This window comes from Brienomyrus brachyistius, chromosome 9 (assembly GCF_023856365.1).
Source record: "Brienomyrus brachyistius isolate T26 chromosome 9, BBRACH_0.4, whole genome shotgun sequence".
NCBI classification, from domain to species: Eukaryota; Metazoa; Chordata; class Actinopteri; order Osteoglossiformes; family Mormyridae; genus Brienomyrus; species Brienomyrus brachyistius.
The window spans coordinates 7,856,269-7,973,315 of NC_064541.1; the positions used below are offsets into that span (position 1 = coordinate 7,856,269).

The 117,047-nt window shown below is 45.5% G+C and overlaps 1 protein-coding gene and 1 long non-coding RNA gene across 4 annotated transcripts; one reads left to right on the forward strand and one right to left on the reverse strand.

Annotated features, from left to right (window-relative positions):
• Positions 1-55,471: 55,471 nt before the first annotated feature.
• Positions 55,472-58,136, reverse strand: LOC125749521 (uncharacterized). 2 transcript variants are annotated; one of them, XR_007399943.1, is made up of 4 exons: positions 57,997-58,136; positions 57,228-57,360; positions 55,879-55,995; positions 55,472-55,570 (listed from the first exon to the last, which is right to left on the reverse strand). It is a non-coding gene; the product is annotated as an uncharacterized LOC125749521 (long non-coding RNA). The 2 variants fall into 2 exon arrangements; XR_007399944.1 differs by lacking the exon at positions 55,472-55,570 and having other exon boundaries at positions 55,752-55,995.
• On the forward strand, positions 55,932-116,588 carry LOC125749513 (nuclear factor of activated T-cells, cytoplasmic 1-like). Of its 2 annotated transcripts, none has more exons than XM_049026840.1 (10): positions 55,932-56,064; positions 59,642-60,635; positions 61,883-62,042; positions 72,053-72,255; positions 75,426-75,598; positions 76,818-76,958; positions 87,103-87,158; positions 89,356-89,488; positions 97,520-98,071; positions 115,070-116,588. In XM_049026840.1, the coding sequence occupies exons 1-10, from the start codon at positions 55,932-55,934 to the stop codon at positions 115,123-115,125; spliced, it is 2,601 nt and encodes an 866-aa protein (XP_048882797.1). In that variant the 3' UTR covers positions 115,126-116,588. The 2 variants fall into 2 exon arrangements, with proteins under 2 accessions (XP_048882797.1, XP_048882798.1); XM_049026841.1 differs by lacking the exon at positions 55,932-56,064 and adding an exon at positions 58,159-58,298.
• Positions 116,589-117,047: the final 459 nt, after the last annotated feature.

Genomic DNA, 117,047 nt, shown 5'->3' on the forward strand with positions numbered 1-117,047 from the left:
GCCCTTGACCTGATGGTGACGGGGTTTCACCACGTTATTAACCACGGGGAAATTATGACAGTGATCTGTAGGACCAAGACATTTTATCTGTCCTGGGCTGGAAGCCCCCCCCCGCCCCCCCCCCATTCCAGAACTGACTGTGCTCTATTTTCCGATTGACACACTAATTTCATGTTTTTTTTTTCTTCCTAACAAAAATGTTGTTTTATTATTATTTGCTTTTATCCAAAAGTGATATTTTACACTAATAATTATGTTGTGTTATGGGCCAGTGTGAAGGTCCAACACAGCTATCTAAGGACCTCATTTCCTCCCACTGCTGACGCTACAGGAATGTACAGGATGCTTCTGCGCCAAGCGAACTTACCCAATCATATCCTATCCAGAGGATGGTCATCTAAAATGAGTTTGCAATTCCCCTTCATAATATTTTTGATTTTGTTTCAACCAACTAGCTGAGTGCTCTGTGACTGTGACTCTTCATGCTCAATGGTTGGTTGAAAGCAAATCATGGTCTGGATTTGTACTTTCTGGACCTGAAATTGCCACCTCCGGCCGTGAGCCGCACATGCTCAGTTTGAACTTGACGAGTGATGATTTCTCACATGATTTCTCGACAATGGCCCCTCTCTCGATGCCTTTGCTAGATGGATACCTGAACCGCGTCGTTGCATCTCCCCCTTGCATGTGACGAGTCAGGGTTGGTCCCAATCGCCGCTGTTCAGGCATCGCTGTATTGATCTGCTCAGTGCGTTTGGCTTCCAGGATTTGTGAGGTAAAGGAGGAGTGCTTGTGGGGTCTCTGGCTCCCAACGTGACGCTGTTCTAGGCCGATGGACACCTGTGTCCAATAAGCATGACCGAGGGTCAAAAAGAAGGACACCCATTAAAGTTGTTGGTGGGGGGGGGGGGTTATATCACAAACTACAGATGCTGCGATTAATCTCATCATCTCAATAACAACATAAAAAATTGTGAGCACGGCAATTCTCGGTACCCACAGTATGTGTGTGGGAATTTTACATTTCCTGTCTGACTGGGGGTGGTGAACAGTGGTTCTTGATGGGAGGTGGGCAGAGAGGGGGAGGGGAAAAGGTGGATGGGGGAGCTCAAAGTAGGAAAACCTACAGTGGTCTGGACTGGGGGGCGGAACTCCGGACTGTCCAGACGAATTCCAGAAGAGTATTCACCGCCCCCACCCCCACAGTACTGTGATGGCTCACTTATTAAAATAGAAAAATCCACCTCAGAGAAAACGCTAAGGGTCTGATTACTGGGATAGCCCCCCCCCCCCCCAGTGTCCAGCCTCCAGTCTATCCCGTTATGAAGCCATTTAATACTGCAGCCCCCGGCCCTCAAGCCGCTGGGACCTTTGGGTGACCAACAGTTAGCTAATTACTGCCATTAACCAGTAGTTTCAGCACCATGACACCAGTGAGTTCGCTCTATAGATTAACATGATATTAAAAAAGATGCAGGATTATAACAAATTTGATAAAGTTTAATACGTTGAAAGGAGGTTCTCGGTAGTACAGCGTGAGTGTGGAATCCCGAGCGCAGCACAGGTTCACGTTGCCCGGCAGCGGGACGGCCGCCAACCCCAGGCCCGTAGCTCTTATCCGGAGCTTTCCGCTGTAACGAGACGCCGCAGGGGCCATGGAAGATCGCATCTCCCGTGTTTTGCTAGGAAAGCGCTTCTGAGCGTACACGAAGAGAGCCGCTCAGCCAGGGCAGCCCGACTGAATAATTCAGAGTTTACAATCAATTCTGACCCCCGCCTCTGTGGGCACCCCACCCCACCCTGACCGTGCCCCCCCATCCCCAGCTAGGACACACTGGATTCGGTGCATGCGCGAAGCTGTACCGGTTGGCTACATGCAGCCGTGCCCCCCCCCCCCCCCCCCCCCCGCCCCCGTGATCTCCCTGTACGCTCTTTAATCCTGACCAGTTCCGCCCGCTCTGTCTGATTACCACGGCCTTCGCGATACGCGGCATCCTGTTCATTAACGATTCATGTAGCCGGATAATCTCAGGCCGACTCGCCTCCTGGCCCACGTGTTCTCCTGCAGTCAGCAAAGTATTTTATTTATTGTGACGGTGTTTGTTACGCACTTTCTTGAGGAAAATGGCAGCGTCTGCTACAAATCAAATTTCACCCCGACATAAGTTCGCCATCCACCAGTCTATCTGTCTGCCCTCTTCCCCCCTTCTTGGTTTTTTTTTAATCCTGCCTCCCCAGGAAGGTCATCTCCTCAGCTGGCTTGGCCAGTACTAACACACACCGCCAAAGACTGCCAGTTTCCCAAAGACCCCAATGTCTCAAAACGTTAACAGTCGGATGGAGGGTCCCCGACACCCCTGTTACTCTGGCACTGTTCAGTTCACGTAAAGCTTGACTTAAATATAGGATCTCCCTTTCCCCTCATAAACCTCTCTGCAGTCCGCGGTCTTTACTTCACCCTCCACAGCACTTGGAGCAGCCTGCCCTTCCACTCCCACCTCCCAATCCAAAGGCATTTCACAGTCTAATGATTCGATTTGAAATAAAAACCTAAGAAATGTGTCTTGCCTAGCACCCTTCAAAAAGCCGTGCTTTTGCACTGAGAGCCGGTATCGGTTTGCAGAGGTCCGAGGGGCCTCGGTCAGACGATAAGGCCCGCACAAAATAGCAGGATAATCTCAATCGCAGGTGATAACAGACGGCCCTGAGGGTGAACGATCGGATCCGGGACTCCACAAGGGGAACCTGCTGATGCCCTGTGGGAAAGGAGGAGGAACAGGAGGCTGTCAGCAGAAAGCAAGGAATGAGTGGAAAAATGAACTCATAGCATCAGTGATTAAATGGAATCGCGTGTGTTGGGGCCATAAAAGCCTGTTATTTGGACATTGTGGGGAAACAAAATTTCTGTGACAGCAAAAAATACTAATAATACAAAACATATTTTGGTGGTTACTAATGGTTAAGGTTAGGGGCTGGTTGGGGTTAAAGTCATCATGGTTGGGATTAGAGGTTAAGCCCATAGAAATGAATGGAGAGTCCCCACAAAAACATGAATACAAACATTGTGTGTGTGTGTGTATGAGCCTGGGCCAGGATTGTGTTTTCCCCCAAACTGAAGTATGCCCCCGCATTGAACATCCTCTCCCCCCCCCCCCCCCCCAGCGCAGCACAGAGCAGTACAGGATCTTCTGACAGTGTCAGACCCAGAAGGAAGGTGATACCTGGAGGACAGTCCGGCTAAACTGACACCTCCGAGACCAACACCCCCCCCCCACACACACACACACACACACCCCCACTCTGTCCTCCCCAAACCCCAGTGCGTTCTCCGCCACATTCTCCACTCCTGTGCACTTCTCCTGAATCTACACTGCAACCCTACATCTGCATGTTAATCAACGCTTATTATCCAGAGGCCTAAAGGGCATCTTTCCAGAGGAGCATCCTCTACATTACATCATCCTCCAGAGACAGGGCGGGGTCCACAGCGGGGTCCACAGCAGGGTCCACAGCAGGGTCCACAGCGGGGTCCACAGCAGGGTCCACAGCAGGGTCCACAGCAGGGTCCACAGTGGCCTCAGAATTACTCACTGCTTTCCCTCTTTCTGTAAACTGCAAATGGCATTTTTACACAGTGTCTGACATGGTTCCTAGCTATCAGTTGGGAGTCACTGGGAACCCTAAGGTGCCTGGTGTTACCCTCCCCCTCCCCATTTGGGCCTACTCACAGGGATTTCTCATTGGCTTTATTTACAGACCGCAGGGGGTCAAAGGTCGAACCTGCTTCCTGGACATCTGTTCATGATCAAAGCTCACTGGGGCTATTTTTGAATTTCAGGCTTTGAACAAATCATTGTTATCTTTCATCTGATATCTGTTGCCGATCTGTGCATTTGTTTACTTAATGACGTATTTATATATTGACTTTTTTCTTCACATTAATTCTCACTCCCTTTCGAGATGCCCACAGTAATGGCTCCTATCTTCAGGTTGAGTTCCAACCACGAACCCCATACTCACACTAAGTGACCAGGCCGAGATTGTCAGCGCTGTTGGGCAGTGGGCATTATGGGAGACTTGCAGAACTGTTTCCATTGCTGCGTTGGCAAGGATCCCCTCAAAGTCCCCAAACGCAGCCACGAAGATCAGAACATGTGCTGTTAGCTCGTTCATGGAAACACAGTTATGCTTCTGTGTGTGTGTGGTGTGGTGTGTGTGTGTGTGTCTGAGGATCCAAGGGTTTATATGTCATAGTTCCAACTAAACCAGCAGTCAAAATGAAAGGCGGAAGAATTAATAATAATAAATAAAAATAGCAAAAGCAAAGAGGACCAAAAGTAACAACATGATAGATACGTAATAAAAAGGAACAGAAAGTCATGTAGGGCAAAGAAGGACCAGAGATGTGCAGCACATTCCGAGCACATGTCTGCCGCTATGTGTGAGTCTAAATCATGCATGTGCCTTTGCATGTATGCGTACGCATCAGGCAGCATTGTTTCCCACTGGGGGGGCCTTGCCGGTGTGATTACCTCTGGGGTCCCGCTCGGCCACGCAAGGCGCCAGACCGTGTCGCTCGCATCGCCACGGAGACCAGCTCTGTTTACTCCCGTCGGCTTTTGACCACACACCACGCTTAGTGAGAGAGCATTTCCTGTCCTCGTACGTCCCCTCGACCTTTTACATAACACGCACTTTCTTCAAAAAAGAAACCCTTTCTCATAGACTTCTGCAGCTATATAAATATGATTTTTTTTTTCATTCCGCAGGCAGTTTAGCGCTTTGCTTTTCTATCTCGTTCAAGTATTCTGTGGGTATTCCAACACACACACAGCTCTGACACAGCGCAGTGCTGGGGTTGGCGCACGACCTTCTTATTTATATTGCCATTTTATGGCCCTGGTGCGTGCGTGCATTTCAAAATCACGATGGAGCAAGTCACGACAGTTCCTTCATTAAGAGGGGGTGGGGGGCTGCAGTGACACAGTCTTGTAATAAGCAGTGTTTCCCCCACCATGATGGATCCATGCAACTGCGGATAACCAAACGGTATCTAGCGCACCCTGTGTTTGATTACTTGCCCACATGTTTGATCTTGAGCACAAACGAAGGGGTGTCGGTTTTGTTGGCTGGGGGGGGGGGGTTTGGACATGCTAGGTCGGCTGATTGGGAGGTGATGGTACGTTGCTTTCATGTCCCTTTGAGCTGTGAGGAGCTGAGATATTCCTGAGAGTGCCCCCCCACAGAAAACATACAGCAAACAGAGTTATTAGCCAGGGTGCCATGAATAATGACCTGCTAATCTATGCCTCTCCTCAGCCAGCAAACTCCTCTGCGTGTGACATGATCTCCAGGGTGCCGTGAAATGTAAACCGGGACGCTTTTGGGTTTAGACAGTGGGTCGGACTGGCAGTTTGTCCCATCGGCTCATTAGACAGCAAGGTTCCACCTGCCTAATTTTATGTGTGTTTTTTTTGCATCTAGATTAGATTAGACAATTACATCACTCTGTGTTTTAGATCACACAGATAACTTGCTTTGCTGATGCTGCTCGCAGCCTGTACCCGTTCGCTGGATTCAAAAGGATATCTGTCATGTGCACATAAACCTGAGGGGTGAAATCTCAAAAGTTCTTTCTCCTCATCACTATGCCCCCTGGTGGGCACCTGATGAGTCACAGAAAGTGTTTTTCAGTTTAAGGGCAGTCCCCGTTTCATTAACATATCTCCGCAGATATAGCTTATAGGATTGTATACGTCTTCCACTGCTTCGTGGCGACCTCTGTGTGTGGGCTTTCTTTGTGATTATTTTACTTCCAGGATGTGTGTTTAGGAAATGTGGCGTCCCCGTTCCCCGCCCCCCCCGGGTCCTTGGACGCCTCGCTTCCCCCCCTGCCAGAGCAGTAACTGACAGGTCTGGTTCTTCACTGCAGTTCCTTCTGCTCCTCATCTTCCTCCCCATACTCTGCTCACACGTAGGTCAGCCTGATGGTTCGTCAGACCCAGTGGAGTTCTCTCCATGCAGCCCTCTGTTTTCTTCCTCTTTTTGTCTGTCCTGGTCAGTGCTCTGGGATCTAATAATTGGGGGGGGGGGGGGGGGGTAAATCGTCAAACTTTAGGGACGGTCGGTACATTTCAGCATCTTGGGTCAATCCAAAGTCAATTACTTTGCAGACGGGGATATCTGTCACTGGCATTGGGGGTGGGGGTAGGGCGAGATGGAACTACCCCGCTAATTGTTGCTGTTCTCTTGTCCACCAACAAGCCCACATGGACAGGAAGCCGAGCATGTTGGGAGGACTTCTGTACCGCAGCACGCTTTGGTCACAAGACTGAGCTGTGATTGGACAAAAAGGTTCTGAGTTTTTTCAGAACAGTGACTCAGTGGGTAGCACGGTTGCTTCACATCTGCCAGGTTGAGCGTGAACCCATTTACCTGAGTGTGTGGGTGTGTGTGTGGGGGGGGGGGGTGCATAGATCACATTGAGGACCAAATGTAGTAGATAAAACTGAAATTTACCTACTTTTGAGGACATCTTTTGAGCCCCTATTTGGATAACCTCAGTTTTATAAAATCTGTGAAGCAATCAAAAGAGTAGAAATGCCAGACGTCTTGTGTTTGGGTTGGTTACTTATGGTTAAGGTTAGGGCTGAGTAGAGGTTAAGGGTGTTGTCATTGGAATTAGGGTTTTTCCATAGAATGAATGGTCAGTCCCCATTTAGATAGGAAAACCAACATGTCTGTGTGTATAAGTGTGTGTGTTTGTATTTGTGTGTTCTCCCTGTAAAGTGAGGGCTGCATGTGTCATTGTTTTGTTTTGTGGCTCCTGTAATGGATTGACATCACATCCAGGCTTCTTTGTTGGTGCTACTGATCATCGTATTGGAAGCCTTTACTTGCCTTGTGATTCATAGCAGCTGAGGACATCTCAAGTGAAGGACAAGTCTTCCAGGGTCAGTGAGATGACCTGCAGAACATGCTTTCTCCTTTCATGGCTGATGTCTAGCTGTCTATGCAAACCCCAGTTATTGGTCCCAGAGCTCCGTTACGGCGGGAATATGATGACAGTGGCACAGGGCTGCCAGTCCAAGATGAACCATCAGTTTTGTTAAGTGTTGTATCGCTTAGCTTTGATGGTTCCTGGTCCTGAAAGAGTGAAATCAGCTTTGTCGGTTCTGTAGGCCTGGCCGTGCTGCATCCAGGGGTCAGGCTACCTGAGATATTTACATAAGAGCACACAGAAGACACCCGGCTAATGGGTGGCTAATGGACTTATGTCATCCTGTCCCTCTAAGGTGTACCGCGTCTCGAATGCCCTGCCCCCATTCTGTCGCAGTTTCGATTCAGGCGATTGTCAGTGATCCCCCTCGGTTATCGATCTGCGGCGGGTGGGACATCAGAGCCAAAGGGGTCCGAGGCATGCCGCTCGCCTCCCCCGCCCCCGCGCACGGCACACGGCCGCCCCCCCCCCCCCCCCCCCCAAGACGGCTTGGCCTGACCTTCACCCAGAACCACCCGCTGGCCCCGGTGACTTGCGGCATCGTGAGGAAAACAGATACGCCTCCCCCGGGCCCCGCGACCGCTGGGCCCTGCGACGTCCCAAGCCATGACGGCATCGCCGAACTTAATGGCCCTCCCCGCCGCTCCCCCATCTGGGCGAAGCTGTCATCGCATCTTGACATCAGTGCTTCAGCCATCTAGCGAAATAAGCAACCCTTGTGGGTACCCGTCTCACGGTTACATCACTCAGGTGTCGTAGCAGAAAGGTAAACTAAAAGCCTTGGAAATGCTCTCAACACTTCTAGAAGAGACTAAAAACTGAGCACATTGACCTGGGAGGCAGCATGCAGGACCCTGAGATGCAGGAGAGCTGCTGCTGTCCTCGTCGCTCCCATCTGCATTAAAACAGCTCCAGCTTTGTGCAAGGTTCATGCAACCTACCTGGACCCTCAAGCCCTGAACATACAATATTATGAACTTTATTGATCACATGAGATATTGAATCTCACCCAGTTTTCCTGTTTATTTTTTGTTCAAAAGCATCATAGCTAATAATATGTGTAAAATATGCCATATGACAGTACAGTAGTGGCCAAAATTGTGGAAACACTTCCCGTTTTTAGAGATTGCAGAACTTGTTATAATCAACTGTTGCTCCAGTTACAGTATAGTAATTTTTAATGTGTAATGCCAAAAAGGCTCGGTGCTTCGACAACTCTGACCACTAGTGTAGATATCACTAGAGCTTCTGTACTATTCCATCCGTATCTCCGGTCCATCTATCTCCGTCAGCATATAAAAGGTCACATGAAGGTCAGAAGCCGTGCACATGGCCCAGCATTTAGGTTCTGAGCTGATAATAAGCTACCTGCTAATTTCATTGCCTCCCTTTGCTTGTTACTGTGGAGACAGAGGCCCGGGACATGATTCATGGTCACCATTTTGTCCTCCCCTTCTGCAGGTGACTCCACGAGTGGCTCGGACCTCTTTAAGCTTATAAGTGGCCCCTGCAGCCCCACCATGTTCATTTAATATTAATAGCGCATTCGTCTTCAGAACAAGGCCGCCGTAATGAATCGGCAAATTAAGACGGGGGAATATTGATCAGGATGCATGGGTGTACGAGAACAGCAGAGGCTTTTGGCCATTATCACCCGCCCGCTGCTGGTCCCCTTACATGCAGTGTACCACTTTACCAGCTCGTTTGAATTTCTGCATCGCAAATACGACAACCTGAAACACAATTGTGTTTTTGTTTTTTTTTTTTTGTCCAGCAGGTGGCAAAGTATTTAAGGAACTGACTTTGTGACCCGTGTGGTATAGTTTCCTCATGAACAGGGTTGCCTGCTGCATTTCTGATGCCGAGCCCTCAAGCTGAGGTGGCCTGACACAACATTTCCCCCCTGCAGGGTGTGTACTGCAAGCTCCATGAGTCACTGTGGGTAAAATAGTCTGCGACTGTTATAAAAAATATAAGAATGAGCCTCTCAGTACAGGATCATTCCTGATAGCATCTTGGTCACTTGCGGGACACCCACATTACCGAGGAGCTGCTGCTTGATATAATTACTCACCCTGCGGTGGATGCAGGCAATAAACTGTAGAAAATAACCAATGTATTGCAGAAAACGGACAATTACATTAATATACACCCCTGTATCAAAGGGGGCCTTGGCCTCCACGACGAGGTTCTCAGAAGTTCCTGACGCAAGGCTGCGATCAGAAATAGAACCTCCCCCCCCCCCCCCCCCCCACCCGTGTTGGAGGACATCTCGCCCCTCCATCCACGTAGCTCTCGACCGGCTGGCTGCAAAAGACGCTTCTAAAATTAAACTGCCGTATACGAGTGGCTGCTCTGGCAGCTTCAACTCAGGGTCGCGTCGAAATAAAGGCGTCACAGAAAGTGAGTGCAGAAATAAAAAAAAACCTATAAGAAAAACTGCCATCGCTTGACCCAGGCAGGAAATCCCTGCTGCATGACTGCAGCCCGCGCTCGACGACGGGCCGGTGTGTGAGGCTGCGGTGAAGCTTCAAGCGCCACGTCGTCTTATTCTGCCACAAAGCAGCCAGACGTCGTAGACGTCCTGCGGGGTGAGACGCGTCAGTCTGTGTCACTCATAATACAACACGGCTCTGAAAAACTCCAAGTGGGAGAGTGATTTGAGATTTATGGGCAGGGGTGTAAATATCGGAGGGTGGGGGGGCAGTAATCCCTCAATAATGGGTGGAGATCTCAACCCCCAACAATGCTCAACCCAAAGTTATGCCCTAGATTATGGGGAATATGTAATGGGGGGGGGGGCAGAACAAATTAAATCCACTCAACGGGATGCCAGTGTCCTTTCATAACAGTTTTCTTTGTGTTCAAAGGTCTAAGGGCGAGTACAACATGGCCGCCTGACATTTACGTTTCTGTTAGTTAACACGTTTGCGACAAACTCGCACAAGGGTCAGGGTTAAAACTTTGCTAAACATATCTGCTTGACATCCGCAGGCTCACATACTTAACTGTCATATATTTATACACCTATTTATATATATTGGCATATTTGTTAAGGCAGGATTGTCTGGCTTGTAGAGGTGCGTAACTTGAGGTTTCAGGCTTTTTTTCACGGCTCACACAGGCGTACAGAAACCACATGACACTGATCACGCCTTGTGCACGGCGAGAGGAGTCCCACTTTGATGTTAAAGCTCGAAATCAGACAAACACACGTGGCTGCGTTCCCATAAGGAGTCGTTATAGTAAGTACGCCCAAAGCGGTTCTTTAAGAATGTGACAATGCTTCGTTAAAACGACAAAGCGGCGTTCTTTTAAAAAGTTACTTTTCTAATGATGTTTCCATTTGCATTAGTAAATTAAGGGCATTGCTTTAACCTCAGCAAACGTGAACAATGAGAGTAACCCAGTAAGACAGCTGTAAAAAAATCCATTTATTCCAAGACATATCCTGTAGATGTTGCAATGGGGATCAAAACACGTCCGAACGTTGAGGATCTTTTAATGTGCCTCGCTCTTACTTTACAGGCAGACTGCCTCTGTAAATGCTAACGAGGCGTATACCACTGGTTTGAAGGCTTTCTCGCCGATAGAGAATTGTGCGGCACGTCAGTCACTGCACGATTCAAATTTCTGATTGTCATCAGAGTTTCAAACCTTGAATCTGAGGCCACATAAATACCAAAGAGCATTCAATGAAGGCTGGGTCAGCATGTGACTGCTCTAGGCCAATGAACAGGGAGAAGATTCCTATATGATCCTGTTATCTTTTTTTAAAAAAAAAAAAAAAACAGAAGAAATGCGGCATATTCTTTCAGTAGCCTGTGGAGCCTCAACAAAGTCAACACTGGTCAGAAATGACCCGCATTGTATTTCCTGCGTGCTTGATTACATGTGCATGTGTGTGAATGTAAGCAAGGGTCTGAGTGCGAATTATACTGTAACATTACATAACAACCCAGCCTGTATTCACCGTAAAGCCTTCAGTATATCGATTTGTGTTCTTAATAAAAACACCCTTCCAGGTGTCTCCATGACTGCAGGAAAGGTGACCTGCATCGATATGCGATCGCGATTACAGTTTGTGGAACTGCTTTTAAAGTGTGCTGGCTGGGGGGAGGCCGACGCTGGTCAGAGGAAGGCGGTTTTGTCTTTCAGAGTTTGGGATTTTTTTCTTCCACAGCTCGGCTTTCAAAACAGAGTCTCAGACAGGTGACTGGAATGTAAACACTGCAGTTTTCTTACGGCACTCCTTAATGACATGTTCTTTTGAAGGTGTAGTTTAATACAGTGTTTCGCAACTCAGTCCTCGGGGACCCCAAGACAGTGAACATTTTTGCTTCCTCCCAGCTCTCTGCCAGACAGTTCCCATTTTTGCTCCAGCCCAGCTCCTGGTAAGAGTAAATATGCGGACTGTCTGCAGGTCCCCGAGGGCCAGCTTGAAAGCACAGGTGTAATACTGGTGATAAGCGAGTGAAATATTTATTTAATTATCAGAGATCTTACTCTACAAACAGGCATTAAATACTGTCCATCCAGCCGCTAATACAGTGGAGGGTCTCGAAGCATTATGGTTCTTCTGTCCTTATGGGCCAACAGGCAGCATCCCATTTAAAGAACTAAATCACAAGGCAGCACATTAAAAATTCCAATAAGGTGAAAAGTAATTCAGCTGAAAGGTGTCAGACAGTCAGACTGGTTACAGTACGTCTGTCAGTTTATTGCTGGGTCCATGACAGTGGTTAAGGATATAGAGACAAACACTAAAGTCTATTGGTTTCAGGCTCACAAAGGACTTTTCAGTTGTGCCATCGAAGTAAGTGTTCAAGATTAATAACCGTCAATATTATCTATCACAGGTTCTTGAGTTTAATAATGCCAGCAAAATTTCTACCTTAGATGGCCCCTAAAAGAAAGATTACATTACTCTGTTAATATGTATATATGTTTATACACACACACACATACACATACACACACACACAAACACACACACAGACTCTATATTTAGCTTGGAAACAGAGTTTGCAGGTGTTGTACTGCAATGTTCCATAAATGCTCTTCCTCTACTATCCAAAAAGTAACAGGCATGTCCTGACACTGGCGGGAAATCTGGGCCTTCCCAAACAACAGGCCGCTGATCCAGTAGCTAAAAGACCTGCCGGCATTTATCCATCAAGATTATGGACGCACGTGCGATGACGTCACGGCCTCCTAATGAGAGAACTGTGCTGTTGCAGCTGCCGGCAATTAAATGCGCCGTCCAATGTAAATAAACTCCGCCGCTCGCAGAAGGGGATGCGCTAAGTGCTAAAATAACAGGCCTGATTTGAACATCTGGCACAGTCTGTGAACAGTGCCGCTCCGGACCGGCGCATCGTGTGTCGTCTGCGCGCCACGCTGGACGGAAGGTGCTTCGGACGACCGCGCCGCTGGACTCGCTTTTGCTAGAGCAGGGGATGGTGAGTTCCATGTACGTAGCAATGAGTTTGTGCTGGAATGATGGGCAAAATAGGATTCAGTATCATTCAGTCATACAGGTCATCACTGAGGTTCTGTAGGATAGAGCTGCTTAGAAGGTGTTATTATTTAAAAAGTGAATTACCTATGTTTTGATCTGGCAAATGAGGCGAATGTCTCCCTCTGGAGTTATAGAACGGTCGCAACTGGACTCAAGGAATTCACGAAAGATCTGAAAAGACACCGACATAAAACGGTTTTAGAAGACGATTCTACCCACTGCCCAAAACTACCTGTGTCCTCTCGACAGTAGCCAGCAGGAAACAGGTTATTGTGGGTCTTGGGATCGCTGACTGGATGGAAGGTTCCAGACCGAGGTGTGGAGGAAGAGCTCTAAGGTGCGGCTTGTTGGTGAAACAGAAACCAAGAATGAGTTCTGAAGACAAAACCCAGACAAAGACATTATAAAAAAAAGAAACTACAGACATCAACATGACACAAAATGATTTCAACATATGAGACCTTTGAGGCAAGACCAACAAGACAAGAGAGCAAAGCTTTGCACTCCACGAGCAACAAGACGGTATATATATTGATGCTGGAAATTGTGGTATTAAGTCTCAGACAACATGGATGTGACACAAACATTGACAACTATACAGAGGACAAAGAAGATGAACGGTTGAGAGCAGTGTTCTCCGGTCCTTGGGGACCCACAGACAGTTCACATTTTTGCTCCTGGGAGCTGGGAAGGAGCAAAAATGTGGGCAATCCATGTGTTCCTGAGGACACATGGTTAAACAGTCTTACAACATGTTGATATGAAATGGGGGGTGTGGATGCTCCAGGGTAGAGGGAAGTCAGGTAAGTCAGCATATTCCTTCATTACACCTGAGCCTTTGTACCAGTCACAAAAGATTCACCTCTCAGGATTTTTCCTCTCAACCGCCAGAGCATCCACCCCAACCCTAATGCCTAAGCCCACACCTCACTGTAGCCCAAGGCTCAAAAACCATTTTTTTCTTGCCTTTTGTTGTTACATAATAGTAGAACTGTTCAGCTTTGTTCAAAATCTCCTTGAAACCTTCTGTAAATAGTGGCCAGACCAGTGAATGAAACTTAACTCTCCAGGTCAGGTCAAAGGTCAGCACCAGACAGGACTAACCTTCGTCGGCAGAGTAGGTCTACTGTGTTAACACTTCCAGCATCAGATTTTCCACGTACGGCATCTCTCTCTCACACACACACACACACACACACACACCGGCCTTCCTCTCAGACAGTGATCGATCACGTCAGGCATATCGTTTCTTAACCTTGACTTTGTAGACAAAGTTGAACCTGTCAGACATAAAGGTCACTCCCAAATCTTAATTAACCAGGAGGGAAATTAAGAAACTCAGGAGTTAAGGGTGACATTTCCAGTGAAAGTTCATTTCTTGTATGTCTTGGTTTTTGTCAAGTTGGGCCAAGATTAATATACAAACCTTATAGCCTAAATAGCCTAAAATGCTGCAATATTAATGCATTCAGTTCTGCCTGCTGTATATATGAGTTGACCTACACTTCGGGATTCTATCATTATCAGCGTTTATTGGCTAATGTGTTGGGCACAATCCTATTCCAGGTACATGAGGTAGTTTTTGATTCAGAAGAAATTTTGCAGGTTGATCTGTAACAACATGCAGTATTACGGCCAGCTGCATCGCACTTATAAACCGTGTTAAGTTCTCCCATTTGTTTTTGATACTGTTTCAAATTGTATTTTTATAGTTTAAACCTTCTTCAACATTGTGATTGTGTCACTTGCCATGCAGTCTTACTGCATGTTTCTGTGACATTTTACTATGCATGCTAACGGGTTAGTCCTGTGAAGCTACACACCTTACTATCACACCTAAAGAAGCAGATTTTATGGAAAAAGCAGAGCACGCTAACAGGCTAACCCTGTTCAACTGTACACCTTAATCTCACATCTGAAGACGCAGCTCTTAAGGAAAAAGCAGCACATGCTAACAGGCTAATGCTGTGCAGCTTTATATACCTTAATATCACAACTGAAGGAGCAGCCTTTATGGAAAACACAGCACATGATAACAGGCTAATCCTGTGCAGCAACACACCTTACTATAGGGTTGCCAACTTAGGTCAGTGGGCTGGAGTGAGATTTTTAATTCTGCACACATATTTACATGTATATATATGCAGTTTTATAACCTCATAAATAGTGTGTAGGGTTTGCAAACTACCTCAACGCTTTTGGTGTAGCTAATGGTTTATAAAGGAATAATTTAGATTTGCCATTTTTTGCGTGAGCATGAGAGTCTGAAAGTGTGAGTGTCACTCCAGATGTGTGACAGTTGGAAACCCTGTTAATACAACACCTTAAGTAGGTTGTACAGGAAAACAATGAATGCTAACAGGCTAACCCCACGTAGCCACTCTCCCACTCTGACAGGCAAAGTATAAGTGTGAAATACGAGAGGGAGAAACACTCCAGCTACTTTATGTTCAAATTGAGCATTAAGCCAGAATCAGTTAACTCTGACATCATTGTTGATCCAGCTTAATCACGACCATATGCTTCTCCAAGATTCATTGTGTTTGCCACGAAAAAAAGTGATTTAATGTGATTGCGGCAGCAGCAAGGTGTACAGTTTTGCGTTGTACTAATTGCAAGGTGGCTGCCCTTTGCTGCTTACCTTGGATGGTCCCGTTCAGCTTATTTCAGAGGACAACACAATGACTGAACCTAAGACACACAATCTTTGTCTGTCATTTGACAGATTTAAGGAACAAGTTACAACCAAAGATTTAGCTGTTCAATAATAATAAAAAAAAAATACCCCCAACATATTTGTGTTAGTAGATGACCATCGCATAAACTGGTCTGACTGAAATATTGTACGAGTCTTTGTGCTCGTGTGTGCAGTATCCTTTGTGTACTCTTCTCGGTAGAGGAGAGACCCGAGCACAGAGACAGAGATTAATCAGCCCTTCGCATGGATGCCGATCAGCAGATGTAATGCCGACTGTCGGACCCCTCCCAGGGGTCACTGGCAGACATCTTGCCTGGGTGAGCTGCCTCACCTTCACAGCCTGTCGTTGGAAAACAGGGTTCGCTCGTTAGTGAGGTCGATCCTTGAGGGCGAGAACGCGGAAGGGAGACCGTGGTTGTGGAACGCGCACCCCCCAGCATTCGCCGTGACTGCGGGCTGCCATCTGCCGCACGCCGGGCCTGCTGCTGTCATCTGCCGATAATTAGTGTCACCTGCGCGACGCGCCGTGGCCGCTAACCGCCCTGCAGCCACCAGCAGAGGCTCGGCACGCGGCTGTTTAGACAGCCCGGCCGGCCGCGGGTGTGGGGGGAGGGGGCTGGATCTAATGGCTGGGTGACAGTGTCAGAGCGCTGGGTAATTAGAGCGCTCGACTCAAGCGTCCTGGCGATGGAAATGAAAGGCGGGCACTCGGTAGGCTATACTTTAGTCCCCCCGCCTCCTCCTCCCGAACAAAACACATCGAGTGCTTAGCACTGCCAAATCTGTAAGGGTATTACACTTGTGGATAAGTTGAGTTTTGCCGTTGACTGGTTTGTTACATGTTAGGCTCTTCCCGTGAGGCTGTGTACGTGTGTGTGGCTGTGTGTGTGTATGCATGTACATGCGGCTATGATGGGATTCTGCGATTTTGTTTTGGGTCACGAATCTGAGAATCGTTTTTGGTGTGTGGTTTATATTTACACGTTTTTATGCTGTCTTAATTAAAAGCAAACAGATTTAAGAGAATGTGTGTGTGTGCGTGCGTGCGTGTGTATGTGTGTGTACTTCTCTGACATTTGCCCTTGTCGTGGTAGCCTGTACAGCTTGGTTTTACTGTTGTATGTGCATGTGTTTATACTCCAAAATCGTTGACCTTTGTGTATACAGGAAACCCCATTGGGCTTCATATACAGTATCTCAAATGATAAATACTTCCTGTCAAATATTTATAATGAGCTTTATATGAGAAGCAAAACAGGAAGATATTAGTTTAAATTGGGTTCGTCTAAATGAGAGAGTGAGCAGGATGGCGTTTCTCTAAACAACGATGGCCAACTGATGTCTTTAGGGGTTTACGTCCCGGTGCGCTCTGCAGATTGGGCGTTTAATGACCTCTTTCCTCAAAGCGATAAAAACGCAGATTCTGCTTCTTGCGTGTCTTATGTCGTTTTGTTCGTTTTGAATTCTGTGAGATCGAAACGCTACAGCTGATCCAACATGTCCCTCCACGCCAGAAGATTCACGGTTTTGTTTTGCTTTTTTTTATGATTTTACTGTTTATGCCGCAAGCTGTCAGCAGCTTTTCAAAATCCAGACTATTACGAGAATAACAGTTAATAATCGGGTGACATTCTTCTTTTTCATCTTTACCACATTAAGCTATGATGAATGTTTTTCCTTCACTGCTCTTCTGTTTAACAGACTTTCCCTCCATCACATGATAGACCGAGTCTGTAAGACAAGCTGAAGTTTAAATCGCTGGACAGCAGGCGCGATCGAGGCAGGTTGAATTCACAGCCATCTGAAACCAGCTGAAACCAAGAGTTTGTCTCCTGCCGTCTGCATAAATTCAAATCTGCCAATTCTAGCTTATCATACAGAGTCGCAGGACAGGTTATAGAAATTAACAGAGAGCAGCTACAAAATTCTGAGCATCATATCTCTGTCCACTGACTTATAAGCACATAATTACCATAAACAGTATCTTTACCTCAGGTAATCTTCTTGCCCCTGAAATTAAGATAACTTGATAATTAACAATTATTTTCTAGTTAGCTCATACTACTCAAAGTTGTGGGTTAATGAGGTACTCAGAAAGTCAAATTAGATGATACCATCTAGTAGCATCTTGTAGCGTTAGCCTGATTCGTATCTTGCCACTGTCAGTCTGACTTTGGGGGGTGGGGGGGGGGGGCCTGAATCCCGAATGCACTTTTTTTTTCATCTTGGTCCGCTGTCCTCATACCGATGAAGCTATGAAGCGGGTGCAAAATTAAAAATCTGTATTTTATTGAAACTCAAAGTCAACTTCATGGTTCATATACCATAGGCCTTTTAACAAAATTAAACTTGATACTTGATTTTCTTTTTAATATTGCACTCTAACACTCAAAGACGAACGTGATCACCCTCTGGGATAAGGAGTGGGCAGTCTTTGCGATAAATTCTCCGTAACAATCTCTGCAAGCAGCCCTAAGAATAGGGCTTCAAGGATTTAACAAAACAAGGCTCTGCCTTCCGTGCAGAAATAATAATGAATCGGTCAGAACAACATTAGACAGCAGGGGGTGCAGTGGTTAAGGAGACAAAAATTATAGGTTAGGGGGCTTCTGTTGTGCTTTTAGCAGCTGCCTTAAGCAAAGTCTTTCTTTGTGTTGGAAAATACATGTCCGAAGTAGGTGAATTTGTGAACATTTCCTGAACTTCCTCCGGAAAAAAAGCACAATTAATGCCATTTAGAATCAAATTATATTTCAGAATAAATACTTTTCATGTAAAAAGCTGGATAGGATACTCACATATCCTGTAAATGGCACTATAGTCTTGTGTTGTTTCTGTCATCTTGTTTTCATTCACCTTGGTCCCGGGGGGGGCAATATTTCGTTCCATTGTATACTGTGTATATGGCCAAAATTAAACCTGCTTGACTTGATATCGCAATTTTTTTGGCAATACAGTACTGCTGCAATGAGAAACTGTGGTCTGGTGTGGGTGTGTGTATGTGTGTGTCTGTGTGCATGTCTCTGTTGGGAGGGAGGGTGCGAGACAGCATATTATATTAATGTATTACTCTTGCAATTTGGTGGGCAGGAGACAATCTCCTGATCTGAGGACTAAGTTGTCCCCAGTGGCCTGAGCCTAGCTTGATAATTGTGAACTGGAAAGATGTGTATATCAAATGGTTTACAAAATGAAGCCAGCTGTGTTTCTCCAGCATACTGCAGCTTCCTGACATGCATCATTAACCCTTATTAGCTAGTTCCTTTTACAGAGATGCTCGCTGTCCTCGTATTAACATTTTCTGTCCCTCCAACTGGAAGTGATTTGCTTTATTGTAGACTGTCAGCTTGGTCTAGTTTCTGACGTGTAGTAATTGGTACTTTACAGTATAATCATTGTGAAACATGGTGTAACGCCTTTTCTTTATTTGGAGATTACTGCAGATTGCGTGTGTGTGCGCTTGTGTATGTGTGTGTGTGTTTGTGTGCATGTGTGTGCGTGTCATTTTCTCCTTTCCTCATTACACTCCTCTCGCTTCTTTCCCCTTTGTTTTCGAGTCCTTTTTTCTACTAGGTATCCATCCTCCAAGCAGCTGCTGATACACAACCTGCATCACTCACAAAATCCACTGGCAGCTGCAAATACCTTTTTTTCCCTACGTGGTGAGATGTCAAAGGCCCGAGATGCAAGATTAACAAATCTATGAAGTTAGGTTGTGAGCAAGGGGCCGTTTAGGAGCGAGACACCATCCTGGGTCTCTCAGCTCTTTGGGTTTTGCTTCTTCTGGCTAGTGACATCAGGGGAGCAGAAAGGACATGAATACACTGGCAGATTCAGGCCTGCCCCCCCCCCCCATGCTGTTCAGGGGCCCCTGAATATTTTAAATTGTAGAATTGGTTGGGTCGAGAATTTCTAGCAACACCCCCGGTTAACATCACGAGTCTGTCGCCACTGTTTGACTTATATTTCCACAATTTTAATTTTGCCTGTAAAGTTAAGACAGCCATAAGGAATTCTCTACATATATTTGTAGTCATACCTAATCTGTTTTCCTGTAGAAATCACTGACTTATAGTCCTTTTGAGAGGTATTGTGGCTTTATGTGGGTTTTAAATCTCAGTTTATTTAAACGGGAATCTCTAAATGAGAAAAGAGAGGTAACGACCAAGTTAACCACCGGAAATCAGGATTAATCCCATTGTTATAAATCGGAGCTTCCTTGCTATCCAGCAAATTGTCCAGCCAAAAAAATAACCGTAGTCAAATCACCAACTGGGGAAGCTAAAACAGAAATGGGTGACTGTGAAAGTAACCGCAACTCAGCAGAGACAAACAAAACCGCTCCTCCAATGAGTGGTTAACGCTGCCTCAGGACAGGTAGCTGACATTCTGATACAGAAACGAGAGGGAAGGGAGTTGAAGCGTACAGCACAGAGGCCACGAAGGCACACTTTACACAAAGAGGCCCGAGTTATTGAAGTAATTACTCTCAGTACCTGGGTGGTCCAGGCTGTCACAGATACTGTTTACAATTAATAGCTTCCTATGTAGAGAGAAATATTAATAGGCTTTGGAGTACGGGGACGTGCACCAGCATCATTAACCTCTTGGCTGCCAGACGGGATAAAACCCACCCTTCGTCTTGGCAGTTAGTCTCTGCTTTGTGATTTTTAAAAATTCTCTAATTCTCTGTTGTTGGATTCCTTAACTGATTCAACGTGTTAGTTGCTAATGTTATTATACTACAGCTGTTTGACAGCCACTGGATTGAGTTTTTTTTTTCTCCTTTTGTTTTGTTTTATTTGGTTTTGTGTGCATTAATCTTGTGAAGATTTCATTCGGCAGTTGGGTTCATTTCTCCAGGAAACCGCAGCAGCTCATATAATTTTTGATTGGTGTCCCGTTGCTTTAGCCAGGAAGTTAGCTGGAAGTTATCCGGTCAAGCTTTTCACAAAAAATTAAGTACACACTTTATCAAATAAATCGTTTGAGAAGCATGGATGTGTGTCATGTCTCTGTCTTTCCTCGGTCTTGGCAACATTCTACATATTCAAAGACCACAAAGCCTCGTTCTTCAAGAGTCTAAATCAAAAACAAATCCAGAGAAAAATGTTTGGTACGATGTATCAAGTGTTCATCCGTCTGTAGCACCCTCTCCCCACCACCACTGGCCTGCTGTTTTTCCCAAGACCTGAAATTAATTTCTAACCCCAATTACACACATGCATCACGTAAGACTACGATTTAAAGTATTGATCATTTATCAGGGAGCAACCCCCCCCGGTAACTTTGATGCCCAGCGACAAAGATTGTAAATGAGCGAGCAGTGTGCGAAGACCCCAGATACCTTCCCAGCCGGCCCTGCGATCAATTAAAGTGAGACAATAATAAATGTATACGTTCAGAGTGATTTGACCCTGGTGAGAAATCATTTTACCCTTGAGCTACGGATGGCATCCGCATGCCCAGACCCAACCCCCAGAATTTTCTGTCCACCCACAGCTCATGGATTTGAGTTAGTGGATGTTCAGGTCACGAGACGACGATCTGCTGCTTAATTTTTCACACGCTACACACAAGCACACACACACACAGACACACACACACACACATACGAAGACCTACAGAAAGGGCAGATTAAATCATTCCTTTCACTTTTAATGGGATTTGGATGAATAGAGTAAAATATGCACTTTTACGTTCATTGATAGCATCTCTGAGTTGGGGTAATTGAGTCCCCCCCCACTTCACCCAACCCCCCCCCCTTTACTGACTGAATGAATAATGACTTTGTCTGATCCTTACTGAAGCTTGAAGACTTGGGCCTTTGTCAACGCAAACGGATCCGGGCTTTGAGACATACTTTCTGTCTGCTGCCTTAATTTTTCTTCATTTAAAGGCACCCCCGCCTGCCTCACCCAAGACACCCCCTACCCATTTTTCTCAATAATTCAAGCATAAACCACGTAGTGGCCGCAGGGATCAGGCCGCTGAGATATTCGTCCTCGGCCGCGCTGATCAATGATCTGCTGCTCCCGTGATCGGCCCCGTCTCCGGGGAAGGCCGAGAGACCTGAGGAATGCTGGGATTCCATTGCCCCCCCCCTCCATTTCCACCTATTTAAATATAGTTATCTTTTCAAACTGTTCCTTTATGGATGGATGTTCTGTTTTACTGTTATTGCAAGTGCAGTGTCGAGAAAAAATGACCTTCTGAGGCACACTGCTAGTTGTTTTGGTGAGGGCTCGGTGGGGGGGTGGGTTAAGAGCCCTTTTTGACATAATTTTCCCACATGCTCCATTGGCTGAGAGGGACCCTCTCGAAGGGGCAAAAGGAAAAGTTAATGCCCAGCAAAGAAAACTGTTTCAATATGGGAACGTCCCCCCCCCCCCCGCCCCTTTGTATGCCTTTAAGAGGAGGGTTACACAAAAATACATTTTGTGGTGTGTGGGGGCCGTGCAAACACAAGCCCTTTTGCCTTCTGGATGTTTCCACATTTTACATAATAAAAGGAGTCAGAATCATTGTTTTTTTGGGAGGGGGGGTTAACTTTATTTTCCCAGGTTCTGTGTGTTTCTAAACTCCGTCTCAAGAGACGTCGAGAGATTTTTTTTTAAGTACTACAGTAACTTCCCAGTCCTCCCCATCTGTGGGTCTGGTGACACAGCAGACCAGTCCACACTTCCCAGTTCCCAGCACTGGGTTGCCATAAAGGACTGGTTCTCAGTACAAACTGGGTTCGGATCCCCATCAGATTGTAATGATACGGATGGATGTGGTTTCTGTGCTCATTTGTTTTCAAAAAAATTTTGGAGTCTAAAAATGTAATAAGCATAAGCTGCATGTTAATATATCTTAAACCACTCAAACAACAGAATTATCGCTAATAACTGTCTGATGTTTCTCAGTTGTATTGGATAGATCCAGAAGATTTAAGGTTTTCTTGGCTTTTATTGTATTGAATGGTTTTGTATTTTATTGTATTGAGAATGTTTTTATCTTTATACGTGCTCTTCACAGAAGAAGCCAGCTTTTTCACATGAAATCTTTTTGACAAACTGTGACATATTTACAATGATGTTGTTAATATATATTGTTCCGGTCCAACAAACCAATACCATACATACAAACCAATACTGTATTCTTCAGCTCCTTAACCTGTGGATACTATGATGGGATCCATCAAGCCTCGAGATGCCGGACCGAGACCGTTTGTTTTAGTGTGGGGGTCTGTGCGGGAGTTTTGGGGGACAGGCAGCGCTAGGAGAGAATCCAGATTTGTCTAGCTTTAGGAATGCAGCGCTGCTAACATAATTGGACGCCAGCCCCCTCGCGGCGGCAAATCGGGTCCCACGATTTGTCGATACCTCGTCCCTGACAGCCAGCGTCCATCCTCCACGCCTCTCGCCTCTGCCACAGCAGAGCAGAAAATGAAGTGTCCCAATAATTACATTACACCCCCCTCTTATTGGCGGACAAGAAAGCGATACGGTATAATTAGCGTTGATTGGCGTGCACGCTTCCAGTGAGACCGGAGATGAATGACGTTGCAGCGGCAATGTGCATCTGCAGCCAGCGGTGCGTGACACAGAGAGCCACTTGGAGGAATGGACTTAGGTTGCCTTGTTAGGATGCGGCGTTTGCTATCCCTCAGCTTAGGCGAGCAGGGACTCGGTAAGCACCATCTCTGTCATCTTCTGGGAATCCCCACTTAAAGATACCAGGTGATCCACATCTTTTCCTCATACTTCTCTGCCAAGGTGCTTTCTAATAAGTGAACTTGTTACCGTCAATGACTGCTAGCAATTTGTACATATCCAACAGCTTAGCAAAGCCCCCTGAATACCAACAGTGGCTCCAGAGAAATGACATTTAACGGTCCGACGTGGAACGTGGTACACAAACATTTGTACTCATGTATCCAACCTTTCAGGTTGACTGAAAGCCTCAACGCCAGACCTGTAGTCCAGAAAAGCACCTCACCCACTATTATTAAAGTGGGTGGAGTTTGGGAGGAAATAACCAATGAGCATTGATTTTGTGGAATCTCATTCCATCACCGCATGCAATGCCATTACTTTGCTTAGGAGGCTGAACATGTGATACAAGAAGTCACAATCTCAGGAGGGGAGTCTCTCTTGTACCCTTAAGAGGAGCAGTTACCTGGAACTACTTTTCTAAAACGTCCGGCTATGCAAAGGGCTAAGAGTTTCTTTCAATCAGTCGACGCCAAAAGGTCGATTATTTAAATGAAAAGCTGAGTGATGTGAACACAATCCCTTATTACTGGTGCCATCTTAAGCGGCATTTCCTCCATGTTACGTTGCCGGGTTCTGGATGCTGCATAATCACGGGAGAAGTCGGTTCTCTTCAGCCGCATGACTGTACATTTTTACCATTTCCGTGTTAGTCAGACAGTCACACGTGTCCCGGGCGCCTAAGTCACGACACGGAATCTTCCAGAACAAGTCCCTTCATGTTTAGCTTTGATATCATGCAAAGTCAGTTCCTAAACATATCTCCAAAATATATCACCGTCTGAGTCAGTGTCTCTCACTCATAAACACCAACCTTATAAATAAATATGTTGTTTTGAAAAGTGCAGGAAGTGACCCGATGGTGGGGACTTATTTGTGGTACAGTTTAAAGTGACATTTCACGTTGTTTATATATTTTTCTGTTCTTGTTTTGTCCTGTTTAAATGTTTTGTCTGAGATGTACACAAGTATTGGGCCGTTTAATTTGCTCCTTGTTTATCTGGTCATGTTATTGTTATTGTCGTCATAACGATAGCAGTAACAGCGATGAATATTATGATGCTGACAATAATAGGCGGCAGACTGAGTTTTTCCTAAGGATCCGACAATCCGTGGGCTTGACGCTCTGAAGACGTAGCAGTGATAGGCGCACGTGAGCCTTTGTGGCCGTTTCGAAGCCCTCCGAGCAGGCCTCCGTGTCAGAAGACGACCTAAACCAGTCACGGGCCCTTGCCGCGACCTCCAGGCTTTGTGAGACAACTTCGGGGAACCTCAGTGTCAGTGGCCTGTGTTCGCTTCGCTGTGGGCACAGAGCAGGAAGATCGGCCCTTTAGTGCAGGCAGCCGCCGCTTAAAAGGGGCTTCGGCTTTAATAAAGTCAGCAACTCTGACCGTGTTAATGAACATCGTTTCTGCTTGAAATGGAATAAATAAATATTATTGTGACCGAGGCTGGATTAAAAGTATTAAGTGGCCCTGGGCAACAACACACATGATGCCACATCTCCTGATTGGTGGTTCACGAAATTCAGAATCTGTTGCATGTAAAATAGAGAAAACCTTACAGCAAGTGCCACAGTAAGAGATCAATATAACAATCATGTGAAATATATGAGATATTCCACTGCATTAACTTGTTAAAAGGCTTTCAGGAATGGAGCTGGGGGGTGCGGGGCTTAGGGTTAGGGTGCCCATTTGGCCCATTTGGCTAATCCGGGCCAGATTGTGACACTTAGTCAGGACAGGACGGACAGCAGAACCACAAACCCAGACTCAAAAGATATGTAAGTGAACAGACTAAATCTGCTCATTTACCGATGACCCCCCTGCCTGAGGGCACCCATGCCCCCTCCATATACACAGAAATTCGTGCTAAGCTGTACGGCCATGTACACACTGTATAAAGCATTATCCTGCACAGCGCCCAGCATGTCTTTGGTAACGTTAGGGGCTTAATTGCTTAGGAAGGAGAGAAGGCTTCACGACATCACGTACGCTACACCTCAGATACATATGTCTCCAGCAAAGCGGTTCCCTTTAATTTGGGAGAATAACTGCAGCAGGCCAGACTGTCTGAAACTCCTGAAAATTTTGCATAAATGCTGCAATTAAGAAAAGAAACCCTTTCACACTAGAAAGCTTTGTCCGTACTGCCGTAAGTCTTTGAGGCGATAAAGTAGCGCATCAACACCCCGTAAGACGTACGATCTACTGGTGCATGAATCCGGAATGTGGTCAGAATGTGGTCTCACCAAAGCAGCTCGATAAAACTACATCTCCACAATGTCCAGGCACAGGATTCGTTTTTTTATGGGATGTGAGGAGGTGCCTTTAATCTTTCATCGCTTAGAAAAAAGGGGAAGCAGATGAAACAGCAAACCGTTCAGCAGCCCAGCAGAACGCAGGTGAATGTCGTTGTTTGCACGGGTTCGGTGTCACACGGGCGTCCACCTGTCAGTCCCACGCTGTCTCCTGAGGAGTGTCATAAACGCAGATGATCACCAGGGCCAGATTAAGGGTAGTGGGGGACCTTCCTGCTGTAATGATGAGGAAAAACTATTTGTGGCCCCATACACTTGATGTCCCCCGGGCTACAACCCGGGTTTGAAAGTGCCTGTCACAGGTGTAAGCAGAGGTTACAGTTAAACCCGATGTTCACGCTGAAATTTAAGAGACGGTCCATCCTGGGGGGCCTGCTGGGGACTCCTGCCCTATGCCTGGGGATTCAGGTCCTTGTCCTTGTCAACTAAAGAGACCTGTAGAGGTCTGCAGCACCCAGCAGAATCCCAGTGCACTCCAGACGTTCCAACAATGTGTCTCAGATTCTTTATTTGCAGACACCCAGCTGACAGAACACAGCTTACAGGTAAAGATTCTCCCTTGTTGTCACAGTGACCCAGCATTTGAACTCATTTTAATCCAGGACCTTAACCACTACGCCCCCTTCTGGCCCACCACCACAATGTCTCCTCTGTGTTTCTGGGGTGGGTGGGTGGGGGGGCTGGGGACTTTAAAAGCCACTTTAAATGAAAGTGGAGGGTCGGATTTTGCGTGATGTGATTATGTAACATTACATCACGTCCTGATTTACATCACATTAAGCAAAGTGTTGTTGACAAAATGAAGGCATGTTTAAAAAAACGTGTTGTGGAAGATTAAGGCTTAGAACAATGAGTCACCACTGCCTGACATTTGACTCAGACTCCTCAGAATTATTGGCTGCCTCTTAATAGCAGTCATTATTATGTAGAATCTGTTGCATGACGGTAACGGGAAGATGGCGTTTGGGAACAGACATCTATGCAACGTATATCACAGTTGATTTCTGAAATCCTTTAACTGGTTCCCTTTGTTCCACGAAAAGCAGGCGATAGATTTTCCTTTCTGTTTGGAGTGGTGTTTGTATTTAATGCTCCACCATCACCAGTCTCCACGAGTGAGATGCTCATACATACATGAAAATGACAGGGTGCATTTTCTTCACACAAACGCAATTCTATCCCCGCGCCAAAGTGATTAATGACAAGTATTTTTCTTTAGTGAAAGCAGGCTTTCGGGGAAGGAAAAAGAGGCCATTTGGGTACCTCTTACAAAGCGGAGGTCCCTGTGGATCAACCCAAGAAGACTAAATTCACAAGCGGGAGCTCAGTGCTTAGCGATGACGCCTTGCATGGTGCTGCATCGGAGGACAAGACTGGTTTCCTTTCCTCTTAGAGCGAAAAACAAATCCCTTCAACTGAGGCTCATCAACCTGCTTACCTCCCTGCAACTGGCATGAGGTCCAGCCTCAGCATGTTTTTGGAATGTGGGGGGAAACTGGAGTACCTGGAAGAAACCCCACGACAACATGGGGAGAACATGCAAACTCCACACATGTGATCCAGGGGGAGACTCGAACCCAGGTCCCAGAGGTGCGAGGCAACAGTGCTAACCACTGCACCACCATGCCGCCCCCACTTCTTGACATGCTGTAAAAAAATGGTCCAATAGTGCTCCCTTACTCACTATTGCTTCCCTTGAAGGATTTGAGGTTGCACGTTATGATATTATATAATATTACATTAAATGTCAGAGACTGGGCATTAGAGTGAAGAGTGGAAGAGGAGCCAAATACTGACTCGACTCGACTCGACTCGAGATGTCTTGTAACCAGCGGTAACGGACATTTCCTGTCGGGTGGCATGACACCCCAAGGCCATGGATCTGCATACCGCTGTTTGTGTGGCCTTCTGTCATTAAGATGACAGCAGTCCGGAGGCCGATCTGTAATGTAACACGCCAATCCATGATAACCTGATTATCCCCCTGTCAGTGTCCTCCAGAACCCCCGCCCCCCCACCCCCCACAACCCCCGGAAGCATTTCATGACAGAGGGCATAATCTTTAATGGAATTTATGGGAAATTAAGTTACGCAAGCATCGAGAAACATAACATAATTCAGAAGAGCAAAGAGGCTTAATTTACTCGACGGCATAATGGAGGCTGTGTTTGTCGACTGCGGATACAGTGGAAGCTGGGGGGGGGGGTTAAAGCAGCAGGCCCCAGATGGGGGGGGGGGGAGAAAAGTTAAACCTTTCATTACAAAGCACTGTAATTTGATGGGCAGAGTGTTCACGGTTCAGAGAATCATAAGCGCGCACACACAGGGACACACGAGCAGATGGGAGCAGGGTGGCGTGTGTGTGTGTGTGTGTGTGTGTGTGTGTGTGTGGGTGTGTGTCGGGGGGGTCGGGGTCCAGGGGCCACACCGGTGCTGGAGTGACCAGGCAGCACTAACGCTGGAGTGTTTTATAGCCACACTGGGGGGAGTGTGAGGTTGTCATCTCACATCTTAACCTTTAAGAGGCTTTTCTTTGGGTAAGAGGTTAATAATCCAAAATGATCTGCTCCAGCAGAGCAGATAAAGGCTGTCAGACACAGCTCAGATGCTCCAGCTCCCCACTGGCCACTCAAATTGATAGTTACCGTGGGGAGGGGGTGTGGTGGCGTCAAGCCGACGGAGCGCGTGCGGAAAGGACGCTGGCAGAGTGGCAGTCCCTGCGACCGCAGCCGTGCTCATGCACGACTGTTTACCTTGGCTGTCTGCTGATTTACTTCAGAGAGGAACTGTGCATAAACTGAACGTGCGGGGGCCCTTGGGCCGTATCCCATGCAAAGCAGGGCGGGGTGGCCTAATTAAGCACACAACTTAAACAGACGCAGAATGGCAAGTGCTCACCTGGCCAGGTCTGCTGCAGGTCACACCACCGTGGGTTAGAGAGGCTGTGACACGCAAGTCAACAGCATTTAGAATGTGCTTGGGGTTAGGGTTAGGACACTACCGTCACCATACTGCGGGGGCAGCGAGGGTGGCCTGAAAAAATCTGCAATGAAACATGCATCAAAGCAATCAGTTTACAGCAGTTTCAGGTATTTTTCCCTAAAATTTATGAAAAACATCTTCCTATATTTTAACTGTTAAAAACACTGATTTTGCACCAAATTTACCCATGATGCTTTGCATGTTAAATCAACCATGATGCCCTGTGTGAAGTGAAAGATCACTTGTTCCTCGTTCCCTTCTCAGGCGACGTACGATCAATTAGGGTCATTCTGGTGGGGGTGTCGTTTCACACCCAGACCCCTCCCTCGTCTCAATCTGTTGATTTATATCCTGCTCCAGTTGCCTGTGTAAACACAGCATTATGCGAAGCAGCCCGAGAAGCGACGATAAATATCCTATGTATTGCAGGAGTGTCAGCCCAGAGGTAGTGCCCTGTCATAATTTGCTTAAAGAGCGCTATTCGATGGATGTTTGCCGTCCGCCGTCACCCCGGGAAAAACCACGCTGGCGGGTCATTATTGACCTCCAGTGAGATTAACGGTGCTTCTGCCGGACGGGATGCCCTCGCTATTCTGGGAGCAGAAATCTGGGAAGGTTCTGCTGGTATTGCGGCGTGTTCTCAGCCTTAAAAGCTCACTGCGTGTTTATTTACAAACGTCAAAGTGCAGCACGGATCTCTGAGCCTGCCAGGGCTCCGCCTTCCCTGTCCTGTCCCCTGTATTTCAGCTAATGTAATCACAATTATATATTAAACGCTATTTTATGTCGACTGTATTGAACTGTACCGGATTGGCATCCCAGGCCGATTCTCATTAGCAGAGCTGCACAAACGAGCAGCCTGTTAATTATTGAAAAGTTGCAGAGGCTTCAGTGTTCAGGGGGGTAATCAAAGGTGGTGTTGGGGGGTGGGGGGTTGGGGTGAGCTCATTGTGTGGCTCTGCGGGGGGGGAAGGGGGGTTGGGGAGCTCTCACATTAGCAGCGTGGTGTGAGACCAGCTCAGGGCCGCACCTACGTGCAGGGAAAACCCAGCCGCACCCAGCAGTGCCGCTGGCTCCTCAAGCTGATGCTGCTGTCTTTGAACTCCTGGCTCCAGCAGCACTATCTGCGTGGTCCATGTCCACATCAATGGCCACTGTATCTTTTCAGACAACTTTGGGCATCACCTCCTGAGCCCCGGAGACGTGATGTCATGGACACGCTCCCAGCTATCGGCAGTAGGTGTTTCCAGCCGAGGTCGCGATTAAGAAAATGGCTGCCTCTCCTCTTCGTAATCAAGGCAGCTCCCCCCCTCCCCCCCCCCCCACCTGGGTGTGTGTCATATTTATTTATTCCCTTTAATACCCCCCCTTTATCTCCCTCTTTGTTTGTGGACCCTGATTGATCAATATTTAATTTTCTACTTGAGGAACAGGGGAGAATCAGAACTCAGCCAACAGGACTCGGAGTCCCGCCCTAATGCGGACCCCCCCCTCCACACACACACACACACACACACACACACACAGGGCACAGTTACCCTTGTCAATAAGCCTCCCCCACCCAGTCCTTTAGGCCACACCCCCAGTCATTACAAGTATATGAGTATTTCCTAAAGAAGCCATTTTTTCAGTCAATGGACCTACTATACAGAAGTTAATGTAATGAAAGGCTGTAAAAAATGACCATAGTGGGCGGAGCTGCACAGGGCAAAGGTCACACCAATGTTACCGGCACCCTCTGTTTGGTCTTGGCCTCTGATAACTGTCCCACATCAAATTGGCTGCCCCCCCCCCCTCAAATGCCTTGTTACCATGCTGTGTGTGTATGGTGGGGGGCAGCATGGGGGTGCCAAGGATGCCCGCATTGCACTGAGGACCAGAAACGGCAGCTTCGTCAGATCAAACTAATCATGTACTTCCGTCGATTTATTTGACATAAACCATCACTGAAGTGACCTCAGTAGGCCAAGTAAGCTAAATAACCCATAGATTATCTGTAAAATGAATGAAAGGGCTGTGTATGTGTGTGTGTGTGTGTGTGTGTGTGTGTGTGTGTGTGTGTGTGTGTGGAAGTGAATGAGAGGGCCCCATAAGGATAGGTATACCCGACATGTGTGTGCGTATGTGTGTGTGTGTGCGTGTCTGTGTGCGTGTGTGTTTGTGCTTTAGCTACCGTGCAAATCTGGCCTCTAATTCCAGGCCGCTTGTATGCACTCGGGCAGGTGGGACGTGACCAGGGCCTTTTGTGGGTGAGTCCCAGGCTGCCTTGCAGAAGAATGAAAAAGCCCATCTGAACCCTTATCACAACCGGCGCTGCCGTGAAATTGGACAATTGCTGGAATTCTCCATGATAAAGTTCCTCTTTATTGTCCCTCATTATTTAGGCCGATAAGAGCACATGAGAGGCACAAGAATTCAGAACAGTATGGTCGCGTTCCTATGGTTCCTGTTATTTTCTGTTTTTAATTGAAAAACTACTATTTAGATGGCACCGCCATAACTGAAATTACAAACTAAAGATCACAGAGAAATAACATTTTATCAGTGCCATTAAAGTAATCTTTACAAAAAAAGCCCACAGCCTGAAACGCTCTAATTCTCATACTTGGATGATTGTTCTGTGTGATTCTATGCCCCAGGTGTCTTAGAACTCACATGTTTCACAACAGATTCAACCTGCTTAGTGATTGGCCTGTATTCCTCGACCACAGTTTACCTCGAGCGCTCATACGTTGCGTCAAACATGCCAGTAATCCAAAAAAATTCCAGTAATCTGAAAAACAATTCAAGCCGTAACTGTTTGCCATAATACGTGACTCTCCTAGAAACATGTATGGTGACCAAATCCAGGCTAATAGCCTCACACAAAGCAGTAGCTCACTCCAAAGGATAAAACCCATAGCCAAAGTCACTTGACAGCAACGGGCAGTAAAGAGCAGGAAGGTGCATCGCATCCGAGTGCCAGTCACCTTTGGTCCAATCAGATGCATGGCATCCGAGTGCCAGTCACCTTTGGTCCAATCAGATGCATCGCATGCGAGTGCCAGTCACCTTTGATCCAATCAGATGCATCACATCTGAGTGTCAGTCACCTTTGGTCCAGTCAGAAGACTTCTGCCATAATACCAGGAAGTGGGTTAAAGGTTTGACAGTCTTATCATTAGCAACTGAAATTTGAAACTGTAGTATTTGTATGTAGACCAACAGCAAATTATAGCACATGCATATTATAATTAGAAAGAAATTTATCAGTAAAAAAAGCTCACCCTAATAGAAGATTTAATATTGCATAATTCCTTATAGCAATAAAGGTAATTTAATAATATAATCTAGACAGCAACAGTAAAAACTTCACTATAAGACTCATCATCTAAAATGAAAGTCTCAAATCCAGCTATATAAATGTATACAAATGTGTCTGTGTGGGGGGGGGGGGGGGGGGGGGGGGCAACAAAAGATCAGTAATACAGTGAAATGCCTAAGTAGCAGGGTGTCCAGTGCTTGGCTGGCTGTTATCAAAGTTAACAAGACTGTAATTGGGCCGCAGAGAGCGATAGGCTCGGTTTCTGGGCCAGGTACTGTGAGCCTGAAGCTGCAAATGTCTAATTCAGACAGGCCGCTCAGCCAGCCGTGGGCTAAATAATAAACAGATGTTAGTCACCGAATATAGCACGCTGGAATCCCAACTACAAAGGCTCGAAAAAAGAAATGGTAGGGTATTAGCGGAAGATACAATTTACAGGTCAAAATGTAATAGTAACCTTTCACTGTGCAAATTGAAAATTAACCTTTGGGGTATTGAATCACTCACAGCTGAAGCCCAGCATCGTAGTGAGAAAACATCTACGCAGCCAAAAAAATTGAGTTCGGGGGGGGGGGAATAGGGGTGATGATGTGAGATGTAACAAGATCATATTTATTTCTCTGGGGGTCTGATGTTCACTTGCCAGGAACTCGATTCGAAGGAGTATTTTTTAATTTCATTCTTTCAGTAACCAAGTGGCTGTCCTGCAAAAATGAGGGTTGGTGTGTGTGTGTGTGTGTGTGTGTGTGGTGGGGGGGAGTTATTCAGGGGAAGTTTACATCTCTCTGCACATAATAAACCAAACCAACCTTAAATGCAAAATTCAGCAGCATGACAAACCCAAAACTTCAGAGTCCAACCTCAACATGGATGAACGTTGCCAGCAAATTATGGCAACTGGTGAAAAACATATTTTACAACATCTTCTACGCCGGTGAACAGAAGAATATAGGGGGAATCTGGCAGCATGTGGGATTATCGCATGATTAAGTTCTCAGCGGGAACAGCTTATAATTTCAACCTTGTCATATTTAACGGCCGTCAGCAGAAATGCCGGAGAGGGGGAGGAGAAGTGAGGTGACCCGTTCTTTTTGCTAATCTTATTAGCTAAGATCTGTTAAGTAGAGATGGGTTTTAATGCATGCTTTTCCACTTTAATTATTGACCATAAATACGTTTGAGGTCATTAGGACCATGAGTGGGGTGGATCGTGGGGGGGGCGGGGGGTGGATGCATTATCTAAATGTACATATTTAACTAATTTTGCATCCCCTGCACATCGATGTGGGAATGACATAAATTGCAGTTTGACATTTGACCTCTGCGTCACCCTTCGAACGCAAACCTCGAAGAGGGATTTATTCCTCATCATCTTGGACCTCGTCTCATTTAAAATGGGGGGGGGGGGGGGCGGTGACCAGCACGTGGCCCGCAAGATATGTGGCGTCAGGCTGGGTTTCCCTATGCTCTTGTTGTTTCTAAATGTTATTATAATGTTTATTAAATGCTTAGCATGTAATCCTATTAGGGATTAGTATAAAATCCAGAAATAACTGGTCCATAATAATCCGCCCGCTAATATCTAATTGAAAAATCCACCCCAACTGTTGTTGTTATTCTCCTGCACTCGTGGGCCTGCCCCATGCCAGTCCGGTGGTCTCTCCTCACATTTGGTGAGGGGTTCAAGGCCGTGTCACACGTTTGGCATGGAGGCTATTGGAAAGTTGGGAAAGGCATACTGGAAAAGGCCATCTACATAGCCTCCACGCTCCTGAGGACAGACCGTCAACCCCCCCCCTCCATTTCATCTGTCTCGTCTTCTTCTGTCGGTCCAGCTGTCCCATCACTAGAAGGTTCAAGTAACACGGCTTCTCTCTGTCTTTGCAGACGTGCGTGCGTCGCCGCAGAAACAACCCAGGCCATAACGAACATTTTTAAACTCACTTGTCTGTCTCGCTGCCATCCCTCTCCCTCCCTTCCACTCCCACCATCTCCTTTTATACCCCAAGCACGGCGACATGACTCAGCGGCATCTCCCTGCACTGGTGGTCTCTGGAAAGTTATAATTTTGAAGTGACAGTTTAAAAAGACTGTCTGCTACTTTCTGGGAATTCTCAGTGTTTACATACAGCCCAAAAGAATGCCACTAATGCAAACATATGCCATTTTTTCTTGCTTTTTTTTCTCTTAAACCAGTCATAACCAGGACGAGCTTTTGCCATGCACAACAAAGCAATGAGTGTCCATCTGCTGGGAGAGAAGACTCTTTCAGAGTGAGGAGTTGTTTTTGCCAACCAGATTCCCATAATGCACCACCGTATTTCCATAATAGATTATAGCGAGCATTTTTAAGCAAGATGGAATGTCGCTGCAGGATCAACCCTAAACCTTAACCTGATCTTCACCTACCTGTTTGCTGCCAGTGCTCCGTCCACCTCTAACACTAAATGAGCATCTGGACCTCATATAGCTGACCTGATCTTTCACACAGACACCCTCTGTTTGCATGCACCTGTTCCTCTAAGTGGACATCTTGAAATACGGACCTCTCACACGTTCAGATGCCTCAAACAGACATCCTGACCTCCTTTGGATGGGATGATGGTCTAACCTGGTCCCCAGACACACCCAAGCATCACTGAACACCAAGTCAAGTAGAGTTTAGCATCAAAGAGGGAAACAGACTTCCCAGCCTCCATCACCAGCACCGGAAATGCTGTGCCATTTCTATCCACTTGCCCCTAGAAGCTGAGAAAGAGAGAGAGAAGAAAACAGCAACTTGCATTTTAAAACAGGCTCCTGCTCAGTGGCCAGAGGCCGAGGTGCCCATATCTGCAAAGCAAGATGTGTCTCCATCCTCATATGAATACAATTATATGGAGCAGCTTTGTCACCAAACTCTTTAATGGAATAATGCAATCCCATCAAATTCTAGGCAAACTTGACATTTAGCCTTTGCACATTTGTGAAATGAAGAGGGCGAGGGGGTTTTTAGAATAAGCCCTAAACCCAGCATATATTACACAAAAGCTAATTAATTTGCCAACATAATTATTTAGATATAATTTACATATAAATGTGTTTTGTTGTAAAAATAAATAAATAAGAGAAAAATAAATCGAAGAAATTGTAGTAATAAATGACACCCTCAAGACTGCAATTTACAATTAGAATGTTAAAGCCTCTGATTATATTCAAGTACAACTTTGTGTTGACCTTCCGAGGTGGTGCTGTGTGTGGTTGCCGGGTCGGTGCCCCGATCGTCGGAAGCGGTTCCGGAATGTGATTGTTTCATGGAGGCATGTGGCGGCCCAGTTCGGAATGCACAAGTTCCCTTTCCCTCATACTCCCTGGCACCGCCCTCTCCTCCGCCCTCACGCTAATTGGGGACACTGATTTGAAAGATTCATGCAGAGTCGACCCACAGCGCCCTGGGGTCGTGTTGGGCGCCGCTTGTTGTGTGACGTAGGGCCTCGCATGCTAGCTTCCTTTATCTTTGCCTGACCCTAAAATGTGTGACTGCAGCAAGCATTCAGGGTCTACAGTACGACTCTGCCTGTATTTATGGCTTTCAGTAGCGTGGCTTAATGCTAAAGCTACAATTGCAGAAGCTGATAGTGTGGCATCAAGGCACTGGCCTGACGACCGAGCTCAGATCCTGGGTGGGACCCGCTGCCGTTCCCTGAATTTCTTGAGTGAAAAGTCCGACAATATTGAGTATCGTCAAGCTGTGAACTTAAAGAAAAAAGCAAAGCCCGACAGGCTGCAGAGGTACATGGAAATGTGTAAATATTCACAAGTTTCAATACAGCTGGGCTGAGATTAAGAATCAGCCCTAGACTGGGAGTCCCTATGATAACCTTTGTGAATACATTTGCTGGTCCATAACCCCAATAGCCCACCAGCAAAAATACCCAGTAAGGCCGTTATCCAGTCCAGCCCTGTGCTCCACATTTAGGGTTGGCATACTTTATAAAGCAGTTGGGGAAAGACAAAAGTCTTGAGTGTTATTTTCACTGAGACCAAGGAGCTGTATCTTTATTTACCCCTGACCTAAAGGTTGAAGTTGTCGAAACGCCAAATGTCCACAAGATGGCAGCAGAGCAGTTCAGCATCATTGGCCAGCTGGCCATTTGTACATCTCAGCATGTTACTCGCTTGATGGACAGAGTGCTGCCAACAGGCACAGGGGAATAGCGTAAAGGGGAAGGCTATAGGACAGGAAAAAGACACCTCGCGTGCTAATTTACAGCCTAAAAATAATCTTTTGCATTCGTGGTGTTCATTAATCACGCTTGCGGTCGTCTCTCTCATGCGGTGGAGCTTGATGCGGGAAGATGCTTATTATCCGTTAGCACTGCTGCTAGAAGTCCAATGTGGGAGCTGCCATCAGTCAAACGATCAGCTCTGAGTGTCCGAAGGCTGCGGCTTATTAAGGCTGTCCAAAAATTCCCTGTTCCTGCGGTTTGTATAAACAGGGCTCTTAAGTGACTAAATAGGGTGGAAGACATTGAGTGCGGGGCGTGCATTACAGCGTGCGCCGCGTGACATATCCGGGAGCCATCCTGCCTCTTGCATTCCCAGTCAGTCTGACCTGTTTTATTTGGTGCAAACCATTTATAAAAGCAAGCGTGGCCATTTCAGAGGGAACGGAGCCATTTTGCACAACAAAAAAAGATGATAAAAAGTGAAAGTGAGTCGCTGGGCATGTCAAAGAAGGCACTTTCTGGCAAAAGGTTTCTATAAGCTGAGATCGGACCAACAGATCCATGCCTGGGTTGAGTTAATGACCAGTGAGCTCAGGGCTACACAAGCCCAACACCTCTGAAATGCACAGTTGATTGCGCCTGCTACCTCTCACAGATCACTCCTCCCGCTATCTCTCATGAATCACTCCTCTCGCTATCTCTCACAGATCACTCCTCCCGCTATCTCTCATGAATCACTCCTCTCGCTATCTCTCACAGATCGCTCCTCCCGCTGTCTCTCACAGATCACTCCTCCCACTATCTCTCATGAATGACTCCTCCCGCTATCTCTCACAGATCGCTCCTCCCGCTATCTCTCACAGGTCACTCCTCCCGCTATCTCTCACGGATCACTCCTCCCGCTATCTCTCATGGATCACTCCTCTCGCTATCTCTCACGGATCACTCCTCCCGCATCTCTCACAGATCACTCCTCCCACTATCTCTCACAGATCACTCCTCCCGCTATCTGTCACAGATCACTCCTCCCGCATCTCCCACAGATCGCTCCTCCCGCTATTTCTCACAGATCACTCACTGGGAGGGCTTTGTTGGCCATTGACCTTTTTTATAGTACTAGCTTTACTAGCTTGGCTCTGTTTCTTTTCAAAGGTAACTGCCCTGTTCTCCTTACATCTGTACGAATCCATGGCAACCAGGGCCATTCCAAGGAATTCCTTGCTCCCTGACTAAATGTCCCCCCCCCTCCATTTTAAGGTGTAATTTTATGAATTCAGGGTTAGCTGTGAAGTGCAGGGCCCCCTGGATCTGCCAGGCTACCCACACTCCTCCAACAATAAACTATAATGACATATTTTGAACGAAAATTATTGTACAAGTTACTCCATTTTTCTGTTGAAGCCTTGACTTCTTCAGCAGATTTCATAATATCAGCCTAATTTTTACACTGGTGTAACGGAGCTGGTCCCTTTGAAGGTTTGATGACCGCACCATCTCGTCCTTCAAATAGATCCTCCTGCCTTCCGAGATTCTTCCCGGTCCCGCCGTCCTGTGTGCCCCAAGCCCAGGCCTGAACCCTTCTGTGTCGTCAGATTCTCCGCTTTCATTCCCTTCAGTCTGTTTTCCCAGTAGCTTGAATTTCCCGGCGTCATCAGCCGCCACTCGCTGCCTTTCTGTCCATCCAGTAAATCGATATTTCTGTAATTGGCAGGCAGCGTGGCACGCAGACAGGGCCACCCGCCCCTGCCCATGCTCGCTGTCTGGGCTGCTCGGGTTTTAATTAAAAGGCCGCAGTTGGGGAGGGGGGGCAACTAAAAAGAGGCAAAATATGATGAAATTTAAAAAGGCTATCGTGTTTCATTTATTACACAGTGTTTGGGTCTTCGGAATGTGCCCGCAGTTCCCAAATGCAATTATATGATCAGTCAAAGGCCATTAGGCACAATTCATGCAACACTATAAATAATGAAAGGCAATGAAGATACTGTAAGCATCCCATCACAATGGCATGGGGGGGGTACAGGGGAGGTGTCATGGGGGGGCTGGTTATGCTTAAAAGTTCTTATTGTTGGGTCTCATGTTTTCACCTGAGTCGCAGACACACACACACACACACACACACGTTTGCATTCATGTCTATGTGGGGACCGTCCATTTATTTCTTTGGGAAAAACTCTGATCCCTACAATGATGACCTTAACCACAAGTAACCAAAGAAAAACACAAGACAATTTTTCATTTTTTGATTGTAGTCATAGATTTTTATAAAACTGAGTTTTCCCTTGTGGGGACCAAAAAATGATCCCCGCAACGTCAAAATAACAGGTTTTTATCACATTGTGGGGAGTAAATGTCCCCACAATGTAATATATACATGACCCACACACACTCACCTGCAGATTCTGACATTTGCGACTCGGATGTATGAGATGGGGGGGCTGGATTGGGCTGACCTCATGTCGCCCCAGTGAAGGGCCCAGGTTTGTTTCTTGGGGGCATGGGGCACTGAATGAGGGTGTTTGCCCAGGGGGGCACACACACACACACACACACACACACACACACACTCCATTCATCTCTATGGGGAAAACTCTAATCCAAACATGACGACCTTAAACCCTACCTAGCCCAAACCTTAACCATAAGGAACCAAACAGAATATGAGTATTTTAGCTGTATCAGTTTTTTGATTGCATTCACCGATTTTTATAAAATTGAGATTTAGAGACTTGTGACAGTAAAGATGATGGTCATCGTTGAAGGGATGATGCTGCCTAATAGAGCATTCAGAAACATTCTTTCAGTTCAGCTCAGGGCACAGCTTCATTCTTAGGAATTCACATCGCTTGGACTCGTTTCCCGTCATGACGAAGCTGTGTGGTTTACACTGTGCATGAACAGGCTTTGAATCCTAGGCATTATCTGCCGCTCAGTCAGATTTTTACATGCTGTTTTGCTAACTTTCCACTAGAGGTCCTCATAGGCTATATTTAAAGATGACGTTTTCCCTTTTGCTTCCTGGGATTAGCTGCGGCACTCTGCTTCCTATCTGACCACCTACTGAATAGGTGAATAGGACGATGACTATATACATAAATATAATGCATGAAGAAGAATGTAAGAGAGAGGTTCTTCGAAGTGGGACGGCATTCAGGCAGATATGAGAAAACGTGCTGGCATGGTGATTAATGGTACATGTGTATGAGTCGAGACTGTTCAAGAAGTCACAGAATATTTTTAGTTTAACATGTATTCATAAATCAATCTTCCACATATAGTGAGAAAAGTTCGTGTTGATTCCTAGGGCCATAGTTCTGCCCTCTGCTGGACGGGAAGGGCAACACGGAGAATAGGCTTCCTTTACTGTGTACTGACCCATTTGTGTCATTTTCCTGTCCATAACAGACCGTGTACTCTCTCAGCTGTCATATAGGTGGACGCATTAAACACCAGCTGGAACAAATAAAACAATTTCTTGCCGTATCATTTGATTCACAGAGCATCAGTGTTTAACAGTGACGTGGAAGTCTGGAAACAAACTTCCTTTAGCCTGTGATAATTATTTATGCATTCAGCCGTAAACTTGACTATGCAGAAAGTACCCAGTATGCATAAATGATATACTGTATTTATAATGTGCTGACGTGTATAGAGCCGGAACATGATCAGCAACCGGCCGTTGGTCATAAACTCATTAGATCCACACTTAGTACATATACCTGCTTATAAAGCGTTAATGAACAAGCTTAAATTGTTGCCTTTGATTCCACCAGGGGGGACTGTTTTTTCTAAGTTCCACTGATACTTACGATTCATCTTACTTTACGATTCTCAGTCGAAAAGTAGTTAAGAAGGATTATATTTCTGTATTTTTTAAATGAAAGGAAACACTGAAAATTGTTATCTGACGTTTGAAATGCAAAGTGATCTTCTGAGTAAGTATTCAAAGATACAGGGCTGGAATTTGTATTTAAGAAGCTTTTGACTTACGGTCATTGTCAGTTTATGATCAGCAGATGGCAGCATTGCGCCGTGACTTAGCTGTTTTCAAGCGTTCAACACTGTCCTCCGTTTTCAAAACTTAAAAGCGGGGAAGGGACCTTTTTCAGAAAGCAGGGAGCTGTACTACAAATCGGGGTTATTGGCTTATTGGGGTAACTTGTCGGATTTTAAGCAGCTTTCTGGAAAAAGGCCCCAGGCATGTGAATCCTTCATTGTTTAGCTAGCCTAATCACTCTAATCACGCTAAGTGTGTAATGCTACGCACTTATGATCGTAAATTGGGGACGTTTGTTAATTAGCACACTACAGTCTCACTGTTTGTCTTGCATATGTGTACATGTGCGCGCGTGTCCAGCACCAGCAGGTTATGTTATCGCATTTGATGTGGACATACACTCTACCCTGGCATTCCCCAGCCGCTACGTGTTTTTGATTATTGTTTCCGAGTGGAGCTTCTGAATGGACACATACCTTCCTTAATGAATAATTTATAAACTACTTTGCCTTAATATCTGCACGCCCATAACCACAGGAGTAAGACGTTAAAATCACAGCTCGGGAATGTAGCTACAGACATAGCAATTAGCCCCCCAGTCTTTCTGCTCTGTGCAAGACGTGATCATTCAATGTCTTACTATAACGGGTCTGGCTTCTGGGTTTTCACCACTATATTGGTAGGTGCAAATATTCTGTGCAGTGGAAGCACTTAGACATACATTTTCTATATAGTAGTAACACTGAATATGTCAAAAAAACTATTGCAGTATAGTTCTTACCTGCTTTGAAATAACAGAGATCCAAAAGATGTCTGTAATTATTATGTTATTATGAACCAGAGACCAGATGGATCATAAACGGTGAGAGTGGACAGGTACTGAGACGTGGACAGTGTGTGTCCCATTGACAATAACAGTGCCAGACGATCAATCACTCTGGAAAACACTGACAGACTGACTGAATGTCTCACTTGCGCTGAGCTAGAGTGCTGTCCGTCATCAAAGCAACCCCCTGCATTATCGTAAACTTTGAAGACAACCAAGAGAGCTACTTGGCCCATTTTGTTGTTCAAAGCAAGATTTCAATCCTTGAAGAAAAAAGGCAGATTCAGATGTAGGATTTGGGTGGGTAATTACAGGCAGACGCTTACTGGGAACCTCAGCGGAGCGACTAAGCAAACACATAGGGCCTCATTGTGTCTCCGCAGGTTTGACAGTCAAATCCGCATGCTGAGTGGGTGGAGTGGACAGGGCGTGCTTCATGCATCCCAACCCCACCCTGCCCTCCGTGGCCCAAAGACTTAATGGCTCATTTCCATGAAAACCTTAGCTGCACATTTGAATTCCTCCTAGCAGATCGAGGCCTTCAAGGTAAATGTGAGCCACTTTCAGCTTCAGAGTCATTCTCTAGCCCCATGTCAGCTTCAGAGCAATGTACTGATCATGTGGATTGCATTTCATAATCAGAGTAATACTCTGATCTTTTGATTTCAGCTTGAGTAATAATTTAATCGTTTTCAGCTTTAGACTAATGATTCAGCTTCAGACTAATGATTCGGCTTCAGACTAATTTAATATTCAGACTAATGATTAGATCATGCAGATTGCATTTTAGCTTCAGAGTAACATTCTAATAATCTAAGCTGACCTTTGGCTTCAGATAAACGATTAGAACATGTTGGTTGCATTTCAATATCAGAGTAATGTTCGTAAAATATTTGTTTTATTTCAGCTTCAGATTAATGTGCTGAACATGTAGGTTCCATTTCAGCTTCCGTAATTATGCTTAGAGAATACAAGCTATGTTTCAGCGTACCAGCAACCCGGACACTGTGTACACTCTTTCAGTTTCTCAGAGTAATTTTCAGGCTTTTCTACTGGAAAATCAAATGCACAAATTTATCAAGTATTCTACAAATCACATGACAGTCATGTCAAATGACAAGGTCCCAAATCAGGCCTGACATATCGCCACCACAGAAATCACAACCTTTCCTCATATCATACGAAGTCAAACTCATTTGCATGATGAATTGTAACATGTGGCTTTTTAAACAAACCATTTTCCATCTTCAGCTGTGTCAGAATGAGGCAGGACAATTCTCTCAGCCGCCTCACAGGGAGTAGATTTAAATGTCAGATTCCTCAGACTGCTCCATTTCACATCAATTTCCAGGAACTCTGGAGACTGAGTCACATTAATTTTTTTAGTACGCGGGTCGTCGTTACCTTGCTTCATCTAAACCGCACTAAGCGGACACCAGCATGTGTGCAACTTCCATCTGGCCCTGGGAATTCCTCCTGACAAGAATAAGCCCATAAGTTTCAGCTAAATAAATGCAGGCAGGAGTTGGGGGACAAGGGTGGCTATTGGGGGTGGAACTGTGTTAAAAATATATATATAGCAGGATAGCAGGAGACCCCTCAGCAGAGCCAGGAACATAAAGCACACGACTGATTTAAATTATGCTAGTTGGGACTGTGTCATTATGATCAGAAGGTTGCAGGTTCAAATCCCATGACCAGCAGTGTAATCAACCATTGTTTCTGTGAGAAAGGCTCTCACCTTTGTCTGTGTGTTGCATAGAAGAATAGGATTGGATATGAAAGAAACTGTGAGGTTGTTGGTTCAAATCCTGCGACTGGCTGAATAATCATATCACCTCTGGGTCCTTCAGCTTGGCTCTTAACCCTTAATACCCTGCACTCTGATACCCTGCATCACTATCACCTTTCTCTGTGTGTTGCATTGAAGCGTAAGATGGAATATGAAAGAAAAAGAGACAATTAGTATGTAGCTGTATATGTAAAAATGGCTAATAAACTGTCATTGTTACATGTGACTCATGCGTAGAGAAATGTTGTCTTCCATTGTGACTCCCTGAGCAGACGATCATGGGGCAGACTGACACCCCCCTACCCACGTGTGGGTCAGGGGGTGCGAGCGGTATGATGGGGGAGCCTGGGTGTGATTCAGGATGTCCCTGAGCAGAAGGGCCCACATGCTGGCTGCATGTTCTGCTCCCCCTGACACACGAGCGAGGGATCGAGGGCTCGAGGGCTCGAGCCCAGATGGATTCCCAGAAACCTGTGGCTGTTTCACTGCTGCCATGACGCACTCCGCTGCTGAGTAATCAATAGGCATGTGCACACACACACACACACACACACACACACACACACAGCAAAGAGAAGCCCTAAACACACACAACACAGTCATCAACACACGTGTGGCAGCGTGCACACTTACGCACCAATGATCCGTCTGCACCATTGCCCCCCATAGACATACAGATACACACAGATCTCTTTCACACGCCCACATATAGACACACACGCAGCCATACAAGGAAACCCTTGCAGAACCAAAACATCAGATAACCAGATGAATGTTAAATTGTTGGTGAAACACCCAAGACGTAAAAAGGTGTTTTTAAGGTTTCACCGAACACTTTGAAAACCTAAATCGACTTAAAAAGCTGCTAGGAGCTCATGGCACCATCTGAAATCTTCCCTTCCCTCTCTCACTATAACACAACAAATCCACCGTGCACAAAAACTAACGATCATCAAGCATCAGAGTTCCTATCTTCCTCCCCAGATGAGCATTCTCGTCACCTAAATACGCCCGACGCCGGCAGCCACCTCCCTCCCTAGGTGGTGAGGCTGTCAAAATGTTGCCCGGTGTGTGGAGACGATGGGGATCTTTATATCCTGTTTATGCTTTACTCTGAAACGTGTTTTCAGCTCCTCCGCCTCTCCAGGTCTCTCTCTGGTATTTGCAGGGTATCTGCTACACCACTTAACTGTGAATCTAGCTGCAGCAACTCCTTGTCCTAAGATTGACGTTAAAATACCGATACTGTAAATAGCTTTGAAGGAGTGAATCCATTGTTAAATATGATTGAGACAGACAGTAGCCGACATGTCAGACTCAACAAGAAGTAATAGATTTGTTTTGATGAATTATGCGTAATCCCATAAACTGAGCCAAAATGGGGATTTTGAGGTTAACAAGCTCCTGTTCATAATGAGGTGGAGGTGATACGGAAGCCCCAAAACTCACAGGAACATAAACTTCAGGTGTCCTGTTTATTTTTCTTCTTCTCACGTTTTGTCCCCTGGTTCAGTTACAGTGGTGGTATCAGGCCGTCAAACCCCCAGCCCCTTGTATGTGCCTCCCCATTTTCTCTCCTTCCGGGAAGTTCCGAGTGCCCCGCTCTCCGTTCGCTTCCTGAGCTGAGCTTCTCAGGATCTTACTAAAGGCTTATCAAAACCAGAAAGCCACTTTTTAATACCCAGACACAATGGCGCACAGAGTCATCAGGACACGTAGCTGGGAGTTTTCAGATGCTAAAGAACCCTGTATCTTTTACAAATAAGGCACCGTTTAGAGGTTTTCCTCTTAAATCAGCTACTGCAAGATTGGGTGTCCAATCTTATCCGCAAAGGGCCGCTGTGTGTGCGGGTTTTCAGCTGCAGTCAGTGAAAAGAGAGGAATGGACAGTAAAGGAACTTAGATTTTGTCGTCTTACATTGCATCATATGCATACAAATCAACACAGCTACTTTACATATGTGCATAAACATACATGAACTACCAATTTTGCCTGTTATTATTAAGGTGAACCTTAAGGCGTAATCAGTACTGCATGTGTTTTCCCGAATGACACAATGACCAATCCAGCTAACACGGGTGTCACAGATGTGCTCTAAAACTGTTCTGCACCTTTCCGTTAAACAAAAACGTGTGCATTAGCCACAGGTTTCTGGGCCAACGCCAGGCCTGGCCTGTTCCTGCTGGCGGAAAGCAAGCAGCTATCGGCGTGAGTGAACAGTCACGCGGAACGTATTCAGAAGGTCCCTGTGTTTTTCTTGGAGGGACCACGTTACACGTCGGTTCTGAAGGCTGGAGCCAGCGGCGGCTCCGGTGGTATCCCGCTCAGCTGGCCACATCGCTGCCTTTAAGAGAGCCCTGTTGAAATTAGCCTGGATGCTCACCAGCACAGATGGAATTACCAGCAATCACAGAGCAGCCCCTGGCCAGGACTGATGTAGGACGTCAAGTGGGCAGCTTTCGCCTCCTATCTCCCGCAGGGGTGGGCAGCGGCAGGAGAGTGGGGGGGGGGGGGCTGACAATTACTTTTCGCGGCTGACCCAAGTGGCTCATCTTGTAAATGTCAGCACAAATGGGGGCGACGTTTTTGTGTATTATTCATCTTCGGTTTTTCAGTAGAGAGGAATTTCTACCAAAGTATCTTCCAACCACTTATGCTGGTTTGGGTCGCGGGGGGCCTGGAGCTTATCCCAGTCAGCACAAGACACGAGCCTGGGGTACACCCTGGACGGGATGCCGGTCCATCACATGGCACAAACACACCACAGACAGATCAGAGGTGCCAATTAGGTTAACCGCATGTCTTTGGACTGCAAGAGCCCCATGTGACATTGAGAGAACATGCAAGCCACTAACACAAACAAAGCAGAAGTGAGATTTGAACCCCAAATGCTAAAGATGTGAAGTAACGCTACCCGACCCCGAGCCGTCCCTGCACAGTGATTTCCTCATATCATTATTCACCTTTTCCGGAACATTACACAATACAAAATTTAGTTAGTAATGCTAATATGTTTTACAGTTTTATGTTTATACCAATGTTAGAAATGTTTCGTTGCTTTGGTTCTGAAGCCCATAGAGGTGTTTTGCTTTCTGTCATGCAGCGGACCCCATAACCTGCTGGGGTCAGAGGGGGAAAGTTCCAGACTCTCAGAATGCTATAGCAGATCATGTAAATTCATATACAAACCCTATGACGCATGATCGTCATACTGGGGATATACTGCACTGTAAATGGGAACCCCACCATGAATGTTGACCATAGGATGAATTTTGACGGCACCATGAGTGGGGACCATATGGACTGCCTTACTAACTTTGTATCATTACCCCAAGGCAGATGTGCGTGTCTGTGCCCTTTATCCTGTGTATGTGGGAAGTTCCGAAGATGACAAGGGCAGGTAATAAATTGTGGGAGTTTCTGGAAGAGAAAGTGCGTATCGCATGGTGTGTCTGCACTGCAGTTGGGGGCTGGTCATGGAATGGAATGTGATGCTGAGTCACGGTGACCTGCACACTATGAGGAGTGAGTGTGGGCAGCATGAGTGTGTGTGTGTCATGCAGAAGACGGTGTATTTCATAAAGACATTTTTCCTTCAGCCGGTTTGGAATCCATCACGATCACTGCGATGCATCGCTCCTGGTAACCTAGCAACCGTGTTCAGCTCTCCAGCCCTCTTGTTGCCCGACGCCTGCCCTGGCTAGGGCAAAAGCCTCAGGTGTATGCTAAAGTCTGACGACGCAGGAAACACGCAATCAGAGAGTGGGAGTGAGCAGAAGTAGGAGGCCAAACAGAGAAACAGACCCCGCTAATACATCATCGTGTCACGCTTGTGATTTTAGTCTATTCCTGCCAATGGTTTTGCAACAGTTTGTTTTTTTTCAGCGCACAGATGGTACAGAGTGTGGAGTCTGCAATGTGCTTCTCTTCTTCTGTGATTTCATTTTATATTTCTGATCTTTCATTCACTTTAATTGTCTAAGACTCAGTGGATAGGTTCAGAAAGTAAAAATACAGACTGAGATTTAGTTTCAGCCAGCCTGTGGAGCATAAAGAGTCACAGTCACAGAGGACTCAACTGGTTGGTTGGAACAAAATCTTGGTCTGGATTTGTACTTTCTGAACTGTCCACCTCTGCTCAGAATAGCATTTTCTCCTTACAGTCAGAGAAAACACATGGAGGGTATTGTGTAGGTTTTGACACACAAATTCGTGAAGTGTTCCACATTAGGGGGCTCAGTGGAGTAAGCCTTTGTGCTTGTGATCAGAAGGTTGCCGGTTTGAGCCCAGCATTAATACATCTGTGGGTCCTTGAGCAAGGCCCTTAACCCCTAACTCCATGGTTGCTGCTGTGAGTGGCTGATCTTTACGGCTAGCTTGCTCTCACTTACACAGAGCAAATTGGCATAAAGAGAATTTCCCCTCAATAAAGCATTTTCCCATCAATAAAGTATCTATTATTATTATTATTAAAGATCATGGCCCCAAATGTAGCATCCTATAAAAAAATTTGAGGGTGTGGCATCATGGGGACAGAGTTCTGTTTGAGAGGATGCTGTGTGCCAACGATGGGCCAGGCCAGTCTAGGTTGAGTAATCGGGGCGCCGGCGATGGTGGAACGGGGTGAAAGGTGGCACACAGAGGTCGCCAGGGGCCAAATGCAGCAGACACATATGTCACACCAGGGAGGATCAGGGATTTGACATGGTGACCAAGATCTCGGATGATGTTTAACCTTTATTGTACCTCTGATCAAAGTAAAGTGAACGAACTCGTGTGACATGTGACTGGATCGGTAGGGAAAGTGGTCGCATCCTGCTTCAAGGGTTATGGGTTTGACCCCAGGCCATTATGAGATGATTGTGCAAATTCTTTTAAAATGCAAAATCAGGATGAATTTTACTGAATTATTTGCGTGAGCATGTGGGGAAACCCCAGATCTCCACAAATGGAGGTGCCGACGGATTGGTGAAAGTCTAAGCCCCATTTAGTTCCATTCAGTTCCTGCAACTGAATTAAATGTTACTGCCTGTCTGGCCTTTATCACAAAATCGCGCCATGATCTCTGCTCATGTGATGCCTGACAGAGCCGAATGTAAAAAATAAAAGGGATCTATCTCACAGTCTCCAAAAATATGATCTGAGTCATAAAACGCAAGGCTGCTTTTTCTTCCAGGCCTTATGGAAGTTCCCTGGACTCCTTTTTCATTTATCTGGTGGGCCGACACATGGCTTATTTTTCTTTCCGTGTGTGCATCACCTAGCTTTTATTTATCAACAACAACAGACAGACGGTCAGGAAGGCAGGCGCAGACAGTGACCCTCACGTCCTGTCAGCCAGCGCCAGGGGCAGATAGAGAGCTTGGAGGACGTGGCTCTTTGTCAGTTTAATTTCTGGAAGGCTAGTAAAAATGGCGGCAAATTGGCACAGCAGAAGCGGGTCGGCCACGGCGACCCCTGCGGCAGGGAGCTGCCGTGCTTGATTCGCTAGCCCCGGGGGCCCCCAGCGGGATGCCACCGCCTTGGAAACCTCGCTGGCAAAGTTCCAGGGTCACCCGGCAACCGGCTGTAGCGCTCCAGGAAGCGGGAGAGGGGATTCCGTCGCTGAGCACAGTGAGCGGAAGCCTGGGAACAGGAAAGCCCTCGTGCTGAGAGACCCTCCCAGCCAGCCGCGCACAAACACAGCGGGATATTGTGTTTCACGCTGCCTCTGCTGATCCTGTCCTCGCCTGATAGTGGCCAGACTCGCTGTTTAGTCTGAAGGAAACCCTTTTACTGGACGCCACGCCGCAGTTATTTTTGACTGCTCTACAGTACGGCAGAGAGGAAACCATTGTAAGACGGGTCAAAAATTAAAGTGTATCCCTCCCAAATGACTTAAATAAACTCACAGACAGTGTGATAAAGCCTCGCATGTTTAAATGTTGGGAACAGCGTAAAGATCCACCATTTCTCTGCTAAACGAACAGTGGCACCTGTAACCTGTCAGGGCTCATGTTAAGCCACTCTATCCCTTTCCAGGGGAATTGTAGCAGGTTTGACTTCCCCACATGCCCAGCTCTCTCACATCTCTGGATCACTGGCCTCCACACGGCTCTGGTCTTGCCCCCAGCAGCCACTGCTGCACCATCCACATCACTGAAAAAAATAATGAAGGAAAAAAGTGACAAATGCATCAACTCAATGTAGTTTTAGTGTGAGGATCAAGTTCCAGTAACTGCTCCTTTTAGTAAAATGTTAAATGTTAAATGTGGAAAGAACGTCAGAGACCCACAATGTCTGATGTCGTGGTTGGAGAAAGCGTACGCCAGTAGGGTGAATGATAGTGTTATTTAAGCGTCACCCCTCACAGTTCAGACGGACCGTGCTGTCGCATGCATAATAAAACAGAATTATTATGTGCAAATGATTTGATTGGATGAATCCTGGTGTTCCTGCTTCCCAGTGCGTTCCACAGGCGGCCCGCTCTGCCATAATCCGGGGTGCTGAAATGGAGACACAGCACGTTTGAAATCCCTCCCCCATGCCTCTTTTTAGGGCAGTATCTTCGGCCCAGTGCCATCTTTTCCCTGATCCCAGTCCTTCAGGACCAGACATCCATCCATCCATCCATTTTCTCTATCTACTTATCCTATTCAGGGTTATGGTGGGTCCAGCACCTATCCCGGAGGCTATGGACACAAAGCAGGGAACAACACAGGATGGGGCGCCAACCCATCGCAGGACACACACACACACCCTTCCCCCACATATGCAAACCTATGGGCAATTTGGCAGCTCCAATTAACATCAGGACCAACCAGAATATGCTCATTAATTACAGATGAACACAAAGGGTGGTGTGGGGGTGTAGTGGGGGTGGAGGGGGGGTGCGTGGCTCTTTATGCTACACTGTGGCCTCACGCCTCTCAGGTTGCGGCCTTAATTCTCACCTGAGCAACTCTGCATGTTCTCCTTGTGTCCAGCTGCGGGTCTCACTGAGCATGTGCTCACTGAGAGTGTCCCATTTAGGCTGTCAAAAGTCTCATGTCTTTTGTTTCCTGGAAGAGTAAATACCCTGCATTTTAGTGTCACGCGAAATGTATGGCTGAAATAAAACAAAGCCTGAATTAGTAAAGGCCATGGGTCATGTGGGGGGGGGGGGATTTCAGTCCCAATAAAACTGAACAATGCTGAAGTGCAGGCTGGTCAAAGTGGGGTGGGGGGGGCAAGAGATCGGGTGATCATCCTTAGCAAGCTGCTAACATAAAGAGACTGAGAGATCAGAGAGAACCAAAGACAACAAAGCGTGGCAGTATTTCTGCCACCAGACCAGTGAGATCATTCCCCAGTAGAATCAGAAAGCCGTCTCCTCTTTGGTTTTGCGTCTGCTGTTCTCCAGGAAAAGCCTGATACAGCGGGGCACCCGAGTCTCGGAAAGAAAACGCTCAGGAAGTGAAGCAGAGGAACTCGACTCGGAGGAGACAGGGAAGCTATGGGCAGACGAAAGCGACGAGACTGGAAATCAAACCCCCGTTAAAAATTCCCGTGGCTGTGACTCCCGAAACGCCACAGTTTAGCCTTCGCACTTTGATGAATATATTAGGAGTGTGCCGAGAAACGTCCAGAGGAGTGCTATAGGGGTCTTAATGTTGATGTGCAGTTCAAGACTCAAGGCAGTTCTTCATGCGTTCTCCGCCGGTAAGTAAAAGCTGAGGCAGCCACCCGACCCAGAACCTCTCCCCAACGCCTGCCACCTTGGTCCCATAGCCAGCATAAAAAGCTTTTTAAAGCACTTCAGCCTGACTGAGGCATGGCAGTAAAAAGGACTTGGCAAATCCCCCATGGTTTAAATCATTATAATAGACCTTGATGTGACAATCACAAGGCAGGCAAGTGAAACCACTCCGTTTCATAACAGCATATCATTACTCAATTCGCAACAATACCAACCTAATAAACTTTTCAAAGGAATTAAATAAAATATAATCTGCTCCAAAGCTGAAAATTGCCGTGAAGTTGGGCTCCGCTTCACGGCAAAGCCTCTCGTCTGGAAGGCCTTCCCCCATCGGAGTGCTTGGATAATGTCCCACACGTGGCGAAACCTGATGGGTGGGCCATTGGGAAACGGAGGGTGTGAGTTACCAGCAACATGTGCCTGTGCGTTCTCGGCCTGAGAGCATCGGGGTCCACACTTTGGCCCAGTGACTCAGAGCCTAAGGCGAGGGTGTACGTGATGACACACCAGTCTCTCACCCACCGCGGAACTTAATGATTTCTGCAGGCCTACTGTCTGACCTAAAAATTAGTGATGGTGTTCTGAGTTAATAATCAGCAACCCACCTAACAAAACAGTAGTAGATATTAATTAAGGACATAAACTTTTGACCTCATAAGTGCTAACTGTACTCCTAATTTTGTTGTGTTGCTGTTCAACAATGAGCAGACAAATAGCCCTAAAGAAAATCTCTGTAAAGAACATGAAGAGGCTTCTGGTGGAATTGATCTTTACAGGGAAGCAAGCATGACTGAAGTGTCATTGTGAAGTGAAGATTTTTCCATAAAATATCTGCATAATAGATTATAGAAGAAAACACCAGAAAAGCATCCCATACAACTAAAGAGGAAAACATACATCTGTGAAACCTGAAGAAGAATGAATAATTTATTAGTTTAAAACATCACTTAGCTTTTAAGCGGGACTTCGTAGCACTGAACGGTCTGTTCTTGTAAATAATATTTTTTATTGTTTTTCACTTTCTGTAACTCAGCCAGTTGTAGACACTAAATATTTGGTCATTTGGTGCTCGATTATGAGAAATGTGTTTTCAAACCTGCGGTCAGTGAATACAGTGGCCTCGCAGAGGAAGGAAGATTGCAACCACTGTGAGGGCAGTAGGAATGGAGGAATCAGTGACCTGGGCAAGCTGTTTGAGAGGATGCTGCTCTGAAGCTTTAAGACCTACTGCTGAATCCTAGCATGAAACACTGTGCACGCATGTAATCTTCTGGTACAGACCTCCGCAGTGAAAATCCACATGAATTGGTAGCGGTTATGGGTATATGGTCCTTCAGTAGGGGTTCCTGAACATCAGACACAGCAGGGGCTGCAGGTTTGGGGGCAGCACCTTGCGGGGGGTCGAAGGGAGAAGATTCTGGAAGTGCACACTGAATAGCCTCACAGGCTACAATGAGAGTATGGAACCTGTGGCACACTTTAGATAAAAGCGTCTGCTACAGACTAACGTCGTAACATGACACCAATACATTATATTCAACTCAAATAAACGAAGAATAGAAGCACTTAGGTAAGAAGTGCAGTCATGGGACGCTAATGAAATGTGGAACCTCTGATCCTTGTCACAGTCACTGGCAAGGCCTGATTTCATCATCGCAGAAGGACTATTTGCCTACTACACGCATTTTAAACAATCATTCGGAATATGCTGCGCATGGATCCCAGTTGGCCAGTTTGCACTGTCCTCCAGCTGTCGCCCAATCAGATTTTGAGGAATCAGCAGAGATTCTCGGCGCCAAGCTAGCTGGCTACACATGGTAGCCGTTCCCCACAAGCCCATGAATTACATCCCATTAAAAATAATCATTAACAATCCAAAGTCATTAACACTTGGAGAATAATATTTTTAAAAATAGCCACTGGCAGTGTAGAAGTAAAAAAAATGCCTTAACCCAAAAGTGTTTTGTTCAAATCCCAGGAGTACTGAGGCAAGTTACTGAGGCAAGTCAGCTTCAGTATAAAATTAAGGTGCACAAAAGGATAGAATCCCCCGCTATATCGCGGTTCAGCTATCGTGCCCCCACTATATCGCGGTTCAGCTATCGCGCCCCCGCTATTTTGTGGATTTTTTCCCATCACAGTTCTCTGCGATGTATGTATAATTATACATATACATCCATCCATCCATCCATTTTCCAAACCGCTTGTCCTACTGGGTCGCGGGGGGTCCGAAGCCTATCCTGGAAGCAATGGGCATGAGGCAGGGAACAACCCAGGATGGGGGGCCAGCCCATCGCAGGGCACACTCACACACCAGTCACTCACACATGCACATATACATATACGTTACATATTATTATTATTATAATGTTACTCATATCCTTAGCCCGACATCCACATATGATGTGTTTAAAAAAGTGTGTTTTAACATGTGTTTAAAGCATGTGGGAAGGGTATTTTAAGGCTTAAACTATATTTTAAAAAGTTTATTTATATAGTCTTTCTATATTGCGGATTTTCACCTATCGCTGATGGGTCTGGAGCGTAACTTCCGCGATAGGCTGGGATCACTATAATTGTAAGTCACTTTGGATCAAAAGAGATACCTCAATTTCTATAACTGCTTATCTAATTCAGGGCTGCGCTGAGCCTGGAGCGTATTCTAGGAAGTGTGACACACCCGGCACAGGACGCCTGTCCATAACTAAGATCACCATAAGGCACATAATGTCCTGAAAATTTAAAAACACCAATTCAAGCAAGCCATGTGTCTTTGGATTGGTCGGGGAAATCAGGGTACGTTCATGTACACAGGCAGAATGGGCAAACTCCAGGAACTGAGCCCCAGCTTAACGCTTGGGGTTGTGGGCTTAGCCAATGAGTCACGTTAAAATAAGTACACTGAAATTGGTGAACTATCAGGCAGAATGGAAATATGAGGCTAGTAAATCAACTTAAACCGTGCAATATCGTGAATTCTATGTACATGACACTATTTGTTTATTTAATATTGTTTTATTGTTGTTTTTGCCATTGTTTGCCTTATGAACCAGAAGCACCTGTAGTTATCATTAATAATAATTATCAAGAACATTAATCACGATTTTAAATGACTGACAAAACCAAGCCACGCCACGCACCTTGTCCAAGATTAGATCCTTTCCGAACCGCAACACTTACAAAAACACTCGTTATGGCCATTCAAGTTAACAGTCATCACAGTCTGCGTTCTGTAGGGAAACCGTAAGCCAGTGACTGCGGAGAGATTTCTACGCTGTTACAATGCTTCAGCGATGGAGTTATACAAGAGCTGGCACAGACGCCTGGACGTTCAATAACCTAAATGCACACTTCTTTAAAGCCCTGTGATGTCTTTATAATTGCAGTCATATGGAAATAACTTTAAAAACACTGTGCTGTATTTGCAGCAGGAGTATTAGGAAAAGAAAAAAAAAACATTCAATTTCCGGATCTTATGCAATTGGATAGGTACAGTATACAATTACCCCTATTAGCCTACCGGTATATTGTAACAATTTATCATACCATAACTGATGTAAGGTTCTTAAAAAACAACTAAAGTGGAATGTAGGCTATGGACGGTAGAAACCATTAGTCTCTTGTATGAAAATGTACAGATATTGGCCTACTTTTTAAATTTGCTTTTGCTGTTTATATAAATACCATGTAATTTGGCTTAATATATAGTAATCTATATTTTTTGAGTCATACCCGACAAAGGGGCCATCTGACTGTAATATCTTAAGTCTGTGTGAGCCTGCTTCTGGTTAGTAACAACCTAGAGTTGTTACTAATAAATAATGGCAACTGGACCAGCACCCCTCTTTGTCCCAAGTGTATGTAGTAGTTATAGTGTAATATAGCAATACTTGGTGCCACTAAATTGATTTGCACGTCTAAGGTATGAGCAATAAGGTAGTAGCACTGGCGACTGGGGGCCGCATCTAGAGCGCCGCTGGACTGATGCTTCCGTATTCATTGGCCACCACCGCTCTCCATTCACTTTTCCCCAACTGCATACCGCGCCCGGCTTACACTAAATTAACCTGGGTGTGAATCTGTGCGACTGTAGCTCTTGCTAAACCAAACCTTGAGTGAAAGCTACAGCCTCAATGCGTGTTTACTCTTAGCCTCTTTCAAAAATAGATGCTCTCACAATCTGAACTTCTGCACCGATAACAGGGCTCACTGGAAGACCGCATTAACTGTTTATGAATGGTTCTGTACCACACATAATGTATTTTTCAATTGCAATTGTTAAAATATAAGCCTATAGTTAAACACGTGTTAATCTATACAAACCAGCCTCTAGGTCCGAAAGAAATATGTAGCCAGCAAAAAAAAAAAATAAAATAAATAATGAGGAAATATGGTTTTTTTAAAAGACCCATTTAGAAATACGATGACACAGACTACTCAGAATGGAAACGGTGAAATGAGCAATGCAGCTTGGCCATGAAGGAGACATTGGTTTAAGAAGTACAAACGCATGCAGCGAAAACCGAAAAGACGATCCATGGGTTAAGGACTGAATCTCCAGCGCTAAAGCCTGCTTAATTTTTTCTCAATTGATTCTGAAATCTGGTGATGATTAGTTATATTCGATGATTACTTCTGCCAGCTGCTCTTACAATTCTTGGGGCAAATGCCTTCGTTGCTCGCTCATTTTCTTTACGAATTATTTTGCAGATCATTCAAACGGACTAATTATAAATTACTAGACCAACCCCTATGACATACAACCTAGTACAGCGTTCCTAAATTACAACTTCTCAGCGCTGCAGCTGGCGTCGGTCGATCGGGCTATTGTTGGGCGCTCATTGCAAACGATTTTTAGCAAAACAAGTTTTTACAAAATGGAAATTTGTTTCCTTATAAAAGACAAACCTCCATCGTGCAGCTTTTCAAAAAATAAATTTAGTGCTGCATTATTATATTATAAGACGGTGAAGTATTGGAAAGAAAGCTGAACAGAAATCTTGTGACTGATAGTGATACTCGCATTGTATTTCTCCTAACAATATTATTCTCCCATAAAATTACAGATAATTATATTGCCTATGTATATTGTGTGATATTGGACTTTTTGTTTGTAAGCATAGTTAATTAACAAGGTCATGTGTTTATTTAAGCATGCCGATCTCGGCATAAACAAACGGGTGAACAAGATAAACAAAGCAGTGAAACGTTTCAAATCACCAAAATAAATAGACAAACTCGCGCTCCGCCCGCACAGCTCCCACTTCTGCAGCTGGAATCCCTGGGCAGCGAGGGTCGCACAATCTCGGCTCTCCGCGTCTGCGAGCCGAGCGTCACTGCTGGAAAGGGGCGGATCTGCTCGTCGGAGGTGTTTTCCAGCTTTAAAAAGGCAGCAGTCTACCTCCTTGACAAGCTCTGCGTCACGCAAACTCAGAGTCGCTAGAAATCTGAATGACAATATTACCAGACAGAGAGAAAAATACACCGAACAATTCCTTCTCAGAAGCGGGAGCAGTCACTTTTCATTTAGAATAAATCTAACTTTTCACTTACTGCCAAATTCTCTGCATTTTATATGAAAGTATCGCTCTGCTGTCACAAAGTGCTTTAAATAATATGCCACAGTAACAGTGTGGACAAAACCGTTTTATATTAACTTTATCCAGACTTTGCACAAGTAAGGTTTTTTTGTCTTAATTTGTAGCAGGATAAATGGTGTCATTTCTTTTTTTATTTTTTTAATATCAGAAATTACTTTGTAATATTGACATTTTCGCCTGCGAAAAACGTCAACCTGTCGCTAATTGAATGCAGGATAATCGCTGTCTGCGAGTCTCCTCCAAGTTCAACTTCGGACCACTTGCTCCGTCGGCTGTGGGAAAAGAAACGGGATTGCGTTTTCTCTCGTCTCTCACCACCAACATGAAGTCGGCTGAAGAAGGTAATCAGCTTTTTAGCCCATGCTTCTCTTTGTTATCGTATTGTCTGTCGTATTGTGGTTTTCTCAGCTGTAGCCCATATTCTTTAAGTGACAGATTGAAAGTTGTTATACTGTTAAGCAAATATACCAGTGGTCGTGGACCTAAATATTTTCTGGTCCGCTTTTCTGGGTTTTTGTGCTTCGCAATGTAATGCACTTTCCAGGTAACTGATAAATGTGCGTCTTATACATATAAATAAAGGCTGATTAGGCTACAAGGACTGTGCTGTGAAGCCGTGTCTTAAGTCGTGGAAGTCGAGACACCAGTGTTTACTTCTGTTTAAAGGCTGCTATGCAAAGAGTTTGTGTCATGATCACTACTATAAATGCAACGTTTACTCTGAATTCAAGCCATACGAGTGTCACTGATTTGTGCTAAACTACCGCCTGAAAAGTAAATAAACAATTAGTGTGCTGTCCGACTGTATAATGGAAGCACACGAATGCATGCAATAATAATCACTAAGCGAATACTCCCTTGTGACACAAGGTCTTGTTTCATTCGCGCCTGCACTTACAAGTTGACCAATAAGGAAGGGGATGAAACTACGGGGGAGGTGCTTCGGGAGCCCCAGCCTATGAACCATGCCTTCTATAGTAGCGTCCTGTAAACACTAAACTGGCCAGCAGTTGGTATTCATGCAACCGATTGTGTCAAAAATGAAGATGGAATTCGCAAACTTGTAGAAGCTACAGGTGTATAATACATTTTTGAAAAATTCTATACGAAGGGGCAAAATGAAATGGGAATAATGATTTTAGATGTGTGTGTAACTGAGTTAATAAATAACTCAGCTTGCTGTGTATCTGTTCCTGTTAATAACAATACTAATAATATTAATAATATTAATATTAATAATAATATATTATATAATTATTATATATTGGTAATATATAATAATATAATAATATGATCTCATATTGCACTTATAAAACCTTACTAAAAGGTAATACAGGTCCTATATATTAAATTCAGAATGGAGTGGCAAACAGGGGCATTTATTTGTAAACATGAGTCCACTACAGTCGTTGTATATTATCCAACCGTCTCTTTATTTACCGAGGAGTCGAGCGAAAAATCACTAATCATCTGTAAAGACGTTGTGCCATAATCGATAACAGACCCAAGTCGTGGCAGCGCTGCTGGATTCGCTGGTGGGTGCAGCCCTCCACCCGGTATTTCCACCATGCTGACGCCAGCGGGATGCTGAGCCCCTTCAACTTTCTCCTTGCCTCTGCCTCTGTGGTGACGAGTGACTGGACCACAAGGAGACAGCCACAACCTGTGATTAGTTTCCCTCAACTCTACACGGGCTCCAAGGGCATTTCACTTATGAGGTTCCCGCAGACGTGTCTGTCAGAGTGTTCCAGCGCTGTCGCTCTATATTTGTACGAGGGTTATTCTTGAAGTGTTTTGGCTCGGGTAACTACAGTGAGTACAAGATGCAAAACAGTGACGTGGTGGAAAAAAAAAACCGAATTCATCAATCATGAGTCGGATGCTGGATACCTGCTATTTTAAACATGCGTTTACATGGGGGTTCTTAAAACAGAAGCACACCCATTAAGTGTGGCTGGTTAAAGCGCTCTTGGTTTCCTCGTCGCTATTATCGTATGCAGCAGTGATGTTTGAGTATTAAATATCTTTCGTGCAAGTTTACCTACACGTTTCCCTTCTTCTATTGCAACTACATAAATCCATCACTTTTGACTTGTGATATCTGAAATACCTCTTCGTCTGTTACTAGATCACGTTGGCAGACGCAGCGCCTCGCCTTTTGTGGGTGTCTCAGACCCGGAAACGCAGACGCTCGATGGGGTGTGTGTGTGTGTAGGGGGATAGGATACACGTGCGAGTGAAATTCACGCTACGCGCGTGGCTGTGTACGTCACCTCGAAGGGCCAAGGATAGCACAAGTGGCCCGCCAAGCGCGTGAAGGCCGGTCCGGCTGTGACTCCGCTGCGGCGTAACGGACCGGATCTCAGGAGGGAGCGCACTGTGGAGCCGAAACGCGCTGTGCTGTCGGGTCGAGTGTGGAAAGTTTGCGGGGAAGGAAGAAGTGGAGGAAAGAAAGAAAAAGGCGTCGTTTACAGTCTTCAGTTTTAAAAGATGACCTCCGACAATGAGGAACCAGAATTTGACTTTAACTTTCTGTTCGAATACAGCCAAGAGGAGGACTCTGCGAGGAGTAAAGGTCTGTAGAGGGGCCGTTTTGGGCAGAACACCCTCCGGCTGTTAATAATGTGGAGGCGCCTGACTGGAGAGTGATAGTCGTTTGCTGGGTGTAGCGCGCGCGGGGATTTAAACCTGCGCGGTGGCGCGAGCTCTCGGTGTGACACCCATGAACCAGCATAATAAAGATAAGATAAGTCAGCCTTTATTAATCACACAGTTGGGAAGTTTGCATTGTTACAGCAGCAAGAAGGACAGTACAAGAGAAGGAGATAGCAGCATAACCCGTAACATATAGCAATAAAACATTATACAATGTAACAATAGAAAAACTATACAGTATTAAAAATATATCAATGTATATGTGAAAATGTATAACATCTATTAATTTTGTTTGTTTTTCTAAATGTTGAATATCGAGGCTGTCTCAGGTGGTACCGGTTACGTACCGGCTTAACTTCAGCGTGACAGCAGCAGGTGCTGCTCCGGGCAGCAGAACCGGGCGTTTGACAGTCCTGCATTTTTATACCACTTTTTAATGTTGATTTTAAATTTTATTACGGAGATGAAATAGCGCGACTTGTGTTTCAACTCTAACAAAAGTGGAAACTGAGAGTCACAAGATTAGACTAATTTTAGACCGCCTGCCCCCGTATTTTGTGGTTTGTCACTGGGTGGTTATAACAAGGCGGTGAAAGTTTACTCCTGAAGTTTGAAAACTTTACAACAGTGAGACGAAGTATATTCATAATTCAATACAGTGTCGTAGTGTTAAACCTGATCCTTATTCGGAAATTCAAATCAGTATAACAATATAATAATTCGTTGTGAAGAAAAACCATTTGAACTTGGTTTTGACGTTTTTAAAAATGGATGTTTCCGATGATGTTTCGATATTATCTAGTGAGATTGTGCTTTATTGCTCCTCCAAAGACAAGGTGTGGTGCGGTTTCACATGCTTTTTTTCCTCCTTTGCAGCAAATTGAACAGTATATTCAACATGCAGTTAAATATAGTACTGATACTATAGTAAAAATTCTAGGCAGCCAGTAATTAAACTAGCTTGAAGCTCAGGAATGAGACATGTAGTTTAATTTGTATTTCTTTTTATTTTAATTTTTGTTCAAATCACACAAGTAAGACCTTCGCAAGTCTTAAGCATTTTAATAGGTAAAAAAACATTGTAGAGACAGGGTGGTAAATGTGTCATGACCCCCAAATAACCCAACAGAATATGACCGACTTTGGTGGAAATCCACTTCAACTTGAAAGTTTATACAGGGTAGTACTTGACATTCTTAAATAAATAACAATTAAAACATTCTGGCATGTGTGTGGATTTAACAGGCCTTTTTCTTTTTTCAGATGCTTTCAGCTATTCCCCGAACGCCAGCATGTCCCTGCCTCTCAGTGTAGGGAATCCTTGCCTGTCTTCCCAGTTCCATGGCCTGGCACCCAGTCCTGTTATCTCGGTGTCTTCCTGCCACCAGGCAGCCTACGGGTTGCTGGAAGATACCGGAGTCTCCAGCTACTACATGTCGCCTGGCCTGCGGCCCAATGGAGGCCCGACCCTGGAAAGCCCTCGCATCGAAATCACGGCCTATGGGCAGCTCGCAGAGGAGGATGTAAAGGAGAGTCGGGTGCCGGTGACCAGGCAGCTGAGCTCAGCAGTGATGCTGACTCTGCCTAGCACCGATGGCTACCGTGATCCAAGTGGCCTGAGCCCCGCCAGTAGCCTGTCGTCCCGGAGCTGCCACTCAGAAGCGTCCTCCTATGAGTCAGGCTTCTCTTACAACTACGATAACTCGCCGGCCACCTCGCCCTGGCAATCGCCCTGCGTCTCCCCCAAGGGCCCATCCTCGCTAGCCTCTTGCGCCCTGGGTGGTGGCTCGCCTCGCCAGTCGCCCGCTGCTTCTCCCCGCCCCACCTCGCCTTGTGGAGGAAAGCGCAAATACAGCTTCAGTGGCTCAGGGGGCGGGGCTCCCTGTAGGCGTGCCTCGCGCTCGGCCACGCCTTCTCCGCAGGGCTCACCTCGCCTCGGGGCTGGGGATGACACCTGGCCACCGGACACCAACCGGTACACCAACTCAGCCATTGTCGCGGCCATCAATGCGCTAAGCACCGATGGCACCGGTGACAATTCGGAGGACATCCCCCTCAAGGCTAGGAGGACCAACCAGGAGTCTGGCCCAGGCATGAGTCTGAAGGTGGAGTCTGGAGGGGAGGAGCTGATCCTAGGCGAAACCCAAGAAGACTACCCAAGCCCTCGGCTGCCCTTCAAGAAAGAGAACTACAGTGGAGGGTTTCTTGATGTGCCCCAGTATTCCTACTCCTGGTCAAAGCCTAAACCCTACATCAGGTAGGCATGCATACATTGTCATGAGTGTATTTGCATGTATATGTTACTGTCTGCATGCCTGCCTCTGGCTCTGGATGCGTATCTCAGGAATCAAAAAGCAAAAAAAGGCTGTGTGTTGACATTCAGGATGGCGTTTTTGCATGTTATACCATGAGTCGACAGTGTTAAAGTGGAGGGCTGTTTGTCACTTCGCACAATTTATTACATATATCAAAATCAAGATCCACCCCACACTTCCCACAGACGAAAACGGATCCAAGAATTTGTCTTTTTTCATTTTCTAAAAATATCCATGTTTGCTTATCTTATTGTAATGCCGTTTTACACTCAGGGGACAAATGCCACAGTCATAGACAGGATTTTCTTTGAAGTTCAGAACATTTCATAAATCAAATTTTCAGGGAGGGGTGGTATATTTTGCAGTAGTTGCTGTAGAAACGCACACAAACACATGCACACACTTACTTTCATTGGCATAAATTTCTTATTTTATTACACAAGTTTTTTAAATTTTTCTTTGCCTCTCGATTATGTTAAGTTTCTCTGCCACCGGCACACTTTCCTGTAGGAAATCAAGTGTTTGATGAAGATAACCTCAGACAGGAAGTGATGCTGACAAGTAGGCAGGAGGGGGTGAGCCAGGGAGGGGTGGAGCTTTTGCATTGCCTGATGCTGTCAAGGCAACCATTTATACTGCCAATGTGATGTAATGATTTGACTATGGTCATAAAGACTGCAGGAAATTGGTTCATTTTGGGTCAAAAAACACTGAAATGTCGAGACGGATTACAGAGACGTCTTTTCATGTTCTGTTTTATGTCACAAAACAGATCTCCAGCACAGTAGTATTTTTATTACAACAAACCTTAACGAAACCTCCACTTTCATATATTTTTTATATTTATTAATTCTTAATTTCTTCTATTCTTCCAACTGCTCCATGTTTTCCTATTACAATATGTCAGGAACTGAAATTAGAATGGGAGGATAGTGATATAAGAACAAGTGTAATGTTTATTCTTGCTATAAAGTTATTTCTACTCAGCGCTTCTGAATTTTCAGTCATGGTATGACAGAATTTGTCATATGACTAATTATGTATTTCTATATACTTCGTGTATTACAGTATTTCTGACTGTAGTAGCACAAGCTGGCAGTTATTTCTGTCTCTCTATCTCTCTTTCTCTCCTGTTTTTCACTTCTCCTCTCCATCTTCTCACTCCTTCTGCCTACTCTATCTTCCACAGTCCATCCCTCCCCGCACTGGACTGGCAGCTGCCCTCCTGCTCCGGTCCATACAACCTGCAGATAGAGATGCAGCCCAAGTCACACCACCGGGCCCACTATGAGACAGAGGGCAGCCGTGGGGCCGTCAAGGCACCATCTGGGGGCCACCCGGTGGTTCAGGTAAGGCATCTGTCTCTGTCCTGTAAACTTTCCTGCTCTGCTGTTCATGGATGTATGCCAGCTGAATCCAGAAACATGATAACACAAACAATTCACTGGTTTCTAACGGCTCTTGGATTATTCTGTTTTAAAATTGCAAGGTCATTTATAAACCTTGGACTGTGGTTCCTCATACATCAATGGAACACACAGACAGAGGTATTCTGTTTTCGTAAAATTCACAGTTTTTTTTTTCAGTCTGCAATTGCTGATTTGTTAATTAATTGCAGTTTCCATGGGGGGATTTCTGGATTTGATGTTCAGCCAGTGAGGCCCTGTTAATCTGAGGGGGTGACTTCCGGCTAATTATCATGTAAACACTGGCAAAGAGCATGTGTTATGGAATGGGGGATATATTCATCATCATTATGCCTCTGCTCCATAGGATGGAGTTCCGTCATTTCAGGATGATTCCTGAGAAGGGACTGTGTTTTTTTTCTTAATACCAACAATGCAAAGAATGAAGTTGGAGCGCAATGAATCGTGGGATTGGTCTCATTTGACGAAGATGCAATCGATGCATCCTTGATATTTGGGGAGCGGCAAGAACGACATCCAGGGATTACCGTCCTCTGTACTTCTGTTCTTAGTATTGGAAGTGGTCTTTCGCAATGGAAGATGACATAAAACGGGTGCACAAGAACGCGAGTACGGTCAAGTACGCATATTTAGAAGCACTCTGTGTATTTGCATGTGTGATGTGTGCGTGAATGTGTTATTGTATCTGAGTTGATGTTTCCCCATGGTCCAGTTCATGTACTATATGGCAGCAGCTCTGCGGCCCTGTTCGTGGCCGTGTCATTTTCCAAGGCCAGCTCTAGGCAGCAGCCCTTGTCAGGCCATACGTGCTCCAACAGAGGTCAGTTGTGGGAAAGGAAAGCGGGGAAAGCTGGCTTTTTAAGGCCCGCTGGAGGGTCTGCGTTCAGAAAAACCGCAACTCTCGCTGATTAATGTTTCCCACCAGCAGAAGAAATTTGGCTTGATACAACGCAGTAAGATAAAAATATGATGTAGTCAAAACACCATGCAGCCAGTGGATAGACTAGTTTGAAGGCCAGGAATGAAAATCCATTCATGCATTTGTGCACACCAGCTGACTTAAATTGCAATAGTAAAAAACAGTTGTATATATAACATTCACTAATGGTATTGTAGTCTCCCATAACTCACTTATAAGAATAAAATTTCATATCCAGGATAAAACAACTGACAGAACATTTAAAGGTAAGAGTCTTTTCTATTTAAATCCCTTTAACACATTCATGTCTCTACTACCAGTTCAGTAGTATCAACATATATTTTATCGTGCTAGTTGCATGTACTTTGCTGTCCCTCTCATTGTTCCAGTTAGTCACGTTTATTAGGCTGGTATTTTAGGCCAAGAGACCTGGTGAAGTTGGATATAAGGTATATGTTTTCCCCCAAAAAACTGTAGGAGACAGTAAGGGGGCCTGTTTCTCATTTCTCGATTAGTTGTACTGGAACAGAGTAGCTTTAGAAAAGTTGAACAGCCACGAAACTTTAAACAGTGTTTCTCAAACCACTCCTCAGGGACCTCCAGACTCCAATTTTTTTTTTTTAGGGATTTTAGCTTCTGTTGTTTTGTCTACCCAGTCCATACACTGCTACACCACCTCCTGCCTCAGGTAGGAGAGCCTGCTGCGCTGTATTGGCAAGCAGTCTGTGTGTGGTCACCGTTAGGGTGATCTCAGCTAGTCCTAAGCGGTAAACCCATCGTGATTCAGGGAAGAGCACAGCAGAGGTCAGCCGTCTGACGCAAGAACGTCGCCTGACTCAAACTGCTTTACGGATGTTCCAGACAGTGATGGTACTTCTGTGTGCACGCCTCTATGTGTGCGTGTGTGTTTCTTTTGCCGCTGTGATTTAACTCACAAACTATTCGCTTTTGAGTGGAATATCTTTGGAGTTTCGTAAGTCCTGAGCTGCTTGACAGTTGGCCAGGGAGCTGAGTGCTTGCACACGGCAGACGGTCTCGTTTTCTGCCACGGGCACAGGCTGAGGTTTTCTCACTCACTTTGACTAGGATAATGCGCACACAGGAAAGGTGCTTCCCAGTCAGACTCATGGCCTGTTAATATGCAGGTTCATACTTGTAACTTTTTATAGTTCCATACTTGATCATTGTCTGAAAATATACCTGTATATGTGGAAATGTTGGTTCAGGACATATTCCTTAATTTATGCCTAGCAGTAAGAAGCATGGGGAAAAAGAACAGGGTCCCTGGAGTAGCTGGGTTTGAGTACCTTGCTCAAGGGTGCACCAGTGAAATGAATACTCCACCAAGCAAGGGCTTGGAACCAACAATCTTCTTAACACAGGCACAGATTCTGTTTAGGGTTCAGACAAGCTACATGTCCTTGACTGCTGTCAGTGTTATGGGAAAAAGGGTATCTTGAGTAATTTTACTAAGCCCACATGTTGGGACTGGGTGTCAGTCAGGGACGATGGATGATGTAGCCATCGGTAGGGTTGGAGGGATGTCATCACGACAGCTCAGCAACACCCAGGCAAATATACCTTACCTGGGTTCTTCCTCCTCTTTTTTCATGGTTGCTTCAAAAACAAAAGGTTGTCAGTGGGAAGAACCCTTCCCGATACCCTGTCTCCCCTGGGACTTGGGCCTGGTCCCTGGCTTCTGGGAGTAATGAGCCCCTTTGTGAGGGAGGAGCTTCTGTGAGGGGGATGCAGGTTACCCCCCCAGCTACTGCTGATCACAGCCGTATGGCTCAGGGGAAGTCCAATCTCCACAGCCCAGGTGATGCTACCTGGCTCCTTGTCACCTCTAGCAAAGCACTCATTCTTCATGGCCCTCCCAGACCTAATCTAATGCGCTCCCCCACTGCACCCCGCCACTTGGCCCCAATGCATCTCCCAAATGGCAACTTCTGCTTTTCTGCAAGACGAAGGGGAGTCACACTTCACTTACAGAAGAGCCTGGATCACGTTACGGTCGCTACTGGGCAGATTCAGTTTAAGTGGGGGCAGAGGTACTATATTGCATCTTGATTTGCAGAGTGCGGCAAAACAGTAAGCAATGCAAATCCATGGATTTGGCAGCATTAAGGATAACTTTTGGAGGCTGGTGAATGCTCGAATTCTCCTGCCCCCTTCCCGTGTCAATGGCACGACTGCATGCCCACGCGTTAGCAAAAGCTTTGGCTTTTCCTAACCCCAGTATGAGTGTATGGTTTCCCGAGCTCCTGCGTGGCCACGCGTTTTGTATAAATCCCTCCACGGCTGCCTGCGAAGCACACAGGCTCCCTTTGTTTAGTGAAACTCCTCCCGTGGCACTGAAGTCACGTCACGCGCCGTTCCCTGCGCAGCAGGCTGTGGGAACCGCCAGGAGGAGGCGGTTGGCTGGGAGACCCCAACAAGCTGAACGATAATGGGGTCTCCAGATTACAAGGGCCCTCATGCTCTGCGGCTCACTTGTCAATCACAGCCGTCCCACCCCTCTCCCAACTGGGTGCCCTCAGCAAAGACAGCATAATCTTACTGCCCCCACTCTGGCTGCGTACCACAGCTATGTGCCGCATCTACATGCTGGTTTCATAAGCCTACTCAGGAAGAAAACGGGGCGCCGATCTCAGGAAAAACACTTAAGGTTTAAGGGAGATTTTCCTGATTGATCCCAGTCACTGGAAGCATTTAATCAGGGGTGGGGAGCCAGGCGAGAGCTGATAAATCGCTACCTTATCACAGAAAAGCAGATGGCAGGATCTGAGCTACGGTGTGAGCTGTGTGCTGACTACAGTGGCCAAAACATAGGTATGGGGATAATTCTATGGATATTTTGCATTTGGTTTCCTTTGCTAATGGGTGTGTAACAAAACAGAAAGTGCAGTTTATTAATCCTGTTGTGCATTCCATTGGAGTGTAATAAGTGTTCATAAAGGGGGGGGGGGGCATAATAAGTGATCATGGGGGAATCGCCTGCAATGGCTCTTGTTATAGCTCAACATGGAAGCACAAATCCAGTTTTCAGAGACTGGAGATATACGAGATCCAGTTTGTGATTTGATACAGTTTGGTCGGTTGGCTCATCCACTAAATTTATAGCTTTGTGTCAAGTGCTGTTACCTGCCCATATACCTTTGCTGTTCGCAGGGAGGGGGCTCTCACTCACATAGTTGCACCTGCATCTTTGTCTTGGCTTGTTTGACACCCACAAAGACCAATAATATATAGCAAAAAAGAGTGTGGTTTGTTAATTGGAGACATGCTGGGAAAGCAGCACTGTTTTCAGTTCCAGTCTATAGCCTTCGCTTTGCCTCTGAAGTGTCGGCCAACGCTCGCCCTCATTTAGTGACAGACGGAGCTGTGGCTGTGAGTGGCCACTGTCTAGGAGCGGCGGACATCCATGAAATCACCTCCTTCCTTTTCTGCAGTCTCCCCCAGCCTGACTGGCTCAGGCATCAGTGGGTCAAGCCCTCTGCCTGCCGCCAGCGTTGCGCCGTGAAGCACTTTCTCTGACGCATCTGGTGTGAGGCAGACAGACTTGGCAGCAGCTTCTCGGGGAGAACGTTTTTCTAGAAGCCACTGTGCCCCCCCCTGCCCCCCAAACCAAACCCCTCCAGTTCTACCCCTCCGTAGTGTTTCCTTTTTGGGGGGCTTCCCTTACTCACAGCCTTGGTATGGGGCAACCACTAATTACGACCGAGTAGCAACTGGAAAACGGAACGGAGTTCCTGCATTCTCAGTGGTTTGAGGCGATAACCAAAACCTAAAAGATTTACGAGGTAAGATATTGGGCAACTTTTATTCTTGGGCCATGTGAGCTGAGTGTACGTCACTCTGTCTGAATGTCTTTTCGCCTCATACCCCCACACACTCAACCCCCGACTTTCTCCGGCCTAAATTTTATGGCAGGCCAGTTTATAACATACCGTTCCCTTCAAACCATCAATTTATTTGGGCATTTTTCACGTATGAAAAGTCACTCCTGAAGCCATGGATGCTGCGAAGGATGTGTAGCTGTTGTTTGACACAGGGTGGTATGACCCCCATGTGCCGATTTGGCCAAGATGTGGACTGTAGGAAGTTTAAAAGATGTACTTATTTTTGCACATAGACAGTGGAGACCAGGGTCCAAACTCTCACAAACATACAGCTGCGCAAAGCAGGGGCTAATTTTCTTAAGCAAATATGCACCTGGTTGGATGTTAATCTCTCATAGCTTTAGCCTGGAGGGATGGGTGGGTAGAATGCCCTTTAGATCATGGCAGGTTGTCCTCATGCCATGAAGGTGACTGACTGGCCGATTGTGTGCAGTGCACGTGCACCAGGCGGCGCAGTGCTTAAGAATCTGTACTCTGGATCGGAATGGCCTGGAGTATTGAGTGACTAATTAGGTTTTAAATGCTGCAGTAAACATCTAGAGGTTTGAGTAGGCAAAATTGCAGATTTGTCAGTTGTTTTGTTTGAAATAAACATGTAAATGAAACGTTTTTACCTGCATCTTTCCTTTGGATCGTAAATGCAAATCTTTGGTTTCAAGGGAGAATGCCATTTTAACTTGTAATTAGTTGTCTTGTAATCAGTTGTTTGATTTCTTAATATCAGATACTGTATTGTAAAGCGAAATAGTGACTACAGTTAACAATGTATTCAGCTGTGCTTTTTCTTCACGTTTGTGGCAGGGCATTGTAGTCCAGTGTTTCCAAATCCACTCCACAGGGACCCACAGACAGTTCACTTTTGTGCTTCCTCCCAGGCAGCAAAAATACTGATAGTCTTGGGAGGGAGCAAAACTGAGGACCAGCTGCGGGTCCCTAAGGACTGGATTGGGAAACACCACTGTAGTCTAATCAGCCTGATATACGATATCACCACTGTAGTCTAATCAGCCTGATATATGATATCACCACTGTAGTCTAATCAGACACCAGAAAGCCTGCACTTTAGTAACTGGCTGCACAGCTGAGGAACCCACGGTTCTGCTGAAGGTTCCATATATGTGCTGCTTTGACAAGTGTTAGGAAAGTGGGTGGGCATCTGTGACAGTGCCAGAAGTGGTTGTGAGCTGTGGCAGTGCCAGCAGTGATTGTGAGCTGTGGCAGTGCCAGCAGTGATTGTGAGCTGTGGCAGTGCCAGCAGTGCTTGTGAGCTTTGGCAGTGCCAGCAGTGCTTGTGAGCTGTGGCAGTGCCAGCAGTGATTGTGAGCTGTGGCAGTGCCAGCAGTGATTGTGAGCTGTGGCAGTGCCAGCAATGGTTGTGGGCTGTGGCAGTGCCAGCAGTGGTTGTCGGCTGTGGCAGTGCCACCAGTGATTATGGGCTGTGGCAGTGCCAGCAGTGGTTGTGAGACACTGGAATTGATACGTTTGTGCTGTCACTGTGGGAGCTGCTCAGTGTCTTTATACTGGCAGAATCGAAATGTAAAAAAGTTGGAAATATTCAGCCTCGATTATACTGGTTGCTGGAGAACATCTTTGAATAGAAGAAACTGATTTTGACCAATGTGTAGAGGAGATGTTAAAAACTGTATAATTTCAGACAGTCTAGCCAATTATAGTCACCATTGCTTCAAGTAGGTGAACAGTAGCAGGCGATTCTATTTTATGTTAGCAGATGAAGTTAATCTCTGTGAAATATGCAGACTGCAATATTAAACTTCTGCAGAATTTGGAGCAGAGAGGAGCCGCTATCAAGGAAGACATATGGTTGATGAATTTGAAGTCCCCAGAGAAGGCAATTGTTCCTCTTCAGTCAGGAGGGCCAGACTTCACCAAAGGTAGCCTAGTCTCATTAATCACTTTCTGCCGTGGATGAGGTCACCCCAAATTCAAATCATCCACAGGCCTGAAAGTCACAAGTAGCCCCCCCCCACCCCGACCCCGTTTCAGGTTGAAAAACAAAAGTGAAAATGAAGGGGTGTGGGGTCAGACCACTCACAGGCTACTGCTACCACCCTGCAGCATGAAAAAATAGAAAGATCATACCACCCGGTGTTTGCATCCTTTAGTTTATTTGCTGAGCATAGTTATATCCGGGTCTCTTTGGATCCCTTGCAAGCGTAATGAAACGTGCTGTGGGCGACTGGTTGACCACCATTAGCAGCTGACTGTGCACGTGCCCACACAGCGTCACGGTGAGTGGGGTGAAACAACCCAGGCTGTGAACTGGAGCGCGAATAAATCACACTCATGGGCCTCCAGGCGTCCAAGAAGACCTTGACCTCAAGCTAAATCACTGATGGTCAGCACCTGTGGCTGGACGGCTGCAGCCTGTATAAGCCCTATAGGAGCGGGAAAGAAGGAAACGTTACGGTCATTTTTTTCATCAATTACTTTACAAGACAACATCTGTCCATAGTCTGAGATGAGTGGCTGCTGTGTTGTGTTTGCAAACAATTTGGTATTCAAAGGACTGCCATGCATCTCCAAGTGGGCGAGGTCTCACAATTCTGGGGCTGTCTGTCACCCCATGACAGCCAGGATTCGCCAGTAGCTTGACAGGCATGCACAGCAGCTAATCAGTACACACTTTAATTACATCACTCCTTTTTCTATATCAAAAATGAGTTCCTTGCTTTGTTTGCTTTGATGGTGACTTTGTTAAGCTTTGGTTCCATGAACGTTGACAGACAATTAAGAAGCAACACTGTCATCTTTCAGGTATAAAAAGTTTCAACATCTTGAACTCCAGAAGCGACGATTGTGAGTTTCTGTGTTTCACCTCACCACCTTGCTCCCAGACTCGCCCTCTGTCTTAACCCCATGCAAGGGTAATTAAAAATCCATTCATCTGAGCGTGTCATAGGTTACATGTGGTCTGGGCTCTGTTTTATGACTCAATCTGTTATATAAACATGGGCTTTATTTTGTTTGACAGAATTACTGTTTTCACTCGGTCATGAGTTAAACTCAGTGAGATAGGTATTTAAAATAGACAGATGTACTGGAAGATAACCCACAAGTTATTTGTAGGAATTTTCGGATGGACACCATTTACCTTCTTTTCCTAATTCAGCCCCAGGCTGTGGTCAAGGACCTGTCTGATTTTTTCTTCTTTCGCCCGCGACGGAGTTTGTTTCACTTGTCGAATGTTCCTAGTGTACCACCGGGTTTCTTGGCTCCAGGACAATTTTCTGACGGCCCGCACATGTGTGCTGGGATGACCGTAAGCAGGGATATCGGACCCAATCCTGTCCGGTGCTCCACCCACTGGCAATCTCCTGGTACCCTCTGGGGTTCGCATTACGGTAAATGTGATCATCCCGCCAAGTCCATTCTGCTTTCGTTCACCACACCCAGCGGGTTTCCACCAGCTGCTCCTTCCACATCGGTGTGGGGAATCGCTCGAACGTCGCAGCTTCAGCCAAACTTTAGAGACTGAAGGGATTCCAAAGATGGCAAGACCCAGGTTCCACCTGGTTTAAAGATCTATTATCCATTTATTGCTGTTTCACAGCAAGTAGATGAAATAGTATTTCAGATAATGGCTGAAACAGAAATAATGGAACATGCAAGTCATCCTGGAGAAAGGCGGAGCATGCAGTGGAACTAATACGAAGCCAATGAAACAGGGTAGGCGGGGTCACAGCACATGAGGAAAACTAGTCCACTTGGTGGACTGTGCCCTAAATACACGTTTTATGTTTTGCCAGCCTGATCCGAGTCTCGTAATTGGCATGAACATGTCTGCCGTGGCGTAAGCAGATGCCGGTCATGGCCAGGGTGTTCCGGAAAGACTGTGGTGACTGAAGGGGCAGGGGACATACTTCAGCAGTCTGAAGAGCATTCCAGAGCTGGAGTGGAATGCAGGACAGCACTGAGAGTGATATTTTCCCAGCATTCACTGTGAAAGGCTGTTTTAATAGCATCAAATGTGCACAGATATACACACACCCGCAATTGTATTGCTATGTTTTTTTAACTTTTTTGTTTTTTTTGTATTTTTTTACCGAGCTTACTGATTCCTAACCCCATTCCAACTGAAAAAATGATAAAAAAAAATAGTGAACTCTTGATACCTTCATTTGTCTGAATGAAGTTGGTAAAAGGTGTTTTCTATTTTTCTCAAATTGTGTTCCCATACACCCACACAATAGTCATGTATCTACATTTGAAAGTGATAAACTGGCCAGATTTTTAATTGAAAGTTTTTATGGTCAATGGGAATTTCCACATTTGGCATTTGTGAGTAAAACGAAAGTAGAACACCACAGCAGAGACAGTAAAACACTGTTAGTCCCTCTTTCTGGTGGTTTGCGAAGTTTGCTAACTTGCACAATCAGACCTGTCTTTTTAAAATTTTTATTTATTCAGAGAATATGTGTGTTAGCCGTGTTCCAGCTACATCCTAGAGCAGGTGTGGCCAATCTTATCCGCAAAGGGCCGCTGTCTGTGCAGGTTTTCGCTGCAGTTCCCTAATTAGATGACTAATTAGAGGACTGATTGGCTGAGGAGTCCTCACACCTGGGTTTGAACAGCTGACCTAAAGGTTACCCAAAAAACCTGCATACACACCGGCCCTTTACGGATAAGATTGGCCACCACTGTCCTAGACGTCCTGCACTTCACAGTGCAGTGTTTCATGGACACATTCAGGCACTTAGAGGCAGAGAAGTCTGGGTTGGCAGTGGCTGGTGGTCAAGTGGATAAAGAACTGTACCTTGTCACTTGCCCTGAGATGATGATGATGATGATGATTATTATTATTATTATTATTATTATTATTATTATACCAAAACATATTCTATGGAAATAGTTAGAAATGTACTCCAGTAAAAACCCTTTTACGGGTTCAATAAGGCCTTGCCTATAAAATCTTACCATTAGAGGTTCATGGTCCTGGATGTCTGTATCAGAACTAGTCACGCCTGTTTAATGGAAGCTGACTAATACCTCAGATGGCTCTTTGTCTGCCTGATGTTGTAGCCTGGAATAAGTAGCTAAAAGCAAAGCAAAGTGACAGTCTCTCTGTCCCCCCCCCCCCCCCCCCCCCCCAGCTCTATGGCTACATGGAGAGTGAGCCCCTCACGCTGCAGCTCTTCATCGGTACGGCTGATGACCGCCTGCTGCGTCCGCACGCCTTCTACCAGGTGCACCGTATCACTGGCAAGACCGTGTCCACCTCCAGCCATGAGGTCATGCAGTCTAACACCAAGGTGCTGGAGATTCCCCTGCTCCCAGAGAACAACATGCGCGCCATGTGAGTGTATGCTCCTCCCTCTGCCGCCACTCTTCCAACCCTTCCAAAGCTTGTGATTGGCCTGTCAGTCAGTCCTTCCTTCTCCATCACTCAGTCACTCATCTGCTCTTTGTCTTTTGTGGCCACCTACAAGCCTGTCTTGTTTATCTTGGTAGGTCAGTTCTGCTTCTGCTCTCTGACTACTCTTTATTTGTTAAGTTTGGGCAACTTTGCGGCAGCGTGTGGCTCATTTGGCTTAACCTATGTGCCTGTAATCAGAAGGTCACCAGTTCAAACCCAGCCTCAGCACATCTGTGGGTCCTTGAGTAAGGCCCTTAACCCCCAGCTCACTGGGTGCCCCCAACAGGTGGCTTCCCTTCGCAGACAGCTTACTCTACAAAGAGCAAGTCGAGGGAGGCATAATGACAATTTCCCCATGGGAATCAATAAAGTATCAATTATTGTTATAGGTATGAAATTTAGAAATGGGGATAATTAAGACTGTTGGCCACTGTGGAGCTTTTCAGCATCGTTGACCAGGAACTAAGAGGTTCATCTTTAGTTATTTCGTTTGCCCACTGTTGAGGTTCAGGCGACATGCACCTTCTCCCTGTCTGAAATGGTGAGGCATTGGTATCACCTGTAGCATCTGCTTCTGTTGTGTCACCTGGTGTCTGGAAGACAACACAAACCTTTTTGCCTCCTGCTTGCTGATTCGGAAGTTGGAGTCCCCAAGGTGCCCCTTGGAGACCCCACAGGACTTGTTAGATAGGTGTAGATACATCTCACCATGGCTCTGTGGGGTAGGTCTTCAGCCCAGAAATCCCATCGTGGCTAAATGGTGATGGTGGCCAGGTGTTGTTAGCAAAGAGTGCCTACCTCAGCCTTGACCTGATCCATGAGCTCCTTGCTTAGTTATATTTTCAAAATTTTTTTTTTACAAATAAAAATCGGTAAGGTGTAATTGCATGCTGCTTATGAATGTTCTATTAATGCATAATGAATGCACTATGAAAGTGCACTGAATGTAAAGTGTTACCTAAAAATCTAATTCAACTATATAGTTCGTTTTTTTTTTTGTTCTGCTCCATTTTTCATTGGCTTTCTACTAGTGTTTATATATGTATAGTGATTAGAGGCAACTTAGAGAAGTCCATTACATAGAAATAAATTGAAGATAAATGGGTTAATTAACAGTATATTGGGCCATGCAAATAACTCAGTTATGAATTTGAGATTGGCAGGAATGTATCCATTGCCTTTTGAGATGTTAGAGTACTTCAGTGTTAGTGTATGTATATGGCTTAACCAGATGGTATTTGACATGAAGGGGTGAACGTGAGCCTCATCATTTGTCTGCTAAAAAGTGATAGAACATTTTCACAGCATTTTATGGTTTTGTAAAAGGTTCTGGGTGTGAGCAGCTGTTATACATATCCAGTACACTGCCTGTTATAATTTCCTTAGCAAAGATATGTACAGGACATGCTGACTGCTCACAGTCTGTTGACCTGTGTTGTATGTGATGTCTAGTATCGTTTGAATGCATTTCTCTGCTTGCCATTCTACTTTCAAGACACTAGATTTGATAACAGAGTTGTCAAAACCTAAAGCTGAGCAAAATGAAGGGTGAGAGTCGAGCCTCTCTGAGTGCTGGCCTGGAAAGGTTGTGGTATTCTAAGGGCTGCTGACTGCACCATTGTTTCGCTGGTGCAATGGTGTCCTGGTGCTCAGCCTGCTAACTATAGCTCTCAACTTGGCTTCTTGTGTTATTACCATCTTACTGCATCATCAGTGAGGCTACTCTGCCCCTTGCAGTTTTGCTTTCCATGTATTTTCTGTTTGTTTTCCATGACTATGACGAAAATCTGTAAAACATATGCAATAAACAGGAAAGATGTTTAAAAGCCTTTCGATGTCAGCCAATAAGTCCTAATGATTTTCTATACATTTCTTTCACTCAGATCAAATTTTTACTCAGAGAAACATACGATTATAGGAAAAACTTGCTGGCTCTTACTACATATATGCAATTAAATTACTTCCATGAGAATGTGTATCATACAACACTTTTCAACTAGTTCTCAGTTGATTTCTTTTTCGGGAAGGTTTAAATTGAGGAGAAATTAATTTGTAGAAAATCTTGACATTTACCACGTTCCAGCAGTTGGGCCTGAAAAGTCAGAATGTTAAATAACATAAACCATATGCCAAGCCATATCCTGAAAGTATTCAGTTTTATTTTTTCTAACTTTTACCGGCCAACTTGGTTTTATGCAATTTCATCAGCTGCCGGTCAGAGAACCGAAGCATTTTCCGCTGCAAATCCACGCTGAGGAAAATCCCCTGACAAAACAGAGAGAAGCTAACAATGGCGTGGGCTATGGGGGGTGGAACTGCTAATGTCTGAGATGTTAAAAGTGTCAAGCATCACTGCAACAATGCAGAGGGCCGGCAGGGGGGTGAAGAAGCATATTAGGAGCAGAAGGAAAGCAGTGGCAGCCAGCAGGATCCTCCCCTGGACCAACTCGCAGAAACACCCAGGGTGAAGAATGACCTCCAGGGATTCTTTTGTGCACCATTAGAACTTAAGTACAAAGTAATTAATTACAAAAGCGAAATTTTCAGAAAGATTTGGATAGAACCTACGGCCCTCAGAGCCAGAGCTGCCAGAGTATCTGGAACCAGGTCTGTACATATCACTACACCAGGGAAATATCTTTCCTTTCTAGAACACTTTATGAAACTTGGTATAAATGTGAGTGATTTGTGAGAGACGGCTTAGCATCAGTAAGGTGAAGTTTTTCCATGTTAAGGAAAGGCCTCATTGACAGTTAAACCTACTTTTTGAATTCAGGCTGAGGTTGAAGCATTAATGTACAGTGTAATATTCTTGCTTGGGTATTCCCTGACAGGGGAATTCACCATTTTTTTTGCACACGGGTTTTGCACTGGACTGCCCCTGAATACCTGCTTAATAGTTTTGATATTACTTGTGCCTGTGGACCAAGTGAATTAACTAGGTCAGAAACCCTGAAATACAGAGGTCTACAGGAAACGCCTGGCCTCTTTTCACAGGACTGTGCATAATGCCCACTTGCTCTTTTTTAATGCACATTTTTGAAGATATGCTGGTTACTTTCAATGGCATTGTGTACAACCTTAATGGGTTCCCTGAATGTGTGTGGCAGAATCGACTGCGCGGGGATCCTTAAACTGCGCAACTCCGACATCGAGCTGCGGAAGGGCGAGACGGACATCGGGCGCAAGAACACGCGCGTGAGGATGGTCTTCCGGGTGCACATCGAACAGGCAAACGGCCGCACAGTGTCGCTGCAGGCGGCATCCAATCCCATCGAGTGCTGTGAGTGCGCCGTGCTGAACAGCGGAAGATTTATTTTGATAATATCATTGTTTCTGTGCCTAGCCAAAGTTTTTATCCATTTGTATACCCAGATATGTGACTGAGGAGATAAAATACCTCGTTTGCCTAAGAATCTACTTACTACTACCTGTTAACCATATTACTTACAGATATGTGGGACACGATACACGTTTCCATAAAAGTACCAACTTCTGGAGAAAATACACAACTGCAGAAGTGCATTTCAAACAGTGTTTTCTTCTGTACAGCCTTCATATAACAACATGCATCTTGCCCTTGCTTATGTGTGAAGCTGATATGCAGGGTCAGAAAAAACAAAATCACGCTTACTCTTAGCTAGAGCCACTATTTAAGGATCATTTAGGATTCTCCTAAATGAGATTGTGAAGTTCCGGTATTAACTGCAGCCATTTTTTTCTTTCAATCACAGAATAACAGATATAAACACGAGACTAGGGACCTGATTGGTTAGGCCAGAGAAATCCATCGGAGTGAGCGCCAGCATGCAGCCCTCCCCCAAGGAGTTGTTGATGCTCTTGATTTAAAGCAGCATAACCTCTGCTGACATGTGGGACAGGAGCAGCTTTAGTTTAGAAGTCCAAGTCACGAATTTGGATCATGCCAGTGGGCTTCCTACTGTCTGAGGCTTTCTTACCATTTTTAGTTTCTCATAGAATGAGAGAGTGCATTTGATTTATGAGTACAAAGTGAATTTATGTTTTACCTTGTGACAAATAAGAGGAAGGACTGAGGCTGAAACACCAAAAATGCTCACCCCCATTTTGCTCCGTGAAGGAACAAAAGCGGGTTATTAGCTAACGATAAACTTCCACAAATATTTTCCACTGAGAAGGCTTTAATCAACATGATCTTGAAAGTAATCTCATCACATTGCAGTTTAGCGTTCTGTTTTTTTGTGGATAGTTCTTCAGAAAAGTACACTAGAGTAGATTAGTATCAGTACATTCTTCTCATTTACTTTGGATTGTAATAAACATTTATCATAAATCATTACTTTATGAACAGTGTTTTAAATTAAAAAGCATTTCTGTCTTTGAAAGAGAAAAGAGAGATGGCAGTCGGGGGAGGGTTCTTCCCTAATGTAGGCTTCATGTGGCCTGGAGGCACGGGGGTGAATGGGGAGCCGGTTCTGAGCCACAGAGCACTGAGGAAGTGTCCCACCCCCATCTCCGTGCAGCCCAGAGGTCGGCCCAGGAGCTGCCGCTTGTGGAGAAGCAGAACGTGGACAGCTGTGTGGCCACTGGGGGCAAGAAGATGCTTCTGAGCGGACACAACTTCCTGCCGGACTCCAAGGTGCTGTTCCTGGAAAAGGCCCAAGGTAGCCCCTTAGCCTAGGACAACCTCCGCTGCCGTGGCCCTCATACAGTTGTGTGTCTCCAGTCTTTCTGTGTGCACTCACTGTCTCTCTCTCTCACTCTCTTCACCGTCAAAATATTCCCCATCCAGCCAGCGAGGCACATGTGGTGCACATTAAGGCACTATATTTTTAACCAAACGTATTTACATTTGCAGAGTTTCCATTGCCTGTTCGCTGATGCTTGCCACAAACTGAGGAATGAATCACAAACAGGGCATGTGCAGTTTCTCTTGAGCTGGAACATTTGTTTGGACTTTTTTTTTCTTCTTCTTTTTTTCACCCTTCATTTCCCTCTGGATAGGAAGGAGATGTGACTGATCCAAAATGACTGATGTTAGAAGTTTACAAACAGCAATTTCCTTGATTAGTTCGAGAGGCAGCAAGAGGTGAAGGCCAAGGCTACGATGTGTAAACATGTGACAACGGCTCTCTGCGCTCTCGGTTATTTTTTTGTTTTTCCTTTTTCTTATGATTTTTCTCAAAGGAAAGGGAAGGCAGTAAATCTTTCCACCTGTGAATACATAAGTCCTGCAAGGGGCCAGCCCAGAGAAGTGTGTCTGTGCTAGCCCAGAGACCTGTGTCTGTGCTAGCCCAGAGAAGTGTGTCTGTGCTAGCCCAGAGACCTGTGTCTGTGCTAGCCCAGAGACCTGTGTTTGTGCTAGCCCAGAGAAGTGTGTCTGTGCTAGCCCAGAGACCTGTGTCTGTGCTAGCCCAGAGAAGTGTGTCTGTACTAGCCCAGAGAAGTGTGTCTGTGCTAGCCCAGAGACCTGTGTCTGTGCTAGCCCAGAGACCTGTGTCTGTGCTAGCCCAGAGACCTGTGTCTGTGCTAGCCCAGAGAAGTGTGTCTGTGCTAGCCCAGAGACCTGTGTCTGTGCTAGCCCAGAGACCTGTGTCTGTACTAGCCCAGAGAAGTGTGTCTGTGCTAGCCCAGAGAAAGTGGTATGTTAACCAGTGACCCAAACCAGTGAGATCTGAGATCCAGTTTTCCGCGCAACATGTTGCATTGCGGTCAGAATGAGTCTCCATTTTTTTTATATTTTTCCACCATATTCTTGTTACTCCCAGTCATTTAGCACCATACAATTCTGTCTGAGTCAGACAAGTCAATTGAGTTAATTCTGATTGAGACTCGGAAATGATGTTCTGCAGCAAATCTTAAGATTTATGACAAATTGCCTTATGTCCACGTTAAGGATAATTAGATATGTCATAGCACAAGTGACTGTTTGCCAAACATTGTTCAAAAATATAGGACAATAGTCGGAAACCCAGCACACAAAGACAACTAATGTAAGGTTTTTGAGGTTATTTTTGTTTTAGTGGATGGCTTTTTTAATCCAACTATATTTAGTTTTGTGCCATGAGATTTTCAAGACATTTCAGGTTAGTAGTCAGTTTAGCAAATTTCTTCAGTATTGTACTGACATGGTAGGAGTAGAGAGTAAACGTGTGGAGTATCTCTCTGGGTATTCCTTATTTTTGGACTCTCATTTGATTCAAAAGTCCACTGTGTCCCTCTTTACAATTTGCTGTCATCTGTGGCTCTGTGTTTTTGTAATTATTACAATGTGGGGACCAGATTTCCCCACAATATGATAAAAATCTGTAACTTTTGACCTTGTGGGGACATTTTTTTTGGTCCACATAAGGATAACCTCAGTTTTATAAAAAAATCTTTGAATGCACTCAAAACGCTAAAATGTCTTGTATTTTGTTTGGTTTCTTCATGTTTATGGTTAGGGCTGGGTAGGAGTTAAGGTTAATAGGGCATAGTTGGGATTCAGGTTATCCCCATGGAAATCAATGGAGTGTCCCCATGATATAAATACATAGATTCTGTGTGTGTGTGTGTGTGTGTGTGTGTGTGTGCTGTTCATGGTGCAGCAGTGCAGATTGGACAAGCTGGAAAAACAGTCTGGCTTCCCCAGATTGGTGGAAACGAGACCTTCACGCTTAACCAAAACGTTTCACATTTCCATGACTTTAAGGGAGGCTCTTGGACAGCCTGGGACCGGGGAGGGATAACAGTCACTCGGGCCACATATTTCAAACAGTACTATGGTTTGTTTTACACAGCATTAAAAAATTGGAAACAATTAGGAATCCATGTAACAGAGGCCAGCCCAGATGCCTCTTTGAAGCATGTATTCATGCCAAGTTGTGGTGGAATAAACCAACTGGATAATGCTCCCAGGGTATTCGTAACATCAGTCTTGGGTTGTGTGCACTGCTGTTTTTCCAGAGGGCTTCCCTGAGCTTGCTACCGACCTTAGATTCCACACTGATTCTGCCATGGAAATGCCCCTTAAATATACAACACACAGCTTGAATTTTCCACCACATGTTGCCCCGTAAGGAACCCTTGAAAGATCTCTGCATCTTGACATTCTGACTGGTTAGCCCTAGTGTTGGAGGCTTTCAACAAGCTGCGACTGCCTCATTAACACACTCGGACCTGGAGTGGAGCCATATTCACTGTTAGCTCGCACATAGTGAGATAAAATCCCCATGAGAGGAACCCCACCCAGTGCCCGCTCTGTCCTCCACCCTCTCCTGTGTTCCCCTTTCTGCTCTTTTCCATTTATACTCTGGCTAACACTATTGCCCACTACTAAAGTCAGCCATGCACATTCAGTGTTTCTTGCCATTGAAAATCTTGAGGCTGGTTTGACTTCACAGCAAACTGAGACCCTTGTTGGACAAACAGTATTTGCTCCATGTTTCTCACCCATCCACACCACTCCCCTCTTCTCTGAAACGCTTTGCCTTTCAATTCATAAACCGGTGCTCTTCTTCGGTTATAAAAATATGCAACTTATTTTGCCGCTATTCTTTCCGAATTAATGCTGAACAATGAAGAGTTTGCATCTTGAACAATTGTAGGTTGCTGATCACAAACATCACCTTCATTTTTTTTCTATCATGCACCATTTAATAGATATACCCTATTTTTGTATTTTTTATGTTCTGTATAGTAGTATATTACCAACCAAACAAGTTGTTTTGGTTCAGTCCAGGCACGTCTGGGTATGCACTCTGTGCAGATGCTACACAAATGTTGTCTTACACATGCCTTGGCAAACTGAGTCAGAGAAGATGCTGGTAGACAGGCTATAAAATCAGTTCAAAGGTAAATCTACTGAGTATATCAGGGCTACTCAACTGGCAAATTTCCATTGGCCTCTGAATCAATTTAAACCAGACCAGATTTATCATTGGGACCCGCCACTCAGCAAATTGTAGCGTTGAGGACATGTGCTCAGTTAATTATAGCATCAGGGATACCCCCCCACTTCCGCTCTGATAAGGACCACCCTACACTACTCACAAAAAAAAAAATTGTCCCATCATCTCCCTTGAAATATTTTTACGACCCAATCACCACTCAGAAGTACACGTATGTGAAATGCCAATTGCAGTCCTGGTGATATGGCGAGCACAGAAGGCTCATGTGACTGAGTGTTACTTCTGTCTGACCATTGTATCTGGCTTCTCTGCTAAAAGCATTAAATCTTTTGAATACCCCAGTCTGCCTTCAGTCATGAGTCCAGTGCCGCATGATGACAGTTTGCCAGTATGGAAGCCACCAGAGGCATGGAGCATGGATGAGGGAGACAAAGATGCAACAATGCATGAGCCAGATGTGAAAAACGACACCAATCCAGATGCTGAACTGTTTATGTCTGCTCATCTTTATCTGATAACAAAGCCAGAATTAAATGACTCAGGTATCTCTTCCCTGCTGATCTTGGTGCAGTCAGTGACAAATATGGCGGCAGGTTTCACTGGGACTTAGCAGTATCAGGGTACCTGACACTGATCAGTGCTTGCTGACTTCCGTTGGACACTGACACAAGAGGCATCAGATGCTGAATGCAAAGCAAAACATTTTTAGCTCAATTTAAATAACGTTTTTTTCTTAAGCCGGTCCTTGGGGACCCCAAGTCCACATTTTTGCTCCCTCCCAGCAACCTGCCAGAGAGTTAGGAAGTTGAGGGAGCATAAATGTGGACTGTTTGAGGGTCCATGAGGAGGCTGGGAAACACTCCACTAATGCAATGTGTCATCATTATTATTCATGTCCATCCATCCATTCATTTTCCAACCTGCTTATTCTACTGGGTCGCGGGGGGTCCGTATCCTATCCCGGAAGCAATGGGTACGAGGCAGGGAACAACCCAGGATGGGGAGCCAGCCCTTCGCAGCATTTTGCAAGTAAACATCCATCCATCCATCCATTTTCCAAACCGCTTATCCTATTGGGTCGCGGGGGGTCCGTAGCCTATCCCGGAATCAATGGGCACGAGGCAGGGAACAACCCAGGATGGGGAGCCAGCCCTTCGCAGCATTTTGCAAGTAAACATGCTAATAAAAATTAACTTAAACTTTTTCCAAATTCCTATGTGATACAACAAATCTGAAATCATTTTTGTATTCACCTTGAAATTATCTATCATAATCTGTCCTTTTTTGGAAGCTAACCTTTTGAAAAAAATGGTTGTTCATTGTAATTACATGTCTGTCCAGCATTATTGATGTATTCTTTTAAAGATTACGTTTGTGCTTATTCTGTTTTCACAAAAAAACATTTTTTTCTATTATATGATACTGAAATTCTTTCCAAACCCCCCAGGTACTGAGCTTGTATTCTGTATGCTACAGTATATGAGTAAAACAACGGTAAAATTAATTGTCATAAAAATAAAGTTTTATTTCATAAATCTGCAATTCTATTGCCCTGGAAACTTCTTGAATAAGCCCAATAAAACATGCCATTTTGCAGAATAGCCCACTAATTGTGGGCTGTAGCAGAATGGTTTGCCATGCCTAGTTCTGTAATCAAGGGTCAGGCAGTCTAATTTTCCAAGATGTATTCCAATAAACACGTCCGCAAGACTGCAGGATTTTTAAGCAGCAACAGACTCCCTTACAGTACATCATTCCCAGTACTGTGGTACATCCCACTCGGGTGGGGGGGGGGGGGGGGGGGGATTGTCTACATCGAGTATTAGTCCATGAAACAAACACTTAATTGACATTGACCTTAAGAGAAACAAACATGGCGACACAAGTAGCAAACTATTTTTGACTAACTAATCCAGATAGATTTTTTCAGTATTTCGGAGAATCTATTCTCTGAAGCTGCCCCTTCACCTGGCTGGGGTGCTGATCGTCTTCAGTCTGACACTGTCCAAAGCAGGGCACCACTGTGCAGCTGGGCTCCCTCCTGCCCCAGGAGTGCTAGCAGAATGAATTTAATGTGACGCCTTGTGGGGCTCACTCAGCCACCCATATCGGATTTGCCCACAATTAGGAGTACAGTTCAGATTCTTCAAATGGAAAAACAAATGTATTTGATGGTGGAACACAGAGAAGATTGATGCAGGGGAGAGGGATATCTGGAGCGAATATCTGTGGTCAGGTACGATGGGCTGGTGTTAGTCTGAGCAGAGTGGTGTTGGGCGAGGGATGCTCTCTCTCTCTTTCTCTCTCTCTCTCTCTCTCTCTCTCTCTCTCTTTTTCTTGAGGTGGTATTGCTTGACTTGCTGATGGAGAATGCAGGAGGATTGCGTAGTGGCAACACACCAGGATCCACTGATCATAAACATAACTGACTTTATTGCGTATTCTTATTTGTGTGCCTCTGTGTGAACATCATGCTCATACTGTTTGGGTCTAAGAGTATGTGTGTATGTTTGCGTGTGTGTCTATCTGTGTGTGCGTGTGTGTGTGCGCGTGCATGTGTGTGCGTGTGTGTGTGTGTTTTCCTGCTCGTTCTAGTCAATTGGTGTTACACGTGTGTCCTTGCACACATGTATTTGTGTGCTTATGTCTGTAGGCCAGAGAGAAGGTGTTGCCTGCGGGCCTGTTTGTGTGCTGAGCATTTGCTTTTCCTGTGGCTCTCCCTGAAGGGAGTTCTGGAGACAGGTCCCTCAGAGCCACCGTTGCCTCCCGTTAAAGGAAACCCAGTGTGACAAATTTGTGTCCTAATGTATAATCAGTTAATTTTAGATGCGAGCAGTGAAGTAAATGTCACGTGGAAAAAGACGTGGGAGATAGAGGGAGAGATAGTGGGAGAAAGTATTAGAATGGAAAAGTGCCGGCTTTCTTTTTTTGTTAGCTTACTTTGTTAGCCTCCACTTACTCTAGTCGGCTCTGTTTGCTGCTTTCTTAATGGCTTTGAGTCGTTCGCTCCCTCCCACCCCCGCCTTGGCTGTAATCCAGCAGCCGTACCGGCGCATCTCGCCTAGCCTGTTCCCCGGCATGCGGGGGTGAAGGCGGTGGGGAGAGGAGAGGGGAGGGGCCACTGGGGAAGCCTTTCACCCGAGCTCAGACTGGGAGGGAATTCCCTCATGAGTGGGATCACTTTCACATCTGGCCTTGGCTGGACGAGTGCCTGGGCTTCTGGTGTGCCGCTGAGTCCATGGTGGACACTGCTGCCCCCCTGCCAGTAGACCCACAGACAGTGCTTTCCCATTGCCACCTACAACCTTTCTCTGCCCCAGAACATTACTTGTGGTGTTCCCCCATTCAACTCTTATTGCCGATAGCACAGGCAAACTAGGTGTCTTGTCAGGACAGAGGCAAACCCAGACGTGGAGATAGTTCTTGGCCGGCAGTTTTGTCTGCTGTGGATTCCAGCTTTAGCACCGAGAGATTATCCTTCTCCAACAGAGCCAGGCTGCAGTCGGGCTCGCAACACAAATAAACAAATAGATAGTAAGAAAAAAATGGAAAATAAAGTCGATTCTCATAAGTGTTTCTGGTTTTAACATATGAGTCACATTTTCCATTTTCACAATACAAAAATGTTAATTTTTTGATTGGTTCAGTCTCTGTTCCTCCCTGCCCCCAAGTCGCCACCCCCCCCCCCCCACCCAAACCAACAGATGGGGGTGTTTCCCACCCTCATAGGTCTACCAAATGACAAATGCATAAACACTGACTTTACAACAGAACATTTATCAAGGACTTGATGCTCCTGTATAGGCATTAATTTACATAAATTTACTTTATTGCTGGATCTATGCGTTGTCACCTTACACAGTGTCTTTCGTGAGGATTCAGCAGTGTGGAGCAGCAGAGAGATGCAGGTCAAGGCAGGTTTGAAGGCTGACTAGTGTCATACTGTACCCTTCGTGTTGCTGAGTGCCATGTAGATGCACGGTCATGTGGAGTCGCCGGCATGTAATATGGGGATGAAAAGTGACAAGTAACATTTACCCAATGCAGCGAACTGTAGCACTGCAGAGCAAGGATTGCAGGGATGAGGCCTGGTGTACAGCTAGTTGGTGCTGTTGATATGTGAGCCTGGGGAGGCAGCTGGGCAGGTAAATGGGTTGTGCATTTGTACCATTGTTAAGGTGTGAAAGGGAGCCAATGAGACATCCCATAAGCTATGCGCACCAAGTCAGGTACAAGTGAAAAACATCTGCTTATGTCTGCATGTGCATTTAATTCCCAAAAATGCTGTAGAATTACTAGAGGGAAAGAGCTTGCAAATTGCTTATCTCAGGCTCCTTTGATGTACCTGTGTATTTTATTAATTTCCGGGGGGTGGGGAGGCGGGGGGGGGCAGAGAGAGCCTGAAAAACATGTTTACTCATGGAGGGCTGACGTCGCAGTCTAAGGTTTCCCTCTTGGAGAGGCTCCCAGTGCGGGGGCGTTCAGATTCCCCCATGGCCCTCCAGACGAAACGTGAGGAGTCGTGCGCCACTCCACTGCCGCGGCCCCCCCACCCCCCCAGAGTCGCCCGCCGGCTCTTGTCATCTGCTCAGGACCCAATGCAGCTCTGTGGGGCTGCGCCAGGGCTGGGCCTTCCTCTCCTCTTCCATCTTTAATCGCTTAGCCATCTGCTCCCCTCAAACTAACCCCCGCCTGCCTGCCCACATCTCCCCCTTACACGCTCTAGTCCCACTTTTACTCATTGATATGAAAACCACAGTCCTATAAAATTGTAACTTTACATTTATTGGTGGAATCCTTTTCTGGTAGTGTTACAGATGTGCTTTAGACATGGACGGTTAGTCCGTTTTAATGCCAGGGACCTGTGTTGCTGTGTGTAATTTCCAGACTCCCAGTCCTGTTTTAATGGCTTCGCAAAGCGTATCTATGTCCCTTTCCATCTTCCATCTGAAGATTCCAACCTTCCAAGGAGTCTAGTGGACCTAATTATTTAAGTACGATGGAAAAGTGAGAAGATGAAGCTGTACAGACGGCATTGCAATGCCAGGCAAAATACGCAGATAAAAATACAGAATCAACACATCAGGAATTAATGATCCTTGTTTAATATCAGTGGTGCTTGTGAAGCCACGATGTATCCGAATATCTCTGGGAATGTGCTGTGTAGTAGCATGAGGGCACAGCCACAGAGACATAACTGTACCCCCTCGTTTAGGCTTCAGACAGCACTAATGAATCCCTGGCACACAGAGACTGAGAAAATTATGTGCTGCGGTTTTGCTACAATTGCTTCAACAACGTCCTGTCTGAGAAGCGTGGTGTGGAGTCACTGGGATGCCAGATCGCGCATGCTATGCCCCGCCTCCAGCTGGCGTAGCTTCTTTTTTATTGGACGGCAGGAAGAGCTTTGCGATGCGACAAGTTGGAGATGAAAAAGGAGAGAACGTTTACAGATCCGAGTAAAGAGCTAGGTTTTAACGAGGATGGCAAAAGGGGTGCTGCGTCATTTTAAAAGGTAGCGACTTCTGAGACGGCACACGCGAGATGTCACTTTCCAGTCACGCAGCTCCGGTTTTTTACGGGACAGTACGTTTTTATCACGCCCTTTTTACGAGCCCGCCGACCTTGTCTTTCCACGAACGTGGCCTGTGCTGGGAATGTGATGTAAGGGTGCTTGCTTTTCGGACCCAAGCGGGTGTGACCTGACAGGAAGGAAGGTCACCACATGGTTTTTGTGCTGCAGATGATTGCCACGCCCCTCCCCCCCCTCCCAAGGAGGGTTTTTAGTCCCCTCACAATCTCAGTGGTCTAACACTTCTGTGTGTGCATCTGTGTGGGATGGTGGGTGGCGAGTTGTTAGAGAACCAGGTCTTTCGGGGTATAATTACCTGATGGGGCTGATCTCACCCTCCCCTGCAGTGCAGTCCCAGCCTTCTCCTGTTTACACACAATGCAAAGTGCAAGATAAAGAGCATTCTGGTAGTCAGATCTAATAGCGGTTTTCTTGAGCAGCTTTGGATATCAGAGAAACTTCCAGATGGCTTCCAGATGCGGATCCTGTATGTGCTTCTCTCTGTCTGTATGTGTAAAAAAAAAGAAATTATATATATATATATATATATATATATATATATATATATATATATATATATATATATTTTTTTTTATTATTATTTTTTTTTATTTTTTTTTTTATATATATTGTGTGTGTGTGTATGTGATCCAGGTATACATTACATTGTGGGGACCAAATCACCCCACAATGTGATAACATTCGGTTTTGTTGACGTTGTGGGGACCATTTTTTCGACCCACAAGGGGAAACTCAATTTTCTAAAAATCTGTGACTGTGGCAATCAAAAAACTAAAAATGTCATAAGTCTTGTATTTTGTTTGGTTATTTATGGTTAAGGTTAGGGTTGGGTAGGGATTAAGGTCGTCATGTTGGGATTATGCCCATAGAAATGAATGGATGGTCCCCACAAAGATATAAGTACAGGTCTAAGTTGTGTGTGTGTGTGTGTGCACGCGTGTGTGTGGATTATGTTTATATTACTTTGTTGGGACCAAATGTCCTCCACAATGTAAGAAAAACCTGTTATTTCCCCACAAGGATCTGTGACTGTTGTCAAAAATTGAAGGAAGGCAAAACTCTCGTATTTTTTTGGTTACTTATGGTTTAGGTTAGGGCTGGGTAGGGGTTAAGGTCATAATGTTGGGATTAGAGGTTAATTTAATTTCCCCATAGAAATTAATAGAGTGTATGTGTGTGTGTGTGTGTGTATGTGTTTATTATATAGCATTTCCTCAAGGCATTATTTATTTACACACTGTGGTATGGTGTGCCTTTTGTTCTGTAGTGATATTTTAAGTCACTATTGATATTTTCACAAATCTCTATTCTTTCTTACTTCTTTAGATGGTCACCATATTTGGGAGACAGAAGCCAAGGTTGAGAAGGAGTCCTTGAAGGCAGTAAGTTTGACACATGTAAACGTTTTTACACGTATTACGCGTATTGATCAGTTAACTGAGAGCAGAATGTGGTGCGGTGACGTGAAACCTTAACATTAACAATGTGTTAAAAACATGTTTTTGCAGCTGCTTTCATAAATTCTAAAGTCATTTTCACAGAAGGCCTTAAACTGTTCTTTTAGATAAGTGGGAAGAGTAGTTAGTGTGGAAGGAAGAGTTTGTTGAAGTTAGAAATTGATGGTCATGTGCTGCAAAGGACCTTTAAGGATTCTGCATTTTGTTTTGCTTTGGTAGAAATAGTATGGATAATTAACGACAAATTGGGATAGGAATAAGTTGGAGTAACAACTAGGCCTCTTGACCTGCGGCTTATCTACTGTCCTGATGATCTAAAAGAGAGCAGAACCCCTGGTGATACCGTGTGTTAAACGCCGAAAGTTACATCCTCCCTACTGTTGAAGCTCCTGCGCTCTGTATAATCTGGCATCTGGTCTCATGCAAATAATCCTTGTCTGTCCAGAATAATAGCAGACCCTAGTCATTCTTCTTTTACACTGGGGTACAGAACTCAGCTGCTCTGATTGGGATCTTCTTAAACTCTGATGTAACCCCTGATGACACATTACGCAGCAGATAGGTGGCCGAATTATATCAAGGTCTTGAGTTGGCTTCCAGCTAAACCCAGAATAGCAGCAGAGGAGTTCCGGCCTCTTTCTGTGGTCTTGCTTAATTGGAGGTCATCAGTTCAATCAGCCGAAAACAGAGACTGGGCAAAGACAGCATCAGTCGTCATCTCACCTGCTGCTGTAATGAGAACATGACTGGCGGTGTTGCTCAGTGAGTTAGTCATGCATGAAACATCTCTGTAGAAAATAAGTTAAACTTGGCACACGTTCCCAGGGCTGTTTTTGTTTTGTGCGTAATTAAAAAAAAACCCTCATTCCACATAGCAGAGGTGGAAAGTTCAGGTCCAGAAGGTACAAATCCAGACCAGGAGTTTGTTTCAGCCAACCATTGCAGTACTCTGTGACAGTGACTCTATACCCAACTGGTTTGTTGAAACAAAATCTTGGTCTGGATTTATACTTTCTGAACCCGGACTTTCTGCCATTGAGGAGACGGGTTCCTCCTTACAATGTGGGGAATGCCTGCTGTTACAGAGGCAGTGAAACATGAATGAGAGCAAATGTGTTTTACATCGTCTACAAAGATGCCTCACTGCACTGTTCCTGTAATCAGCACTAAAGGAATTTTTTTTCCTGCCTCCTTGAAGCCAGCTGTCTCCAATCCCACCTGCGGGGATCTCTGTCTTATGTGCCTATAATTACCTGAGCTTGGTTATATCTTGCAGACTCTATTGTCACTGTTGCTGGTTCCTGTGCAGGTGACCTATGTCATTGATTAACGACGCTTAAGAAGCGCATTTTGCTAACACTAACTGGCCACCAAAGTTGTGTAATATACCCCGCATCCCAGATCCTGGAAAAACAGGTGATAGAGTGCGGAGATGTGTCATTCAGTTGGGGTTTCAGAGCAGAAAGGTTCACTCCCCCTCACTTAGCTTATTGCCACACCAATAAATTCTTAGTTTTTCTAATGTCCTACTCTCAGTGAAAGCTGAAGGAATTCCCACCTGTATACATGACCCTGTGACAACCTGCAGGGCACTCTAAGGTGCTCGCTACTGCTCATCAGGTGACGATAAGTAACTTCCTTTGTATCTCCACCTCCATCATCTGCAGACAGCTGCCTGTGGTGGGGGTAGGGGATTGGGTAACCGTTACATCATGCAGGCTTCGGGAATCATGGGGGTGGGGTGGGGTGGGGGGCTTCTCGGTGGAGTCTGTTTCCATGGTCTATAGAAGCAGGCAAAAGTTCACGCTCGTCTGGAGAACAGAAGTCGGGGGTGGCTGGGATTCAGAGCAGGCTCTCCTGGACCTACCGCCAACCTACTCTCAATCCAATAACGATCTAAATCAATGGTCTTCTAAGAGGGTACATAACTATGTTAACATAATTAACATGCAGACAATGGTGCCCTAGGAAGAATGTATACAGAAAGAAGTCTGAATAGCACGGCTATAGCTTTAATTGGCTCTTCCATACCATTGACACATACACCTTTAACTGTTTGCCAGCCCGTTCTTAATCTGTGTGTGTGTGTGTGCGTGTGTGTGTGTGTGTGTGTGTTCTACAGACAACGCTGGTGGTGGAGATCCCACCTTACCACAACCAGAGGATATCCAGCCCCATCCAGGTCAACTTCTATGTTTGCAATGGCAAGAGGAAGAGGAGCCAGTACCAACGTTTCACATACCTGCCCCCCAATGGTAGGCCCCCTTTGGCTTCTTATAAAATGCCTTGTAGCTCACCAGAGGTCATATCACATTTTCACTTTATATATAATCTCCTTGTCCTATCACCTGTCCCTAGCATTTAGACCAGACCAATTTCCTGTATTTTCCAAATTTTTCATCTTCTCACCCGCCTACCAAATTTCAAACCTAGTGTCTTTCTAATACCTCAGTTTACTCAGTAGGGGATCCCACTAGTGGCAGCACAGTGGCCTTTGCATACAGGGCACCAAAATATTCTTCATGTCGACACTCTAAACACTCTGTGCTGCTTGCCTTTAGGCTGCAGCTAAGGCATGTTCCAGTCGCCCTGACACAATGAAATCCTCACGTTGGATTGCCTTGATTTTTTTCTTTCTTCTTTTTGGGTTTGGTCCCGCGCCGGATTTATCCAAATCGCAATGATCATGTCATCAGTTGCCTCACACACTTAGCCTGTGTGTTTGGCCACACATTTAGCCTGGATCTGACTTTGCCTGCCATTCCAGCGTTGACATGCAGCCGCGCAGGCATGCGCTGTGACTAGCTGCAACACTTCTAAAAATAGATGTTAAGAAAATGAAACACTTGCTTCTACATACAGGAACAGAGGAGTCCTTTATGTAAGAAAGAGCTATTTAAAAGTCACCAGAATCCAGCACATACTGTACGCTGCTCTTCGTTCTCTTTCGTCATTCGGTCATTCATTTGGTTATTTACCTACACTCAAAGTAACTAACCTTTTGCATTCTTGATTGGTGTAATTAGTATTACCTAATGTTGTAAATTCTGAGTACTTTGTCTGTAACAGTTGAGGGTGCATCACTGCACTGAGCTGTGACAGCTTTGTAGATGTGCTGCACAGCAGCACAGAAAGCACTGAGGACCCCTGTCCCATTCCTTCAGTAGCTATCCTTAGCATTGGCCGATTCATACAAAATGGCAGAAAATCATATTTTGTCAATTTTTTTCTTTATGATGGTGATTGTTTTAAATTGATGTAAATGTGATTTGTAGCCAAGGAACCATAAATCTGCTACTTATTTCATTCATCTGTAATTGTATTTCAAATTACGTCTGGCTATGGCAGAAACTGCTCCATGATTGGACAACGTTGTTAATTGCTGCCGCGTTGGAGGTGACTCCTAATCCCTCCCAGGGCCAAATAAATATGACGGTATCATAGCCCACGTGCGTCATCCTGCATTAGAATGTCCCGGAGGGTGGGGGTCAGGACAGGGTGTGCCGGTGCTCTCTCACTCAGCACCTGTATCCTCCCTCTCTTGAGTATTATTGGGGTAGGGGGGCCCCAAGCCCTGGCCCCCCAGAGGAAGCCCCCTCCCCCTCGTGGTCGATCCCCAACCATAGTCCCCTGATGATAGTCCTCTCTGGCCAGTCACAATGGTGGAACAAATTGCCTTTTAAACCCCCCCTGACTTAACCAAAAAACATGCACCTGTATCAACACTTTCAGTTCTAGGAGGTATTTTCACCCCCCGAAAGTCACACACTACTTTGTTCTCTGTGTTGTCTGCATATATGTTGCAGCATTTTATGACTCTGCTCAGATTTACCCAGTTATGGACAGTCAGTGCAGATGAGAGAGGCTGACTTGTCCGCCGTGTTCACTGTCATACCGCAACACGCCCCCCTCCAGCCTGTTTCTCGTTCACTTTCATACGCCTGCCGTCTTCAGCTGCCAGACGGCACAACAGCTGTGGTGGCGCTGATGGCCGCTTTTCCACTTCCTGTCACGCATGTAAAGAGCGATTAACATTATGGTTGCACTAAACGGCAGTGACCTCAGAAGGTCTTTCACAAATTGGGGGAACTTTCCTTTTGGGAAACACCGTGCCCCGCGCATCCACCACATGAAGTTTGCGCTCTTGGCCTCTGAGGCATCGATTGTCCCAGTTACCGGCGTGTCTATGTCGCTCTGCATCGGAGGTGGGCGTTGCTGGTAGCAGTGCTGGATGTAATCAAATCCAGAAGGTGAAAACAAGAGGAAACTGCCACCGACGTGGTGCCCATGTGACCTGTGACCCAGGACTGGGGCTCGGCCCAGGCCAGTATTTAGCACTTGTTTTGATAGCATTGTTTTGGAATAAAAACCATAGCACTATAAAAAGGTGTTTTCCTGTGGTTCGACTTGCGGCTCATCTTTGCAGGAAATGAGCGGGACCAGCCCAGTCCTATCAGCCCCCCCCCCCAAAAAAAAGCACACAAGTAGGCAAGCAGGTGACCTTGTACTCATTGAACTGGGTGTCTGACTCAGGGGGTTGCAGGTTCAAGTCCCAGGTGATGCTTTTTGCCCTAATAGCCCATGAAATCTTTGACCTAAATCCAGCACCAAACACTGGCTGATGTGTGGAAGTTACATGCAGTTTTAATGCTGTCTTTTCCCATAATTGGTAGCAGTAGGGATCCATTTCATCAGCCAATAGGCTATTTAGTTGCCGAGTAATTGGGTGAAATAAGGTCAGAAACAAATACATGGCAAACGGATGACAGAGACCATATGTTTTTTTTTTTTTTGGGGGGGGGGGGGTTATGTGGGATTTGATAGGTTTGTTAACAAACAAAAATGATGAATCCAGTGTTGCTGTAGTTACTGAGGATCTTTTCCCCCCACACCCACCTAAATATTTCCCACTGCATCTCCTGGCCACTTCAGAGGCAGTTTGCGGTGGGGACATTTTAAACGAGCATCTCTGTCGCATTTACACACTGACACATTCACCGGCTATAAAAAGAGCCAGCCACCGCTATAAATAACACTTTAAGGAAGCGGAAGGGCACGCAGGCACTCTTCACTCCAGACAGTAAACATTTTGTACTTTCCATCATAACCCAGTATTCAGTAGCACTGTTCACATGTACATATCCCAGTGTTAAACCTGAATATGAAATGCAACTTCAGTCTATTACAGTCACCTTACACACAGTCTTCTGTTTGCTGCGTTAGTGTTGCTGAAGTACCAACCCTAAGTAAAGCAGGTGATAGCAGTTTTGTCCTTGAACGCAGTGTTCGGTTTCTACACTCTTATCTCTGGCCGTGTGTTACTTGACATGTCAGCATCAGTGACCTGCAGCCTGCCATGCCTACATTTTGTCTCGTGTTAATTTCAGACGAGACTTCCTCGGTTTGCATAACTTACTTCAGCTGCAAGCCTCTTTTTCCAGGTTTCAAATAAATATTTTTTTTCTGGGTCTGCGGTCCGTCTCTAGGATTACCAGTAAAGGAGTCCTTTTAAGTCTTTTTTCCCTGTTTGATAAAGCATTTATTTGTAATGCTTTCCTGGAACCTTCACATTTTAGAGTAGTTGGTGTTTGGTTTTCATTGTAATTTCTTCATTCATACATTTGTTCACTGTAGGCTAAAATATTAGAGGTTTCATATGGGGCCCAGTTTATGGATCAGACATCAGGACAGGCTGGACTCCATACCTTGATTTCTTCATCTTGTCAGCACATTACTTTCCATGCCTGCATCCCACTGCAGAAGCACAACCATGACGTCGCATCTTTTTCCTCCCTGGAAATAGGACACTTTCACATCAGACCACATAAGACAACACCACCAAAATTGTTGGCATCAGGGACAGCCTGGCTAACTTGGTTCTCGGAATCGCTTTATTTTTATAGTCATTGAGAGATTCCCCGACAATATTGAGTTCTATTAATAAGCAGCTGAGCGCTTCTTTGAGCAGAGGGAGGTGTCTGGAGCCAGGAGAGAACGGGAATCGCGAGGAGAAATTTAAGGAGTCATGCCGAGAGATTCCCCCTTTCACCTTTTGTTTAACATAGGATTTACCGCAACTGTTTATGCATAAGTAGGCCATCAAAACATGTGGGGTGATGCTTCTTTGTTTGAGAATGTCTGTGGCGGTCATCACACCGGGGGCACTGGAGAGATCGAGGTGTCACGAGGAGACCTCACAGCACGAGTGGTGTCACGCTCCCTGCTGGCCTTGGCTTCCTTCAGATGCCGCTCTTGGCTGGGAGTGGTGGCGCCTGCAGGTCCTCAGCCGTGCCAGGGGCCAGACGGTGAGGGGGCAGGGCCGCATGCTGGCGTGGGACGTGGCCCTCAGGCTGCACCGAGCCTCAAAGGGCAGCTTTTACTGCTCCTTGCAACTATATGACAGTATTTCCAGCTATGGGAAATTGTCTTCATATAACCCAGACACTTCATGATGGAAAGCTTGTGTTATTAATTAAGAACAAATTTTCCTGCCTGCTGGTTCTTGGTAAGGTAGAAAAGAAAAGATGTGGTTTCTGCATATGAATGTAAAGTCACTGAAAAACACACAGGAAAGTTCACAGCATCATTTCTCAATTTGCCTACAGTATTGAGCGGACATGTGCTTTCTTCCTTGTCATGGAAATGTTTGTATTAAATGTCCCTGTCATTGCAAACTTTATAAAAACAACACTTGGTTTAGGCATGGCAACATGAGCCCAGAGTGGCGTAAGCACTGCACATGTACATTTGTTTAGCAGACACACTCATCACTAGAAATCCATTTGAATATATATATATATATATATATATATATATATATATATATATATATATATATATATATACACGAGAAATATATATATATATTTAATTTTTATTTTTTTATTTTTTTTTACCTGCACTAAGGGCTGCTGTTGATGCAATTTTTTGGAAGCTTGCCACTTAAAGGTACAACAGCAGCCGCTTGGGATTTGAACCAACAACCTTCTGTCAAAAATACACAAGTCCAACGTGTGTAACTGTCTGGTAACATTGCATCATGAGGCTGATTTCTGTAGCGCAAAACCTGTGGATGCCGTGCCATTTAGGTACTGCATGCTGGTGAGGATGGCCGGTCTGCACAAAACCTTCCCAAATTAAACTCGTCCCAGAGGACGGCCTGGGGAGTATATCCGAAACGGGACTGACTTACTGACTTTTTAAAATGGCAGACAGACAAAAGAATGATTTATAAACTGCATGTTGTCCATAACCAACAGAGTACACGGACAGCTGGGGATGGACAGCAGTTTCATAAAGACACTTTTTCTTAGCTTCAGAACATTTGAAGACCTTCTCCTGACGAGCAGTGTGCCCCTCAGATTGTGCCAAAGAACATGCTGCATTCTCCTAGCTTTGTTGACTCAGATGAATGGTCCTAGCCTGTAGTGGGCAAGGGTGTCTGCACAGCAGCCCCATCCCCTGGGTAGCCTCCCTCCGGGCGTCGGCTTTCACCTCCCCAACGCCTGGCATTTCTCCCCACGGGGCACCCTTACCTCATACCCGTGCCACTTAGCAGGAGGGACTGACGTCAATGGTTCTGTCCCTGGTGGGGTCCCCTCCCTGGTGGGGTCCCCCAGCTGTGCCAGAGTGTAGCCAGTGTCTGGGAGTCTACAGAGTAAGAGCAGTTTCTTATTGTCCACCTGCTAAATAGTAGCATGTCCTTTGAGTGTTTTGCCAGATACAAACCCTGACACTTGCTTACAGGAGACTTCTTGCCTTGATTTAAGGCAATGGCCTTAAATTCATCAGTAAATGAAATGCACTGTTCCATTGAAACTCTTTAAACAGAGAGTATAAGTTGTATCCTCTGACGATCTGATACACTTTTTACACTGGGCATACATGTATCGGTTAGTTTATTAAGTGTGTGTACTTATTAGCACATTAGCAAAGCTCTTGCAAAGAGCAAATCCTGCATCCGCAGCTGAATACATACAGCAGAGAGACAAGGTCGGAAGGTTCAGGTACTTTGGCTGAGCTTTGAAATGGTCTAAAAAGATCTAAGTTCTTTTGGATGCGGCGTGGTTGTCGCTGCCAGGCGTAATGGTTTCAGCACCTCAGAAACAACCATCTTCCCAAGATTTTCACACAACGGTGTCTAGAGTTTACAGCGAGTGTTGCAATAAACAAAAAACATGCAGTCAGCAGCAAGTTCTGCAGGCGAAAACACCTTGTTAATGAGAGAGGTCATTAACAAGGTGGCCAGACTTGTTACAGCAGACAGGAAGGCCACAAGTGCAGTAATAACAGCCTAGTATAACAGTGGTGTCCAGAAAGCCTCTTAGAACACAAAACTCATCTTTCCTCAAAGCAATTCTCGAGGTAAAACTGTGTCCTACTAGTAGGTGTACCTAATGTTGTGGCCACTCAGTCTATACGTATACAGTATATGCATCATATATATTACTTAATTTCCTGCCATCGATGTACATTCTTTTTTACACTCTTCTACTTCTAGCTTGGAACAGAAAAAAGAAAATTTCATAAGCTGCACTCTTCAAAGAGGTTCAGTTAGCTTTTCTGAGACAAAGCCCACATTTTCCAAAAACGGTCTCAGCATGGGGTATTTCCCTCCAATTTGTTGAATCGGTAGAGAGAGATGTGACAGTTGCAGGAACCAGAGTGACATTAGCTTGTTGCAGGAGAAATGAAACTTTTGGACCGAATCGTTACCATCATGTTCAGCTGTCTAGGTGCTTTCAGAAAGGAAGATGAAGCGTTATTGCCTGCAACAGGAGCGGAAATCTCCACAAGCTCGCGGCAGCTCTGCGCTCCAAGAGAGCTTCTGCCGGTCACCCTTGGATAAAACCACAAAAAACAAAACGTGCCCACTAGTCAAGGGCGGGGGTCGCTGGCTCTGCTCGCACAGTTGCACAGACATTGTGATCTTGCTGCTGGCCCCCTCCCCATGAAAGCCCTGCATAAGACAAACATTCACTTTCACCCCCCACCCACCCCCGCCACAGACACACCCAACCCTCAATCTGCTGACATACAGGCTTTCTCATTCTGCACCCAAAATAAATTGCAACACAGAGTGAGTGTTGCCTCAGCTTTCATCATGCCGCCCCCGTACACGTACCATTGATGAAATGCCACCCTTGTTTTCTGTGTTTGTGTGTGCATGGGGGGGGGGGGGGGGGCTCTCTTTCACCTGGGCTCCTTTAATGAGACACCGAAGCTTCCCCACAGTGCAGGCCTTGTACACGACAAATCAGCTTGGCGGAGCACTGATGTGGAGAGGAAATGTACGGAAAGTCACCACCTCGCTTGCACCCCAGGCATGTGCTTGTACTGCAGACCTCAGTAGCAGGAACTTCAAGAAGCTCCGCTGAGTCGTGCCTTCTGATATTAACGGCTGTCCAATCTGAAACGTGTCATGGAACCGGCATTGCCTGAGATTGAAAGCCTTCTGTCAGAGATGCTTGTTTGTCAGTTTGTTCTGCAGTTTGTTCCTCAAGGGCAGTGTGGTGATACCCCAGTAGTATGAAGTCTGGCCTGCTGTGTGTGGCATTGCTGTCCTCACCCAGGTCTCTGTCACACACGACGGAGGTGTTCTTTCAGTATCGCTTACACATTAGCCAAAGTCTTCATGCCATTTCATTGGGGCTTTTCTCCCTCTGAAAGTGTGGATAAAATGCTACTGGGGAGGTTTATGGCAAGATTAATAAGCCATAATAGACAAGCCTTTTTCCTTTGAATGACTCATACATAATCAAAGCGTTTTTATTTTTCTTTGAACGATATGTAAACTGTGCAGCTTCTGTTTCTAAGACATCCACAGCAGCAGGGCTGTGCATATATATATATATATATATATATATATATATATAGTGTGTGTGTGTGTGTGTGTGTATTATGCATTCTTTCAACAGATATGGGAGTCTGATGAGAATGCAGGGAAAACTTTTTCAGTATTAGAAACAGCTGTGGCTCTGCTATGATGACTCATCATTTTTTTGCTCTTTTTTCGGGTTTTGGGCTGGGTGAGAGCATACTCCGCTAACACAGAGCTTCATTCAGGAGCATGTTTGTTTGGATGAGGGTTTCTTAGCCACAGACCTACTGCTTTAGTCACATGAAGTGCAAACGTGGTGCTTCGTTCCCAATCAGGAATCCATGCAAAAAGATAAACAAACCGCTGTACCTCCGCAACCATACAAATGCAAACAAGTATACATGCATTCCTTCGGGGAATATCACTGCATAAATGCACTCTAATATTTGCTCTCCTTTTTTTTCAGTTCCGATGATCAAAACAGAGCCCAATGATGACTACGAGCCTCAGGGGGTGCCAGCTCTCGGTTTGCCCCCCAAGCCTTACTATGGGCCGCAAGGCCTAAGCCCAATGATGCATGCCGATCCCAGCCCCTGCCTGGCGGGAGGTTACCCCGCCTGCCAGCAAAGACACGGTGGGGCAGTCCCACCCTCCTCCCCCAGCTCCAGCCCCACGCTGCACGACCTGACCCCCACCGCCTACCCCAGGTGCCTTCCGGCTGGAAGGTCACCTGACCATGCAGTTCCAGCCCTGCTACCAGTGGCCCAGGCAGGCAGCCCGCACGGCTACAACCTGCCCCCGCTCTTTTCTGCCGGCAGCCCCGTTTCCTCCTCTCCATCTCCAGCATCTCACCCCTCCACTCCGGGCCTGGCTCCTGAGGGCCCATTCGCCCCACCCGCCACCACCCTGGCCAGGAAGACACCTCCTGCTCTGCTGACCGACAGCGCCACCCCTCCCGCCCTGCCGGTCACCATCAAGCAGGAGCCCCAGGAGCTGGACCAGATGTACCTGGACGATGGTGAGTCTGCTCTCTGGGCATTTCCGAATGAGAGAATGTGCCAGTCCACACTGCTGTGATAGATGGGCGTTCCGATACCAAAATCCTTGCAAAACGCTTTGCGTGAAATACTGCTTAAAAGAGAAATGTGGAATAATCTCTGTTAAAGATCTACATATTTTTTAATAAAACACAATTTGCAAACAGTCAGCATAATTATTACTAAAGTTGTTCTGTTGCTCACTTGCTGTCATCCATTCATTGAGTGCCAGAGGGAGCCAAACATCTCAAACGTCTCGGTCTTTGAGCACCTCTGGACAGAGACACGTCTCACTTTTCAGCCAGCCTGTGGCTGCTGCTGTAGGCTGCCATGTCAGTGGGGGGGGTGGGGGGGCGTCAGCGAAAGAGTGGCACACGCACACTGGACCTGTTGCCTTGTAACTGTAGATACAAGAACTAATGAAGGAAGCGAAACAATGGGATGGAGTTTCCTGCCCCAGAGGAGGGCGGGGGGTTAATTTTCAAAAGTGGGGGGGTTGATGAGCTATGGTAAAGGAGCTACTACAGAGGTATGGGGGGGCTTGGAGGCTTGTTGTAGTGTGGCTGGATTCCTCCCCCAAAGCCCCTGTGTGCTGCCCCAGAGGCCATCCTGACCCCCCCCCCCCCACTGATACCCTGGGTATGCATGTTTGTGAGGTTGGCACTCCATACACCTGGGACTGCCCTGGCAGGCCTCAGCCTTGTGTAAATCATCAAAATGGTACTTGAGGGAACATGAAAAACCAACAATGCTCTCTTCTGGTGCCCAAAGGATGTGTGGTTCTGCGCCAGAGTGTCAAAGTTAAATGCCCCCGACCGGAGCACCAAGTGTGTCCCCACTCAACAGTGGGACGTCAGCCATCCTGCAAGCCCTTTGTTCATTCTGAATGTAAACATCTCGGGCTTGAAGGGTAACAACCAGCGACACAATGCGTGCAGAGCTTAAAAATTACCGGGGGGGTGGGGTGATTACTCAGAGGAGCTGTCATTAAAGTGCAACTGTCAGCGAAAGCCCGTTTCTTGGGGAGACATTCCCTCCTCAGCCTAAAAGTAAACAGAGCCCAACCGTCTGTCGTCAGTCAGACGTGGTGAACCTGTGACATGCAGGGCTTCTCGCACTGGCCGCACGTGGCAGGAGCTCATCCCCTCACACTTGTTAGGTTTGGCCGTGAAACCTCTATGTGCCTTGGGAAGAGTTGTGGGAAGGGACCCGTCTTCCCGCTCGGGCAATCGTGTAGACCTGCACAGGGACACCATAAAGGCCACGGCGAAGCAGCGTTGGGCCGTCGGAGGATATCTACAGGACTCAGGCATAATGAATATGGCACACAGCATAAGAGGGTTGTTAAGAGATCGTTTTACTTGACAATTGATACGCAAGTTGATACAATATGAAAATATTCCAAATTTGCGTAATGCTCGTTTATAAGCGATTCGGTCCCAAGCCGAGTAACCTGGTTACCTCGCAGTGATACCCATTCTGCTGTCACTTTAGGAGGCCTGATCTCTCCGGCCCAGCAGACAAATGAACTCAGCGCATAATAAAGCCTACATTAGGTATTCTGCTGGAATGCGTATTGATTGGTGACGGACACTAAATGACCTCAACGCCAGTACTCTCCCCGCATCTGATTTCTGAATAAGCACCTGCGGTCGGCTCGCAGGGGCCCGCTAAATGCGCCGCGGTAACTGCATCCTTTGAAGGCATTTGGGGGATGAGGCAGAGTGACCCTCTATCCCATCCCACCACCCATCCTCAAGAAATAAGGAGAGGTGTGGGCTGCCAGGTCCTCCTTTCAGACTGACCAAAGTATCGCCTCTGTCTTCCCACCTGGAAAACCTCCAGATGTATTTTCCTGAATAAAGTGCAAGGGCACAGCAGGAAGCTCTAAGAGTCAGTGCACATTCACCGTGAATCTTGTAACCGTGTGTCTTTGTGTGGTGGGGGGATGGTGCTTTGGCGTGTGCTGGGTAGACAGGCATTACAAGGCAGGGTTGATGTGTGACAGGGTAGGAGCAGAGGTGCTGGGTGATGTTCTGCACACCTGTCATTCAGCATGAGAGCAAGGATCGTTCCTGCAGTCACATGGTGAAGGTGGGGCCTCGCCGCAACAAAGTGCCCCTCTGTTTTGGAACCTCCCCCCCCCCCAGTGAATTCAGCACAATTCCTCATCTATATTGGCACATAATGAAATAATCATGAGATAAAATACTCATTCGGTAAAACAAAATCAATTCATCCGTTGAGAAAAATCCCAGAAGTGCCGCATTCCTGCTTTGATGTGGAAGGGGGCCAGACGTGGGAATGGCATCGTTATGTCCCTTTTTCACGTCAAGTTCCCCTCCCCACCACCACCACCACCATTCGAAAACTCAGGCAGAAACCCCTTGCGAGTAGAGCCACGAACAGTAATGAAGGACCCCTTTGTGTGCCGGGGTGCCGCGGCAGCGCTGAGCTGTGGGTGAAATCCCTCCCCTGCCGGCCCCGTCTCCCCTCATTAGGCCCCCGGGCGCGAGGAGTGACATCATCAAGCGCCGTCGTGCAACAAGGGACGCAGATCTGTAGCAGCTGTACTCGAGCACAGTAAGCCCTATTCACTGGGAGCCCCTCTCACATGTGTGCGCTTTGTGTTCCTGACGGCCCGACACACAGACAACACCTTCCTGTGTCCTTTTTTTATTCTGAAAAGAAAATCCACATCTGGTTATTTTCCTCCCCAAATTAAAGTCTGTTACGTAACCGGAGTGAAGCTGAGAGCTGGGTTCACCCTGTAAAGAGCACAGCACATTTTTCTAAGCTTTTTTTTTTTTATTATTAAAAAAGCAGACAGAAAGTCCCAATTTAACACAGGCTTTGTCTGTCTTTTCCACCCTGCCTCACTCCCTTTCTGTCTCCATTATCACGACAACCGCTTCTGCTAAAGCTTTCGGAGGTTCCCGTCCCGAGTCCCCATCATCGCTCGTGTGTGGTTTTTTCCTCATGGAAACTCTTATGCTCCTTGGCCTTCATCCGACGGCCCGGGTCTCCGCGCAAACCCAGTAATGATGAAGCGCCGATGCCTAGATGCCGAGTCGGCGGCTTTGGAGGCCCTCGAGCCCGCAGCCGGGGGGTGGGCACGGCGCAGTGGGGGGGTTTAATGCCCCGCGGTCAGAGCGCGTGCTTTTACTACACTCAGCACGCGACCTCGGGGTGCGTCCCTGAGCGGACGGGCCTGCAGAAAACCTGCCCGCCCGCCCTCCCGGAGGTGAGGCGCGCCATTGGTTAAGTGCAGCGTCACAACCGCAGTCTGCCTGGGCTGCCGGCTGACCGACAGGTTTGAATAAGAAAAGTACAATTAAAAATCAATGGGGTTTTTATAATTTATGATTTTTAGAGACGGTATAGATTTTAGCCATCAGCCTTGCATTTTAGCGTCTGGCATTGTGTTTTCCTGGAACTCAGTGAGAAAAAAAAAATAATAAAGGCTTTTAGGAATTTTGGAATTATTGGAAAAAATAATATGGATGCAATGGATCATTTTGGGGGTTCGGACCACTGTTGTACGGCTTGAGGGCGGCTGTGAGGAGATGTATGAATGTGACCACCAGATGGAGTAGATTTGGTGGTGGTTCTGGTTCTTATGGTCTTTGGAAATAAAAACACGCTGTGATCAAGTGACTTCTTACGATTTATCACCGTCTGAGTCATTCATCATATTGTTGTTATGTTAAACGATAATAAAAAATGATTGTTATTGTTGTTCAGAGCAAGAGGCAACGTCGAGATGCAATTAGCAAAATTTGGAGCCAAATAAAAAGTATGAAATAAGCAATTAGAGTGCTAGATGTTGGCCGCCCATAGCACGTCGACGTGTCTGAACTTGCAGCACCTCACACATTTGTAGGCACCACCAGCAGAGCGTAATTAGGAGGCTCCCGGGGCAGGCTGACAGCCGTGTGCCTAAATAGCCCATGTGATGCTTTCGGTGCGGCCTGCTCTGATATTTAAACCTCACCTCCGGGGTAGAGTGCTCAAGCTGTGGCCTAGACCGATTCAGTTAAGCATATTCTCTGCTGCTCCTGCTGTTTTTTTTTTTTGTGTAGAAGGGCTTTCCTTCTCTTTCAGCCCATGACATATTGAGAAACGACTGAACAGAGCTATTAGCTTTCATAGCTAACTGTGTTATGCTCTCCCCTCAGTGAAAAGCAGACCTGCAGTGGGGCCACGGCTGTATGCTGTTACGCAAGGTATCAGACACTCCGGGGCCATTATCCGGTTAGCGTTTTGGCCCTTGACGCTTGACGATGGCGTGTCCACAAAACGGAGTCATCCAACTTCAGCCGTTACATCATCGCACCTTTTGTCACGGCAAAGGAATCTATCGGCTGAGTAACTGCTAACCCTATCTAAATATATTGGGGTTTTTTTTCTAGCGTGAAGCCCAGTTGCAATTAGATTAGAAGCCAGATTTCTCCTCTTTTAGGAGTCTTTACGTATTCACGAAGGAATGCAATGAAATCAGGTCATCATCGCTGCCGCGAAGAGCTTGTCATCATGAGAGCATTTGTTCCTAATGAAGCCATGCCGCACACCACTGGGCAGGCGGAACTCGTGGCGTTAAATGCTGAGCGATGGTGGGGAACCTGCCAGGCTTTGAAGGCTAGTGGCCACATCTGTATGACTACCAGTAAGCAGGCAAGTCTCAATGTACCCTTACTTATTCAGTGAAGGGCTACTACGTCCTGTCACTCCAAGACCTGGCACACCAAGCTCCGCCCACCCACTATCCAGGGAAATTCTTTCCATTTTCCTGGGATGACAAACCAAAGTCTTCTCAATCTCTTGCTTGTCTTTCACCTAAACTGCATACATATGGACGGCCCTGACTGAGGTGGTCCTCTCCTCGGTCATAATCATTTTTAATGCTTTTTTCCAGTGCTACCACTGTTCAAGGCAGATCGTGATATGGCCTGGGGTGGACGCCTAATGCTTTTTGCAATACTGTGGCCCATCGTCTCTGAAGTCCTAGCCGCAATCTTTATCCAGTCAGTTGTTTAAAACTCAAATGTTCTGGGCCACAGAAGGCAGACAATTAAAACACCACCTAGTTCGCTGGAGGTCAGCCCCCGAGAACCACGGTCCTCTTATGGAGTGCTGCGTATCCCAACCCGACGCATCAGTTCAGCTCGATGTGGGTCTTCACCACCATCCACAGGAGGAGCATAAAGATGACGGATGGGCCCTGTGCTTTCCTGGGGAATAACCGCAAGGTCTCAAAGGTGCACAGCTGGTTTTACTTGCAGTTGTCTCGTCCTCTGTGGTGGCTGCTGACACCCCTTAAGCAGCACCGCTGTCTTGGGTGTCTGCTAACACCCGTTACTCATACAGGGCTGAAAGAAAGTCACAGCTGAATTTTTAATGGCGACTGGGTCCAAGCGCCAGGTGTCTGAATGCATAAATAAATAGGCTGAAAGATATAGGGGATTCAGAGAATGTGAATGGAGATTATCTTTTTTTTTTCTTTAGAAAACACTTGACAAAATATATCTGGCATAATAAATTATAGTGCTAATGCAGGATCGCTTCGATCAGTTTCAGGGCACTTTTAACAGTGTTTTGCAGCTGTGAAATTGGCCTGATGTAGGAGTCAGTTTGAAAGGAGATTTTGCATAGACTTTAAGTTGGACCAAACTCCATCCTGACAAAGGATCTGCTCATGTTTGTATTAATCTGTCCAAGCCATTGAGTTGCAAGTGACTCTGCTCAGACTCGGAAGGTACTTTTCACTGCATCATTACAGTGCACGGTGCTTTTAAAATTTTACCTTCAATGTGAATAAGTGACCATCTGCCTAACATTGAGTAGACATTTATGGACTGTGAGTGCTTTGCTTTTGCTCTTCTGTCCATTGTTAAGTGCATCAACAAACCAGATTTTATTTTTATTGTCGGTTAAGTGGTAAAGTTCATACTCCCTAAATCACTGGAGGCCAGTCTTTGTTTTTCATCAAGCATAGGGTAGAAGCCTGTTTTTGCTTTTTCCATTATGAATCGCGTTAGCACGTTGTAGCAGATGCCGTAGTGATGTATATCAACAGCGAAGGCTGCTCACTATTTCTGTTTTGGCAGCAGTCCTTGAAAGACTCCCCCCACCTCACAGTAGCTGCTGTCACCAGCCTGTAGGCCACAGCACGCCTCCCCATCACTGTTGAGCCCAAGTCATGCAAGTCATGCCCTGAATTGCTGTGTACATTGGCAGACGGGTAAAAGTGAACATTTCGGTGGATGGCCTTTCTAACTACATTATTATCTTCAATTCTTCACTCTTTGTTTTGTTCTTTCTTTCTTTCTCCCATCAGCCTTTGGCAGACTCCTACTTTGCAGGAGCTGTTTCCTTTTGGCCAACAGCAGTCAGATCCGCTGAAGGATAAATAACATGCCAGGCTGGTGTTGGACAGCATGCCCACTAATCTACACAGCAGTCCCCTGTAGCTGATTGGTGGACAGCAGTTCTACTCACTACATAGTGATCTCCTATTCTGGTAGCTGATTGGTGGACAGCAGTTTTACTCACTACAGAGTAAATCATACTGAACATGTGTGTTACCATCATCCTGTGCTTCCATCAGTTGTTTTTATTAAAGTTTACATTTAATGTAGTTCATTGTCACAAGCAAGTTGTTGCACAATGGTTTATGTTTCCAATCTAAGAGCTGCCCCAAGCATGACACAGGGATGGGAAAAATGAACAGGGATTTTATTTTGGGATAGCAAGGAAGAAAACCAGCCGGGTACACAAAAAAAAGAGAGGGCCATTGGATCTCCAAAGAGCTGCAGGCGTGGGTTGGGCTTGGCATTAGCTTCTGGGTACATTTACTTGGGGGGATCAAACATTCCTGAATATATGCTGTGGGACAGCAAGGGTCAGGTGGGACAGCTGTGATCTGCATGGAGAAACAGAGGAGTGCTGACATTTCTGCTGCACTGGTTTTGTTTCCAGTTCATTTCCAAAGCTGGTGTATACCATTCTCTGTCAAATGCACTTGGGTGCCATACTGGAGTCTTTCCCTGACCGTAAACTGAGGCGGAGTGCAGCAGCCACTCACCGCGTTGGCGACGTCATGCTGCATGCTGTTTCTTATGCCTTGAAGCTGCTGATGATGAGGTGGGTCGGCTCTTTCAGACTGCGGGCCGGACTGATTTATAGATGACATCGTCCATTGATGTGTGCACTCAGAGGCCCGATCGGGGGGCCCAGATCCAGTGAATGGATATTTCAGAGCCACCAGATGCGGGGAGGTTAACCGCCCTCCAGAGTCATTCAGTCTGAGCCAGATGCAGCACGTGGTCAGAGCTGAGAAGAGGTGCCACCGGTCGTATGGTGGGCGTGGTCACTTCAGGCGTGGATTCCACCAGACCTTTGTGACTTAATGGAATTGGCCAGGAACCCAGTACTACAACTCTTGAAGGTTACACTAGGGCAAATTCCAGCTGGATCAGCAGATCTTATCTGCATAAGGTCAGATTGAGTTTATGAGGTGTTGGACACAATCATACGTGAAGTTCTGCAGAGTAATAGATACCAACAAAGAAGAATTTGCTTCTAATTCTAGCAGGTCATAATTAACCTATATCCTATATTACCATATTCAATAGTCACAGTAAGAGTTAGCCAGCCTGAAATGGACTGTTGTGTGGACATATGATGATATTGTAATATAAACACAGTTATGAGGTTTTATGTAACAAGATATAAGGTTATTCTTCCATCTTGCCTTGTCATCCTGGATCTGTGAACTTCAGACACATTCTCACTATTCAGAAACACGATGAAGCCGTGGTCCTGGACAGTAAATTCACAAACGCCACTCTGCTGGGTCCTCTGGAGATGTGCAGCAAATCCGCAAGCCTTTTGTATGATTATTTATTCGTTTAAAGGTGCTAGAGAGGCACTTGGAGGTGTATCACATATGATAGATGCCGCTGATAAAACTGCCATGAGGTAAGCGCTGGACGTAGAGCGGCTTTTTGAAATTCCGTTTTACGACTGACTACCTGCAGGTGATTTAAAGTGCTTGAGCACAAATGATGATGTCATAAATCCTGGGAGGAGCAGATGAGCAGCCAAATTTTAACTCGGAGGATTCCTTGCAAAAAAAATAGAAAACCCAAACCCTAGTCTCCTTCAAAGAAGTGATTGTTTCAATATGTCTCTACATGTGTTTTCATATTACGAGCTGCTGCTCAATTCAGTCACAGTCTCCCGAACGTTTGGCTCTAAAATATTATCAGTCCACCAGGCTAAATGAATGTAATCATCGCTGCCCTTTGAATGACACATCTGCCAGTCTAGTCACAAGATATTTTTGTGCTAGAGACTGCAGAGAATTAAGAAAGAATTAATAAAAAGGAAAGTGACAGGTTAAATAAGTGATGTACCCTTCAGAGTCATTGCAGAGTTCTCATTTGAAGGCAGACAATGCCTCAGGATTGAGGAAGGCAGTCAAGTGTAATGTGTTGATATACACATTAATACATGAATACACTGGTAGAGGAGGAAAGAGAGGTAGAGATTAAGCACACGTTCGTTGCAGTTTGACTGATCTGTAGGGCTGCCGCGACTAGTCGACATAGTGGATGGTGTCGACCTGGGACATTTATCATTCAAATCGACACATCCTTTTTATGATTATTTTAATAAAAGTACCCTTATGATTTCTAAAACGCTTCAGTTCATCGTAACAAATGTTTTGCTTTAATATCACTATGTCATTATGGGAGTAGTTCACACTAACACAAAACAAAAAGGTGGTTTTACACAGTACAACGTGCGATGGCGTATCACAGCGGGACTAGCGCTATGCATGAGCACCTGAGGAGAAAACGCACAGGCGCCATTGTAGACCGGCAAACCACCGCGCTGTCTGTTCATGTTTATTAAATTACCATTAGTACAGAGAGCTTTTAATAGCTTTTGTCCTTGTAGCTGCTAAAAACACTCTTTATTAAAGCCATAAAGTTGTCTGCCTGCTACCTTAGAATCTCCATTGAATACATGTTTGTCAAAATGTTTAGGCTAAAATCTAGGCTTATTCTATTTGGGTTGATGGTACCAGAGTGTATGTTTGTGCGCATTGGACCTGTTGGCACTGAAACTGCATCGAAAACGGACACTAAATAAAAAGAGATAGTTTGTGAACTGAAATAAAAATGAAAACCATATTTACAAAAAATGTGTTGGACTTTAATCTGCAAAAGTACCTTCACGCCAGAAACATCATTTTACTTTGTTTAACCACAGTATCTTAAATGTTGTATCTTAAATGTTTGTCCCTTCCTTCAGCATCACTTCAGTGCTTATCGCTTGTGTTGCATGTGGCATGCTCCTGTAAATGCATTTATTAAGCATGAGGATACACCAAATTTATACAGATTACTAACTTACTACCAATGCACATCTCATTAATATTTCTAGGCATACTACTAATCTGCTTATTTAATTGTGGGTGAAAATAATGTTCATATAAAGCGCAAACGCCCTGTAACGGCATACAGCTTGTTGGTGTCAAAATAAAATAAAATTAAACAAATTATTCAGTCAAGTTGTTTATCTGGAGGAAAATTAATTATTTTGATTCATGGACAAATCGATACAATAGTCGATAGAATAGAAAAATAGTAGTTAATGGCAGCCCCACAGATAAGCCTGCACGACCTTTTCTGACCTATCGTTGGCGTGGATGTTTCTGTCGCGGGAGTCAGGTGCTCCGTGCCTCGTGATCATCCTGTAAATCGGACAGCCGAGCACCATCATGATTGGGGCCCTGGGGAGGCGGGCACGCCACGTAAACACCTGGAGGCTTCTCCCCAGGGTGTGGTGCATCTCACCAGTTCTTTCCCCCAGGGCCCAGGAGGAAGTGAGGGTGTAGGGCAGGGGATGCTTTGCCACAGTAAGCTTAAACAGGGAGAGTCTAAAGTGGAAAGGATTCAGTTTCATTTGTTTGTTTTGTAGAGGGAGTTAGCAGCATCTTCCTTTCATTGCAGCCTGCTTTCGGATCCATGGCCCAGTAAAGCCCAGGATGCCGCCATAAAGCACCAGGCTTTGGAACATCACCGTCACTGGTGCCAGGAGAGAAACTCTCTGGATGAGTAATTCTACCCTGTGAAATGACCGAGAGCTGTGATAACTTGATTCACTTAAAAATAACTACTACTAATTTATGCACAAAAGTACATGCTAATGGAGCATACCAAGTCACGTTTTTGGTTGATGTTACTATTATTTTTAAAAGAACAAAAATAGATTTGCAATAGCTTCATTTGTTGATTCTGAACTTTCATGTTATGTGTTTTGTCGCATAAAATACTAGTTCTGAAATTTTAGTAAATCCCAGCCAGTGGAGAGTGCCACTTCCTGACAGACTCTGTATTCTCATTTCTGTGTTGTCTGTGCTGCGTGTGTCTGGGTTCTCTAGGTCAGGGCAGACTTTGCGGCAATTTTATTTTGAGATTAACATCAGTTGAGAGCTTTACTCAAACATCTGGTCGTTCTGGCCATCCACTTCTACAGCCACGTTCTGGCTCACCTTACTTACTCGCACTAGCTCACTGTTCTGACTTAATGAAAGGATGCTGAGCAGAAATCATCTGAAAGAAGTGAAGCATCACTTGGTCAAAATAAGCATGTAAGTTGCCGTTTTCAATTCCCTTTGAAATAAGCAGTTTAAATCCCCAAACACATGACATATTCCTAAAAAGTTTTAACAATGAGGGGGGACATGCTGTTGCCTCACACCTCTGGGACTAGGGTTCGAGCCATGGAGAATTGTTTAGCATGTTATTCCCGTGTAATTGTGGGGTTTCCTCTGGGTACTCTTGTTACCCCCCCCCCCCCCCCACCCCCCAAAGTCAAAAACATGCTGAGGTTAATCGGAGTTACCAAATTGCCCATAGGTGTGTCTGTGTGAGTGGATGGTGTGTGAGTGGATGATGTGTGAGTGTGCCCTGCAATGGCTTGGTGCCCCATCCTGGGTTGTCCCCTGCCTTGTGCCTGAATTGTGAGTGGTTACAGAGCATGGATGGATCAATCTAACAATGATAACACAAACCCGTTATTGAAACAGAAAGTTTATTTGCTGTGATGTTTAATGATAATGTTCCAGATACCACTGAAAATCCATGCAAAAGTCCTATCTTAAACTATTTCTGTGCAGTTGTTTAATTGGCACAACAAAGGGTTGCAGCATTCACTGTTTTTGTGTGCCTTGTGGGCTTGAACTGAGTAGTTAGCCAGAATGTAATCAGGAAATATCCAGCTATTCAAAATCAATATACTGATAAAACTGCTGAATCTGAAGTCCCGAAACAGACAAACGGTGATAATAAAATAAGCGTTCATAATCTTGAAACGCCGAGACGTCTTTGAATTTCTTCAGGGAAGCTTCTCGTTCGGATTTGGTGAAACGGAATACGATAAGCACGGCGGTAGCGCCCTTCCCCTCTGATCATTTTAAGATACACGTGGGTGGCTGCAAATTGTCCATAAAGCATTTATGCTGAAACTGAGAGCAGATTTGATATTGTGGGGAAACAAAAAGTAATATGTATCAGGAAATTCAATTGTCCTCATACAGCTTTAAACTGAGAGCCAAGCTTCCTCTTAGTCTGATGTCTGGGCTTTAAATTAGGTATAAAAAATAAAAACATATATAACCTGTGTCATGCCATTTTGGATCGTGCTCTCCACACAACAGGGTTAAAAAAAGCAAATATTTTGAGGAATTCTGTCATCAGGTTGCATGTTTTTTTGGACCAATCTTTATACAATGTATAAAATAGTACTTATTTCCCAAAGAATCAAAGTTCTCAAGACTGAGACATGAATAACTAAAAACAAGCAGGAGACTAGACTTAAATTGTGCCTTTCCAGGCTGTAGCAATATAGACTAATGAGTTACATTACAGAAATTCACACCTGTACTGAAAGTTGTCTGTCGTGTTAAAATGGATCAGGCCTTGAAGTGTGTTTTAAGATGAAGTTTCTTTCAGTGCCTTTTGACAGTCACTCAGGAATGGAGCCCTGTGTACTTAGTGTGAGAATAGTGTGAGATTGTGTGCAATACTGATGTGGCTACATGAGTTTGCTTGGATTTACTTGGATTGTGAAAGCAGGCGAGCTGCTGGTCAGCAAATGTTTCTCGGCAAAATCAGGAATTCAGTTACTGGCATGCCGGAGTTAACGGCACAGAGTCTCCCTGCACCAGGGACTGGTCTGGCTCCCGAAGCCGCAGAGCCTCTGCCTGCCGCGTAATTCACTTTGCTGCTTTCCTGCTAACTTGATATGCTGTCTGTTCTCAGCCACGCAGCAATTGGTATAGGTGGCCAAGTAAAGCAGTAATGTCCCTCACCGGGAATTAAACTTTTCTTTTAATTAAAAAATAACTACTTTGACAATCAGAGCAATTAACCTCTTTCCTTCATTTCTTAATGTTTGCTGTAAGAACTGTGTACTTTAAATAATACGCTTTCAGTTGTTTTGCTAAGGATGTCTGCTAAATGACCTAATACCCATGCTGGTCATTTACAATACAAATGACAGAATTTGGGAGTGACTTCCTCAACATAAGACTTCATATGTCAAGCTAGGAGCTAAGATTCTGAAAGATGTATGAAGAGACGAAAATGCAATAGTGTAAGATTTCCTGATTGAAAAGATGCCCCGTGCCTTTTGCAGCCCAGTCCCCAATGGGAATACTGAGAAAACATGACTCAGGTCGGATGGGCTCTGACCCGGGTGGCGGTAAGAGGGTGTGTGTGGGGGGGGGGGGGGGCTTGTTTTCCTCGTGCCAACATGAGATCCACACCCAGGGAAATTATAGGATCTGCCCCCACATTGTGCAGCCTGACACGTCTTTCCAGACGCACGGCATGTTTTATTGCCGTTTTATTAGTGTGCCTTTCTCATGTGTCAGTCACACACTTTCCAAAAATAGCTGGTCGATGGCGGGGCAGATTTGTGAAAACGAAAAGCCCCAAAATAAGCTGCTAGTTTGACATGACCTGAGGTAGCTGAGGTAGTAAAAGACACATTTTTCTTGGCACAGTCTAACGGTATACTTTCTCTTGCTTTTGTCCTTTCTCTCCCCCTCCCTCTCTCTCTCTCTCTCTCTCTCTCTCTCTCAACTCTCTCTCTCTGTGGAACCCATGTCGTTGAATTTTCCATTACTATGTTGTTTATTCACCAAGCCGTTAATGCAAAGGATGTCTCCAAGGAACTGTAATTCAATTCCACAAACAGTCACAGCATCTAATGCCTGCATTAAGGGGGGAAGATCAACATGTTTCAAGGTGGTGCCATGTGTAAGAGATGGAGGTATATGGCAGTGTAGAAGCAGCCATTGTAACCATACACAGTGTCATGTGCACTTAGCATTTAGCTGCTGTTACCGCACTGCTCACTAAACCCAACAATCCCCCTTATATTTACTGGTTATATCTTAAATAATTGATGCAGGTGTATATTCAAAAACCTGATTTAATGAAATCAGACATGTACTGTTTACAGTCCTTTGGAGTAATTGTTGTCTGTACTTTGAATCAGTTCAGCTATCAGTGGTTTTATTGCAAAATTCAAATCAAAGAGGACAAACAATCACCTGCACTTGAAGATGCCCAGTACAGAATGCAGGTTTCAATTGCACATTAAATGTTTTAAATGTTAATCATAGCTGGCCAGTGACATTGTAACAGTAGGAGTGTGTCGACAGTTAATTCAAAGCTGCCTTGAGTACTCAGTTAAAATGGCAGGGTCTGTTATTTAGGTGCCATTATGATCATGATGTAAAGCCTAGGGTGAGGGGATTTGGAGCCTGAGGAGGAGTATCTTCCAGCACACTATTACATCAGGAAGAAGGTATTTGGTATGGGGACCCTGTCTGACTTTCCACTCCTGCCTCTTGTGTCACGTAAGAGAGGTCCCCTTCTCGAGAAATTCGTAGGAACAGGCCTGGTGCTGGCCTTGCCGCACTGCCCCTGCCACAGTGCCTCTATCGCACTGCCCCAGCTGCACTGCCCCTGCCGCACTGCCCCTGCCACAGTGCCTCTATCACACTACCCCAGCCGCACTGCCCCTGTTGCAGTGTCCCTGCCACAGTGCCTCAGGTCAGACGTCAACTGGTGACCCACCCACCGCTCTCCAGTGTTCCCTGGTGTCACACTGTGAAGTACAATGAAGAAAAACACCTAGTTAAAGGCATGCAGAGGGCCTTCTTCACTATGGAAGTGCCAGGAAAGCAGGTATTTTAAGAAGGTTTAATTAGATCTCTCATTAAACACTGGGCAATGTGTGCATGATGCAGTCCATGCTCAGCTCAATTTTCTCAGGAACATTTAAGTGCACAATAGTCCATCTGTCAGTCTTCTAATTGCTCATCCTGGTCAAGGTCACAGGGAGGTATAATAATAATCAAAGTAATACTAACAGAATGTAAACCCTTATGCCACTAAGAAACACATGGATTCATATAAAAGACTTGGGCTGCGATGGGTCACTGTGTGATCATTTTAGCCATGATTTGCAGGCTGGTTCCAGTTTTCACCTCCTCATCCACCTCATGACGCGACTGGTCAGTCCAAGGTCTGGCCTCTGAACTGTAGCTAATGAGGAGCCGACATTTGCCTGCAGATGACTGAGCCCACGGAGACTCTGAAAAAAGGCATCGCATCTGCCATTTATTAGAAAAATGAGTGGAATGGGGGAGGCAAAGAGACAATGACAAGCTTTGCCGAACAGGGTCCACTTCTTTGTACCAGAGAGCTTGCTGAATACCACATTTGTCTCTGGTGTTACCTCTCAGCACTGTGATTAAAAAAGTCAGTTTAATTGTAGAGGTTAAGGTGCCAAAAATAGCTTTTTCCCCAAGACACGTATAAGAATAGAGAATCGCAAATGCCATTAGCTTTCTCTAAATAAACGTGTCAAAAAATGGCTGTGGTCTATAGAGCTCACCACATCCTCTTTCAGTGGCTGGCCTGCTTGACGTTGGTGCTGACAGAGACGCAGAATCAGGGTGTCAGTCCCTCCCATAGCGGTGTCACATCGCTCAAACAATCTGCTTTCTTCTTTTTTTAACAAACATCAGTGGAAAACTCGAGGGGGGGGAAATGGAAAATATTAAATGATACAGAAAAACAACACTGCGGTTGGTATGTAGGTGTATAAGCTTTACAGAAGACACCATGAGGGTATGTGAGAACATAAAATGAGCCCTTTTAACTTTTTTTTTGTAAATAGGAAAAATTCATAAACTCTGTTAGAGCTGTGCTGTTAGTGTCAGGAGGATTCATGTCAGATTGAGTGAAACAATAAAATCCTGAGATGTCCTGTCACCGTTAGCTGCAAAAAGTCTTAACTGGTATTCAGGCACAGGTGTTTGTGCTTTACGAAGATGTGCGCTCCGTGTTTCACCTTGTGGTTTCTCTGTTCAAACCGCACACTAGAAAGTCGTACGTACGTGTATTGAGATTCTTCATGCTGTCAAGGTGAAAATGTGAAACCTGATCTTCGCTTCAACTAACTTATCAAAGAATTTCAGCTTATTTTACATAGACTGAGCAATAACAGCAGCATAGATGTGCAGTTTTTACAGTGAGTGACAACAGAGGACAGAATGCAGAAAGTTAAAACAAAAAAAACAAAACACGTGGTTCCCCAACCCCCCCACACGTGCTGCCGTGCATGCGGATATGAGATAATGCATGTGTTTGGCAGCCTGAGACAGTGTAGCTGCAAGTTCCAGGCCTCTCATCCCGGCTGGTTCCATGTGACAGAACTGCCCAGCCAGACTGGCTGCGCTTTCGATTTATTATGTTGGTATGTACACTGGTGGTGACTCTCTACCTGTCTGGTCGCATGCAGCATCACGTGACCACTTCAGGTACGACGAGGACACCATCAGCCGAGGCTTCCCCAAAGTCAGCCTGACTCCCTCACCACAAGGCCCGTCCCGCACCATGTGGAACGGCCAAAATAAAATTAAAAAGAATAATATCAGATTATGTCATGTGCCGAATGGCAAGAGTCCATTTGCATCGAACAGCTGAGCATCGCAAACATGGAAACAGTTTGTATTAAACTCATTAAAGACATGTAACATGAAAAAAAAAATCAATGTACTGTTTCCATTTCTACAGATGATCTTAGCATTTTGCAGTAAACAGACAGCAGGTTTTGTATTATTAAAAGCTTGAGAGTATAACTTTTCACAACTTATGGTCAAAGAAAGGTCAAAAAAAGAGTGGAAAACTCTTTTAAATAGGGATGTCTGGGTTTTAAAACCTCAGCGTGCCAGTCATTGGGACATGCTGTGTGTCTGGGGGCCAGCAGCTGCGATGGGGGGGCCAGTGCTGTGCTGTGTGTCTCTTATCAGAGGGTCCCTGGGGCCCAGCTAGCTGGCCCCCTGGGCAGGAAGGTGGGAGAGCGACCGGCGTCTCCGGGTCGGGCCGGGGGGCAGGGGTTAGTCTTGTGGGTTTCCCTTGCTTTATATCATACGCATTTTCCCCCCTCAGAGCTCATGGGGGTTCTCTGTCAGCGGCTTGCTTGTAGAGAACACGCTTGGTTAGTTGCTTCCTACACTGTACAGAACTTCAATGTCGTATTAGTGGCCTTGTGTTATCAGTGCTGGCTGATGCTTTCAGTCTGGATATGAAACTGATACGTGGCGGCTAGGATACCTGACAGGTATTTATATTTGACATTGGTGAAGGAACGATGTCACCACAAGCAAGTCATCAAAATCCAGTCTGTTAATGTGGGAAGGACTAGAGCCAAGTGAGTAACTGGTAGCAATTAGAATACAGTTCCCCATAAAAGGTTCTTGTGCCAGTTGACCAGTTGTTATTTCCCTTTGCTTTGAAGATGCTTATTCATACAGTTACATAAATAAACGTTTAGAAGGTCTTGGTTATATGTTAAGACTGACGTTTTCTGTCTTGTCTCCACAGTTAATGAAATCATCAGGAACGACCTTTCCAGCATCTCAGTGCACAGCCACGCATAGACCATTAGTGGTGGCCTCACTGTCTCTGACCTTTGAACTTTTACCACCACCAATCCAGACACAGGAAGCACAGAGAAAGGGAAAGGAATTGCGTGTCAGATGTATGGGTCACACCAATGATGCGCTGGATCCTCAAGATGCCCTTCTCTCCCTCATTTTCCATGATGACCGAGGGACCCATCAGCCTGACAGGACCATGACCGGACCTGCACAGTTTCCAAGGAGAACATGCTTTTGAAAATGATATTGACTGAAATTCATATTTAAATAGACCACAAACCACAAAAGACTAGAAAACCAAATTATCTGCCTTAAAAAAAGACTTCAACAAACCCAGTGTCCAGAAAACATCACTTCTTCATCACAACAGTGCAGAGTTGTAGGACTTAAAAATCACCTGGCTTTATTTGGCTAAAGTTTCCAAACATAAACAGCTAGCCAAAGTGCCTTATTCCACCAGCAAACCAGACAGAAGCCTATTATTTTATATGATTTTTTATTATTATTGATGGTTATGTTGTAATGTTTTCTGGAGAAAAGCTGTGTAGGATTCACCTAAATGGCCTTTGTTGTGATATTCCCTTGTTCCCTTGCTAAACATGTATGTCTCATGTGCTTTGTATGTTAATATGTGTAAACTGTACCTCAAATGTATGCCTTAGCCATGTATCACAGCCCTTCCTTTACTGAGCAGTCAACCCCTAGCAATGTTGCCTTCACACATTCAGAACACCGTTCAGAGTTCATCAGTAGGCGCACAGAATTATAGAAACCACGCAAGCTCAGGTTAGCAGGGAACCAAAATTACAAGCTAGACCTTCTGTGATGACGACTGTTAATCGTTACGGGACTCAGCTGCAGCCAAAGACACAAGATGCACGTTTTTACATTTATGAGAAATATGCAGTGTAAACTCATTGACATAATCGTGTTCTCAGACTAATTGTTTAGTGTGGTAGAACAGTCACTATCCCCAGTGCCTGTACAGGTCCACAACGAGAGACACCTGCCTGGAAGTCTCTCCCTTTAAAAATGCTCCTTCAGGGTTTCCCACTCAGCCATTTTGTAGTACTTAATGCAAGTCGCAGAGCATGTAAATAAGCTTATGACTGTGTCTTTTGATATATCTATTAATATCAGTTTTTCCTGCCTTTTTATTCTGGAGGGGAAAAATTACTAAAGCTGGCAATAATGGATTTTGATAAACCAAAGGATTCTATCTTTGGTGAAATTATTGCTCGTGCTTCAAAACTTGGATGTTATGGATGATTGTGATACATCTCAAAGAATGTATGCACTTTTGATAGTGAGCTCACACTTGACAGATGTCCATCTCACCGACCGAAATGCTCCAGGACACGTCGAGTTGTATTTGTGAAATCTCTCTTTGTCAATAAGAGATTTTCATCATTGTCTAAAGTGATTATTGTGCATTAGGTATGTGTGTATAAATATATATATATATATATATATATATATATATATATATATATATATATATATATATATTTATATATATAGTCTTTCTGGAGCATGCTGTTGTATTGTTGATCATATTTTAGCGTACAGTACATTGAATGGATAACTAATACACAGGAATGAAGTGTTTGCCCATAGATTATGTCATAGCATGGTTATGTGTAGGTGATCAGGAGTATAGATATTGTGTTCATCATTCCAAGTCTCTTCTAGGCAAAACTGTAACTCCCACTCCAGCCTAGTCAGACCTAAGGTGAAATGTACTTCCTCTTGAATATGAAATATTTATGGGAATCTGAAGAGGTAATGTATCTTGTGTTTATACATACAGTACGTCACATCTTCAAGGAACAATGCTGAGATATTTAAAAAGAAAATACCATATTAATCATGTTTGCACATTACTGTGAAGACAAGAATTTGATGTGGCCCAAAGACGACTT

What these genes read in the sequence shown, in the direction of transcription:
- LOC125749513 (XM_049026840.1), top strand. Translation starts at nt 55,932, where the DNA reads ATGCAGGATAATCGCTGTCTGCGAGTCTCCTCCAAGTTCAACTTCGGA. An exon ending in GTTCCTGGAAAAGGCCCAAG is followed by an intron (nt 76,959 to 87,102) that starts GTAGCCCCTTAG and finishes TTACTTCTTTAG; the next exon opens with ATGGTCACCATATTTGGGAG. An exon ending in CCAGATGTACCTGGACGATG is followed by an intron (nt 98,072 to 115,069) that starts GTGAGTCTGCTC and finishes TTGTCTCCACAG; the next exon opens with TTAATGAAATCATCAGGAAC.